The 144,179-nt window shown below is 39.9% G+C and overlaps 2 protein-coding genes, 1 non-coding gene and 1 pseudogene across 18 annotated transcripts; 1 reads left to right on the top strand and 3 right to left on the bottom strand.

The window, feature by feature from the left end:
• The first annotated feature begins 2,277 nt into the window (after nt 1-2,277).
• LOC101148989 (putative gustatory receptor clone PTE01) lies at nt 2,278-3,224 on the top strand (annotated as a pseudogene).
• A 5,255-nt stretch (nt 3,225-8,479) lies between these two features.
• LOC134757181 (olfactory receptor 7E24-like) lies at nt 8,480-12,407 on the bottom strand. Its single transcript, XM_063698347.1, has 2 exons — nt 12,251-12,407; nt 8,480-9,180 (listed from the first exon to the last, which is right to left on the bottom strand). The coding sequence occupies exons 1-2, from the start codon at nt 12,372-12,374 to the stop codon at nt 8,480-8,482; spliced, it is 825 nt and encodes a 274-aa protein (XP_063554417.1). The 5' UTR covers nt 12,375-12,407.
• A 23,204-nt stretch (nt 12,408-35,611) lies between these two features.
• FRMD6 (FERM domain containing 6) lies at nt 35,612-114,557 on the bottom strand. 16 transcript variants are annotated; one of them, XM_063698313.1, is made up of 14 exons: nt 114,400-114,557; nt 76,438-76,638; nt 68,133-68,223; nt 65,215-65,294; nt 63,803-63,879; nt 61,460-61,646; nt 58,166-58,321; nt 54,801-54,866; nt 53,846-53,914; nt 50,878-51,052; nt 45,976-46,311; nt 44,283-44,414; nt 40,478-40,569; nt 35,612-38,596 (listed from the first exon to the last, which is right to left on the bottom strand). In XM_063698313.1, the coding sequence occupies exons 2-14, from the start codon at nt 76,534-76,536 to the stop codon at nt 38,312-38,314; spliced, it is 1,845 nt and encodes a 614-aa protein (XP_063554383.1). In that variant the 5' UTR covers nt 76,537-76,638; nt 114,400-114,557; the 3' UTR covers nt 35,612-38,311. The 16 variants fall into 16 exon arrangements, with proteins under 16 accessions (XP_063554383.1, XP_030857735.1, XP_030857736.1 ...); XM_031001875.3 differs by having other exon boundaries at nt 65,191-65,294; nt 76,438-76,682; nt 114,400-114,554; XM_031001876.3 differs by having other exon boundaries at nt 76,438-76,682; nt 114,400-114,554.
• On the bottom strand, nt 42,147-42,253 carry LOC115930754 (U6 spliceosomal RNA). Its single transcript, XR_004067353.2, has one exon. It is a non-coding gene; the product is annotated as a U6 spliceosomal RNA (small nuclear RNA).
• Nucleotides 114,558-144,179: the final 29,622 nt, after the last annotated feature.

Genomic DNA, 144,179 nt, shown 5'->3' with positions numbered 1-144,179 from the left:
CAGGCCGATGCCCCTGCTGACTGTGCCCTTCCCTTTGGGGGTTCCTTGTAGACCACAGCTAGACCAGTGTGTGCCACAATCACTGTGTCAAGTATGGAAAGGGCAGCAGAGATCACATCAAAGATTCCAGAAAGAATTGGCACAGGATCATTCGGGATGCATCTCTCCCTTGCCCCTGTTCCTGGCTTTCCTTACAGCTCTCGACTTCCTCCAAGGAGCCATCAATTCGGGGTTTGGCTTCCATTCCTATTGAGGAAGCTGGAAACCATTTCAAAAATGCTCCTCAGATGTGCCTGTGGTTAAGACCTCTGAGCTCTGTTGAAAACTTCTGAAGCTGGGCGTGGTGGCTCACGCCTGTAATCCCAGCACTTTGGGAGGCTGAGGCAGGCGAATCACAAGGTCAGGTGTTCGAGACCAGCCTGGCCAACACGGTGAAACCCCGTCTCTCCTAAAAACAGAAAAAAATAAGCCAGGCGTAGTGGCGGGCGCCTGCAATCTCAGCTACTTGGCAGGCTGAGGCAAGAGAATAGCTTGAACCTGGGATGCGGAGGTTGCAGTGAGCCAAGATCGCTCCACTGCACTCCAGCCTGGGCAACAGAACGAGACTCTGTCTCAAAAACAAAAAAGAACCCACAACATTTTGAGGGTTGGGAGACCATCACGTATAGTGCCCGGGACTTAGAGTCTGGCCATTAATTTTCAGTACCACCCTTTCTACTTATCTGTATGGCAAGGGGTGAGACGTCCATCCTCTGAGACTCAGCACTCTCATCTGAGTTGATTTCTAGTTGATCCAATGAAAGTGAGCGATGATGAAACCCATAGTGGGTGCCCGCTGCGTGATCTCTATGTGATGGATGCGTAAAGTCAAGGCAAAGTGAACTTTAGATACATTCGTTAATATTTTAAGCTTAAACTCCATACGGTTCAATGGAAATATCCCCTGACCTGAAGTTCTTGTGTCCCTGCATTCCACACAGGACATCTTATTTTGTCCTTATCTCAGTAAGTACTGAGTATTGTGAGAGGAACAAGTGAGTCTCTTTTGTTTCTGATTCCCCAGAGCCTATATCTTGCTTGGCACATAGGAGATAGCCAAAGTAAACATCTATGCTAATTATTGAATTGACACTTCCTTGGTTCACAAAAATTGGCTGTCATCAGTGTGACATCAGTGTGACAGAGCGTGTGTTTTTGGTTTTTGGTTTTTTGAGATGGAGTTTTGCTCTTGTTGCCCAGGCTGGAGTGCAGTGGTGTGATCTCAGCTCACAGTAGCCTCTGCCTCCCAGGTTCAAGCCATTCTCCTGCCTCAGCCTCCCGAGTAGCTGGGACTACAGGCACGCGCTGCCATACTGGGCGAAGTTTTTGTATTTTCAGTAGAGGCGGGGTTTCTCCATGTTGGCCGGGATGGTCTTGATCTCCTGACCTCGTGATCCGCCCTCCTTGGCCTCCCAAAGTGCTGGGATCACGGTCGTGAGCCACCGCGTCCGGCCAAACGTTCTGATGAAAACTCTAAGTCCACCTAAGCTAAGGATAGGAGTTATAGCTTCCATGAATTTTAAAACAAGACCCACTGATTTGAGGAAGCAATTACTCTCTTGAAGGAGAAAAGTCAGAAAACACAATGATGAAATCACTGGGACCCACCTGGCCTGTGGAACTATTTTCTGCTTATGAACCATCAACTTTCATTTCATTTCCAGATGGCATGGTCTCAGCAGTTATACAGTGCTTACAGATGTTCTAAATCAAGGGAATTTGTATCAATCTATTCGAATAAAATAAAATATTTGAGTTCTTAATTTCCTTTAATTAGGATAACCTTTTTCTTAAAGTGAAGAGAATGGTTTCATTACATCGTTTTCTTCGGAAAAGATAGGCTGTATTTTCTAGCAATGACAACTTGTTATATAGGATGATCTGGTTCTTGGAAGATTCTTGAATCTAGTGTCTCTAAGGCAGGTGTGTAGAGCAAGAAGTGAAGAACACAGAAACCAATGATGAAAGCATTAGAAGACAACTGAGTTTGTCAGCACTGCAAACTATTGCTGAGTGTGGATTGCTCTGAAATCTGAAAACATGACTTGTGAATTGCTTCTGTCCAAAATGCAGACACGATGCTGGGTGTTGCTTTACTCGCTTCCGATTTCTCAACCCTCTTTTCTAGGCAAAAGGTGTCCAATCTCTAGAGACCCACAAAATCTAACAGATGTCTCTATATTCCTCCTCCTAGAAGCTCAGAGGATCCAGAACGGCAGCCGGTCCTCCCTGGGCTGTTCCTGTCCACGTGCCTGGTCATGGTGCTGGGGAACCTGCTCATCATCCTGGCCGTCAGCCCTGACTCCCACCTCCACACCCCCATGTACTTCTTCCTCTCCAATCTGTCCTTGCCTGACATCAGTTTCACCTCCACCACGGTCCCCAAGATGACTGTGGACATCCAATCTCACAGAAGAGTCATCTCCAATGCAGGCTGCCTGACTCAGATGTCTCTCTTTGCCATTTTTGGAGGCATGGAAGACAGACATGCTCCTGAGTGTGATGGTCTATGACCGGTTTGTAGCCAAATGTCACCCTCTATATCATTCAGCCATCATGAACCTGTGTTTCTGTGGCTTTCTACTTTTGTTGTCTTTTTTTTTTCCCTCAGTCTTTTAGACGCCCAGCTGCACAACTTGATTGGCTTACAAATGACCTGCTTCAAGGATGTGGAAATTCCTAATTTCTTCTGCGACCCTTCTCAACTCCCCCATCTTGCATGTTGTGACACCTTCACCAATAACATAATCCTGTATTTCCCTGATGCCATATTTGGTTTTCTTCCCATCTCGGGGACCCTTTTCTCTTACGATAAAATTGTTTCCTCCATTCTGAGGGTTTCATCATCAGGTGGGAGGTATAAAGCCTTCTCCACCTGTGGGTCTCACCTGTCAGTTGTTTGATGATTTTATGGAACAGGCATTGGAGGGTACCTCAGTTCAGATGTGTCATCTTCCCCGAGAAAGGCTGCAGTGGCCTCAGTGATGTACACGGTGGTCATTCACATGATGAACCCCTTCATCTACAGTCAGAGAAACGGATATGAAAAGTGTCCTGCGGCGGCCGCACGGCAGCACGTTCTAATCTCAATACCTTCTTATCTGTTCCATTCCTTTTGCAGTGTGGCTCAAAAAAGGCTGCAAGATGAAATAAGAATGATATCACAGGGTGAACACCCACTGTGATACTAGGAGTAATACATCCCTAGGATATAAAATATACTGTCACAGAGTATACACACATGGGGTATACCCACTGTGATATTAGAAGCAATATCTCCCTAAAGTAGGATGAAAAATATCACAGGGTGTGTGCACTGTGTAATATGAGGAGTAATATTTACCCTGGATAGTACGACTAATATGAAGGGTGTACACACACGGGGTACACGCACTGTGATATCAGGGGTTGTATCTCCCTAGGATATTATGAATACCATCACAGGGTATACACTATCTGTGTACATCCACTGTGATGTTTGAAGTAATATCTCTCTATGAGATTATAAATAACATCAAAGCGTGTACACCCCTGTGACATATTAGGAGTAACAACCTTCTAGGGTATTACAGATAACGTCACAACGTGTACACCTCCTGTGACGTTTTGTACACTCTTTGTGACATTCAAAGAAACATCCCCCTAGGATATTATGAATAATAACACAGGAGGGGTACACACATGGTGTACACGGCCTGTGTCATCAGGAGTAACATTCCCCTAGGATATTATGAATAATATCACAGCAGGTGTACACACATGGTGTACACCCCATGTGACATTCGGAAGAGCATGCCCCTAGGATATTAGGAATAGTATCACAGGTGTTGAATACGCATTTTTAATGCGTAATGTCACCCCCGGTGACATTAAAAATAACCTCCCCCTTGGATATTACGAATAATATGACAGGGAGTACACCCCATGTGACATTAGGAGTAACATCCCCCAAGGATATAACGAATCATATCAGAGGGTGTACATGCATTGTGACCTTAGTAGTAACATCTCTTTAGGATATTACAAATAATATCACAGTGTGTACAGGCATTGTGACATTAGTAGTAACATCCCGCTGGGATATGACGAGTCACATCACAGGGTGTACACCCCCGTGACAATAGTAGCAACATTCCCCTAGAATATTATGAATAATATCACAGGAGGTACAGCCCCTGTGATTTACGAGTAACATGTCTATAGAATATTACAGCTCATATCACTGTGTGACTGTGTGTACACCCCGTGTGACTTTAGGAGTAACATCCCACAAAACTATGATGAAAAATATCATAGGGTGAACACCCTCTGTGACCGGAGGAATAACGTAGTTTTAGGATATTGTGAATGATGTGACAAGGTGTACACACCCTGTGACGTTAGGAGCAATATCCGTCTAGGATGCTAGGAAGAATATCACACGGAACACACCCCCTGTGGCATTAGGATACGACAAATAATATCACAAGGTGTACACACATTGTGACATTAGTGCTAATATCCCTCTGGTACACTATGAATAATATCACAGGGTGTACATCCCTGTGACATTAGGAGTAACATCCCCCTAGAATAGTAAGAATAATAACATGGGGTGTACACCCCCTGTGACATGAGGAGTATTATCTCACTAGAATATTACGAATAGTGTCACAGGGTGTTATCATCTGTGCCAATAGGAGTATAGACCCCTGGGACATTATGAATACTATCACAGGGTGTACAGCCCTGTGACATTAGGAGTACCATCTTTCTAGAATATCACAAATAATATCACAATGTGTACACCCCCTGTGTCATTCAAAGTAAAATTGCCCTAGGATATTACGAAATAGAACACAGGGAGTACACCCCGTGTGACATTAGAAGTAACATCCCCTGAGGATATAACCAATAAGATCAGAGAATGTACCTGCATTGGGACATCAGTAGTAACATCTCTTCAGGACAATACGAATAATATCAAAGGGTGTACACGCATTTTGCGATTAGTAGTGAACTCCCGCTAGGATATCAGGAATTTTATAACAGGGTCTACACGCCCTGTGACATTAGCAGTAACGTTTTCCTAGAAGAGTACAAAGAATATTAAAGGGTGAACAGGACCTGTGAATTACAAGCAACATTTCCACAGCATATTGCACGTAACATCACTGTGTGTACACGCCGTGGGACATTAGGGGTAACACCCCACAAAATTATAACGAATAATTTCAGAAGGTGTGCACCCTCTGTGACATTAAAAGTGACATTTCCCTAGAATATGACGATGATATCACAGAGCGTACACCCTCTGTGATATGAGGAGTGACATCTTATGAGGATAATACGAGTAATTTGACAAGGTGTACAAACCCTGTGACATAAGGGGTGACATTCCTCTAGGACATTACGAATAATATCAAAAGGAAAATATCCCCTGTGACAGTAAAACAACCTCCCCTTAGGAGAATAAGAATAACACCACAAGGTGTACACACAATGTGACATTATTATTAAGATAAAGCTAGGATATTGGGAATAACATCACAGTGTACAGAGTCCTGTGACATGAGGTTTAACTTTCCCCTAGAAAATTACGAATAATATTGAAGGGTGTATACCCCCGGCGACTTTAGCAGCTGCATGTTCCTACAATATGGAAGATAATGTCGCAGGGTGGAAACGGAGGGTGGCAGTTTAGAAAGGATCCTAGGAAAAATCGGGGAGTAATATCACCGCCCTCTCCCCCCATGGATATTACGATTCACATCGCATGGGGGCGGGGGTCCCGCGATTCGGGGAGTAATATCACCTTCCACTACCACCCTGGATATGACGATCCCCATAGCAGGGGGGTGAGGCACACCCCGCGATTCGGGGAGTAATATCACACCCCAATCCCACCCTGGATATGACGACCCACATGGCAGGGGGGCGAGGCGCCCTCCGCGGTGCGGGGAGTAAGAGCCAGCCCCACTTCCCCCCCTGGCTCTTAGGACCCCCATCGCAGGGGACGAGGCGCCCCCCGCGGTGCGGGGAGTAAGAGCCAGCCCCTCTTCCCGCCCTGGCTCTTAGGACCCCCATCGCAGGGGACGAGGCGCCCCCCCGTGGTGCGGGGAGTAAGAGCCAGCCCCTCTTCCCCCCCTGGCTCTTAGGAAGTTAGGAAGCTTCTTACCAAAGCATCTGGAAATACGCAACAAATTCTTGTGAACTAAAATTTCCATACTGTGCTATCAAACACTAGAACTCACTTATTCCATCTTTCTGTATTTTGGGACCCAATTATCCACTTCTCTTCATTCCCCATCCCACCCCTTTTCTTTCTAGCGTCTGCTAACCACCTTTATACTTTTCCACCTTCCTGAGATTCCTTTTGTGTGTAGGTGTGTGATGGAGTCTCTTTCTGTTGCCCAGGTTGGAGTACACAGGCACAATCTGGGCTCACTGCAACCTCCGACTCCCGAGTTCAAGCGCTTCTTGGGCCTCAGCCCTCCCAGTGGCTGAGACTACAGGCATGCGTCACCACGCCCGGCTAATTGTTTGTGTTTTCAGTAGAGACGGGGTTTCACCAAGTTGGCCAGGCAGGTCTCGAACTCCTGGACTCAAGTGATCCGTGCGACTCGGCCTCCCAAAGTGCTGGGATTACAGGCCTGAGCCACCACACCTGGCCAAGGTTTCCTTTTTTCTTCCTACATAGAAATGAGGATATGAAATATTTGTCATTCTGTGTCTGGCTTATTTCATTTAATATACAGACCTGCAATCTCATCCATTTTGTCTGCAGCGGAGAGGATTTTCTTCCTTTTTAGGCTGAATAATACTTCATTGGGTGTGTATACCACAGTTTCTTAATTGAAACAAATTTCTAAAGAGCTAATATTTTTTAAATGTCTCGGAATGTGAAATTTCAGGGATACAGTGCCCATTTTATTCTTTTCTATTTCCCATCTTACGTATATGCAAGTGTATAACAAAGCAGCAATCAATGTGTGTATAAATCTATAACTTCAACAAATGTAAAATGTAAATGCTAAGTGGTGGCTGGGCGCGGTCGCTCACGCCTGTAATCCCAGAACATTGGGAGGCGGAAGCGGGCAGATCACCTGAGGTTGGGAGTTCAAGACCAGCCTGACCAAAATGAAGAAACACTGTCTCTACTAACAATACAAAAAAGAAAAAAAAAAATTAGCCGGTCATGGTAGCGCATGCCTGTAATCCCAGCTACTTGGAAGGCTGAGACAGGAGAATCGCTTGAATATGGGAGGCAGAGGTTGCAGTGAGCCGAGACCGTGCCATTGAACTCCAGCCTGGGCAACAAGAGTGAAACTCTGACTCAAAAAAAAAAAAAAAAAGGAATAGAAAGAGATAGAAAATGCGAAATGGTGAGAAAAAAACAGCATAATACACATTTGTATGGTGTTGATGGACTACGCATTTGAAGATAATATTTGAAGAAATCATATTACAGTTAATTTCTGTTCTTACTCATTGGAGCTTGATGCCTCTAAAAACTTCGTCATTGGAACCACCTCTGGTGCTTTAAAGGAAAAAAAAAAAATCCACATACTTACACAGGTGCAAGGAAATCAGAATCTCAGGTATTGAGACCCAGGCCTCATCATTTGTAAGCTCCCCAGGTGATTTGACTCAAAGCCAAGATTGAGGAACGGCGACATGGATCTCTACACACAACCTGCCTAAATAGGTCCTCTAGAAGCAGTTTATAAAGAAATTCCACATGAACTCTGGAAGAGGATATGAATTTGATGTACAGTATGTCCTCACTTAACATCTTTGAAAGTCTCTTAGAAACTTCACCTTGAAGCAAAGTTATGTACAGTGAAACCACTTATTTTTCATCAACAGTATAACTACACAACTTTGAACAACCAGTGGTGTTGGAGGACCTCTTGTACATTGTTTCCATAAAGTCAGTTTTCAGGGAATTCCAAAATGAAGTGAGGACTTCGTGTATATAAAAAGATGGTTGTGATTCCACCTGGATGACAGGGTTATTGCTCAGAAACTAAAAGAGGCCGCCTAGGTATAGAGGATTCTGTCATGAGGTTTCTGCTGAACAAAGGATCCCAGAATACTCACCCATTCCAGTGAAAGGCATAACGAAGAAAGCAATATTCACAAAGGAAATGCGGAAAGGAATAAAAGCCGTCAAGCCACAAAAATAATGTGACCAAGAGGCAGGATTTGCAGATGTAGAGATTTGATGTGGTTGCCCTTTCTCACCCACACAAGAAAAAGGATGCAAGAGATCATGAGATTCGACTGTTCTGCTGTGCAGCCTCCGCAGGGCACTTTGTATGTCCCTGTTTCTCAGGCTGTAGATGAAAAGGTTCAGCATGGGGGTGACCACAGCGTACATTCCTGACTCCACGACACCATTCCTGGGGGGTGGTGCCACAGCTGAAGTCAGGTACATGCCAATGCCTGTTCCATCAAATCAGCAAACAACTGCTAGGTGAGAGCCACAGGTGGAGAAGGCTTTATACTTCCCATCTGACGATGACATCCTTAGAACGGAGGGGACAATTTTAGAGTAAGACAAAAGGATCCCTGAAATGGGAAGAAAACCAAACATAGTACTATCGAAATATATGAATACGTTATTGATGACGCTGTCAGAACAGGCAAGTTTGAGAAGTTGAGATGGCTCACAGACAAAATTAGAGCTTTCCACATTCTTGATGATGGTGAATTGTAACACAATCCAACTGTGCAGCTGGGAATCCAACAGGCTAAGGAAAAAGGACACCAAAACGAAGAAGACACAGAGGTGAGGATTCACGATGACTGGGTAGTGCAGAGGGCAACAGATGGCTACAAAGCAGTCATAGGCCGTCACAGTCAGGAGCATGTCTTCTATACATGCAAAAAGGACCAAGAAAGACATCTGTGTCAGGCAGCCCGCATGAGAGATGACTCTGCTATGCGACTGCGTGTCCACAATCATCTTGGGAACCGTGGCCGAGGTGTAACCGAGGTCAGCCCAGCACAGGTTGGAGAGGAAGAAGTACACAGGGGTGTGGAGGTGGGAGTCAGAGCTGACAGCCAGGATGCTGAGCAGGTTCCTCAGCACCATGACCAGATACATGGACAGGGACAGGGAGAGCAAAGCGAGGACCGGCTGCAGTTCTGGATCCTCTGAGAGTCCCAGGAGGAGGAATTCTCAGACACCTGTGAGATTCAGTGGCTCTGAGTGTCTTGGACACCTTGAGAAGGAAAGAGGATTGGGAAAATAAAAGATAAAAACCAGCCCTTAATGCTGTGTGTATATTTTGGATGCAAGCAATTCACAAGGAACATTTTCACACTTGCGGACCATACACCGCCAGCAATGTTTCTCAGTTGTGACAATTCCAAAAATCTCAGAATTATTACGTGATTTACTTTTTTGCTATACAAGTCTTTCGGTACATACTACTTTAGAGAAAATCCACTGAAGAATATTAGAAGACCAAAATGTCATGTATAACAAATCCGTGATCTCGGTAACATACGGCCTGCTCTTTTCAGAAAAAATACAATGCAATGAAAATGTCCTTCTCTCTTTAAGAAAAAGATCTCAGTCTAATTGAAAGAAATTAAGAAGCCATGAAATACACTCTATTTTATTCTGACACCGTGCTACAAATTCCTTTCATGTAGAGTATGTAAAAGGACGACACAAGAGCTAGGACCGCATTATCTAAAAACGAAATCGAACCTTATAGTTCTCAATCAGAACACCTTTTCACATGCCTGTTACTTTTCATATTTATTATCATCCTTAGGTTTTCTGACATCGTTTCTTCACAAAAGTACATGCACACTCAAATATGGGAGCTGTGTTTCCAAATGAATTGAATATATAACTCTTGGCCGAGCGCCATGGCTCACACCTGAAATCCCAGCACTTTGGGCGGCCGAGGCTGATGGATCACCTGAGGTCAGGAGTTCCAGACCAGCCTGGCCAACGTGGTGAAACGCCATCTCCAGTGAAAATTAAAAAAAATTAGCCGGGCGTGGTGGCGGGTAAGCCTAGCTACTTGGGAGGCTGAAGCAGGAGAATCCCTTCGAACCTGGAAGGCAGAGATTGGACACCCTGTGATAGGATTTTTGATATCCTAGGAAGATATTGCTCCTGACAGCAGAGCGGGCGTACACCCTGTGATATTATTTGTAACATCTTAGAAAGATATTGCTCCTAATATCACAGTGGCTGTACACCCTGTGATATTAATTGTAATATCCTACAGAGATATTACTCCTAATAATACAGTGGGTGTACACCCTGTGATATTATTCATAATATCTTACGGAGATACGACTCCTGATATCACAGTCAGTGTACACCACGTTTGTACACCCTGTGATCTTATTTGTAACAACTTAGAAAAATATTATAGCTAATACCAAAGTGGGTGTACACCCTGCAATGTTATTTGTTATCTACTAGGTAGATATTACTCCTAATGTCACTGTGAGTGTACACCATGTGTGTACAGACTGTGAAATTATTCGTAATACCCTAGGAAGATATTACTCCTAATAGCACAGTGGGTGTACACCCTGCGATATTATTTGTAATCACCTAGGGAGATACGATTCCTAATATTATAGTGGGTGTACACTCTGTGATGTTATTTGTAGTGTCCTAGGAAGATATTACTCCTAATATCAAAGTGGATGTACACCATGTGTCTACACTCTGTGATATAATTCATAATATCCCAGAGAGATATTTCTCCTAATATCACAGTGGGTGTACACCCTGTGATATTATTTTTACTATCCTAGAGGGATATTGCTCCCAGTATCACAGTGGGTGTACACCCTGTGATATTATTTTTACTATCCTAGAGGGATATTGCTCCCAGTATCACAGTGGGTGTACACCCTGTGATATTACTCATATTATCCTAGGGAGATATTACCTCTAATATCACAGTTTCTGTACACCCTGTGGTATTATTCATCATATCCTAGGGAGTTATTATCCCTAACCTCACAGAGCGTGTACACCATGGGTGGACACCCTGTGATGTTATTGGTCATATCCTAGGGGGATATTATGCTTAATGTCACAGTGGGTGTTCACCATGTGTGTACGCACTGAGATGTTACTCGTAATATCCTAGGGAGAAATTCCACCTAATGTTACAGTGGGTGTACACCATGTGTTTCTATTCTGTGATGCTATTGGTAGTAACTTGGAAAGTTATTAGTCCTAGTGCCACAGTGGGTGTATACCATGTGTGTCCACTCTGTGATGTTATTCGTATTATTCTAGGGAGATAGTTCTCATAACATCACTGTGGGTGTACATCATGTATGTACTCCCTGTGGTCTTATTGGTTATGTCCTGGGTTGATAGTACTCCTAATATCACCGTGGGTGCACACCGTGTGTGTACATTCTGGGATGGTACTCATAATAGCCTAGGGAGATATCACTCCTGATGTCATAGTGGGTGTACAGCCTTGTAATATTCTCGGTAGTATCCTTGGGATGTATTACTCCTGTTATCACAGTGGGTGTGCACCCTGTGATAGTATGTGTAATATCCTAGGGAAATATCATTGTATACCTGGTGATATTGTTTGGGACATCTGAGGGAGCTGTTTCTCTTAAAGTCAGAGTGGGTGTACACCCTGTAATATTCTTCCTAATATCACAGTGGGTGTACACAGTGAGTGATATTTTTTTCTAATATCCAGCGGGGGAGAGGACGATATTGCTTCCAATATCACAGAAGGTGTACACCCCCCTGCGATATTGTTCCGAATATCCAGGGAAGGAGAGGATGACATTATTCCCAATATCACTGGGGGTGTACCACCTCCTGCCGGGATATTGTTCTTAATATCCGGAGGTGGAGAGAATGATGTTACTCCCAATATCCCAGGGGGTGTACACCACCCCTGTTTGTAAATACCCCCTGTGATATTGTTCCAAATGGCCTGTGAAAGAGTAAATATGACTCCCATTATCGCAGGGGGCGTTCAGCCCTGATGATATTGTTTTCTAACATCGAGGGAAGGAGAGTATGCTATTACTCCCAATATCGCAGGGGTTGTACACCCTTTTGTGTTTTTGTGCCCAATATCCAGGAAAATAGAGGATGATATTACTCCCAATATTGAAGTAATTGTACAGCACCCCTGTGATATTCTTCCTAATATCCGGAAAGGAAAAGAATGATATTACTCCCAGCAGCGTAGGAAACGTATACCCGCGCGGTGGTATCTTTCCCAGTATCCAGGTGGGGAGAGGATCATATTACTTCCAATATCGCAGGGTGTGTGCACCCGCTCTGTGATCTCATTGCTAACATCCAGGTTTGGGGAGGACGACATTACTCCCAATATCGCAGGGGGAGTACACCCTCCCGTGACCTTGTTAGTCATTTCCTGGGTGGAGAGGATGATATTACTCCCAATATCGCAGGGGGTGTACTCACCCCTGTGAAAATCTTCCTATATTCAGAGGGAGAGAGGATGATAATACTCCCAATATCGCAGGGGGTGTACGCAACCCTGTGATATTGTTCCTAATATCCAGAGCGAAAGAGGATGATATGACTCTCAATATCGCAGGGGGTGTACACCCCTCCTGTCCTATTGTTCTGAATACCCTGGGAGGGAGAGGATAAGGTGACGTTGAATATCGCAGGGAATGTGCACCCTCCGCCTCTGATACCCTTCCTAATGTCCAGGGGAAGAGAGGAAAATTTTACTCCCAATATCGCAGAGGCAGTACACCCCACCTGTGATGTTGTTCCCAATATGCAAGGGGGGGAGAGGATGATACTACTCTCAATATCGCAGGGCTGTTCACATCCCCAGTGACATCTTTCCTAATATCTAAGTGAGAGACAATTATATGACAGCAAAGGTCGCAGGGTCTGTACATCCCTTCCTGATGTTGTTCCTAATATCCAGGGGGGAAGAGGATGATATCAAATATGAAAGGGGGTGTACAGCCCCCACTCCTATGATATCATTCTTAATAATCGTGAGGGGAGACGATGATATTACTCCAAATATCGCAGGGGTTGTTCACAACCCCCTGTGATGTTGTTTCTGATATCCGGGGGTGGGGGGGAGAAAATCATATTACTTCCAATATTGCAGGTGGTGTATACCCCACCTGAAATATGGCACCGAATACCCAAAGAGGGAGAGGATGGTATTAATACCAATATCGAAGTGTGTGTGCATGCCCCTAGTGATACGGTTTTTAATATCCAATGGGCGGGAGGATGATATTAGTCCCAACATCCCAGAGGGTGTACACTACCCCTGTGGTATTGTCCCTAACTTCCAGAGGGGAGAGGATGATATCACTCCCAATATCTCAGAAGTTGTACATCCCCCGTGATATTGTTCGTCATATCCAGGGAGGCGCAGGATGACATTCCATTGAATTTTGCGACAGGCATACACACACAGTGTGATATTGTTCCTAATATCCAAGAAGGGAGAGGATGACATTACTCCCAATAAAGCAGTGGGTGTACATTACCCCTGTGTTACTGTCTCTAATATCCGGGGCCGGGGGAGGCGGGGAGAGGATAACATTCCCTCAAATTTAGCAGGTGGTTTGACGCCCCTCGTGGTGTTGTTTTACATATCCAGCGGGGAAGACCATAATACTATTTTTGATAGTCCGATTCATCCGCTCCACCTTTCCGGAACTCTCAGGCCAGGAAGCGGCATGCAGTTTCCGTGTGATCCCCAATACCGTTGCCGTCTTCTGTAGCAAGTCAGCCACAAACGCAGGCCCGTTATCTGAGCTGATCTGGAAGGGCAGTCCCAATCTAGGAATCAGATCTCGAAGAAGCACATGGGTTACTTCACGAGCTTTCTCAGCTCGCGTTGGATAGGTCTCCACCCACCCAGAGTAGGTACGCCCAAGAACTGGTAAATACTTGTTCCCTCCACACTCTGGCATCTCTGTGAAGTCTACCTGGCGATCTTCAAAGGCGGCTGCTCCATAAGCTTGTATGCCGGGCGGAACGGCTGGACCTTGCCTCGCATGATGCTGTTGGCAGCTGACACACCGCTGCCTCACCGTTTTGGCAAGGGCTGAGAAAGGCAAGATGTAGAAATACCAGCCTAACAACTTTTTGCCGTGACTCCTGACCTAGATGGGTGGTTTCTTGCACAGCCAGTACAACTGCAGCTCCTCGCAGCTGTGGCACAGCTACTCTCCCATCTGGTAACCGAATCCATCCTTCCTCCATCACTTGTCCTTCCCTCTACCTGGAGAAAGTCCTTTTCTTCTTTAGAATAAGCAGGTCCAAGATCAGGTGCTTGAGGGAGCAGAGGAGCTGTGACTAATGCCTGGAAAGGGGCAGATGCTGCTTTTCCAGCCTCTGAGTCAGCGCGGGAATTCCCCAAGCCCACCAAGGTGGAAGCTCGCTGGTGTCCTCTGCAATGCATAACTGCCACCTTGTGGGGTTTCCATACTGCTTCTAATAAATGGAAGATTTCTGGTTGATATTTTCTGCCTTTTCCCCCAGAGTTCAATAGGCCCTTTTCTTTCTATCACGCTCCATGCACTTGAAGGCTTAAAAAGGCATACCAAGAATCAGTGTAAGTGTTGACAGTCTTACCTTCACTGAGTTCTAAGGCCTGAATTAAAGCAATGAGTTCAGCTTTCTGGGCTGAAGTGGCCTGGGGCAATGATCTGGCTTCAACAACAGTGTCCAGGGTTACCACTGAATACCCTGCACCTCTCTCTCCATGGGGGTTGACGAAGCTGCTCCCGCCCACCTATAGTTCCCAGTCTACTGATGCCTAAGTCTGGTCCCGGAGGTCAGGTCTGCTAGAGTCAACTGAGTCCAACACTTCTACACAATCATGCTCGACAGGGCTCTCTGCTAGCGGGAGCAAGGTGGCAGGGTGTAGGGTGTTACAAACTTCAATGGTTATACGGGGATTTTCACAGGGCAAACTTTGGTACTTGGTGAGTCCAGCATTCGTTAGCCAATGATGTCCTTCAGTATTCATTAAAGTCACCACAGCATGGGGGGCCTTTGTGTTCAGGTTCTGCCCAAGAGTCAGCTTATTTGCTTCTTGTACTAGCAGGGCAGTTGCTGCCAAGGCCCTCAAACACAGGGGCCATCCTTTAGAGACCCCGTCTAATTGTTTAGAGAGGTAGGCCACCGGCCTCGGCCAGGGCCCCACAGTTTGGGTTCAAAGTCCGGCTGCCATCTTCTCTCTCTCTCTGACACATAGGATGAAAAAGGCTTTGTCAGATCGGGTAGCCCCAGGGCTGGGGCTGACATAAGTTTCTCCTTTAACTCATGAAAGACTTGCTGTTGTTGGGATCCCCATTCAAAAAGTTCCCGGTCCCCGTCCCCTTTGTGACCTCATACAAAGGCTTGGCTTATACTGTAAAGTTTGGGATCCGCAGTCTACAAAACCCCACAGCTCCTAAGAATTCTCTCACCTGCCTTCTGCTCTTAGGCTCCACTAGATGGCAAATGACCTGCTTTCTTTCTGATCCCAGGCTGCGTTCCCCCTGTCGGATAGTAAACCCCAAGGAACGTACCTGCTGTCAGCAGATCTGAGCTTTTTTCTTGGACACCTTATACCCACAGTCCTCCAGGTGTCAGCGTAGGGCAATCCGTTCCCTTGGCGCACCCGACTGCTGTGGGGTGTCCCAGCAAAAGCTCATCAACCTAGCGGAGCAACGCGCAGCCTAGGTCTCTGGTGTGAAACTTCTGGAGGTCTCAAGCCAACACCTCCCCGAAGGTGGTGGGGGAGTTTTTGAACCCTTGGGGAAGCCCGGTCCAAGTGTACTGAGTAGTGACACCTGACTCCGGATCTTCCCACTGAAAGGCAAACAGCTTCTGGCTCTCAGGGGCTGATCTGATAGGAAAGAAAGTGTCTTTCAGGTCCAAGCAGGTGAACCAGCTGTCCTCAGCTGGCAGCAACCCCAACAATGTGGACGGGCTAGGTACTGTTGGATGGAAAGTCAGGGTAGCTTGACTAAGCAAGTGCAAATCCTGTCCCGGCCTGTAGTCCTTGGTCCATGGCTTGGGAACAGGCAGGAGGGGAGTGTTCCGTGGAGACCGACAAGGAACTATCATTCCAAAAGTTCTTAGGTGCTTAAGATGGACCTGGATACCTTGAAGAGCTTCTCTGGGGACCGGGTCCTGTTTTTGCCTAAGCGGCTGGGCCCCAGTCTTAACTGGCCAACCCTGGAGGGTTGTCTTCTGCCCATACTCTTGGCCACCGCTTAGCCAGAGCTGGTCTTATCTCTTGGCCCGGCTGAGTTCAGAGAAGTCTCCATTCCTCCTCTCGGGGGACCGTAAGGGTCATAATGACTCCCGTGGCGGGTAACTTTAGCAGCAAAGAGCTGTGTTCTGTCAAAGACAGAGCAGCTCTCAGCTTGCTAAGCAAGTCCCTTCCCAACAAGGGCAAGGGACAGTCAGGCATGTACAAAAACCGATGAATCACTTGATGTCCTCCTACAGTACGAGTCCCAGGCAAGCAGAAAGCTAGCTTTGCTGAAACCCCCTTGGCTCCGGTGATGTCAAGAGTCTTTCTGGATAAGGGGGCGACCGGGGCAGTTACTAGCGAATGTTCAGCACCGGTACCTACAAGAAAATCAATGTCTCTACCCCGGACTGTCATTCTGACCAGAGGCTCTTTGGGGACACTTGAGCCCGGTCTCCCTCAGTCCAATAACCCTTCTGCCAGGTTGAGCCGGGCCCCTTCCTCCTTGTTCGGGGCCTCCTGCTCTGAGTCACCTTGTTTTCTTTTGAGCTCAGGGGATTTGTTCTTCCAATGTCCTATTTCTTTACAATAAGCACACTGGTTACGCTGCAAACTCTGACAGCCAAGGTGAGTTTCTTTCCCAGGGCCCCTCTTCCCTTACTTCTTTGGGGGGACCGCTCTGATTGCTGCAGCTAACCAACAGGTCGGCGTTTCGCCGGGCCTGAAGTTCATTCTCTTTGCGCTTTTTGTCGCGGCTTACTGCGTCGCCGTTTACCAACACCTGCTTAGCTATTGCTCATCAATGTGATGTATTCATCCCTGCAAGCCCAGCCTGCTTCTGCAGTTTTCTTCTAACGTCTTCCGCGCTTTGACGGACTAAAGCCATGTGAATCATGCGCTGATTTTCAAGGTTATCGGGATCAAGGGGAGTATACATACCACAGGCCTCACACAGTCTCTGGTGGAATTGTGCTGGACTTTCTTCTTTTCCCTGAATGACCTCAGAGACCTTGTTAACATTTGTGGCCTTCTGAGCTCCCCTCTTGAATCCTTCCAAAAGAGCTTCCCTGTCTCGGTTTAGCCTTTGCATATCCTCTCTTTCACTGGGGGTGGGTTCCTGGTAACTGGGTCCTTCCATACTCTTGGGGGTTTTGATAATCAGCTGGTGCATGTTCCTCTAACCACTTAGTTGCTGCGTGGAGCCCTCTCCGCCTTTCGCCTTTCATCTCTCTTAAAGAGGAACATGAGCAACCGGTGGCGATCAGCCCAGGTGGGGTTGTGGGTCTGGATAACAGTTTGGAGCAAATCAATTAGGGCTTGCGGCTTTTCGCTCTAGGATGGGGTATTGTTTTCCCAGTTGAGAAGGTCAGCAGAGGTGAAGGGCTGGTACACAAAAACACGCCTCTCCACCACGTGACCATCCTCCTCTATCCCAGTATACCGCTGCTCTCTCAGGGGTATTTGGATCCCCGTTTTGGGTCGTCAACGAGCTGCCGAGGGAGGGGTGGGGTGGAATGGCGCAATGTGACTTGCCGCAATTAATAATCTCAGTTATTAATTGATACTAATAATGATCAATATTAATAACTGATCATATAATTCTTAAAATCAATACCTATAAGAATGATAATTCATATTAAAGAGTTATACTCATGATAACAATAAATGATTAATATTAATGATTAATGATGCCTGTATTAAAGAGTGATATTAATCTTATTCATTAGAAAACTACCATATTAGCTCCTAATAATTAATATTAATATTAATAATCTGAACACTATTTATTAGCAATGATTTCTTAATATTAATATTAATATTGGTAATACATATTCATGGTAATGATAAATGAGGAAGAATTAATATGAATATTATCCCTACTACCTCAGTGGGTGTACACCCACCGGTGATATTGTTCCTAATGTCCAGGGAGGGAGAGAGCATGATATTACGTTCAATATCGCAGTAGGTGTACACCCACCCGGTGATATTGATCCGAATATCATCTCCGGGGAATGGCGTAGGACGTTACTCCCAAGACAGCAGTGGGTGTGCATCCACCCGGTGATATTCCTCCTAATATTCCCGGAAGAAGAGAATGCTATTACTCCCAGTATCGCAGGACTTCTGTGACATTGTTCCTAATATCCGGAGGGAGAGAGGGTGATATTACTCGCAATATCGCAGGCTGTGTACACCCACCCTCTGATATTGTTCCTGGCAGCCAGGAAGGGAGAGGACGATGTGACTCCCCATACAGCAGGAGGTGTACACCCATCCTGGGATATTATTCCTAATATCCATGGAGAGGAGAGGCTGATATGACTCCCAATATCGCAGGGGGTGTACATCCAGTCTGTGATACTGTTCTTAATATTCAAAGGTGGAGAGGTTGATATTACTCCCAATATCACAGAAAGTGTACAAAGCCGTGTACTATTGTTGCTATTATCCAGAAGAAGAGAAGATGATATCACCCCCCCTTCGCAGGAGGTGTACACCCACTCTGTGATACTTTTTTCCAATGTGCAGGGCAGGCGAGGATAATATTCTTCTTAATAGCACAGGGTGTGTACAGCCCCACTATGATACGGTCCTTAATATTCCAAGGCGGAGAGGATGATCTTCCTCCCAATACCGCAGAAAGTGTACACAGCCCCAGTGATATGGTTCCCATGATCCAGGAGAGAAGAGGATGATGTTACTTTCAATATCGCACGAGGTGGACACGGCCCCAGTGATATTGTTCCTAATTTCAACGTGTGAGAGGATGACACTACACGGAATGCCCCAGGGGTAAAAACACTCCTGTGATATTGTTCTTAATATCAAGGGGAAAGAGGATGCTATTACTCCAAAGAGTACGGAGGATGTGCACCCGTCTGTGACATGGTTGGTAATTTCCAGAGGCGGAGAAGATATTACTGACAATAACGTGAACACGCTGTGTGACCACCGTGGATCGTCATATCCGGGGGGGGGAGAGGGGGATGATATGACTCCCCGCATCGCGGGGGGCGCCCGCCCCCCTGCGATGTGAATCGTCATATCCAGAGGGGGATGATACGACTCCCCGCATCGCGGGGGCCTCACCCCCTTGCGATGGGGGTCCTAAGAGCCAGGGGGGATAGGGGCTGGCTCTTACGCCCCGTACCGCGGGGGGGGGCCTCACCCCCCTGCGATGGGGCTCCTAAGAGCCGGGGGGGAGAGAGGCTGGCTCTTACTACCCGTATCGCAGGAGGTGTGTACAACCCCTGCGATATTGGGAGTAATATCATCCTCTCCCCCTGAATATAAGAAACAATATCACAGGAGGATGTACACCCCCTGCGATATTGGAAGTAACATCATTTTCTCCCCCTCGGGATATTCGGAACAATATCACAGTGGGTGTGTACAGCCCCTGCGACATTGCCGCTAGTATCTTCCTCTCCCTCCCAGGATATAAGGAGGAATGTCACAAGGGATTGTCCACCCCCTGCGATATTGGCTGTAATATCTTCCTCTCCCCCGCTGCCCTTTAGGAGCAATGTCACACAAGGGGTGTACACCCCCTGCTATATTGGGAGTGATATCATCCTCTCCGTCCCTGGATATTAGGAACAATAGCCCTAGGGAGTGTACACCTCCTGCAATATTCAGACTAATATCATCCTCTCGCCGCCTGGAGATTAGGATCAATATCACAAGGGTGGTGTGCACCCCCGGCGAAATTGGAAGAAATATCATCCTCTCCACCTTTGGATGTTAGGGACAGTATCACGGGGGAGGTCTCCGCCCCCTGCGATATTGGGAGTCCCATCATCCGCTCCCACCCAGGATATTAGGAACAAGATGACTGAAGGGATGTACACCCACTGCGCTATTTTCAATAATGTCATCCTCTACCCCCTGACTATTAGGAGTAACATCATAGAGGGGTGTACACTTTCTGCGATATTGGGAGTACTATCGTCTCCCCCACGGATATCGGGAACAGTTATATTAATTATTAATATTAATAAATATAAAACAATTAAAAGTAATCATCGATATTAATAATTACAGTAGAGACAGTAAAACAGTACGGATGAAAAATATTAACGGTTACTCTTAATAATTAATAGCAATATCAGTATTAATAGCAAAATAATGATATCACTAATTAATGTTACTTCCATCCATCATAAGTGATGTTGGTAATAAAACAATAATTACTATTAAGATTAATAACTAATATTAAAAGTGACATGAATATTAATATTTAATTTTAATCATGAATAATCATATCTTGGAAATAATCATTAATGATTGATAACGTTAAACTGTTAATTAATATGACCATTGATAATTATTCATAAGACTGATGTTTAATAATTCATATTATTACTGCTAATACCGCAGGGGCTGTACACCTCCCTGTGATATTGTTCCTAATATCCAGGGATGGAGAGCATGATATTAGTTTTCATATCGCAGTAGGTGTACACTCACCCTGTGACACCCATCCTAATACCCAGTGGGTAGAGTATGACATGACTGCCAACATAGCGATCAATGTACAGCCACCCGGTGATATTGCTCCTAATATTCACGGAAGAAGCGTACGATATTAATCCCAATATCGTAGGGAGTGTACAACTCTTCTGTGATATTGTTCCTAGTATCCCGAGGGGGAGAGGGTGATAACAATTCCAGCATCGCAGGCTGTGTTCACCCAGCCTGTGAAATTGTTATTAGTATCCTGAAAGGGAGAGGATGATATTACTCCCCATAATAGATAGATATGACTCCCCATAATAGATAGACATGACTCCCCATAATAGAGCAGGAGGTGTACACCCACCCTGTGATGTTCTTCCTAATATTCAGAGGCCAAGAGGTTGATATTAGCCCCAATATCGCAGGAAGTGTACACCCCCGTGTGACATGGTCCTTAATAATACTCCAAGGCGGAGGGGGTGATATGACTACATACATGGCAGAAAGTGGACACCCCCCAGGGATATTGTTCCCATAATCCTGGAGGGAAGAGGATGATATTACCTTCAATATCACAAAAGGTGGACACGCCCCCACGGATATTGTTTCTAATTACAGCGTGGGAGAGGAGGACATGACACGCGATATCCCAGGGAGTGGAAACACCCCTGTGATACTGTTCTTAATATTCAGGGAGGAAGAGGATGATATGACTCCCAATACAGACGGGTGTACACCCTCTGTCCAAGGTGTACACCCTCTGTATACAACCGTCGGTGAAACAGTTCATAATCTCCAGAGGGGGAGATGACATTGCTCACAATCTTGTGAACAGGCTGTGAGTCCACCGCGGATCCTAAGAGCCAGGGGGGCAAGAGGGGCTGGCTCTTACTCCCCGCATCGCGGGGGGCGCCTCGCCCCCCTGCGATGGGGGTCCTAAGAAGAGCCAGGGGGGGAAGAGCCATGGGGGGAGTGGGGGATGATATTACTTCCCGCATGGGAGGGGTGCGCCCGCCCCCTTGCGATGTGGATGGTCATATCCAGGGTGGGAGTGGGGGGTGATATTACTCCCCGAATCGCGGTGGCACCCGCCTCCATGCGATGTGGATCGTCATATCCAGGGGGGGAGTCGGGGGTGATAATTTCACAAGGTGTGCACCCTCTGTGACATTAAAAGTGACATTTCCCTAGAATATGACGACAATATCACAGAGTGTATACCCTCTGTGATATGAGGAGTGACATCTTATGGGGATAATACGAGTAATTTGACAAGTTTTACAAGCCCTGTGACATAAGGGGTGACATCCCTCTAGGACTTTATGAATAATATCCAAAGGAACATACCCCGTGTGACAATAAAACAACCTCCCCTTAGGAAAATAAGAATAATACCGCAAGGTCTACACACAATGTGACATTATTATTAAGGTAAAGCTAGGATACTGGGGATAACATCACAGTGTACAGAGTCCTGTGACATCAGGTTTAACATTCCCCAAGAAAATTACGAATAATATTGACGGGTGTATACCCCCTGCGACTTTAGTAGCCGTATCCTGCTAGAAAATGGAAGATAATGTCCCAGGGTGTGAACCGAGGGAGGCACTATAGAAAGGATCCGAGGAAAAATCGGGGAGTAATATCACTCCCCTCTCCCCCACTGGATATTACCATCCATGTCGCAGGGGCGCGGAAGCCCCCCTAGATGCGGGGAGTAATATCACCCGCCTCTCCCCCCTGGATATTACGATCCACATCGCATGGGGGCGGGCCCCCCCGCGATTTGGGGAGTAATATCACCCCCCAATCCCACCCTGGATATGACGATCCACAGCGCAGGGAGGCGGGGGCACCCCCCCTGTGCGGGCAGTAGTGTCACCCCCCACTCCCCCCGTGGATATGGCGTTGCCCATCACAGAGGGGCGAGGCGCTCCCCCGCCATGCGGGGAGGAAGAGCCACCCCCCTCTCCCCCACTGGCTCTTACGATCCACGGTGGACTCACAGCCTGTTTATGACATTGTGAGTAATATCATCTCCCCCTGTGGAAATTATGAGCTATTTCACAGACGGGTGTACACCGTCTGTATTGGGAGTGATATCAGCCTCTTCCTCCCTGAATATGAAGAACAGTATCACAGGGGTGTTTCTACTCCCTGCGATATTGGGTGTCATATCCTCCTCTCCCACGCTGAAATTAGAAACAATATCAGTGGGGCGTGTCCATCTGCTGTTATATTTAAAGTGATATCATCCTCTTCCCTCCAGGATCATGGGAACAATATCCCTGGGGGTTGTGCACTTTCTGCGATATATGAAGTAAGATCACCACCTCCGCCTTGGAATATTATTAAGGACCATCTCACACGGGGTTGTACAGTTCCTGGGATACTGGGAGTAATATCAACCTCTCGGCCTCTGAATGTTAGGAACAATATCACAGGGTGGGTGTACACCTCCTGCTCTATTATGGGGAGTCATATCTATCTATTATGAGGAGTAATACCATCGTCTCCCTTTCAGGATATTAATAACAATATCACAGGGTGAGTGAACACAGCCTGCGATGCTGGAATTATTATCATCCTCTCCCTCTTGGATACTAGGAACAATATCACAGAAGAGTTGTACACTCCCTGCGATATTGGGAGTAATATCATACGCTTCTTCCGTGAATATTAGGAGCAATATCACCGGGTGGCTGTACATTCATTGCTATGTTGGGAGTCATGTCATACTCTACCCCCTGGATATTAGGATCAGTGTCACAGGGTGAGTGTACATCTACTGCGATATTAAAACTAATATCATGCCCTCCATCCCTGGATATTAGGAGCAATATCACAGGTAGGTGTACACCCCCTGCGGTATTAGGAGTAATAATATCATTAATTATTAAACATCAGTCTTAATAATAATTATCAATGGTAATATTAATTAATAGTATAACATTATTAATAATTGATGATTATTTTAAATATGTTTCTGCATGCTTAAAATTAATTGTTGCTATTAATGTCATTTTTCAATATTAGTTATTAATCTTAATATTAATTACTGTTTTATTACCAACATCACTTATGATTGATTTAAGTAACAATTACTGATATCATTATTTTATTATTAATAGTGATATTGCTATTAATTATTAATAGTAATCGTTAATTTTTTAATCCGTCTTAACTTTTACTATCTCTATTGTAATTATTAATATCGATGATTACCATTAATTATATTTATTAATGTTAATAATTAATATGACTGTTCCCGATATCCGTGGGGCAGAGGATATTACTCCCAATATCGCAGAAAGTGTACACCCCTCTATGATGTTACTCCTAATAGTCAGGGGGTAGAGGATGACATTGAAAATATCGCAGTTGGGTGTACATCCCTTCGGTCATCTTGTTCCTAATATCCTGGGTCGGAGCGGATGATGGGACTCCCAATATCGCAGGGGGCAGAGACCTCCCCAGTGATACTGTCCCTAACATCCAAAGGTGGAGAGGATGATATTTCTTCCAATTTCGCCGGGGGTGCACACCACCCTTGTGATATTGATCCTAATATCCAGGCGGCGAGAGGATGATATTAGTCTCAATATTGCAGGTGTACACTCCCTAGGGCTATTGTTCCTAATATCCAGGGACAGAGAGGATGATGTCACTCCCAATATAGCAGGGGGTGTACACCCCTTCCGTGACATTGTTCCTAATAGCCAGCAGGGGAGAGGAAGATATTACCCCCAATATCGCAGGGGGTGTACACCCCCTTATGACATTGTTCCTTATATCCTGGGAGGGAGAGGAAGATACTAGTGGCAATGTCGCGGGGGCTGTACACACCCACTGTGATATTGTTCCGAATATCCCGTGGGGGAGAAAATGATATTACTCTCAATATCGCAGGGGATGTACATCTTCCTGTGATACTGTTTCTTATATTCAGGGGGAGAGGATGATATTACTCCCAATATCGCAGGGGTTGTACACACCTCCTGCGATATTGTTCCTAATATCCCGAAGGGGAGAGCATAATATTACTCTCAATATCACAAGGGGTGTACACATCCTTTGGAATATTGTTCTTAATATCCATAATGGGAGAGGATGATATTACTCCCAATATCGCAAGAAGTGTACAGCCGCCTCTGGTATAGTTCCTCATATCTAGGTGGAGAGAGAATGATATTACTACCCATATCGCACGAGTTGTAAAACCCTTTCGATATTTTGCCTACAATCCCGAGGGGAGAGGATGATACTACTCCCAATATCGAAGAAGGTGTACAGCCCCCTGTGACATTATTCCCAATACCCACGTTGGGAGACGATGACGTTACGCCCAATATCGCAGGGGATGTACATCCACCCTGGGATATTGTTCCTTATATCGAGAAGGGGAGAGGATGATATTACTCCCAATATCGCAGGGGCTGTACACCCCTCCTGTGATATTGTTCTTCATATCCTAGGAAAAAGAGGATGATACTACACCCAATACCGCGGGGGGTGTTCACCCACCTCCTTAAGATATTGTTCTTCATGTACTCCACCTTCCCCCACCAGGGATATTGTTCCTCATATCCAGGGAAAGAGAGGATAACACTATGCCCAATGTCGCAGGGCGTGTACACACACCCTCTGTGATGTTGTTCCTAGTATCCAAAGGTAGAGACGATGATATTACTGTCCATATCGCTGGGCGTGTACACCCTTCTGTGATATTGTTTTTGATATTCAAGGGGGGAGAGGATAACATTAGTCCCAATATAGCAGAAGTTGTACAGACCCCCGTGATATAGTTCCTAATGTACAGGGAAAAGAGAATAATATTACTCTTAATATCGCAGGGAGTGTAACCCCCCCGCCCCCCGTAGATTGTTCCTAATATGCAGCGGGTAGAGGCTGATATTACTCCCAATATCGCAGAAGGTGCACACACACCTGTGATATAGTTCCTAACATCCAGCGGGAAAGAGGCTGATATTACTCTGGATCTCGCAGTGGGGGTACACCTGGCATCCCGGCACAGGTGAAGAAGTTTCACTCACTGCTTGAGTCAACATTTATTGGGCACCCTTTCTATGCGGCATTGTGCTAGTTCCTCAGGATGAAGCTGAGAATGAGGGAGATACGGCTTCTGCCCTCATGAAGTTTATACATCCTGGTGCATTTTTTATTTCATGAAAGCTAAAACTCCGCCGACCCTCAATTTCTAAAGGCCTGGATCTTCTTCATCATAGAAAATATATTCTGGGCCAGGTGCTGTGGCTGACGCTTGTAATCTCAGCACTTTAGGAGACTGACGCCGGCGGATTGCTTGAGCTTAGGAGTTAAAGACCAGCCTGGGCAACATGGTGAAACCCCATCTCTACAAAAAGTGCAAAAATTAGCTGAGCATGGTGACACATGCCTGTGGTCCCAGCTACTCAGGAAGCTGAGGTGGGATGATTGCCTAAGCCGGAGAGGTTGAGTCCAGTTAGCCCAGATCGCGCCACTGCTCTCCAGCCTGGTCCACAGAGTGAGACCCTGTTCAAAAAAAAAAAAAAGAAAAGAAAAGAAAAAAGAAAAGAAAAAGAAAAGAAAGAAAAGAAAAGAAAAATTCTATTCTGGATTTTGAATTAGGGTGGCTTTGGTGGGGAGGGCTTTGTGACTACAAATACCAAAACCCAAAAGGAAAATCAGCGATGCAGGTCCCAGGCAGCTGAAAACAGCATCTAGTGGCTCCAATTTTAAAAATCCATCTACCATCTTCCCCCTGTTTTGGAGGGGAAAGCTTTCCCTTAGCTCTCTAGCATTCTCCTCACGCTATCCCAGTATTCTGTGTTCTGGAAAAGAAACACTTCTAAAAGCAAAGCTCTATTTTCAGCCCATTCAGGTATCTTCATTTTTGGTAGCATCTCTTGGTGCTGAGCAAAAGCACAGCAGCTTGGCCCTTTGATGTTCCCCACAACACACCTTCTACACCTTGGAGGCTGTGGGAGGAGCAAGAAATATTTGTCTTTGAACCTCTGAGTTGCCCTTCAGAGGTTCTCACTGAAGATGAATGATGAGAATAAAAATGGCAACAATCTATGTGAAGCTTTGCTACAGCCCCTCCTGGGAAGCACCTACTTCTCTGCTAGCATGAATTTATTACTGACAGATGCCGTCAACACCCTAGCAAAAAGCAAATTTTTAACAATATTCTCTCAGACACTGGGTTTCAGAAAGTTCTCTTTGCATCTGAAATTCTAATGAAGGGGATGAAGAGAAAGAGCTCAAATAGGCAGAGGGTTGCCTTGGGAAATGGGCAGGGTGGTCTGGAATGGCACAGCTAGCTCCCAAGGGTGGTCAAAGAATGAATGGGTGCATCAGAACCCTCGGCCTTACCCTCAGAGGTTCTCATCAGTAGATGTGGGCTAAGGCCCGGAAATAAATCTATTTATTTATTTAGCTTTAGCAAAGCTCCTCTGGAGCTTCCGAGAATCATTTAAGTTTATAAACCCTAGAACTAGGGGCTAGACTGATCAACAATCTCCTGGTTAGCCTCTCCTGCCTTCCTGACTACAAAACTCCCTGCCCTGTGTGTCTCCAACCCCTCCCTCTGAACGCCAGCCTCAGGTTTGGTCTTTCCCTCCACTTTTTGTCATTAGCCCCTAGAGGCCTGTGGCTGAAACTGGAGTCAGCCCCAGCCCCAGTGCCAGGTGGAGCAATTGACTTGGGCCATTTCAGCAAAGGCTTTGGGTTACCAGACACCCATCTGCTGGCTGTTCTCGCCAAAGAAACGGGAGTCAGATCACTCTCACTGGGTGTCAACCCCACGCGTCCCCGTGGGCAGAGAGGAAGAGGATCCGCCTCACCTTCTGGCGCCTTCACTACAAACAGCTCCCAGACGGCTCCCCAAAGCCTTCTCCTGAATAGCCTAACATCTCCCAGAAGAGCCTGAGTGTGTTGTCAGAAAGAGCCCACTCCAAAGGAACATCAGCCTCCCTCTTCCATTCCATCTCCTGGCTGGGCGCCCAAGTCCTCTATTCATTCAAGACAAATATAACAGCCCACTCCTCAAAATAGAGACCGAACACCCACTCATCCCCACTTCCTTCCATTTGTTGGTGCTTTTCTCTTTATGGCTTCCAGGAACCCAGGGTTATTAACAGGAGTCTATGCTAGTGACCAAAATAGTTTTTATCTTCTTGTTATAAAAAGGAACTTTTTATTTTTATCCAACACATCTACACAACTTAAAAGTTAAATATAATACAAAGCCTCAAACAAACAACAAAAAAAGCAGTTTTCTCTTCCTTCTTTCCCCAAACACTAACACTTTCAACTCTTGAAGTGTTTTTAGCAGAAACGCATTAACCTCTATATTTCTAAGTAATAGTCATATTTGTGTACTGTTTCTTTATGCTTTTTCAATTTGGGACATTATCAACTTCCTACTGTGGAAAATGACAATATAGCACTTTTACACACATTCACTCTTCTCAAACTATCCACATAGATTTTCCCTTCTTTTCCCATATTTATGTTATATTTGTAACTTTTAATTTGTTTAACTTGTAACTTTTAAAGTTATAATGTAACTTTTAATATATTGACATTATAATAGTGTTTACATTATGATTGTACAAGTCTTGTTCATTGTTAACCCATGTATTATACTATGATTATGTTTTTCTTCAACATTTTGTTCTCAGAGTTAATAACCTCCTCTTTTTGCTTGCTCAGTTATTCTACGTAGGCATCAGCAACTTTTCCCACTTTCGTCAAAGAACTGTAAAACCTCTCTCTTTTTCTAAAAAGTCTGTGGAAGGTTTTATGGTCTTTTCTTTATCTTTAGTATTTAACATTGTATGATGTTGTGTCCTGGATTGGTCTTTATTCCTCATTTTCTAGGCGTTGCTTGCATTGTTTTTGTTTGTTTGTTTTTCCTGTTTGCAAATGCATGGCTTTCAGTTCTGAGGAATTTCCTCGTAAGATTTTTTCCTCTATTTTTTTCTGTGTACATAAGCTGCCTCCCTGTCTCTATGTATGCATGTATGTAACATTTGCCCCCTAGATGTTGGAAATCTCTCATTTCCTATCCTTTCTGTTGTCCATCTCGTTGTCTTTTTGTTCTGCTTTCTGAGAGATTTCCTTTGTCTTCCAGTTAAAGGAAGATAACCAGTTAAAGGAAGATAACCTTTAAATGTACCACTGGAACATTTATTCTGGCTATTATATTTTGAAGAGCTCATAATTCTCTCTATCTGTATAGCAATCCTCTCCAATTTTCTGAGTGCAATATTTTCTATCTTTCTGACAATATTATTATGAGGTTGTTTTCTCCAAAAGTTTTTTTACTTTCTGCATAATCTCTGCTTTTTTTTTCCTGAGAAGATGGAGTTCTGTTTTTTTCTTTTTTTTTTTTTTTAAAGGCAAGTTCCCTTTCCCCTCTTTTCTTTAATACTCCCTTCTTCAGAGTTACCAATGGTTTAGTTTGTGGGATATCTTTCAAGGTCATTTTTCAGGCACTTACATTTAAACATACACATATAATTATGTATCTTCTGTTTTTTCATACTACACTAGTGAACTGCATCTTGTCTTTCTTTTTGTACATAACAAATGCTGAAGATATTTTAATGTCTGTGCATCTGAACCATTTATTATTTTTAACTCCATAATAAGATTGTGCCAATATTTATTTGACACCTAGATTGTATAACATGTTTCTCTTTTCAAATCAATACTGTTAAATTTTTATGTTTATTTCTATAGGATAAATATTTAGAAATCAAATCGTTGAGTTGCAAGGTAATTTTATTCAAAATTTTGGTAGAAACTACCAAATCATCCTACAAAAATGCAGTATTAATTTACACTATGATAAAAAATTATGAAGGTATCTATTTCTTCACACTTGTACAAACACTAGATATTATCAATCATTTTAACTTGTCAGTTTGATAGACAAAAAAATCAGTATATTAATGTTTGGTTAACTTGTTACTGGTAAGGTTGAACAGCTTTTCCCACATTTATAAGCTGTTTTAAAATTTTTCCTCTGTGAATTGCCCATGCATAGATCCCTCTAATATTTCTACTGTGTTGTTTGGGAGTTTGCAGAATCTCTTAATATGCTATAGACCCAATTATTTGTATTTGTAAAAGTTGTAGATATTTTCCCCATGTCACCTATCTTCAGGTAATGGTATAAAGAGTTTTTCAGCCTTTTTTTGATTTCAAATTTATCAAATTTTTTGTGGGACTTGGGAGTAATGTGTGGATTTTAGGGAAGTTTCCCCACCCTAAACTTTCTCTATTGCCCTCTAATACTTTGATAGCTTCAATTTTTAAGTATTTAGCTATTTATTTTTGTGTAAGGTAAAAGACTGAGATTTAATTTTATTTTTCAAAAGAAAGCTAATTTTTTCAGCATTAACTATTGCATATCCATCTTTCCCTCTATGATTTGAAATGCTGTGTGTTTTATATACTCAGTTCCCATTTGTAGATTCGTCTGTTCCTGGATTCTTTGTCTGTTACATTGCTCTAAATCAGGGATTGGCAAACCACAGCCTGTGAGCTAAATCCAGCCTGCTGCCTGTTTTTGTAAATAAAGTTTTATTGGAACACAGCCATGCTCATTTGTTTACATATTGACGATGGCTGCTTTCAGGCTGCAGTGGCAGTGTTAAAGTAGTTGCAACAGAGACGGTATGATGGCAAAGTCCAAAATATTTACTCTTTGGTCCTTTATGGGAAAACTTTGCCAGTCCTTGCCCTAAATGGCTATTGTTGTGTTAGTATCGTTAATAACAGGAGCCCTATAGTGTGTTTGCATCTGGAAAGGTAAATACCTTCTCATTGGGTCTATATTTCAAAATATTCTTGGCTAGTCCTTGTAATGTCTTTGGGGTAAATTTTACATTTAATTTGATTATTGATATGGCTGGGTTTAAATGTACCAGTTTTCTATTTTTTTACTTGCCGTATTTGTTTTTGACCCTTTTCCCCTTTTTGTGTGCCTTCTTTTCAGTTTATTATTTTCTTATTCTACTTTATCACTTATGCCTCTTTGTTTCATTTATTTATTTATTTATTTATTATTTTTGAGATGGAGTCTCGCTCTGTCGCCCAGGCTGGAGTGCAGTGGCACAATCTTGGCTCACTGCAAGCTCTGCTTCCCGGGATCATGCCATTCTCCTGCCTCAGCCTCCTGAGTAGCTGGGACTACAGGTGCCTGCCACCACACCCGGCTAATTTTTTTTTTTTTTTGTATTTTTAGTAGAGACAGGGTTTCACCATGTTAGCCAGGATGGTCTTGATCTCCTGACCTCGTGATCCTCCCGCCTCAGCCTCCCAAAGTGCTGGGATTACAGGTGTGAGCCACCGTGCCCGGCTGCCTCTTTGCTTTATTTCTAGTGGTTGTTCTAGAGTTTATAGTATACATCTTTAAACTATCATAGTCCATCTTTAAGTAATATTATACCATTTCAAATATAGCATAAGAAACCTACAACAGTATACTTTCATTTTTTTCTTTCTGCTATTGTGGTGAGACATTTTACTTTTTACATATGTCACAAACCCCACAATGCATTGTTTTTATTTTTGCTTTAAATAGTTGATTATTTTGTAAAGAGATTTAAAATATTTTTTAAAACTTTTGTATTTGCCCACAAGTTACCATTTCTGGGGCTCTTCATTCTTTGTGTAGATGTAGTTTTTTTAATCTGGCTTTTTTTTTTTTTCTTGGCCTAAAAGACTTCCATTAACATTCCTCGTGCAGCTCTGGTGTTGAATTCTTTCAGCTTTTGTATGCGTGAGAAAGGTTTTATTTCATCTTTGTTTTTGAAAGAGATTTTTGCTAGGTATAAAATTCTAAGTGGATAGCATTTTTCTTTCAATATTTAAAAAGGCTGGTTGCTTTTTAAGCTTTGTTAGGCAGGACCAGAGCAACACCCTTGAGTCCTTTATGAGGTGTCCCATGTATTACAAGGCTTTTTCATTCTACTTGGTGGGGACTGAAACTGTTCTTGGCCTTACATGAGCTCCAGGGATGGTTTTGTTCTTTTCTCCTGGCTCACTCCCTGCCTCGGTGCTTTCCTCACAGGTACTTGCAGATCAGCACTGAGCTGAAGGCTGGAGGGGAACCTTCTGCGGATCTTCATGGCCTTCCCCTTCACTCTGCACAGCTCTTTCTCTGGTACTCTGCCCTGTGAACTCTGGCCACCTTGGCCTACCTAAATTCTCAACTCTGCCTTCTCAATTCAGGAAGACTTCTGGGATCCATTTAATTTCCTCCTGTCTGTGCTGTGGCCTGGGAACACTCAGGCTGTCAGATGAGGCATTGATCATGCTCACCTTGTTTAGTTTCCTTCTCTGGGGGCTACTCTACTGCTCTACCTATTGTCAAATGTCTAAAAAACATTTTTTATTCATATTTTTTCTATTTTTAATTATTTAAGGTGGGAGGGTAAAAGTAATACCCATCTTTCCGTCATGGCTGAAATGTTTCATTTGGGATTTTGATTGGAATTGATGGGAAAACTTGACACTTATATCATTCTTTCCTTTTAGGAATAGGGTATATCAATTTGTTTCAGTCTTCTTTGAAATCCTCCCATGGACTTTATGGTCTTACACATTCCTATTGATGTTGCATTTAAAGGCCCCAATACAGGCTCGTTACCTTCTCTCTTAAAGCCGGTTATTCTTACTCTAGCAATTCAGCAGTAGAGTCTAAAGAAGACCCTGGGGCCTCTGCTCCTTAGAGTAGCTCCTAGACCTATCCTCTTCCACCTCTGCACGTCAGGAGAAAAGGGCCTGTTCTAGCCTACTCTTTCATGATGGCAGAGCAGCCTGAGCAGCTCTGGACTAGAGGGTGTGGATGAGAAAACAGTGGATGCATCCCTCATGGAACTCCAAGGGAAAACTGGCTAAGAGCTGCTTCATCTTGGCATGGCTTGCCTGAAGCTTTCTTCTACTGTTATCCATAGTAGGGCATGAATGTACTATGAGAAGTAAAACCGGAAGATTGAACTACTGGTCTACAGGGGGTATATCATCTCTATCTGGTTGTGGGGTCACTCCACCTACCTTATTTATGTTGTGGGCCTGCCTTTTTGACAGATGATTACTAATACACAGAAAAAAAAATCATCTCTAATAATATCTCTGTGTTGAACAGGCATTTATGAGCTAGTTAGGGAGGCTGGGGACGTGTGTTCTAAATGTCAAACAACCAATTTAGAAGCAAATTTGGAACTGAGTCTTCCTTCCTAAGTTGGGAACTATCTGTTCTTATGAAATCCATCTTGCAGTAATGACAGTAATAAATTGAGGATCCCTCAGCTGACTACAGTTGACACCAGATGGGTAAACACCCATCCTAAGTAATGAGTTGGTTAATTATAGCTGTGCCATGTTCATAGACCTTCAATTAGTCTCTTGAGAATATATAACTTTATCCCCTACAATGGCTCATAGCATCTGAGCAGGACTTCTCAGAGGTCAGACTTCTCCATTAATTCAAAATGCATGTCTTCAGAACCTAAGGGCTGGGTGGAATTTAGCTTACTTATTTTCATTATTCCTCTGTGTGGGGATCAGCTTGTATAAAGCACTAGAGAAATGACAAGGCAAATACAAGAACGATAGTGAGGAGATTTTTAAATATTTTACCGTACTCACATTATCCCCACCCTCATACTTAGCCAGTCATATGTAACACCCTGATCTCTAGAATGTGGGTGTATTCAGACTTCCTGAAATGGTGAGTTGACTGCCCCACTCAAACATTGGTCCACTCTCTGACAGCTTTATTGGCAAAAGAAAACGTCATTCTAACAAAATGCAATATACCCAGACACTCTGGAGACCCAATCCATCCTAACTGTAGATCATACCAGTTCAGGAGCAGATAGCCTGGCTGGTCTATATGGCTCGGGCTCATGTTATAGACGCATGGGTTGCAACCCTGATGCACATTAGCATCACTTGTGGAACTACCCTGAGACCAAATATATCAGAAGCTTTGGGCTGGGACCCAGACTATACTGTTTTAAACTCTCTAGGTCATTCTAACGTGCAGTCAGGGTTGAGAACCACTGCTATAGACTAGAGCAGTTGTAGCCATTGTGCCAATTTTTAACATTCAACAAATTTATCGAGTGGATTTTAATTCATATTATAAAGTAGTACTTAACTCTAGTCTTCCCAAGGACTTTGCCGAGTAAGGGAAGATTGCCTATTTCTCTGGTAGTATTTAGTTTAGGAGATGACAACCTTCTGTTTGTGTGTAACACAGTCCCTTGGTTCTGCTTTTGAATGTTTTCCTTTTTTCTCTGCTACCACACCCTCAGTTCAGACCCTCATCACCTTCCAACTGTCTCCCCACCTTTTGTTAGCATAGCTCCCACTATTTCTCTCAAGCCCCAAACACACGTCTCTTCCTTTTATAGCTCCCTTCTGTCCAGAAAAAACTCAGTGTCCTCATTTGGGTGTCCAAGGCTTTCATGGCTAGATTGGAGCATGATTACTCAAGCCAAAAGGCCCCTTGAGGTTCTTGCAGGTCCCTTGACTGACCACTGTTATCTCCACCTTCTAAGCTTTTGCCTGGATAGTTTGCCCCTTACTCCATCCTGCCAGAAGTCCCCAAGCAAATAAAATTGCCTTTCCAGTAAAATCTTCTCTGATCTTCCTGCCTCCCATTCCCCACCTCCCAGGTCTTTACTGCCTCTTGGCCAAAGCAATGCCTATATAAGCCCTCTATATAGTCTGGCACACAGTAGATGCTCAAAAAAATTATGAAGTTAGCAAATAAATTTCATTTATCCGCTATCAAAATTGGAGTCTGTCTTCCCTATTAGGCTCTGATCTTTCTTTAAGGGCAGTGGGTAACAACTGTATACAGTCTAAAAAAAAAAGCAAGGCTTTTGGAGAAAAGTTTGGGTTTAAAACTCTGCTTTACCACTCACTAGCTGTAGAATCGTGGGCAAGTTTAACTGTTTCCTCAGCTGTGAAATGAGAGTGACAACTCTTTGAAGGGTTGTGAGGATTAGACACGGTGTTTGTAATATTAGATGCATAGTAGGTACGAAGTATTTTCTTTCCTGGACTCCAACTCACAATTTATCAGACACTGCAAAATTCATAACACTTGACTAGAAAACTTGTTTTGGACTGTGTGAATCCAAATGGCTCTGTTTCACAAAAGTTAAATGTTAGATTTGACAGCCCTCCTTTTTCCCACCTAGTCATCAGGGGCATACTAAACCATTACCTTATCTAATTCTCCAAACAGTCCTTTGAATTATTATCTCCATTTTTTGGCCAAGAGAAGTGGAGCAAAGAGAAGGTAATGGATTTCCCTTCAGAAAAAGAGCTGGGGCTTTTCAGAATGCTGTTGACTCTCAACTCTGGGCTCTTTCCTTAATGCCATGCTGCCCTCACGTTCAGCTTTGTGAATGCATGCTTTTAAATGCAACCATTTGTTTATTTTATAATTAAACCAACAGTCCAATGATGATGGTTTTCAGGTTTAAGTTACTTTAGTTAAAATATTTCTTTTTAAAGGAGAGTTTTTTTCAGCTCCATAATTTGAACTCAACAGTGGCTGACTACCACAAACTCCTGGAAGCTTGATTCCTTCACATCTGCAACTAAGAATAATAGTACCTGCCTTATGGGGATATGAGGATTAAATGACTGAACACATGAAATCTGAATACATGTGAAACTGGGTCTGGCACATGGTAGTCCTCAGCATCAGCTATCACCATCGTCACCACCAGGACTGTTTTACTTGGAATTCTATCACATGGAACCTTGTTGTCCTTTACTGTGCTCCATTACAACAAAGAACATGAAGAAAACACTGTCACTCCTTAATGCTTCTCGCTTGAGAGCTCTAATAATCAAAAAGGCAATTTAAAGGCAAAAAAGTAACTTTATTCACTGCTAATCTTACCATGAAATATCTATAAGAAATAATTACAAAATAATGCAGGCTTCTTTTTACATACTTTTGGTATCATCTTGATATGATGATCCTTTCACAGAAAGGATTATTTACAGTTTATGTAGATATAAAGCTCACTGTTGCATATACAAATGTAGATGTGCAGAGGCAATATATACCAAAACGGGTATACCGACAAGCGATAGATATGTAAGAAATGCAGAATAAATAACAGCTTTATATATTTCCTTTCCTTTTTATTTTTAAAAACAATTTCCAAATACAAAATATGGATTATTCAAAGTGGATTTTCCCTATACATATATATAATTCTGCTGCAAACAGTGGATCAAAAAGCAAAAGTGTTCTTAGCATGATTCATCTTTGAAAACCCATAGGACTATTCATAAATCCAATTAGAAAGAACATGTGCAAAACCACCAACAATGTCAGCAAAACCTTAAAGATCTGATTTTGGTTGAAGTAGAGAGAAAATAAACATAAAGCAGTACCTGTTTACAGTAATTAAATATGTTTTTTCTTTATCTTTCTTTCTTAAATATGTCTTTTTTTAAATGTTTGCAAGAAACTCTAAGGGCTAAGGAAATGCACTGCATTATGATCTGGGCTCCTTAGAGTACAAACCTCACCAGGCTTAAGCATCATCCATAAGAAATGGTGGATTACTTAATGACTTATAAGTAAAACAGTCATTAAATGATCCTTTCATACTTTAATCCTCTTATGCAGAGACTGAGATACTTCCATACATTCCAATATCTGCAACTTTGGTTCTATTAAAGTATTTGATAAAAGCAAAACAATTTTGTGACCACAGAACTCTATGGAACTTTTTTTCCTTTTAAAGCGTCAGGTGAACCTAGCGTGATAAGGCAATGTTGCCTACACATCTGCGACCCAGCACAGGAGAGACAGCACAGACAGGGCATGTTCCAGTTCACCATTTGTTGTATAATACTGACTCCCAGCCAGGGGTAACACTGCTTATGTTCCACTGTACCCTAAATCTATTTCGTTACCTGAAAACATAATTTTGTATAAAAATATGATTGTTTCTTCAGAAAATAATATATAGTTTTTTTAATAAAACTGGGCAGATAGAAAAAAATGGTATATCAAAATATGGTAAACAAATGTTGTAAAATACTAAATCATTAAAAATATCTTATAGAAAGACATTGTGCTATGAAGTTCTCTCCTGAAGTGTGAACAACGTTTTTACTTTACATCAAGAGATTGATAAATTCACTCCCCTGACTTGGTTTCATTATATATTGTAACAGCAGCACAACAGGTAACTGTCTTAAAAATGGCCCTTTCTCATACACTACGTCTTCTGTACACTTTTACTTCAAAATTAACAAAAGACACCCCCCGGGATCAGTGGTTTTCAACTTTGTTGCATATTAGCTCCATCTGGAGAACTTTAAAAGAAAAGGCAATTCTACTTGGGTCCCGCCACAAGAGAATGATGTAATCGGTCTGGTGGGAGACTCAGTCATTATTTTTTAAAAGCTCCCCCCAAAATTCTGTTATACAATCAGTGTTGAGAATCATGGCCAAAGGCACATGAGAAAACAGTCATTCTGAACTCTACATATATCAACTGACTGTCTGCAGGTATCATTCACTCAGTGACATATTCTCAATCTTAAGGAATTCCATGTATAAAAGATAGTCATGGAAGCCAAAATGAAGACATAGTAAGCTTTAAACACATATAGACATACACAATCCCATGTATTTATATATGTATAATATATACACAGAGTATTTTGGTTAAGCAGAAACTAGCATTGCCATAATTTGTTCTTGATAATTAACAAATAAAGCATCACCAAGCACCAACGTTTTCTAAGACATTTTCCAAAGTTTTAACAGACACTGGTTTTGTAAACTCCACAAAATGCATTACAACATGAATATAATTCATCTGTTACTTGGATGTGGAAGTCAAATGAATCCTGGAGCTTTCTGGAAGATCACAGAAGAGGACATGGCACTGAGTGGGATGAAGGAGTCACAGGCATCACAGCATGCACTTCTGGTTTTCTGCTTATTGCTTATGTGCTTCCGTCACGTACGTATCTTTGGCTTGCTACAACCTTAGGATTTTGACCACTCCATCAGTGTTCACTTTGGGACAGCCTCAGGGAGGAAGCAATGGGTATACAGAGCAACCGTCTCTCTGTTAAAAGAAGAGAGAATCTTCCCTCTTTCCTCTCCCAAACTATAAGCATTTTAAGAGGGAGTGGTAAAAAATTTATAAGCAAACAAATCTAACATCTTTCACGTGATAAAAAAATGTGATGTTACATGTAACTGAACTAAAAAGCATCAGATGAGCAAACACACCACACTCCAATATCCTGAAGGCTTTGCAATCAGTAAAGCACATTTCCTTCTGAAGGATCAGTGAACTTCCGGGCACTTGTCTTGCTGTACATTTTCTGTAGTTCTTTTACTTCTGTGTAATACTTAAAGTGCAATTGTTCCAAGGCTTTTGTTTCCATCATCACAAATATTATAAAGAAAGAGCTATGTTTAGGGTGAAGAAGATATGGCACAAGTAATATGTAAAGAACTTACGACTTTCGCATCCTCTAGCAAACAGTAAGCTGCCTGTACAGCTGCACACAGACAGACTTTATACAACAAACTCTGGAACTTCATCATGAGTGAGATCCAGAGAAAAGTATTTGCTGGTTCTTTTGACTGGAAAAGCATCTTGGATGTTGATGCACTGCTGGGCCAAGCAACTGTTGCAATAGAGGCCTTCCTCATCCAGTTCATGGCCACATCCAAAGGTGTAACTCTGAGCAGTGTCCTGACACAGACCTGCAATGCGCAGGAAGTCTTTCTGGTAAAGTCTGATGTCATCGAGGCTCAAGCTGTGTCGATCAGTGGAGGTCTTTGGTTTCCGACATACAGTCTGCAAGATAAGGGAAAGTTGAAACAACTTTAAAGTGAAAGGTTAGAATATTTGCCTTGTAAAGAGAGATGCTACAGAACCACAAAAGGTTAAGTAATCCTTACATGTTAGAAAGTGGTTTCCAATCTGTGGTTTCTGGGCTGTATGGGGAAATATATCATCAACACCACCTCCACCAGTAATAATAGCAGCTAACATTTACCGAGCAATTACTATGTGCCAGGCCCTGACCTAAATACTCGGCATGCATTAACTCATTTAATCTTCCTAACAGTCCTAGGAAGCAGGCACTATCATTCTCCTCATTTTACAGATAAATAATCCAAAGCACAGAGGTGCAAATACAGCAGGAATCCAACTATCCCTAGCATTTCAGAAATCAAGTAATTATCTTGAAATAAGGTCATATAGGTAAAGACATGGCTTCCTTTTTTTTTTTTTTCACTAGGATATGGCAATTCAGACCTTTTAGGCCAAGGTCTGTTATTATTTTATTAAGAAATAGGAAAATAAACCAATTATTACCAAGAAACACAGTTTTTCTCTTTAAAAGGCCAGAATTCTTGGGTTGAATATAAAGTGTTCTTGGTGCTGGGTAGGATATAGGGTGTTCTTGGTGTTGAAGAGGCTGGGAGGCAGGCACCAGGACTAAGTTCCCGAACACGAGTCGGGGGTGGGGGGTTCCGCCAAATGCTGTACACAGCAGGGGGCAGACTTTTTTTTATTATCCCAAGAGGTGGTATTAGAAATAGGTTAAAAATGATTCTGATAATTATATGAATGGAAGATATGCAATGGGTTATTTAAGGAAACCAGGTATTATATCTTTAAATTTTGCTGCTTCCCACCACAAAGGACAACCCTGTTAGAATAAGATACAATTTTTGCTAGAGGCAAAAGTTGCAGAAGCATGTTTTACTAGGAAGTGTCACATCCGAGTGATCCCTTGTGCTGATGCAGTCTTCCCAGACTCCAACAGGATTTCACACATAGAATCATTTGGTCATCCCCACAAACTCTCAAGGAAGGCACACGAAGTTCTCCCCATAGTGTAGGTGTGGAATCTGACTATCAGCTGTGCCCCAGAAACATCTCTTAAGAGTAGATTACTCATTGCAGTTTTCAGGAAAATATTTCATAAACATCATTTTCATATTATGGTTACTTCAACGCAAGTAAGAGAAAGAAAAGACAAATGAGAAAAAAGGGAGGAAAGAGGAAGAGAAAAGTAGGGGACAAGGAGAGCCAGAATGCAAATGAAAAAAGAGAAACACACACAGAAGGGAAAAAAACAAGACACAAAGAGAGCCCAAGAAAGAAAGGCAGGAGGAGGGAGGAAGTGCTCAGGAATTAGGGCCATTAGTCATACATTACATCCAAATGCTGAAACCATGAGTTTCAGAGTATTTTATCTATATTGCTGGACATTTAATAGTTTAACCACTGATCACAGGTTGTCAAATGCTCTAGGCTCAGCATACTTTGAAAATTCAATCTGAATGGAATAACCAGAGTGTGGAAACATTTCTGCCAGAACACACTGACAAAAAATATTATTCTCCCAGGTTGAGGACAAGCAACACACACAGACACATGCATGTGCACACGTGGTTCGCCTGAAGCCTGAAGAACAGAGGCTTCCCAACCATATAAAATGTGAAGGAAAATCTATAATTTATCTAAGTGAAAATCAACTCAAAGATAAGCAGAACTAGCAAATAAGATGGAAATAAATTCAGAATAAAGCTAGAATGTACGTATCTAGGAAGGATCATTTCCTTAGGGTTTTTAATTTTTGCTCATTTATATAAATGTAAGTTACTACTTAAAATTTTCTATAACTTCAGTTTCCTAATTGATATTTTTCAATTCCTTTAATACCTGTGGAAGAGAATCAGTACTCTGGCCACGAAGCTTAACAACTGTTTCTGAAGAGCTCGAGGTGGAAGACCCAATTTCTTTCACAATCAACCCTGAAATAAAACACAGAGATAAAAACAATAAATACTTCAAATTATTCACACCTCTTGCCATATATTCTGACATATTGCTATCAGGAATGAAAAATCAAACATTAACCATTACCAAAAAGTTTCACTGTGACTCTTTGGTGGCAGACAACCAGAACAGCACACACACTCTCTCTCATCTTACAGTAAATAGAGGTTAATGAGTCAATGTAGGGTTAGAGTGTAGGAAGATGTTTAGAGTCTGAATTTTCTAAAACAAACTTCTAATTAAGCTATTTATGATGAAGTTACAGACAAGAAGCAAAGACTATGGGTATAAAGCAGCCTCTTTACTGCATCTCATAAAGCTTCCCCTCTTCCCCTTTCTACTCAGCAGCAACATTAAACTTAACCCTTACTGAACACATGCCTTCTAGATTTGGTTCGGCTTGGATGTATAGTGGTGAATTGTGGGGGCTCTGGCCTCTGAAGTCAGATAGATCTGGCTGGATCCTGGCCCAGATAACTAATTAGCCATGTGTCCTGGCCAGTTACTTAGCCTCCCAGTGTCTCAGTCTCCTTCTCGTATAAAATCGGGCCAATAACAGCACCTGCCTGCTAGTTTTAATAATTACACAGTGAATGCATAAAAGAGTGAGGTACAGGGACTATACATGGATACACTCAGTTCACGGCAGCTCTTTTTGGGTGATGGGACACTTGGCACATACCTCCTGCAGCAGATCCCCCTGGTAGGAGACAAACTGGGAGGCCACAGTGAAAATTCAGTACTGGGTCTTTGAGAACAACAGAGCACCTAACCTAATCACTTTAGCACTCGGTGGAAACCCGCTAAAATTTCAGAAGCAGAAATCCAGGGCTGACATTTCCCTATGTGACTGGCATATGAGTGAAGCACTGAGTAGAAACATGTCTCAGAAGGTAAAATTACCAATAAGAACTAGAGGTGTAAGTGAACACCGCTGAAATTTTTCTTGCCAATGGATGAAGCAAGTGTACTACAGGTCAAGCCCTAGATCCATAAGGCCAAATGGCTTCTTAAAAACAAAAACAAAAAACCCTTTAAGTAATGTGATTCTTATTCAACTACTGCTAGTAGTCTACAGAATGACTTGTGTTCTATCCCTTAACTCTTTAGAAACATCTCATAATGACTCAGTGTCTAGCATATGCCATAAACATATTAAGTATTCAATAATTAGTTCAACTGAAACATGAAATATGAAGACATTACTGGTTTACAAGTAGACACTTTAAAAACTCAGGGGATACTCATGTTTTAGGAGTTAGTACAAATGGCTTTAGTAGAGGATCTAGAACGATCTTTATCTTCTAAAGAGCATTAAACCTTTAAACAAGTTGTCATGGTTCCTTTTCGATTTCCTGGTAAATGTGCCCTCAGCTATCATGCCTGTAAAGAGTCTTCTCCAAACTCAGACCCACCACTGGAAAAGTCAACACCGAGCTGATGTTCAAAAAACTTAACCAACTCCTATCAAACTCTGTAAGAATGAAAGACAGTGTGGTATACTTCAACACTACTCAATCTTAGCTGAGTGTTTTTTTTTTTTTTTTTTTTGAAAGATATGGAACACTTCACAAATTTGCATGTCATCCTTGAACAGGGGCCATGCTAATCTTCTCTGTATCACTGCAACTTTTGTGTATGTGCTGCCAAGGCGAGTACTTAGCTGAATGTTTTACAGGCAACGTTTAAATGCTCAAATTAATAGAGAATTTAGAAAACTAAGATGATGTAAGAAAGAAAATAAAATCATCTATATCTATAACCCTAACATCCAAATAAAAGGCTATTAATAGTTTTACGTTTTTAAAATACACAGATAAATATTCTTGTTTTTAATTAGATGACATTTTATATAATTTTTACTGTTTACCTTAACTATCCTTCTTATGTTATTAAATATTGTTTGAAAATCTCGAATTTAATGGTTATATACCATTGTATGAATATGGTATAATTTAACCACTTGTTCTTTTCCTTTTTTTTTTTTTTTTTTTGACAGAGTCTCACTCTGTTGCCCAGGATGGAGTACAGTGACGCAATCTCGGCTCACTGCAACCTCTGCCTCCTGGGTTCAATCGATTCTCCTGCCCCAGCCACCCATGTAGCTGGGATTACAGGCCTGCGGCTAATTTTTTTTTTTTGTATTTTTAGTAGAGATGGGATTTCACCATGTTGGCCAGGCTGATCTCCAACTCCTGACCTCAGGTGATCCACCCACCTTGGCCTCCCAAAGTGCTGGGATTATACGTGTGAGCCACCACACCTGGCCTTACCACTCATTCTTTAATTATTTTTATAACATTTCAACAAACTTTTTTTATATATAAATCTTCTTAAACAGCCAGGCTTTTTACTTAAATTTTATTTCTATTTAAAATTAACAGTCTTATAAAAATTAAATGCAGAAATATATAAACGCAAAGTCCAGGTCAGCTTCCCTCATACCTCCCTTCCCAAAGGCACTGCGGCATACACAGTTTTTAGACCATTTCCTTTCCACAAGCATATACACACAGAGCTATATACATGGACCTATAATGTGCATATAATTGTGAATTTAAATTAAAATGTAATTATAGGAGAAAATTCAATATCATAAAGTACATGGGCAAAAAGGGGCAAAGTTTGGTATATGAACTCTAAGCATGTTTAGGGTAAGCAGCCTAACGAGTCAGTGTTGGTCAGAGAGATGATTCTCTGCAGCTACAGGCAGGTCTGGGAAGCCAGGGTTCTGTTGGGTTAGCAAACAGAATTCTGAAATAAAAGATGCCTCCTGCTCTTGAAGACTAAGTGCCAGGATGGTAGTGACTGTGTATCGGTCTGGTTCCTCTCTGATTTCCAGTGCCTGGCACCTGGAGGAAGAGGCTCAATGAACATCAGGAGCTGTGGATTTGCCAGAGCAGGGACAGGCTACCTCAGTCAGGCCCTTCATTCAATCAAAGCTGGAAGGGGCCATTTCAATAGTGCTGGTTCCTGAGACATATTTCTCTAAAGAACAGACTGATTCATGATGTGTGACAAAAGCAGTTAGATCTGACTGATGTCTATAAACAAAACTGATACTGTTGCCGTTTTTTAAAGATAGTATCTTACATGTAACAAAAATATATATGATGTATTATATAACTATAGGGAATGCATGTTTTCTACAGGAATTCATACGAATATGGAATTTAAGAGTGTCTTTTTAGGTCAACCCGTTTTGACACTTTTCCTCCCAGACTCCTCTACCAGTATAACACAGTGGGAAAAACAAAAAACAAAAAAACCCCAAAAACCTGGAGGCCTACTTCTGTTTCTAGACATGTTGGATTTGTCCTCTTTGAACTATAGGTTAACTTATCTGTAAAAAGGAGGCCAGACTGAAGGGGTCTACAAGGCCTTCCAGATACATTATATGATTCTCGACACAGCATAACGTAAAGAGAATCCTACTGTTCAACTACCTTTTGTCCAAAGCATGGAGCACAAAATGCTAATTCCCAGTCCTGGGTGTTTCTCCTCTTCCCTGCCTTCCACAGAAGGCACAGGATCCTGCAGTTTACAACACTGACCTGAAGAGACTCTTAGTGCAGTCCAGTCTCTGGTCTAGAGCCCCCAAGCTCACCCCTTCTATTTTCTGAGGCATGTGTTTTTCAGTCCTGGATAACCCGCTACCAAGGAAGAATAACTTCCCGTAAGAGCTCACCAGAGTGTCCATTCAGCTTCCGCGACATTAGCATGTCCTCCGTGATGTAGATGCACATGTCTGGGCTGACTTCCAGAGACTCTTCATTCATCTGCTCCAGATCCCGGGGGTCATCAACCAACATCTCTATTTCTGACACAGAAGAAGGAAAAGATAGTTAATGACAAAAAGGGAAATGACCATCATAATATGCAACCATATTTTGAGGGTGGCTATGTAATTATTCCTATTTGAAAATAAATTTGCTAATGAGACTCCAATAGGAAACTCCAGGGACCATTTTCAACAGGTACTACTTGTTTACTCCTTCCCTCCTTCCCTCCTTCCCTTCCTTCCTCCCTCCCTTCCTCCCTCCCTCCCTTCCTTCCTGGGACCATTTTCAACAGGTACTACTTGTTCCTTCCTTCCTTCCTTCCTTCCTTCCTTCCTTCCTTCCTTCCCTCCCTCCCTTTCTTTCTTTCTCAATTTCTTTCTTTTTGAGACGAAGTCTCACTCTGTCACCAGGCTGGAGTGGTGTGATCTCCGCTCACTGCAACCTCCGCCTCCCGGGTTCAAGCAATTCTCCTGCCTCAGCCTCCCGAGTAGCTGGGACTAAAGACGTGCGCCACCACGCCCATCTAATTTTTGTATTTTTAGCAGAGATGAGGTTTCATCATGTTGGCCAGAATGGCCTTGATCTCTTGACCTCGTGATCCGCCTGCCTTGGCCTCCCAAAGTGCCGGGATTACAAGTGTGAGCCACCGTGCCTGGCCTACTTGTTCTTTCTTATCGGATTGCTGCATTACCTATATGTGTTTTAATACTATAATTTGCCAATTATTCTGTATTTTTTAAGAAGAAAAACTATACTACCTTGCTGCAATGACAAAGAACAAACCAAAACTGATGGGCCCTTTGCCTGATGCCAAAGCAAGGCTCACTGACACAGGCAGATGACAGTTCACAAAGCCCCCCATGTCCATAGCTGCCTATTCTGAAGGGCACTGAGTGACTTGAGAGCCACACAAATTCTACAGAAACCAAAAAGATGGTCTGCACTTTTCTTTAACAAAGTCTATCTTTTCCGTCAAGCCTGAATGCTACAGCACTTATTTGAGACAGAAAAATAATATAAAAGAGGGACACAAATGTTAAGTTTGGCTGAGATAAGCCATAGGATTCATCTTATCTCCTTAACATGCAGTAAGTTCCTATCAGCCAGGTGCTATATTTCTTTTATCCTCCCTATAGTTCTGGTTACATGGGAGGCGCTTCAGAAAAACATTACTAAGTAACTCAATGGCATGGACTCCAATCTTTACTTTGTGGGGAGGGGTCCAGAAGTTCAAGATGTTTCTGTCACTATCACTGCACTCCACTGTGCTGTCCTAACCACTGTTTTATTTAATCTGGGAAGCAGAAATACAGACACAAGGGCAGCAGGACTAATTTCCAATCTACTTCATAGAAACAGCTAAGACTTTGAGTCTACAACCATCCAGTCTTGTGGCCACAAAGGATCACAACTAGAGGGATGTTTTGTTCACAGCCAAACACAAGCAACTCAACCAAGTCATTGGGGAAGACAACAAGACACCTCTTCCACTCTATTACTACTGCCTAAAGTTGCTCTCCAGACACCAGTTCTATAGAACCAATGCTTGAAAAAACTGGGAGACTAAACAGAGAGCCAGTGAGGGGACAGTACTGTTACCATCGTCCTGTAAGTCCTCTTCCAGCCGGTCTTTGCCGCCACTCTCCACCCCTGAGGTGTGGGAGCTGCCATGACTGGTCATTGAGCTGCAGGTTTTCAGCTTGCGGTGGATGGCACTGCTGGAGTAGCTGTCTTCTGGCCCCGTGTCCCGGGGCTTGGTGTCTGCCTCAATGCCCGAGGTGTGGGAACTGCTGTGGCTGGCGGTGGAATGACGGGACAGGCGCTTGTGTTTCATGCTGCCCGCACTGCTCCCACTGGCCCGCGACCGTTTTTCCAGCTGGTCCATGTCGAGGTCCAGGTTGTCACTGATGTAAGATTCCCGGTACTGCTTCTTCTCTATGTGGTGGGGAACACAGTTCATTAACCAAGACAGAAGGAATGGCTGGTGAGCTTAAGTGACTCATCAGGCCAAGAACAAGGATAACTTCAAATTCAGAATCTAGTGATTGGAAAGTAGTAATAATTTAGATAGGAATTTGACTTCAGAAGACTGAAAAATGAATAAAAACCAGTGCAACAGATTTGAGGGGGATATTTAAACTACTTAGTTTTTTGAAAGCTTCAAGCAGTATAAGAAGAGTGGTATTTAAAGTGCAGTTACAGACCACTTCTTGTCTGCAAATTTATTGGTCCATAGTGAAATAAGTTCAGTGAATGATATGAACATTTAGAAACTTCCAGAGCTATGTGACATTCCCATGACAGCCACCAATGTGATTTTGTATTTTGCGAAAGTATCTATAGCATATTAAATATTTTAAAAATCTGGCCCTTTTCTGCAGATAATTTCAGAAGCACTGCTCTAGAAGATTACTTAATAAATACAATTATGCTAATTGCCATCCATTTTATTTGTTCATTTGTTCAATTTGTTCCACTGTTAGCTTAGTTCTAGCTGCTGAATACAATTTAAAATAAAACTATTCTTCTGAGAATTTCTTGTGAATATTCTAAAATTTGGATTTTCATTAACATAAGACTGATTTTCTCCACTTAGGCTGAATTAGTGAGGCTTTATCATCTACTTAGAAAATACCAGTAATCACTACTGGTTTGATGATTTCCAACTCTGACTGGTAAAGCTGTTCTTTGATATCACATGTCAGTGCTGTTCTTTAACGCAGTCAAACACACAACACTGCAAAGTCTCTTTTATTACATACTAAACTAACCATTCCATTAAGGCACAGAGTTACAACCCAGCTGCCAGTTACAACTCAACTGACACAAAAATATTATTCTTGTCTTTCAGGTCAGAAATGTAAAACAAGGAAGAAGTTTAGATTCCTTGCCTTTTTAATACTGGTGAGAAATAATACAATAAAACAATGTTAAAAATGGAAAGTGCATTTGGGGAATGTGAAGTTGATCTGATTTTAGAAACTAGTAGACTATTTGGGTTCTCAGGGGCCTGTTAATGGAGTTTAATTGTCTTGTTTCTTGGTTAAGTGAAAATACTTGCATGCCTGATGTCTGAATCCAGCTCGGAAGTATAATCATCACAGGGTCCCTAGAGAGAAAATGAGCAGGAGGAGAAAGAAAAGATGCGCCTTCTAGGATGCAAAATGCAAAAAAAAAAAAATGCTTGGAGAAGGCTATGTGCACATTTCCAGGTTCCAGCCTATTCACATTGTTCTAAGGAACTGGCTGAAACACAAAGGTGAGTATGTGTTGCTACACAGAAAGCAGGCTGAAACCAGACACCAGAGCTCCACGCACATATCATCACAACAAAAATGCATCCATGTACAACTTGTCAGGGAGCAGACTGGGGCCTAACAATCCCCATCTTCTGAGTCAGCAGGTGTGAGATGAAGGTGGACAGCTAAAGCAGTTTGCAAAAATACCGTAGTTTTTATTCACTGTGGTTTCACAGTAATAGCCATGTGGCCCCTGGATGAGTGGCAAGTGAAGAGAAAAAAGTAAAAGTCTCTAAGTTGTTGGAGTTCCATTGTTCTAAAATAATTAGGAATTGTGGACCTAATAATTTAAAAGCTTTTCTGTTATCTTTACATATAGCCTTTTTACTCTCAACTTCCTGATAGGTTCAGAGGTCACTATAGTTCCTCTATATTCACTAGTATGCTCACGAGAAGACAAGTACTTACCAGCCTGTTTTCTACCTATTCCTGTCAACATGTTAGCATGGCCTGGGTGTTCCACATGGCTGGCTTCTCTTCCCTCCCTAGTGCTGTACCAGACCCTTTCCAGACATTTAGGAAGCTTCACACCGTTCAGTTACAAACTGAGAGAAACATTAAATAATTCTGAAATGTTTTCTAAGAAATGTAAAATGCAACCTCTCATCCCCCTAATAATCACTGGTGTCAACAGTGCAGATCATCAACATGCCTGTGCTCTTTTTACTCCCTCTGTTGTAAAAGCCCAGAGACAATGAGGTTTTTCATACACTATTTTGGAAAATAATGCAGTAAATGTGACTACTTATCCTAGGAATAAGCTCCAGCTGTTGAATCAAGTTAGGCTTTAACATTTTTTTAAATGACGCAAGGCATGTTTTTGTTTCTCTTCTAAACCCTATGGAAAAATCCTTGTGATCATTTTCTACTAAAATGTTAAAATAGTGTTTTAGACAAGGTGACTCTACATAAAATTAAGAAAAACACAGACTCTTTTTATGCCGTTTTTTGCTAAACTAATGCCCAAAAAAGGGCTTTTCATGTTAAAATGATAGAGCCCTTAAATGGGGGTGAGATCATTGGATTCAGGCCAAAGTTGACCCAGAGAAACTTAATTTCAGGCCTTTTTCAGACCTGGAAAACCTCTAAGTAGAAGAAACTAAGCATGTGTCATTTCTTCATTCCTCTACTGCTATGGTTTGAATGTCTGTTCCCTCCTAAACTCAGGTTGAAATCTAATTGCTATCATAAATCATATGATATCAAATATCATAGTAATAAGACATGGGAGTTTAAAGAGATGATTAGATCATGAGAGCTCTGCTTTCATGAATGGGTTAGTGCCATTATTGCAGTAGTGGGTTCATTATGAGAGGTGGAGTTTGGCCCCCTTTTACTCTTTCTCGCCCTCTCTTTACCCTTCCACCTTCCATCATGGGATGAAGTAACAAGAAGGCCCTTGGTAGATGCTGGCCCCTCAATCCTGGACTTCCCAGCCTCTAGAACTGTGAGGAAATAAAGTTCTGTTCTTTAGAACTTACCTAGTCTGTGGTCTTTTGTTACAGCAGCACAAAACAAAAAAAGACACCTACTCACTTAAGCCTCCGAATACACTTGGTACTATGGTTGGCAATGAACAATGCCCTGTCTCTCTGAAAACTCAAAATTCTTTGCAATTTTTACCTTAGAACCTATAGAGGAAGGTCGTTAATTCTTTTAGGCTCTGAAGGGATCTCTTAAGGTCATCTGAACAAAAAAAAAATGTACTAAAATGCTGCAGGCAGAAAGCTGATAGAACAAATCAACTTCTCAAGGTGCCATGTTAGACGTTTAGGAATGAAGCTGACTTGGCAAATTATGGGCTCTGCACCTAATTATGTCACCTATTCTCACAGGTTCTCCTGCTTCTTTATCCTCCTCCTGTCCCCATCTGAATTCCTTTTCATATTCATGTCAGCATAGGAGAGATATATTTGTTACACTGATGAGTCACCGTGGGGAAGAAGTGGCAGTCTAGCAGCAGCCGAAGCCAATACACCTGACAGTTATACCAACTCTCTCTGAAGACACAGGCCGTTTGTGGCAGACAGTGAGGAATGATTCATGTTCTAATCGCTACGAAATTACAAAAGAATTGCCAAACCCGGTCTCATTTGGATTGACAGAGAATTTTTGAGAGAAATCTATCAGAAGCACAAACCTCTATAAGGTCTTTTGTTTGTTTAAGAAAGGATGGGTATTTGCCTGGTTTCTAAAGGAAAGATGAGGTCTGAGGTGTCAAAACTTGTCTCAGACATGAACCTAAAATATGAATCTTCACCCTGATATTCACACAAATACACCAAATCCAATCTAATCAAATTACTGTTAGATATTACTACAACATGAATTTGTAAAACTAATTTTTGCAAAACAAATCTTTGAAAGCATAAACAAAACCCCAAAGCATTAAAAAAAAAAAAAAACAAACCCAAATACGTAATGTAGCAGTTTTGAGGATTAGGGTTGGGGTGTGTTAAATGGAGGAAATCCAGGGTGCCACAACTCAAGATAAAGGGCTATCAGATTAATGTAAAGTTGAAGTCGGATGTTACAGACCCTTAACACTGCCTTCTTTCCCACCCTGACATGATCCCCGTTTCAGGGTCCAGTACTCTGAGGCCCCAGATAGACTGCTTTATTTCATCTGCATCTCAGCAAAGGCCCCACAGGACCAGCTGACTTCCCTCTCCTTTGTTTGGCATTCTTGCTAGAACAGACTTGGGGGCCTCCCAGCCGTCAATCAGAGGCTGGAGACACATCTGTGACCTACCTTTATTGTCACTCTAACCCTAAGAAATAATCACATTGGAAAGAATTCCAGACCACCTGTGGATAATAGCACTAAGGTGGGTCAGTGTATATACAAAGCTCTAAAATGCAGATAAAATCTGAGTTGCAGATAAACCCTTGCCCTGTGCCTTTATGGGTGGCTTTTTGCAAGTATTTTCAAGTCAGGCATGGGAAAACCTTAGAGATTGTACTTGAGAGATAGCTAAATGGAGTCACCTCAGATATTCTGAATAAGTGCTACGGTAGGTGGGGCTCAAGCCTAACCCTTTGCCTTCTGGAAATACTGAGATGTAAATAGTAATGCTGCTCTCAATCTGGAGAGTCCCAGTCCCAAAATCCAATTCTGTAGGAGCTCAAAACCCCCATTCAGAGTAAGAGGCCACGGGTGGCAAAGGTACAATTTGCTTCCACACCCCAGACCCTGCAATACCTTCGTTTTCCTCCAGCTTCCGGATATGGCGCAGGACAGGCTGCAGATTCATATAGAGGCGGTGGCTGTTGCTCAGAAGTTGCAGGAGGTGTCTGGAGCGCATGGGGCACCCCGTGTAGTATATGAGCTTCCGGGCTGAAGGCAAGCCATCTGGCAAAATCTCAAATTTCTTACCCTTTGGAAGGAAACCATGAATCAAATTCAGGAAGAAAAATCTCTGATTTGCCAAAGTCCCCTTTGTTTCCTATTTAGTAAGGAATATTATAGATTCTGAAATGTATAAAGTTTCATTTAAAATTCCTTGTGGGATAAATTATTGTTTTTCTTTTCAAAAATGTCACAGGACAGGGGATGACCAGAAATTCAGGAAAGCATCTAGCCACAAGGGTCTGTCAGTAAACACTGACTATCCAAAACAGCTGAGGAATATCTTTGGTTTCTCTGGCTGGTCAGGTTATTTGTATAATGCAGAAGAGAAGGGTCCATCATAAAAGAACCATCAAATATAATCCCAACACCCTAACTCAGCAACAAGGCAACTAATTCTAAAAGATTCTAAATCATTTACCAATTCTAAAATATTTATTGAACACTTAAAATGTACCAAACACCTTGCTAGGCACTGAAAAAAAAATAGGCAGTGAATACAACAGACAAGGTTCCTACCCTCATGGAGCTATATATCCCAGCAGGAGAAATGGCAAGGAAACACACAAAATAATAACAGTTTATGATAAATTATTGGAAATAAATAAATAAGGAGTTATATAGTGAACAATACAGGATACCTATTTGGGGTTTAGAAGAAATGGAAAACTTCCCTAGCTAAACATAGAGAGAGCTGGTAGTTGGAGGGATGAGATGGAAGAACAAGAACAGCTATCAGCAGACATATAAGGAATCTCATTCTTCAAATCTGATCACTAAGATAAAGTCCTAAGTTGAGGGCAAGGCTTTGACAAAGTTTCTTACAGTTATGGGATATTATGAACTCTTTTAACTTTCCTAATAATGAATAGGGCAGCCGAAATACAAAAAGGAGTATTTCAGATATAATGATTCTCAGCCAGAGAGTGGAGGTAAAGCAAGAACGGAGGCATATTCTAACTACACACCGTAAGGTCTGTACGGAGCAGTATGGGCTTGTATAGCCCAGACAGGGATAAGGTGGAGGTGTTTTTTTTTTTAATCTCTGAGCTTTCCCTCATTTTAAAGGAACTACCAGTGGACCCCAATACTGAAATAGTAACAACTGACATTTATTGAGCACTAAGCATGTATCCACTCATTTAATCCTCAAAGCAAGTCTAGGGAGGGAGTTAATTATCTACATTTTAGAATGAAACCAAGGCACAGAGTTTATGTAACTTGCTCAAGGTCATACAGCTAGGCAGAGCTGAGTTGGCTTCAAGAAGCATCATCTGAGAAACTTGTCAAAATAGATTCCTCATCTCTACTCCAGACCCACTGAGTCAAAAATCTCCTGGAGGAGGAGGATGAGGCCCAAAAATATGTATCTTTAAAAAAGGCTCCTCAGATAAGGGCAATACACAAACAGATTCAGCAAGCAACAAGTCCAGGACCCTAAAAAACCCTCAATTTCATAAATGTACTCTATTATAACTTAATTTGGGGCATGAAAGGGGCAAGTGCGTCATAATTTGCTCCTTTTCAAACAGCTCAGATCCTTTCACAAATAGCTTGAAACAAAAAAGAGCCAGTTAGGAGGAGACAGGTTAGGCCCCATGTAATGTATAAGTAAAGTGAAATCAGATTGAATCGTGCCCAAGTAATTAAAGTAATGTGAAGTCAGAAACACATCTTTTGACTTTACAGGGCAGCATGGAGTCAAGGCCCACATTCTATTTGCAATATAGCCTCATGGAGCTATATATCCCAGCAGGAGAAATAGCCCTTTATTTACATAGGCCATCTTTCTTACAGGAGAGAAGCCCATGTCTACAAATCCTTATCTTCCTTTCCTCATGTATTTTTTTCAGTAATTTCTGGACAAAGCAGAACTATGATTTTTTTTTTTTTTTTTTTTTTTTTTTTTTTTTGAGATGGAGTTGCCCTCTTGTTACCTAGGCTGGAGTGCAATGGTGCGGTCTTGGCTCATGGCAACCATCGCCTCTTGGGTTCAAGAGATTCCCATGCCTCAGCCTCCTGAGTAGCTGGGATTACAGGTGCCCACCACTATGCCCAACTAATTTTTGTATTTTTAGTAGAGACAGGATTTCACCATGTTGGCCAGGCTGGTCTCGAACTCCTGACCTCAGGTGATCCGCTCACCTTGGCCTCCCAAAGTGCTGGGATTATAGGAGTGAGCCACTGTGCCCGGCCAGAACTATGAATTTTTATGACCAAATGTACACATTATTAACTATAATTCTTTGAACCCTACCAAAAAATGGATATAGCTGGCAAAAGAGAGAAATATTTGGGAAAAATCAAGACGTTGCTCTAACAAAAGAAAGTGTATCACTCTCAATATTGTAAGAGTATTTTTCCTGTTAAGAACTGCAGACCTCTCTTTAAAATAATGGGTTTTAAATAGTCAAATATTAATAGAAACATCTTTTTATATAATTCTTTATTCTTTGCTCAAGAGAGGTAACTTTCAAAAGAACTGGCTAACCTCTATATGAAATACCTTCTGCAACTAGAATAACTTAGGGTCATGTGCTACGGACCAAACACAAATTAAAATTACTAACTTCTTTTGCTATAAGAGTCTTTACTGTAAGATTCTTTGATTTTAAGTTCACTACTGGTATGTGTGACAATGAATCTATAGCACATGCATTAGAATACAAGAAAGCAAATTATCTTCAGTGTCAACTTCTTAAAAATAACAGCTTTTGTGCCTGAGACAATATTGTTTAAAAACAAAACAAAAAATAACAAAAACCCAAAAAAGTAAGCAATTAATGAGACTTTTCTTTTAAGCCAGTTATTTTAAACTTACCACAAACACCAATTTTCCAACATTTGTCCAGGGGAAATCATAAAGTAATTGTTTCTCTTCATCTAAATTCTATGAAAACAATATGCATATGGAGTTAATGGGAAAAATGATAGATACTGTAAAATGGCTCTAACTTCTTTCCCTGAAAACCAAAATACAGTAATTAAAATCTGAAAAAAGCCCCCACATCTCTTTGGAGAAATACAGACAGTAATTAAAAGATTCATGCTAACAATTCTGTGGCTTTTGGTTCCTGTGTGACTGTATTAACTAATCCTTTTAAGGCAATCTTTTCCCTTCTGGTGTATGCCTAAATTTAAATAAAAAGTCCAAAGGACTCAGGTATTCAAGAGATGCAATAAGGCGCTCAGACTTTCATAACTTGATATTTTGCCTACATCAAAGACAAGACATCCTTTCACTTTTCTGTGTCTTGCTGAAAGAGGTATCTGTCTCCCTTTTTGATGGCTGCAGGATAACACTGTCTCACCTGCTAAAAGGTGACAGTTTCTACTTATTTAAGGGGTAAGTTTCATCAGAAAAGTATAACAGAAATTAAAACGTCTGGTCAGGCACAATATTAAAATGTTGTTTTTCTTTCCACTTACAAATGCTCCAAAGGATAAAAGAATATTTAAAATCATTGACACACAGAAACGTTTGGATATTAATGATCTGTTAGTGACCTGTTAGTGATGAACCTGGGCTAATCTTTGGCTTATTGTTTTCTGTTATTTCTTATTACTTATTGTTTTCTGTTATTTCTTATTACTGTCAACAATCAGGCTGAGTCATTTCATCCATCCTACATCATCCACATCTGTGCTAGACAAATGGGAAATGATGACCAGCCAGTGGCCAAAAATGAACTACTGAACCTGTGGCAGGACCACAGAGGCATGCTGTAAACATAAGACATGGCTGATGGCATTTGACACAATTCTCATTTACCAACCTGAAAAATCTGTATTCCCCTCATGGTCAATCCAAGAGTCAGCGATGCTTCAATTTCCCTTTTATCCTGTAGGAATAGGATTTTATAAAAAATTAAATGTTTTTATATATTTTTTCTACAGTGGACAATTTAGCACCAAAGAAACATTTCAGGATTGAAATTCAGGACTGAAAAGTTTTTGACTTAAAATAACTTTGCTCAAGCCTTTCCACATACCTAGTTTCCCACAAGAATTAAGAAAACCATGGGCACATATTAAATCAAGAATGGTATATTCTACTTTTTAAATTCCTGAGATTTCAAAGTTTTAGTGTTTTCACTATATTACATACACTTTTGTATCTAACAATATTCTAAATACTTGTTATTGACAACTCCAGTTAACAAGGCTATTTTTGCTGCTTTTGCATTGTTTGATTTTTTTAACCTTTCATCTCATAATTACTCTTTTCTCAGATGTTAGAATCTTAAATCAAATGTAATAGTTATATTCTGAGATGCATAAGACTTTATATGTTTAAAACTGGGCACATCTTCCAGCTCTGTAGCCAAAACTAGGGGCAAGTGACCAAATATTTAAGGCTCTCTCATGAGGATAATAAAGCTGTACAAGCATTGTATTCAGATAGTTTGGAAATACTTATTTTTAAGAAGTTCAATGATCACTTGCCAATATGATACACAATCTACCAGCTAAACCATAAACTGTAGAAAATAAACTACAACGAGCATAAGGGAAAACAAAAACTCCACAATTAAAAGTTTACTTTAAAATTCAGCCACATCCTTTAAGTGCTCATCTGTAATAAGTATATATAGTATATAAAGTTCAAAATAGAAATGAAATTACTAAGTAAATATTTTCATTATGAGATATCCCAATAAACACAATGAGTATGCAGAGATCTTTTTAAGCTTAGTGCCAGCTTTCCCATGAACATGGGATGAAATATTTTTTAAAAATGTGTCCTCACCTGGCATTATAAATATAAGACACAGCCTATTTCTACTATTTAGGCTGTTTCTTTCCAACTAGTATATTTTTACATCAAGAAAAACACATATAGCATAAGCTTTAAGAGGAGAAATGAATCCATCATTATATGAGTTTTGGTCAATTTCGCTTTCAAGGATGTACAGATTGCTTTCCAAAATAAGGCTATGTTCATAAAAATGCTGGTTTTCAAGTATACGGTATATATTGGTGGGAAAGGGGCACAAAACGGGGTTTTTTTTTCCAGAATGTTCCCTTGTCCTTTGTCTACCTTATTTCCCGTTTATGAGCAGCCCCTAAATGAAGCAGATTTAATGGCTGCCGCTGAATTTCTCCAAAGAATAAAAACTGTGAATCAGCCAATATCTTTTTTCCCCACTTCATTATGTTACATTTTTACTAAAAATCTTTTTAGCGGATAAGAGTCATTTTCTATGCAATTCAGAAGCGCCATACTTTAAGTAAACTTGAAAATTAAGTTTTACACAAAAGATAAATTGGGGATATCTACTTCAACAAAAGATTCTTATTTCTTAATAGGATTCTTTAAAATAGCAAGCTTCCCCAGCAAATAAGGCAAAAAGCAATTAATGGTTATTGAGCACTCACTAATGTGCCAGGTATTCCACCTCATTATTTCAGATTCATTATCTCACCAAAGCCTCCCAACCTTGTGAAGCATATTGTATCATCCCCACTTAATAGACAGCTCAGGATTATAGTTGCCTAGGATCCCAGCTATAGTGAGTAGTGACATAGGGTTTCTAATTGACATCTGATTCCAAAGCCACACTCTTACTCTTTCCAACATATCATTCATACTTCTAATACATTTTAAAATATAAACTAATTATCAAAACTGTCATTTATTTGCATCTTCTTGTGTCAATTGAGGTGTCACAAATAAAATCTCTTCAGGCTAAAAAAAAATTACAACTCAGTCCTTTAGGAATTTAGCCAAAGAGATCTTATGGAACTCAATTATGCCTTTCAAGGATGATGGGGCATTAATAATGCATCTCTTGGGCATAGAAGAGAGATAGAAAAAACATCAGTTGGTCCCTTAAGTTTTCTGAACCAGCTAAGAAGATTACTGAGCAATACATCCAAACTAAAGCCCAGTTTCCAATGGTCTAGCTATGCTAATCCTACCACAAAAGGCAAAGTAGAGATAACAAGCATAATACTATCAATGGTAATGGTAACAGCAGCCAACTTAACATCATGCTTAACATGTGCTGGGCACTGTTTTAAGCAGTTTTTCATCCAACAATTCCTTTAGTATTCAGCAATCCTAAAAAGCAGGTATGTTGCTGTCCCCTTTAACTATGGGGAAACTGAAGTTTAGAGCGGTTAAGTAAGTAACTTGCCTGAGGTCACATAGTAAGAGGCCAAGCTGAGATTCAATCCTAGGCAGTTAGGCTCAACTTACAGTGCTCTTAACCACTTCATCCATTTGGTTTGAGAATATACCTTTGAATACTTAAGTGGGTATTCAGGAGTTCTTGCCAACAAAGTGGCACTGATGGAATAGTGAAAGGGGTTAGGAGGAGGAGGGGAAGAGAAGACAAGATGATATAGAGTACTGTGAGTGATTCCCTGCAGAGCATGGCCCCAGTTGTTATTTGGGTGTGTGACCTCTGCCCCAGAAAGGAAAAACGAGGCTAGAGGTACATGGGACACAAAGGAGAGTAACTTCCGAGAGTGAGGAACGTGTGGAATACAGTGCCTTAGGCTCACAGCCTATGTTATCAAGAAGGCCTTGACTAAATCCTGGCTTTGCCATTTAGTTTTGTGATCTTAGGTGATTCATTTAATCTCTTTAAGCCTCAGTGTCCTGGTCTGTAAAATAAAGATTAAAGTACCTTTCATATAAAGTTATGAGGATTAAAAAAAACACATATAAAGCGTGCCCAGTAAACACAGGACTCCATAAACATTACCTGTTGTGGTAATGTTCTTGTAACTGACGGATACAACGCAGGTATAGCTTCACTTTGAGGAATATTAAAAATTATTTATCAAAGAAGTTGCAAATGCTATTCCCCAAAGCAGAAAAGCAGATTTGGGGAGGAGAGAAATAACAATGCCATAATCACTGAAAAAGTCAGATTAACATCTTATAGCCAATTGTCATCTCACTATTAGAACCATTAAAAAATACTCCACCCCGCTTCCAGACCAGAGGAAAAGCACCATGGCCTCCAAGACTGACCTGCAATAACAAAAAGCAGTTCAATGAAACTCTTTTAAAAGCATGTAAAAAATGAAATAATTTTTAATGGAAATGAAATCCTTAGGTTTTCCTTCTCAGTCCTATTGAGAAGATTTTTTTTTCTCAGAAGCTGAAGACTTAGTTGCCGTTTCATACCTTATACAATCTGTAGTAATGAACAGCGACGTCATCCAGTCGGACAGCCTCTTTGATATATTTAAGATGAGCTTCGGAAGCTGTTAGTGCAAACTGATCTTTGTGCATGTTTGGAATGTGCTTCAGGATGTAGTCCTTCCCCCTCTTGGAAACAACCTGTTGGGATACAAGGGGTGTGCAATGCAACATTTGTTGGAGAGATGTAAGTTCTACCCCCACCCCCAAAATGATGAAAGAATGAGAAGCTAAAATAGGCCATGTAAACTGGTTGGTTTGCATTGAAAATTCTTTCTGTTTTCACCATCTGTTATGTTACTAGGCTAAATCAGCTAATACTAGAAGCTATAGAGTCAACTTAGTTGTACTGCTGAATACCTAAGAAGAAAAATCACAACAAATAGGAAAAATAAGTTATCTTTGCTTTAAAGTCACCAAGAGAAAAACACTACACAAACTTTCATAATTTTGTACACATAATTGTTTATACTTGCAAGTTTATACTTGGTACCATGAAATACATCTATAGTAGGCACATCTTCAGGTCCTGGATCCTACCTAACTCTTAAGAAAATTACAGCCACAGAGTGGGAGGTTCTAAATGTTAATCAAAAGAAGGCAGGGGACTGGGAGAAATTCTCTAAAACATTTTTGGTTCTTGCATAAGAGGCTGATATGAACACTGCTGGAATACTTATGAGAAAACCGTTTCATTCAAACACTCATTGTGATTCACTGTGACTTAGATTTTCATCAGACAGTACTCTGGGCTTTCAGATGTCAAATATATAGTATCCAGCAGCTGCAGGCTAAGAGAAAGGTGTTGATTAAAGTCTTAGCTGATTCCATAAGGAACTTAACAGATGGAAAGAATTATGCAATGTGAGCAGAAGAGTCGTGCTTAAAATAATCAAAATTTAAAAATTACAGACTTTTTGGTTTTAAAATGTCTTTATATTGACATTTTGTTTCTTCCTATTGAATATTTTACAGAGAATTAAATATGATGAATTAATAGTCAGTTGTCAAGTTCTGCTAAGAACTCAAGTTACACAGATTTTTCTTTCCAGGTTCTTTTCACATGGTAATCACTTAAATCAGTTATTTATCAACCTTTTTTTCAGGTCAAAAGCACACTGAAAACAGTATTTGTAAGGGCACTAAAGCAGATGGCTTTGGTGATCCCAAGGGTGGGGGAAACTGATATCTCAGCACACTGGTTGCCCTGGCATACTAACTGGATTTCAATAATCAATATTCAGTGAGCACCTGATGACAACCAGAGAATGCAAACATGCTACAGAGAGCAATAGTTTGACAGACATTGTGATTTCTCTCCAAAAAATGAAGCACTCTAAGTCACACAACAAAAAATTACTGAGTACCTCAATATGAAGAGCTGATGAAACAGAAAAGGTTAAGGTTATGCCCGTCTTTCAGAACACACTAAGAAACAGTTTACTGGGAGCAAGAAATAAATCATTTTAAAATAAGATGTAAAACACTATTCCCAGGTTCTTCTTGAGCACTGGGCACCTAGATGGTCGGCCCAGAAGGAGCGACACCTGGGCTGAGTCTCGGAGGATGAATAGGAGTTAGCCAGGTGAAACAGACAGGGGCTTCACTGGCTAAAGGAACTGCAAGAAGAAAGACCTGAAGCATGAAACACCACAGTAAGTACGGAGACATACCAATGGCTGGATGTTGCCAGAGCCTAAAGTTCAACGTGCAGGACAACCAGAAAGGAAGCTGGAATGGCTGGCAGGGACTATAATCTGGAGAGTTTCTAGGTTATGCATGGGAGCCTGAGCTTCACTCCACAGGTGACAGAGGAGGCCCTGAAAGTTTAAGTCAGAAGCAAAATCATCTCATCTGCAAGCTGTGGAGTAAAGACCGAAGCAGGGACAAGTTTCTGCAACAGTGCTGCTGAGAACACGAACCTAGAAACAGTAGGAGCTAAGACAGGGAGAGGAGGCAATGGACATTTAGGAAGGCTAATGGCAACAAAAATAGAAGAGAATTTTATTTCTTAAGCTGGGTGACTGGTATTCAAGCACAGACATTACAAGGTGTTGCAGTTGATGGGACAGGACAGGGAGAAGAATGGTGATAAGGCAGAGTTCCGTATGACTCCCACGTACTCAGAAGTAGGAATACGTAGAAATGAGGTGGCAAGAAAATGAATTTGATTTAGGACATCTTGAGTTTGAAGGGCCTATGGGTAAACAGCTACCTTATGGATATAGGAGAAAGAAACAGATTTGGGACTTGCCTTCACGTAGGTGATCGTTAAAAGCATTAATTTGGATGAGATCTCCCAAGATGTGAGTAGTTAAGTGTCAGGTACAGCAGCAAAATTTAGTGAAAAGAGTCTGCTGGATATGTTAATATAAAGCAACTGGTGTCAATATAAAGCAAAAGTAGTGCATATTTAATTTTTTACTTCTTTACTATATTGATATAAAGCAACCTAACAGGCAGCACCATGAGTGGACTGATGGGGAAAGAAGGCAGATGGAAATGGCTTGAGGAACACTTGTGGGAAGTAAAGAAGCTGAAAAAATCAAATACACACTACCTCTTCAAGATGCTTTACTGAGAAGGAAAGGCAAGAGTAGTAGCTCTTCTTTCCCTCCCCACTTTCTTTCTCAAGGATGGGTGAGTGAGAACCAAACATGTTTTGCATGTTCCCACTGAAGAAGAGTTAGTTTGGGGAGGGGCTAATGATACAGAAGAGAGACAGAAAATACAGCATAGACATGGAGGAAGGATGGGAAGAGAAACAGACAGGGTGGAGTGGAGAAAGCGCAGCTGAGACAGTTCACGTTGGAATAACCCACATTTTCTTGCTGAAAGAAGGGGTTAGTTCCTCCCCTGAGAGCGGAGGACATGGAGGCCGGAGCCAGAAGTTGACATACTTGTTCTCGCAGCAAAGGAAAGCGAGGAATAATCTTACTTTTTAAAGAGTTATGTTTTTCTGCCTTCAAAGGGAGAAAATACTGCTTCGGTAAGAGTAGGCAAGAAGGTCAAGGGCATGTCAATGCCGAAAGGAGGCTGGTAAATTCCAAGCTCCACCGTATTATCAGGATGGATGGCAATTCTCTACCCCATTCACCATAAGCAGACTAAGTACATGAAGACATGATGTGCACCACGTTCTTAAGCATTAAATATCTGGGCATCACAAAGAATTTGGCCACAGAACATCTGTGTTCCCATTTCTTAAAGAGTTTGAGTAGCAACACTACAAACTAGAAAGAGAGAAAACACTCTTTCTAATTTGAAAACAGTGCTTACCCAAGATGGGAAGTAAGCCTCTGGCTCGAAGTATTTTCCATAGTGCTTATTCCTTTTGAAGTTCCCAAGATCAGCCTGCAGGGCAAAGGCTGCCAGCAGGAAGTAGGCCTCCTCTCGGAGCACACACTGAGAATGAAGAACTTGTTTTCTCAGGTGCCAGTAATAATAGTATCTTGCTGCTCTGTCACTAGAAAAATAAAAGAAAACAGAACTCACATTTTGATGGAACAATCCAATGACATGTAAACAGAACCCAAATCCTTCTCTCCATCTGGTGACAGGAACCCTTCTGTTTCTGCTCCTCCCTCCCACCTCACTGAAAAGGAAGCGGTTGTAGCTAATATCTGATAGCTGCCTCACTGAGGTTGCAGGGGGTCAGAACCCCAAGTCAGACTATCCAGACAATAAAAATAACGTTTCCTAAGGCTTACAGCATTTGATTCGTTCAGAGAAGAAAAAGGTCTGAATCATTCCACTCTAAAATAGTAAATATTTCACTGAACAAGTATTAGAATAGAAGCTAGACATGTGTTGTCTGTACTAATTTTGCTACAATGATGCTGCACACGTGACATAAATAAGGAAAAATCTAAGGAGCAATCCTACTTCAGTGTTTTGCTGTTCTTTTTATTATGTTTTAACTGAACACACTACAAATACTCTAAGGCCCTTTATAAGTATTTGCATATATACTCTTCTGGAAAAAAATTTGCTTAACAAAGGTTTCTTTTCCGTTTTTTAAACTTCTCCAAGAAGAAATGCAATGAACGCTTTCCTTAAATCTTGTTTTGGGGATTTTTTTGAAGTGAATGTTACATTACTGTTATGTTTTTATAGGCACATGTCACGACAATTATTATACTCCCCACAAAAGGAAATACTAACAGAGCACTCATTACTATCTCTTGAGATCAGAAATATATACAGTCACCATTAAATACGTTAAGAAATGCTGACTGGGGAAAACATGGTAAAAGCTCCAAAAAATATTTACTGGCAAATACGATGCTTTTGTGATCAAACTAAAAATGTGTGTGTACATATTTTAATGAGCTCATTTGCCTCTACATTATTTCAGGTTGAATGTTTACCTGAGATTCATAGCTGATGTCATTAGCAGATAACAATAAACACATATGGGTTTATTTAAACTAAGACCATGGTTAAGTAGAAAGAGCTTAAAAATAAAGCATTTATGTAAATTTTCCCCCCTTAGGACAGAGTACTTTTCAGAGCACTTTTGTTTATAATGCCAACCACAGATGGTTTGGACTGGTTCATGCCTGGGAAAAAGGGGCAGAAGTATAGGCATGCATTAAAACTTAGCCCCAGGGGGTTAACTATTTTTTAAATATATATATTCCTTCTTTCCAGGTCATGCCACACTTACCAGGTAAAATAAGTAAAAATTGTATGTAAACTAAGAATAACTAATAAAGTGTCTTAGCCTTTTTTAAAAAAATCCTTATGGGCTAATTTTTTTACTTTTTAATTTGCATCTGGCATTGATAAAAATATCAAGAGCTAATTTTACATATAACTCACTAGCCAAATGTATTTTGTTTCTTTCACATGGAACTTCTCAAAGTTTAAAAATATATAAGCAAAACAGAGTTCATATTTCTAGTATTTTCTATCGGCCAAGAAATCACTTCTGAAAGTTTTCTAGCACTGAATCCTCCTACACAGACTGAGCTTCTGAAATGGTGAATTCTGAATTTGCATCCTGAGCCTACTACTGTCCATGCACACACCTCCAGAAAAAGAATCAATTACCTGCCCTTGTCAAATTGCATCTAAGATTCTGATAGGATAGCTTAACTGGGCTTAATCTTGGTTTTAAGGCTACTGCCAAGAATATAAACAAGACCCCAAACATGAAAAGAAAACCGATTATATAAACACCCATCCACTTTTATAGGAGAGTTCCTGCCTCTGACCCACTCCCACCTTACCACTGGAAAAGAACATAATCTTTTAATCAACCTCCTCACTCTTTACAAAAGTGCTAGTTTCTTCTTGAAATAAGTATCTTTTTGGAGACTGATTTGGTTATGAAAACGTGGAGTGGAGAAAATGTGGGCCAATGATACTGTTAATATTTTTATCAATAGTCTAACATTCTTTCATTTAACAAATATTTACTGAATGCCTATTGTATCTGTTTTAGGGACTGAGGATATACCAGCGTATAAAATATTAAAAAGAAAAAAATTGCTGCTCCTACAGAGTTTATATCCTAAAGGTGAAGACAAAGAATAAACACACGTAACTTATTTGGTATGTTAGAAAAAGTGCCATGGGGGGAAAAAAAGCGTTTAGAATCACCCCCTGTCCTCTTACCTGATCAATCTGCCATTTTCCACATAGTACTGCACACGGAAGTGGATGATCATAGGAGGCCCAAATTGGTCGATACCCTAGAAACAAAAGCACACACAAAAATCAAGCTATTTCTAGTTACTTTGAAAATGGGTTTCAAAAGCAACCAAAATACAATTATTTGCAAGATACTTTTTGATCACTGATAGGTTTTATTTACTTATAATGAGTAGGGGCTTGTAGTAGGTAGACAGTTGTCCTATATAGATACCAGGTTCATATACAATTAGGAAGTTATAAAGCGAAACAGGGCACCATCCCTCTATCTGATTTTCATTCACTGTAATGCCAATGACAACATAAGGGAAGATAAAAATAAATGCCAGTGGAAATTTCTAGCTGAGACCCAGCTCCTCGCTCAGCTCTGTTCCCTGTTGTGACCATTTGCTCCTTATTACAAATGTTCTCTTGTTCCTCTGACATTCCACATACCAAATTCTAATATGCTGTTTGTTTATTTAGACATTCATGTTCTTTACTTTGCAGCTGGCTTTGAAGTAGCCTTCTAGTTTACTCCAAGACTTCTTAAATACAAATTAGAGGATCTAGGATTACTATTCCTGACTTACTAGGGAGGTTCTGGAAACACCAGGTGAATTCCCTATTAATGTTCTCTCACGTAAATGAAATTAATGTTTGTGAAATAAAGCACCAGTACAATGAATGGACAAAGCATCAAATGCAAGTACAGTAAAAGTAGATTTAAAAATTAGTAATAACTTCTAGAACAGCAATTTTGACACCTAGCATAGCCACAAAAGAAGAGCAAATAATTTTTCCATACTTTTCATTTAAAAGCATTATTCCAAGATTACTAAAGTTATTATCCAACATTATTTAACAGATAATCCAGATTCTATTTATTATTTTCTATAAGCTATTAATACTTGATTAATGTGACACTTTAGAACTTATAATTTTCTTTTCCCATTTTTTATATATACTAAGTATATATACTATATATACTTTATATACTATACTATATTTTCTACTATATATACTAAGTACATATATACACTTTAGAACTTATAATTTTCTTTTCCCATTTTCTATATATACTAAGTATATATACTATTTATATACTACTATACATATTACTATATATATACTACTAAGTATATATACTACTACATATATACTCAGCATATATAGAAAATGGGAAAAGAAAATTGTAAGTTCTAAAGTGTATATATATATACTATATATATACTATATATCTTAGTAGATATAGTAGAAAATATAGTATAGTACATAAAGTATTGCTTACAGTTTTCTTCTAATGTATAACAGCTAAAATAAACATTTTTTTAAAAAAATCAAAATAATTTTGCTTATAAATGTAATCTCACCCAAGTGACTTCGTATTGTCGTACCTTGCTGGCCTCTTTCTTCCATTCTTTTGGACAATATTTGTAAAGCTTTTGTGACAACTCCATATACACATGTTCATTATCTGTACATTAAAAAAAAAGGAGACCACATGCTAAAGAAAGGATTTTTAAAAGAAAAAAAAAATATAGAAAGAAACAAGTTTCTTTTAAAGCCTCAAGACTTGTGAATGTAGTCTGAATTCACATATTAGAAAACCCAAAGAGATACTAGAAGACAAAAGGTTCTGTGAACTAGACATTAATGAGATACTTGTGAATTATTTTGCTTTTGCAATACAGAACACATACTATTAAAGTATATAATATTTAGAAGAAATCTTAGTTTCCAACTTCTGCTTTTTCTTAGTTTCTAGGGTCATTATGACTTATAGTCTAACTTCTAACACTGTGGGTGTTAGTCTTAGGAAAACATGCTTTTGTTCAGCTCAAAGAAGACTGCTCTTACAGGTACAAAATAATAAAGCAGGGCAGAAACACTATCTTAATTGCTATGTAAGAAATTAGAAAACACGGTATCAGCTCATTTCCAAGTGAGAAGTCTGACCCACATATTGTGAAGACTAATCTTTAAGACTATTTCTTGTCTGTGTTCCACACACAGCAAAACACAGCATGACAAAATGATAAACCCTTACTCGCACTGCCTTTGGGATCAATTTCATGGAAAAGAGAAGAAACATTTTATGAAAAACAAGTATGGATGCCAAAATATCCCTTCCAGGGGATGATGCTCATAAGATGAACAGAAAATAAGACTGCTAAAACCTATGTTAAAGTGATCTAAACACGTGAAAAGAAGCTGGTAGAAAACAAACGTTTTCATATTTCCCAAAGATAATCTTTTAAAAGAGAGAGATATTTCACTTCAAAAGAAGTCTTTGGCATTCCTATATTGTACAAAGTTTCAAGTCTTTTTAAAATTCCTTTTATTCTAACTATCACACTAAGGAGACATCTTCACGGAAAGCTCTGCATAAAAATGTACCTGTTCTGGAAGTGTGTCTCTTTGACTACTCCAAAGATGTGCACACTTTGCTACACTTTGACTCCAAGCTGAATACTGGGACTTGACTGGAAAAATGCCAGAAGAAAATAAGAAGGGTAAAGTTACTCGTTGGTTATAAATGACATTAAGTTAACCAATTTTAATGAAAGGGTTAGAAAAGAGATCCCAGAGACAAAAAAAGGAATGCTACTTAGGTCAACTAACACTATCTCCCATCTCTCATATCACTGATTAAACATGAAATAGACAAGACCAGACAATCTTCCTGTCGAAACTGATTTGTGTTTGGCTTGAGTTCCCACCTAAAGAAGCAACATAATGAATAGAATTAAGACTGTTCACCATAATAGTACATATATATATTTTTAAACTGCCACTATACCTCTGCCACCTACAATCTGACCAGAGCTTTATACCTTAAGAATTCTCAAAGCACATTAATCCTGCAAAGCTGGTGGAGTAGTAATTTCCATTTGACGCGAAAAAACTGACATTGAGAGAAGTCAAGTGGCATGTCCAAAGTCACACTGCTAGTTAGGGGTGGAACCGGAATTAGAACCAGGTCAACCAATTCTTATTTCAATGTTCTTTCACCATACTACTATCTCTTTTTTAAAAAGGACATCTTAAAAATTATTTTGAAACCTAAGGAAGCTATAAACTGGTTTTATTGGACTTATTTGTTGAACAATAAGGATCTAGCAGTAGTTGTTGTAAGAAGAATTAACTTTGAGCATGGAATACTAAAAGTTACTTAGAATCTATAGAGCCTCTTATGGCTCTCAGACTCTTCCCTGAAAGAACGACTGAAGTATGCACTAACACAAGGATGGAGCTTAGCAACAGTGTTTTATTGTTTTAACTACCACAGGAAGAAACTGAAGAGCAAATGGCTGATTCACAAGGTCCTGATGTGTTCCCTGCTCCATGCTCTTTAGCCTCTCCTAAAAAGGCAACTGAAAACAGTCTACATTTTGGGGGAAAGGGTCCTTGTTTATCAGCTGACCTACTTTATACTGATATCCTTTCCAACTTGGCAGGTGTAAACATGTTATTGTATTGACCAGATTTCCAAGATATCTTAAGCCTTTAAATTTAAACCAATTCCAGCAGTAGAAAATAAACCATATTCAAGAATTAGAATTAAATACACCGCACCAAAAAAAACTCTTCTTGACAAAATGAGCAAAGATATATAGAAGACTAAATTAGAGAAATTTAAAAATATCATTTGAAGGAAGAAAGCTTATAATAAATGGCTTTAGAGAAGTCCCAGAAATTTAACTCTAACTAAGGTGTTATGAGAGAAGAAAGCTTATATGAAGTCCTTTACTTAAAAATCTTCTCCTCATAAAGAATATAGAAGAAACTGACCCGATATTTCCAAGTCATATAGTCTGACTGGAAAATAGAGAAGGGGTAAGACAGAAAAATAAAAAATAAGATTAAATTAATAATTACTTTGTGATACTATATAGTTAATAGCAAGATAACTTGAAAAGAGAAGTCAGTTTAATGTCAAAAATTGTAAAACAAATTAAATTACTTTCCTAAGTATTCCAGCTGCTCCCTGAATGCAAGGAAACAAAAATCAAGCTTGCTTCATTAAAACATGGAAGAGCAAACACATAGAATCTAGATTCCCAAAGAGGAATCAATTTTTAAGTTCAAACTATAATAAATACATGCCTAAAATCCTAAATATTGTAAAAAATACACAGAAATTGAGATTAAAAAATTAAATACTACACCTACACTAAAAATGAAAATCAGTCCATGGGTATTTTGACAATCACAGTTTTATAACAATATGCCCAATTTAAGTTATAGCTATAAGATGTCATTTCCTCAGGGATAGTTGGCTAAATCCATCAGAGAGGGCTCTAAGACTTACTTTGTATAACACTGAGTCCAAAGAGGTGGCAGTCCTTTAGCCTGAGCAGGTCACAAACCTGGACCAGCAACTGGTGACACAGAATCTTAACCTGTAGGGGAAAAAGGCATGACATAAAATAACAATTCAACTAAGTCCACCCAGGGAGCCACAATCAGGCAATTTAATGCATCGTAAATATATTCCTTGAAAGGACAAGCTGACAGTAGAAAACAACTGCTGCTTTATCCAAATCACTTTAACCTGGGGTTGTGTTTCAGTAATGATGATCACAGTACCAGTTTTTACAACATGGTAATAAAGTACAAGACTCACAGATCTTACCATACATGGACAAAGCTCTGAAACCATGGTACATGATAAATGATAAATGAGTTTCAGAAAGTAAGCAGCATAGCCTACTCAGATTACTAAAAATATTTATTTGGCAAGTATCTTTTTTTAAAAAGTTTTATTCATTTGTTTTTTTAATTGACTAATAAAATTGTATATATTTATGGTATACAACATAATGTTTTGATATATGTATATACTGTGGAATGAATAAATCAGACTAACATATGCATTATGTCACATATGTATCTTTTTGTGGTGAGAACACTTAAAATTTATTCTTAGCATTTTCAAGTATACATCATCATTAACTACAGTTACCACGTTGTACAATAAATCTCTTGAACTTATTCCTAACTGAAATATTGTATTTTTTTACTAATATCTCCCCAGTCCCCCCAACTCCTCAGTCTCAGGTAACCATCATTCTATTCTCTGCTTCCCTGAGTCAGACTTTTTTAGATTATGCAGGGTTTGTCTTTCTGTGCCTGGCTTATTTCATTAAACCTAACATCCTCCAGGTTCATCCATTATTGCAAATGACATGATTTCCTTCTTTTTAAAGGCTGAATTGTGTTCCACTGTGTGTATGTGCCACATTTTCTTTATCCATTTATCCACTGGTACACGCTTAGGTTGATTCCATACCTTGACTGTTATGAATAATACTGCAATATACATGGGAGTGCAGATGTCTCTTTGACATAATGATTTCATCTCCTTTGGGTACATATCCAGGAATGGGGTTCCCGGATCATATGGTAGTACTATGTTTAATATTTTGAGGAACCCCATATTGCTTTCCATAATGTCTATACTAATTTACATTCCCAGCAACAGTGTACAAGGGTTCCCTTTTCTCCACATCCTCGTCAACACTTGTTATCTTTTGTCTTTTTGATAATAGCCATTCTAACAGGTGTGAGATGTCACATTTCCCTGCTATTTAGTGATGCTGAGCATTTTTTCATAAGCCTATTGGTCATGTGTATATCTTCTTTTGAGGGATGTCTACTCAGGGCAAGTATCTTTTCAAGGAAAGCTTTCCTCCTAATAGTCTACCCCAAAAACTCATCTACTGTACTACGAGTTGGTCTAGACTTTTTTTTAAAGACAGAGTCTCAACCGACCTTTTTTTTTTTTTTTTTTTTTGTAGAGACAGGGTCTCTCACTATGTTGCCTGGGCTGGTCTTAAAACTCCTGATCTCAAGCAATCCTCCCATCTTGGCCTCCCAAAGTGCTGGGATTACAGGGATGAGACACCATGCCCAGCCTGCCTAGCTTTTAATTTATCACTGTTATTTTGTCTAATATATTTTTAGTGCCTAAACCAGATTCCTTTTCTGAATCTTAGTATACTTCAATCACAAAGCCATATTAATTTGGAACTCTGGCAATAAGTTATTCTGACAAGTCAAAAGTTAACTGATAGTCTTTAAAAGATACAACTTTATTTCTCAATATTATTATTATAAATAATAATTCATACAAATAATATTTGTATTATTATTACAAATAATAATTATCTCATAATAATGCTTTCTCAAATGTTTAAAGTAGTATTATGGAGGACAGTAATTCTGCTGATTCTATCTTGTTGACTTCAGAATCATCAAGGTTTATTAGAGTTTGGATAGAGTTTAAGAAACCACCCAGGTCAATTTATTTTCTGAAAATAAAACTCAGAAAGCTTAAAGTCATATCACTAATAGTGGCAAAGGCAGCAACTCACAGCTATTTGTGTATTAAAATACTTTAATTATTAAATATATGTATTAAAATATTGTAACATGACAGTTTATCATTTTACCTATACGCATTACATATGGCATTCTCCCCTTTTATTAGTACCATCTGCTTTCAAATCCTTTCTTTCAATGATAATGACAATGAGTTTAAGTTATTATAAATTCTAAAAATTAACTCTGAATTAATGACTTTATCATATCTTAATATGAAACTCAGATTAGGAAAATAAAGACATGCCAAGATCCCTTGAAATTTGAAAGTAAACAATTCACAACTGGTGATAATTCCGACTGTAGTAAGAAGAATGGGTTTACTGCTCTTTTCCACATTCATTATTAAATAGCAACCAACCTAAAGTATCTTACCCACTGGAAAGAGCAGAAGATATTTAAGACCAAAGTAGCACCAAGTGAGCTGCTTGGAAGTACCAGGAACTCATGCAGGGACAGTGTCTTATTTTACATTCAGGATGTATAGTAGGCACTCAGTAAATGTCCGATGAATGAAAGCCAGGAATCTGATTCCCTGTGGGCTCCTCCTCACCTTCATTCTGTTCCATGACTAGAGATCAAGACCACTCCCTGAATTACTGAGCAAACCATTTTATAAATATGCCATTCAGCATTTTAGGAAAACTGTATAAATGCAAACCCACCCACCAACACCACTGGAGAACACATTTGCCAATGGGGAATCATTATCATTCTCTTTGTGTACAGCTAGGTTGAATCACCTGACATTCTAGATTTCTGTCCTATAGAAGTCCTATGTCATTTCCAACATTCACTTTAAAAGGCCTCTGGATTTTGAGTTCCATTATCATCGTAATTCTACTTTACAAATAAACGTAAACAATGATAAAGAAGAGGAGAACACATCAATTATCACATAAAATTCTTAAGTTGAACTATGTACTACAAATTTGTGACTTAAAATGTCATGTTGTTTACAGCACCTTTAATCCTTAGTTTGACTGTATTTAAAAACGCTGGGTACAAGGCAGCCAAGATAAAATGCCATAAGAAGTTAAAATTCCAAACCACAAACTAAATGTATAGGAAATAAACTGTTTTAACCTTGTGTGACTGTAGACCAAATAACGTTATATATTTCCTTCATGCAGCCCATACATTTATTATTGTTCTGCTAGTTTAAATCAAGTATTTGAAGCCTACTGGTAAAGCTCTTTAACAAATATCAAGTAAGCAGTGCTCTTATTCAAAAACTATAATTAAATAAGGCCATGGCTCTGAAGTCTTGCCTGCTGTGAAAATAAGCTTGAGTTTTCTGTATTTGCATATTATGAGTCTTTAAGGCTACATTTTAGCTGACTGTAAAATTTCTCAAGTTCTTTAATCTTCAGGAGCAATGGGAATGTTAAAAAGTGCTATATAGTATGAGGTATTAAGAATAAGAATTAAAGCTTTATCTAAAAATATACTCTATATGGACTATTTTTTTTTCCCTTGAGACAAGGTCTCACTCTGTTGCCCAACCTGGAGTGCAGTGGCACGATCACAACTCACTGCAGACTCAACCTCTCAGGCTAAAGCAATCCTGCTACTTCTGCCTTCCAAGTAGCTAGGACCACAGGCAGTGCCACCATGCCTGGCTAATTTTTAAATTTTATGTAGAGACAGGGGTCTCACTATGTTGCCCAGCCTGGTCTCAATCTCCTAACCTCAAATGATTCTCCTGCCTCAGCCACCCAAAATGCTGGGATTACAGGTATTAGCCACCTCACCCAGCCTCTATATGGCTTTTAAATTAAAATAGCATGTGATCCTAAATGTTAATGGTTTGTTATTGTGCAGGAATGTTTAAAATATACTCTAGAAAAAAAGAATTGCTTAGTCTTAGTGAAGACATACAAGCTCGTGGCCACAATTACTTCACTCAAATCTTTATGGCTCCTACATTTACAATGGTTTTACTTCCAAAATTGTCCAAAGCTTCCATATTTGCCTGATGATTAAAATCATTTAAAATAGCTTCTATTAATGCAACTCACAGGGAATTCAGAATGACCAAAACACTAAATTTATTCCATATGCAAAAAGGCAACATTCTATCAACCACACCTGTCAGGGAACAAACTTTCATTGTTATAGAGAGAGAAATTATGAAAAAATTAGTTAATAAAATCGTTTTTGCTACAGTTAATTTATTACACTCAAACTCTATACACATTGACTGCTATTTTCTGAACACAAAGATAACACTTTGTAAAAAGGGAGGGCCTCTTGGCAGCCATGAATTGTTTTTCTGGTAGTGGGGAAGCCTCCATCCTACGTAACCTAGTCCCTTCTTTGGTCCAACCGCTTACTAGAGAGGAGTTTGGGCACAGTGAGTCTACATGCTTGTGTCCTACCTTAGACCTGCCCTGAAATAAGAAATCTTGCAGGCCTACGTGGGATTCAGACTCTTCATCTTGGTTTATTAACAGAGTACACTAATGAAATGAACAAACAGTTCAAGGAAATAAAAAGTAAACTGACACTCAAGGGTTCACTTACTGAGCAACTCACATATGCCAGGCACTTCACTAAATACTTCATGCATGTGACATCTTTAAATCCTTGCAATGTCCCTGTGCATAGGGTAAGATTATCCCTACTTCACAAATGAGGAAACCAAAGCAACAAAACAAAACAACTAGAAAATTTGCCCTAGATTGCAAAGTTGTGGAGTAGGGATTTCAACCCAGGTACCTGTGACTCCAAAACCCACCTTAATCGTGATATATGACCTCATAGTCCATGATCATAGTCCTAACCATGTTAGAGAGATTATCATACTAACACTGTAAAAGAGAAGAGTTGAAAAAGTATAATTTATCTCTGCCTAGGGATTAAAATGATAATAGCAGCTATTATATATGCATCAGAAATTATGCTGAGTGTTAATCCTAAATTCTCACAATCACCCTGCAGCGTAAGTATTATTCTCATTTTAAAGGTGAAGATGTTGAGGCTGGAAGAGGTATAATTAACTTTCCCAAAGTCATTCAGATATGAGATTTGAATTCAGGTCTGTGTGTTTTAAGTATATCCATGTGTTTTCACTTCCATACTACTCTTCAATTATTCTATAGAGGGAAGACAGAAATGAAGCTAATACAAACTCAGTACCCACTAGGTACCAGGTACTGGGCAAGCTGAAACACAATCGAGTAACCAGAATTCCAGAGAGTGAAAGAAACTAGGTGGTGCTGGCACATAGATCTTTGCCTGTTTTGCTCAAATTTTAGAGTATCTATAGCATCTATTTAGGGCAGATCCTTGCATCCTGCCTCAGACTCACTACGTCGGCATTTCTCTCATCCAAGTACTAACCAGGCCTGACCCTGCCTAGCTTTTGAGATCACATGAGATCAGGCAACATTCAGGGTAGTATGGCCATAGACTACACAATCTGAATATTAGTAAGCTGCTCCAAATAATTCTGATATACATTCAAGTTTCAAAACCACTGATCCATAGGAACAAATGAACTGGCTATCTTCCAGTCTGTTCTCTATAACTATCTTCCTCAGCTGAGATTTTAGTATAAATTAATTTATTTGAAAATTATAGTCAGCTTTCAGTATTCTTCACTAAGTCAGATTAGCCTTCCCTTCACTTAAATGTGGTAAGGTGTTGTTCCACAACCTGCTTGTGTGTATACACACACACACACACACACATTGCACCACGTAAAAAGACAAATGAAAGTGAGAGAAGTTTCTTAAGTGCTTATGCTATATATCCTAGATTATGTGTATTTTTTAAAATTATTGGATATCTTTTATATAACTGTATAAAAAGTAAAACAAAATATTCACATATGTAAGTAGGATTCAATTATAACTTGTATTGCTAGTGCCCCCACTGAAAAAAGAGATACATTGTCGATTTTTATTCAGTTTAAAAAACCAAATGCTGTCAAACTAGTAGCCCACCACTTCACACATCCAAAAACAATTTCAGTTACCCTGAGCAGCAATGTAGCTAATCATTGGAAATTCTGCCCAAAAGATGACAAAGTTCATCCAATAGGCAGGCCTGTTGGATCCTCAGACAATCCCTAGAAGCAAAAATGAGGATACAGCAGTAAATTAAGAAACTGGGTTGATTGTCAGAATAAAGCCAAAATGACTATAGCAATAAGCAGAAACTTTTCTTAGCTAAACTTTTTAATGAAGTTATTTAAATGTCATATATATTTCAGCATAATATTTAGAAATATTCTTTTATATAGCAATTGGATTAAAAATATAGTAACATAGCCAGGCACAATGGCTCACGCCTGTAATCCTAGCACTTTGGGAGGCTGAGGCAGACAGATCACTTGAGGTCAGGAGTTTGAGACCAGCCTGGCCAACATGGTAAAACCCCATCTCTACTAAAATTACAAAAATTAGCCAGGTGTGGTGGCAGGCACCTGTAGTCCCAGCTACTCGGGAGGCTGAGGCAGGAGAATCGCTTGAAGCTGGAAGGCAGAGACTGCAGTGAGCCAAGATTGTACCACTGCACTGCAGCCTGGACAGCAGAGAAAGACTCTGTCTCAAAAAAAAAAAAAAAATCAAAATCAAAATAAATAAATAAAAATATAGTAACATATAGGAAACTAATTCAAGTCATGCACTAAGGCAATTTTTTCCTCTAATTCCATCAGGATACAATCTATGAAAGAAACAGTATGAAAGTTGATAACACAGAGAGGGGTTGAAAAATCTTAGGCATGACACTGATTACCATAAAACTGTTTGGCAGTCTCTACCAAGGCTAAACATAGTGTAACCTATGATTCACAATTACTCTTCAGTATAAACCAAGAAATATTTCTACATGTGCATACACATAACATGTTCATAACAGTTTTACAATAGCCCAAAACTTAAAACAACTCAATATCTATCCATCAACAGTAGATGAATAGATTGGGTGTGTTCGTACAATGGAATATCACACAACAATGTAAAAAAAAGAACTACTGTCACATGGATTCACATGAATAAATTTCACAGGACAAATGTTGAGTAAAAGAAGCCAGAAGAGAATATATCACATACCTTCAGCTTCATGAAGTTAAGAAACAAGCAAAACTTCGGTGACAGGAGATCAGAATAGTTTTTACCCTTTAGGTGAAGGATATTGACTAGGAGGGGTCACAGAGGATCTTTCTAGGGTGCTGGAAATGTTTTATATCTCAAACAGTGATGGTTACATGGATGTATACAATTGTAAACATTCATTGAGCTGCACACATAAGGTTTCTATACTTTGCAGTATGTAAATTATAACTCAATTTTTTTAAAGTTAAAAAAAATCACATTCCTCAATGTTCAGGTTATCTAAGCAAGTTGACTATGACTCACAAACCATAAGCAACAGCTTAGTGCTCAAATATTCAGCCTACGCACCTAGTCCTGGAAATTGGCTAGATTTTGGCTACTCTTAAGATAAAATCAAGATGCATATTAAAAAGCTATCTAAGGCTGGGCGCGGTGGTTCACGCCTGTAATCCCAGCACTATGGGAGGCCGAGGCGGATCACCTGAGGTCAGGAGTTCGAGACCAGCCTGGCCAATATGGTGAAACCCCGTCGCTACTAAAATATAAAAAATTAGCCGGGCGTGGTGGTGCGTGCCAGTAATCCCAGCTACTCGGCAGGCTGAGGCAGGAGAATCGCTTGAACCCAGGAGGCGGAGGTTGCAGTGAGCTGAGATCATGCCACTACACTCCAGCCTGGGCGACAGAGTGAGATTCTGTCTCAAAAAGCAAAAACAAAAAACAAAAAAAAATATCTAGGTTGGTGCAAAAGTAATTGTGGCTTTCGCCATTGAAAGTAATATCAAAGACTACAATTACTTTTGCACCAACCTAATAGCGATGATTACCATTTCATGTGTGTGGGTGACAACTCTAAGCATTTAAGACATAAATTCATATACTTCAATAAAAGTTATATTTCGATCAAAAGTTTAAAAATAGCAAATGTCTGTTTTTCAATATAGTAACCACAGTCCTCTAATTCTAACCCAGGTGAGAGAATGTTGAAGGCAGCTGCACACAAGCCACAAAGCTAAGTTAATGTATGTATGGACTATTTGACAACCCAATTCTGCCACATGATTACTGCCCTAATTCTGTAAAGATTTCACCCTTAATCAAGTCATAAGTTGAATGTGGCCACTGGTGAAAACACAATATTTAGACATTTCTAAAACTGGATCTACTCACATTTATGATGATGTTCAGAGATTCATCGTTGGGAAGGAAAATGCACACACTGCGGCGGTCTTGCATGACTCTGTTGTTATGAAAATTCAATTTGTTCATTGTGTTTTGGGCACTCTGGTGGTCAGGGCTGGGCTCTGGGTCCTTTGCAATTCCTCAGGTTCCCAGCACTCCAAAGCCAAGCTCGCCTCCTCATCACACGCCCTGCAGGAGAAGCATCATGGTGTTCGACTACGTGGGTTTCATAGCTGTGAAAAAGCCAAAGGAGAGACTCCTGAAGAAAGGCGGTGAAGACTGTGAAGAGCGGGTCAGGAAGATGAGCACAGCACCACTACTATTGTGGGCACAGGGACAGCATATCTCCAGCCAGCACCACCTTATTTAATACATGGGAACTCACTGAAATTCATTCTGTATTTTGCCCACAAAGTTTTAAAGCTTTCATCCACAGTCAGGAATTAAACTTATAACCAATGAGAGCCTCACACATTCAAGGACGTACTAAGTACTACAGGCCTCACAGAAACAGAGATCCTGTCTTGGAGGAGTTTTCAGTCCCACATGGGAGATAAAGGGTTTTGAACATGAAATGACAAAAACAACAGCAATAAGAAAATTCTAGTTCTTTTTCATAACTATCAAACTCAAATAAATGTCTTGGCTCTTACATTACATTCATTCTTCAACCATTGTGGTCTGGCTTACACTTCCTTCACTTCACCAACATGGCTCTGCCAAAGGAAGCCCGTGATCTCTAGGCCATCACTTTAATTGATCTCTCTACAACATTTATCCTGGTTGTTAAGCCCTCCTTACAACATTCTTCTTAGTTTTTATAGCTCTGTCTCTCCTGCTTCTTTAACCTAATAATGCATACTTGATTTTTCCATTTATTATTTCATAAGCCAATTAATACACAGATAAAACAAGACTGTATATATCAAACCATGTTTGTATAGAAAAAATGGATTTTGGATGCCTCTCATATCTAATTAGTTGTATTAAACATATTAACTGTATTGTTTAACTTATCAGGTCTTTGACATAGAGAATTTTGTTTGCAACTAATAGAAATTTTATCTCCAATTTTCAATAATTACACCCATTATTTCTGTTTTATGTCTCATTGCATTAGTGAGATCTTGCAGAATAATTTTAAAACAGTAGTGGGTATTTTCTACTTTTAATGGGTGTGTCTAGTATTTCATATATTGTTGCTAATAGAACACTATTCAACCAAGACAAGTCAAGACTAGTTGTCTGTCAAACCATTAGTATTTATATTATTCCTTTCCAGCTACATTTGTAGGATGTAAAAGACTATTTCCAGGAATATGGAACTGTTTTACTAGGTGGAGAGTATATATAACCATACAATTTTCACAGAAAATACATTAATACTCACATAAATCAAAGCATAAATGAAATAGAATCTTGGCCGATTTGCTTAAGGTTAAATGTATAACTCTTATCAGCAGGAGGGGAAAGAATATATTCTTAGATACTTGGCACATTTAGAAAACATAATCTAGTATTCTTCTTAAAGAATAAATAAAACATCATTTACAAGGGAATTACTCGAAACTAAAACAAATGGTAATCATATATACGGTACTTCATTATTAGGAAGGTGGCTAAAAGCCCATTTAGAAGTATTCTGCTTTTCTTAAAGAATAATAATCATCTCAGGTTATAGCCAGTACATCACCTCATGGGGTCATCGGAGGCCTGTGCTATCGTTCTCACTAGGATGGATGGTTAACCCATGTGTTCTAGGACCACAAACTATGCCCCAAGCTACTCATCCATCTTGAAAAAAAAAAAGACGCATGCTTTTCCTTCAACAATTCCAAAGCATCAGTTGGAGGACCAGCGTTGGCTGCATCAGAATCACCTGGGTGTTTGTAACGAACACAGAATCCTGAGCAGGTATTCTGGCATTTCTATTCATACAGAATCTCCAGGGTCAGAGCTAGGTATTTCTGATGTGTAGCAACAGACGGAAACCACCACTTTACTTAGCAGAAGGAAGGGACTGAGCAGAGGGCTGAATATAATACATTGGAAAAATATCTTAAAGATAGAGAATTGGGAAAAAGTAATATATGTGAATATCACATCATCTTTATAATAGAAAAAAAAAGGTCCTCAACATTGTCAAAGGTATGAATTCCTAAAACAGGTCAAATTTGTGTGCTCAAAACATTTTCCTGAAAAATGTTACTAGGTGGTACAGGGATAAATAGGTTTGCAAAGTACTGTACCCTATATATGTCCTCTCTTAGAAATCAGAAAGTGTTAAAGGCTCTGAGAAGTGTTGCAGGCAACTTCTTATATTTAATGCAGTATATCCCAAACTTACTTGAGCACACAATACTTTTTTCCCCCAAGGCATATCTATTAAGGTCCTATAGAACAATATTCTTAGGCATACCATTTAGAGATACAATTCTAAAATGATTTTATCAAATGTTATATTTCATAACAAAATTTTCCCCTATATATTGATATATTCCAACTTAGTCTTCCTTTTTGCAATATAAATCTTTTCAAGAAGAAATTATAAGCTTTGATTAAATGCATCTTAAATTCAAACCCTTAAGTAATACTCATCCCAGTGTAATTCTTATTTAAATCTATACTTCAAATTGAGCTAGTCCTATAATTTTTCACTTCTAATTAAACCAATTAAAGCAGGGTATGTCTACTGACCTACTTTCCAGAATTTAAAAAATAAACTAGAAAAAAATATCTTCTGAGCTGTGGGATGTTTCCAGAGCTTCATTAAAATAACTTGAAATTTTCATTTGGGTACAATTTTTGCTTATTTTATGGCTCAAATATGCAGCACAAAAGATGACTGGAAGAGGATTATTGAAGCAAATTTAATAAAAGCAGAGTCGATATGAAGCAGCACTGCTTCATTGCTGCTTTTTCTGCTTTGAGGATGGCAAACTAGAAAAGCCCTTAAAGAAAGAGTTTAAGTTTTTACTTTACCCAAGACAGCATTAAAGCTGATTAAAAGGCTCCACTGAAATGGCAAAATAGCCATATCTCTAATATGCGCCAGTATAAAACTTAATCTTAAATTGGGCAGTCCTGGGGAAAAGAATTAGATTAAATTTATACCAATTTGAATTCTAGAAGTCAGCCTCACAACAGCCATTGGCTACTTATTTTGTGTCCTAAACTAAATCTCAACTCAGTCCCAGGAGGACACATTTCTTACTACAGGGCAACCCTTTCCTGCCCAATGATCTTAGGATCTATTATCTTCGAAGGGTAGACCATGTGGTAGTAACATTTTCCAGGGAACAAAAAAAAAATCAGTTTTAATAGTGATCAAACCCCACCCAGCCTCTTTATTTATTAATATCCAACTTACAAAAACAATATGTTAAGCTATACAATTCCCCCACTGGAACTTTAGGTGCACATTATTATAAGCTCCTTATTTCCTGATAAGTCCCAATGGTTACAAAATTACTCCATTTCTTTTAAGAATCAGGAAGCCACCACCCATGGGCATTCAATACTGATTGTCATTTTTAACAAATTGTGGGAAATAAGCTTTAAAACTGGGTCACTACCCCTGAAAGTATGCAGTTTCGTTATAATGTATCAATACTGATTTGTTAGTTGTGACAAATATACCATAATCATGTAAGATGTTAGCAACAGGGGAAACTGGGTGCCGGTGTGGTATACAGAAACTCTCTATACCACCTTTGCAACTGTTTTCTGAATCTAAAACTAAGGTAAGTATTTTTTTAATTTTAAAATTAAAAGTAGGTCACCAGAAGTTTCCTACCCACATAATATAGTCTCATTTTGAATGTAGGCAAAGGAGGATTTTCAATTCTAGGACTGTCTCTAAAAAAGTAAAAAGCTGGTAATTTGTTAAGATTACTGTAAGCGAAGCATGACTAAGTAGGCATGTATCAACAGTCAATATGGTATCTTCATCACCTAACAAAAACAAGGCAAAAATTTATCTTGGAAAACTGGATTGTAGAGAATCCTATCTTCTAATTTAATCATCACACACTTATATAGCTCGTGTTACACACACAGTACGGTAATATTTATTTGCTGAAAAGCAGAATACAAAAGCATTAGATACTCCCCCTCCACCTATGAGTTCACCATCTAGTTAAGGACACATCACACTGCCAAGAAGCTTAAAACGATAATATTGTCCCGATTTCTAAGAGCACACATACTCTGATGGGCAACTCTCATGCCAACCTCAAAGGAAGACATAATGGATAACAGTATTAAGTACACAAATACTGTGCTATGAATACTGTAGCTAAGATCATTCTGGAATAAACTGTATCATCTTTAATGTATAGTATCCTATCCCAAAAGTGATATCAAAATGTCTTTAGTAAAATGAGTTCTGTTTTTGTTCATTCTTTCATTCAACACCTACTGTCTGCCAAATGTTGCTGTATGTGCTGAGTATACTAACAGCACTAACAAAAATACCCTGCTCTAATAGAAACAGACAATAAGCATATGATATAGATGGTGATATGTACTATGAAGAAAAATAAGCCCAGAGTACTTGATAGAGTTGATGGAGATATGGTTGTGGTGTGGATGCTATTTCATATAGGGTAATCAAGGGAAGCATCTCTAATGAGTCAATATTTAAGGAAACATCTAAATGAAGAAAGAGATGTAATTTCCTTCCATCTGTCTATCCATCCATCCATCCCAGGCAAGAGTTTTCCTTGCCAAGATTCACTTACTGTTCAGAAAAGGCAAAATAATAATGCTAATGATAGCTAGCATTTACTACAAACTTACCATGTTCCAGGCACTGTTAGGTACTTATGGTATGTTAAGGAAACCTGCAAACTCACTCTCATGCTTCCCATTCAGAGGTGGGATCTATTTCCCCTCTCCCTGGATCTGGTCTGGTGCTGTGACTAACTCATGCTCAGTAAGAAGTTGTTCCTTGTGTGGATAATCTACTTATGCATTACTCCTTGTAAGTACTCCTCAGTTGTCTGTCTCCTCTACTCAGCTCTTCTCAGAAGAGGGTCACTTCACTAGCTACATATTTTGCTTAATCTCCAATGACAGGCACATAGTATATGCTCATTAAATGTTAGCTGTTTGGCTTCCTATACATGAAGATTCTACTGAAGGGTTTTTTAAACTTGCCACTACTGACATTTTGGGCCAAATATTCTTTTTGGTGGGGGGCTGTCCTGCACATTGTAGGATGTTCAGCAGCAGCCCTGGCCTCTACTCACTAGCTGCCAGGAGCCCCTCTCCCATCAGTTGTAACAATCCCAAATGCCCTCAGACATTCCAGAATGTTCTCTGGGGGCAAAATTACCCATGGTTGAGAACTAGTGCTCCACAGGTTTCCATATAGAGACACTATGGGCTACTTTTTACCATCCAGCTGTTTTTTATTTAATAATACAATTCTTACTAAATACATATTTTCCAGCTAAAGATTAGCAACTGAGTGCTAAACTCAGAAATCTGGCTTGAACTTTAAAGACAATTTTCAACCTCTTGAATGTGTGTGGCCTCTGGCTTTGGAATAGCTTTGAAGTGTAACTTCTTAAAACTTAAATATTTAGTGCAGTATACAGCCAAACTTCTCACATAAATACACTTCCACAATCCCCACCTGCTTGTTCCTGAAGAGTCCTTTATTTTGATAACAGTACCTGAAAATATAAAATCTGACCTGGAAACAACTGACACCTAATTTTTAATTTGCTTGCATACTCTGTACTATGAGGGTTTTTTTTTTAAGGGTCATTTATTTATTTAAAAACAAAACAAAACATTTAGGAGCCATAGATTTACTTTTCTCACTTAAGGTGAGACGTAAACTGAACACTCTGTTTCATGGCCTGTTTTACAGTTACCATTTTACCTATAAAGAAAGTAGTTGACATCTATCAACCATCTGGAGCCAAATACTCTGGAAAGAACATCAGATTCTTTGTTGCCGTCTCTTTCCTACCTTCCAACCATTGCTCTGGTGGATAAATGAGGCACTGTGGAAAGGCTAAGATCGCCTTTGATATGGCTTAACCTCATGTTTAGAGACGATACAAACAGATTACTGATTAAGAAGATAGATTTAAGGGTTAAATAACCCTTTCTCAAATCAGTCAAATCTGGATCTTAATCTGGATTCCACAACACCTGCTGTGTGACCTTCGGTAAGTTACCTGATCTCTAAATCTGATTCTTCATCTGTAACATCTGTAGTATTGGCCGCCTAAGATTATTGGAAGGGTTAAATGAGATAATGGATATAAGTATTAGCTATCAGGTTATTTGGGTGGGAAAGATTGTTCATTAAAATAAGAGTCAAAGCCAGGCACAGTGACACACATCTGTAATCCCAGCACCTTGAGAGGCTGAGGCAGGAAAATTTCTTGAGGTTAGGAGTTGGAGACCAGTCTGGGAAACACAGCGAGACCCCATTTCTACTAAAAAAGTTTAAAAAAAAAAATAGCTGAGCATGGTGGCACATGCCTGTAGTCCTAGCTACTCAGGAGGCTGAGGCAGGAGGATCACTTGAGCCCAGGAGATGGGCTCAAGTCATTGCTGCAGTGAGCAATGACTGTGCCACAGCACTCCAGCCTGAGCAACAGAGCAAGGCTCTGTCTCAAAACTAAAAAAAATAAAAACTAGTCATGAGTTGCCAGGTCATGAGAAGGAATATCTACAACTGATTAATAAAAATACACTCATACAGAGATCTAGGCCTCAGAGCCAGATGTAGCAAATGAGCTAAACTTTAAGAAGTCTACTTTTGGGTAGGGAAGTTAAGCGTATTGTTGGTTGTAAATGGAAAAGTGGCATTATATTAAGTGGTTACTCCTTTGAAATTTTATGTACTGAAAGACAATGCATATGGGTGTATGGGTTGAAATGTGTGCTGGCTGACCAAAGAATGGAAGGTAGAGGACATCTGTTTTAGTCTGCCTGGCACCATCTTTCCAGTGGGGCTATTGATCACAGTGTGTTGTCCCCACCCTGGCTGATGGGGGTGATGTAGGAGAGGGATGTAACTCAGAGCTGGCCAAACAGGGTTCATTCTCCAACCACAGTGCTTGGTCTAAATGCATGCTGAACATGTAACCCAAGCAAAACCAGAATTCCTCCATGAAATTTGTGATATAAACGCTGGGAAGGAGAGAGCTGCTCTTCTTTTTGTATTGCTCTTTGTGAAAATAATATGAGCCTGGAGTTGCTGGCAATCATCTTTGATGCCACATGGTAAGAAATCTCCTGAGAAGGACATCATCACAGAGGAAAGAGAAGCTCAGAAAGAATCCTGATTGCATCATTTGAACTGCTGCATCTAGCTATCTGAAGCCAGAAACCATCCATAGAAATTCTCATATAGTGAGCCAGCAAGTTATCTTAAGCTAATTACGTTAATTCTGCCACTTGCAACAGAGTAAGTCCTCTCTAATACAGATAATCCAAACAAGAAGCTGACTGACTGCTTGATACATTCATTCATTAATTCACTGTTTCCTATCTCTGGCTACACCAACATTGATATTTACTTTACTTAAAAAAAAAAAAAACTGCTCTAAGTTTTAAAGTTTCTCTCCAATCCAAAAAAAGGAGAATAGTCACTATTCACCATAAGCAGAGAAGACCAAGAAGATGGGGGATAAAATCTGAGTAGCTGAAAAATTTAGGTGGTTGAGTTAAAATAATAGTAAATTATTATTTCACCCAATAATCCCACTTACAGGGAATATATAAGTAGAAAATAATTCAAAATAAATCACTAACACAGTAAATAATTTATGGAAATAATGCAAAATTCATTTAAGGCAAACAAAGCATATTGGGCAATTAATAACAGTAATTTTCAGCAACAAAGGAACATCTCATCTTGCATACTAATGTGTGGGTGAATAGTCCTCTTATTAAAGACCACAATGTGTTTTACAGAATCACGCTGAATATGCTTTTATTGTATTGTACATTTGTAACAAATTAGAGTAGCTGTAAAAAAATGCTTTTACTGCAAACAAAATAACTGGAAAGCATGGTTGACATGTAATTCGAAAATTGATCAGTAAACAGTGTAATCATAGCAATTTTAGTAAAAATAGCTTTAATGTGAAGCATATTTTATAAATTTGGTAAGGGGAAAACCATTAAGCTAATTACCAAATGCAAGCTAAGAAACTGTAATCTGACTGTAACATTATTATACTATACAATTGTAAGTGGCTGTGTATGTCACTTGAAATGCAGGCTAGTTGTTGAATCAACAGAAAGGCTAAGTTTTGAAAGAGGAAATACTGTATAGCAGTAGGCAGTATAATAGGCTGTTAAGAGCTTGGACTCTGGAGCCAAACAGCTTGGGTTTGAACCCAAGCTCGGATACTTCCCACCTGGGTACCCTTGGGCAAGTCTCTGTACTTCTTTGTATCAATTTTGCTCACCTTTGAATTGAGATTCATGTGAAGTTTATTAAATGGGTTACTCATATGTGAAGCACTTTGAACAGAGCCTGATATACAGTATGTGTTACTGTATTTACTAGCAAGAAACATAACTGGCTTCATATCATGGAAAGCAAGTGGAAGCACTGTTGTTTGCAAACATGTAGTGGTCACTATCTACGCTATTTTATCATATCTTGAAATCTAAATAAATGGTGTTTTTCTCCTGTTGGCAGCTAACGGATTGTTTAACTTCTGTATTTAACCAATGAGGTTAACCTCGGGGTTAGGAATAAAAAAAGAACCTTCCAATTAAAGTGGACTTGCATTGGTGCCAAGTAATGCTCATCATACTCTAACGAAAAACATTATGTGGCTAGTACTCAGCTATAGAAAAGGGAGAATATAAAAAGACCAGCAAAGAACTTTCTATTGCAATAAAGAGAAAAATTAGTGAAATTGAATCATAAGCTGTGGTTAGCATTATAAATCACTGCAACCAATTTGGCTTTTTTTGTAGTAAGAGTCATAGAGATGTTCATACCTTTTCACCCAATAATCCCTCTTGCAGCGAATGGATAAGAAATAATTCAAACAAAGCATTCAACATTTCTGAACAAAAGTACTCACTAAAGTGTTATTTATCAAAGTAAAAAATGAGCAAAATCTAAATAGGGAAAAGACAGGAACAGATTAGTAAATTATAGTATATAAAAAATAACATCAATAATAATAAACGTTTATTGAGCACATCATCCCCTAAATCACAAATACCCACTATAGCCAAAAATTACCCTTTCACTATATAATTTTAGAATAGGACTAACAGGAATAAAGAAAGCTGCTAAATCAAAGAGGAAAAAAACAGCAAGAAAAAGATCATAAGTATTCTGTTAGTCAATGAATAAGCATAAACCAACTGGTATTTGAGAACTCTAGCACTTGTTAAAGTGTAGTTCATACATATTTGCCTCTCAACACCATTTCTAAATTTTAGCCCTTAGACAGTTTATACTCTTTCAAGAGTCAAAATTAATAGAGTAGAAACAATAGGAAGTAATACAACTACATCTTAAATTAAATGCTAAACTGTGCAGTAAAATGAAGGCTGTGGGATTTGAGAAAAGGCTGAGAACTGGGAGGAGCATGGCATTCAGGAAAGATTCCATGAAGGGAGGTTAACGGCATGTATGTTCTGGGGAGAAGAAAGAATTGCAAGGGTGGGAAGTAATACAGATAAGGGCCCTAGTGGAGAGGCCTAGGCCTGGGCCTGTGCTGCTGCCCCATGCAAACTCAGACTGAACAGATGAGAAGCCTGGTTACAGAGCCTTCTCCTGAAATATAAGGCTTTTCTTCAGTACCCTGAGAGGCTTCCACCAAGATTCGCTTGGATGGCACACAGCATCGTACACCACGGACTGTTTTTCAAAGTTTTGTTCTTTGTTAACTCAGCCAATGAATCGCCTTCTCTAGCTTTAACCGAGGTTTTGTACCCTGTGCTGTTTGGACTCAACCCTTCCCCCTTCTTCTTTGGCATTATTTTCTGCTACCACCATACTCACGCTATTTATTTGATTACAGAGGCAAAGCAAAGCCTAATGATAATAGGTACTTGGGAAAATGAAATTATCACTTGTCTTACATTAGAAATTAAAAACATATTTCTCCAAAGCACAGGTCTGGTATATCCTTCCTAAACTGAACAGTAATAAGCATAATTCTGTTAATCAACTATTACAATGAAGCCCATAAAAGAAGTGATGGGGATCTTCAAATATCTCAAAAAGCCTGATAGAAATGGCATATTTTCCCACAATAATATCTCAAGGGAAATTAAAAGATCTTTCACTTAAGTAATATTAGTATTATTTTCAGGCACTTATTTTGATAGCACACTTAGCTTTACATGCCAAAGCAAAAAAAAAAAAAAAAAAAAAAGAAAACAAATGACTTAATTTGTTTTGACAGACAATCTTTCCAAACATTAAGCCTAAGGAAGGTGGGGGAAATGACAAATGAAAGTGATCCTCAATGACTGAAAGGTTGGGAAAATTATTTGCTCTCTCTGTATTATTTGTTCTCTCTCTATATATGCTACATATGCATTATATATATGCATAATATATATTATATATAATATGCATCATACATATATAGTATGCATTATATATAGCAAATATATACATCTACACACATGTGTGTATATTTTTATATAATCTTAGTAAGAAAAAAAATCCTTCCTTTTGTCTAGTCTTTTTAACAGCTTTCTTCTCTACTATACAACCTCACTGTGTTCTCACCTAAATTTTTAAATGTTCTCTGTCTTGTCTCATTCCTTAAAGCCATCCCCTACAATGCTGCCAGGGTGACCTCTTAAATTGCATATCTGATCATACATATCACACCATTGCTCACATTCTTTAACAGTTCAGCACATCCACAGGACAACACCTAACACTAAAGCACAGTAATCCTTCACCATCGGGTCCCATTCCTCCTCAGTGTGAGTATTTTCCAATTCATGTTCTGAATTACTGCAGTTCTTTTCCTCACGGATCCCTGAACAAGTCTTGCTTTCATACTTCTATGCTTTTGACCATGCTGTTCCCTCTGCCTAGAATATTATCCCTTGCATATTATCCCACCCACCCACCCACTCCAAAAGAACATAATGAAATCACAAAATATCTTCATTCTCCCTGGAAACTCAAGATGCTGGTCTGTGAAGCATGCCTCCACATTCCTAGGCAACTCAGCAGTTTTTCTCCTGCTCCCCATGGAGGACTGGAGTCTCCTCAAGGGTAGGCTGTCAGCATCCTTATGTCAGTAATGCCCAGGGTAGTACTGGCTCTGTATAGGTATCCAGTAGGACTTGTTAAATACACTATTCAGACTTACCAGAAATGTGAATGAATCCCTAGCAATTAAGTTAAAAATTATGTTCCTTTACGACACACTTTTCCCCCACAATGGGAGTCAGCGTTGGTCAGAGCTTCTTGAATATTTTCTGCATATTAGTTATAGAGGAAATGTGTACATTTCTTCTTGTCTCCAAATTTAGTGGACATAATGTGAGAATACGATCCTCCAACACTGTCCACAAAATAGTTTCTGCAAAAGTCTCCATGTGTGTCAGGTTAAGCCAACTTATGTGAAAGCAAACACATAAGGAGACACACTGTTTGGGACGCACTAAGTTGCAAGTACCAAAAATATCCAACTCAAATCTGGACTCTGAAGCCAAACTGCCTGGGTCTGACTCTTAGCCAGCTATTTATTAATACTAACTGTATGACCTTTGACAAAGTCTCTTCACCTCTCTATCTCAGCTTCCGTATCTGTAAAATGGAAATTATAACAGTACATACTTTATAGGGTATTATAAGGCATATGGTAAGCACTAGATAAGTGTTAACTATTAGTAAACAACAGGACTAGTTAAATAAGCGAAATTTATAAATAGAGTAACTTGGAGCCTAAAGTGAAATGGGTGGCCCCACAGGTGGTTTGATGTGATGGCTCACATTGTCATACACAGAACCTAGTTTCTCCTGGCACCCTGAAATCAGCTCCATCTTAAGGCTGGCATCTCTCAGAGTGGCCAAATCAACCAGAATGTGGAAGGAAACAAGAATACTGAATCTCTACCTGACTGGAGAGTTCACAAGTCCTTCAGCACTGAACAGGGGCAGGGAATAGTTGAACTAGCCTAAGCCACCTAGGGCCCACATCTAGATCTGGCGGTGTGTTAACTTCCCCTGAAGTACACGGACATCAAAACCAAAATTTGGGTACCTATGGGAAGCTAGGGGATAAGAGAAGATGTTAGATAGGCAACCAACAAGAACAAAGGCAATGGTAAAATTCATGAATTTTAAACCACAGAAACTATTTTCACAGCCATCTGTATTCAAAAGTCATATCAGGTTTAGCAACCAGGCACAAAAATTCCTTTCAACCAAGATGAATTTCTAGCATGACATCGCCAACAAAAAGTGCTGTTCTCAGGGAAAATCCTCCAACTTAGAAGCATCTGCTTCTAATTTCCACAATGAAATCTTTGATTCCCTCATTCATGGGACTTGCACTCAATTCCCTCTGACACAGGAACTGCAGTTTTCTAGATAATGACTTTGCTGTGAAATTCTCATTATCTAGTAGCAATATATGAATCTTAACATTAACTTTACTTATTTTCCCCTGAAATACTTCTTCCCAAAGAGAGCATAATGCCCCTAACAAAGATTGAACTAAATATTTGAGAAGTTGCTAGCTTTCTGGTAACATTGCAAAAGGATTTTCTATGTCATTACATGGCTCCTAACGACAAGGAAATGTACAAGCTAGAAACGCAAAGGCCCACTGACAACAGACTAAACAAAATATGGTACATTAAAACAATTAAGCAGTGAAAAATCATGAACTACAGCTACACATTAACAAGTGCGAATCTCAAAAAACAACATTAAGGAAAAAAGCAAGTAACAGAAGAATACATATGACAGATTACAAATAGAAAGTTCTTATGTTCACATGTCAGGTTCAAAAAGAAAAAAAAAGTTCAAAAATAAGCAAAACTAATGAATGATTCATTTAGGGATACATATATGTGTGATAAAACTAAAGAAAGGCAAAGGTATGATTAACTTCAAAATTGTAATGTGGGGGAGGCTGGAGGTAGGATGACATATTCAGAAAGCAGCAGAGAACTTCAAAGGTTCTAGAGAAATTTTTTTCATAACTTGGTAGTGAATACAATGGTGTTCTTTCATCACTATTATTGTTTAAAATGTACAAACATTACAAACACTCTTCTATGTGTATATTTCACAATTCTGTAAAGCACATCAGAAGTATTGAGGTTGAAAATGCTGTGAATAATCACATACTGATAATTAAACTTTAAAAAGATACATAAGGCAGGACAAGTATGAAATGCTGCTATAACTGCCTGCGCTACATTTCACAAAAGATGAATCCATTACGGATCCTACGCAGAGTTTAACTACCATGTAACCACCATGTACCACATACTTAAAAAATGTTATTTCACTTACTACACAGTTTGTTTCCAGGGATCTGAAACTAAGAAAAGCCTTAGAGCTCCTAGTATTGTTAATGAATTCTTGTAATTTTTATAATTTAGTGACAGGTATAAAATAATTTCTGAGTTTCTATCTATTCCTAACTGGAAACAAATGTAACAAAGTGCAATCAAATGAAAAATTTATCACTGTATCAGATTTAAGAGATGACTTAATCCAACCTTTTAAGTTTACAGGTTAAGAAACTGGCACTTTGAGAGAATGTGCTGGCCAAGATGAGAGTCAGCTGTAGGACCCTGGTGTGCTTTTCCTTAATGGGATTTTTCTTCCTAAATTATATTCCAAAACTCCCATGGGTAAAAAACAATTTAGCTTAATCTAGTATCTTTTCAGAAAGTTCATATTTTATATTTTTAAACAGAAAGTTAGGAAACGTGCTAAAATAATTTACTAAATTAAACATACCCAAATGCTAATAAAACCTGCCTTTTACCTTGATACCTTTCATTATATGTGAAAAATTTTATGAAGCCAGAAAAGGGCTTTGGAGATTCTAGATTTAATTTTTACCCTACATAATTACGGGGCTAAGATTATGTTGTTACCTAGACACACTCAAAGCAGCAGCATTTGCTGTGGGGACACCCACAGAGACACACACACACACACATTGTACATGTGCAGAATGATGCAAAGTGAGGCTCCAAGGCCAGGTACTCTTTAAAGTAAAGAAGATCAAAAGCACAACCTACAGACTTCAAATTAAAAAATTTATCTGGACAATCGAACAAGACTTTCTACTGCTACAAAAGTCCTTGTTTAACACCCCCTTGGGGGATTTTGCAGTGATTACACAAGCTGGAGACAAGTTGCTAAATAAACTTAAAAAGACAAAACATTATACAGTTTTAAAAGCCCTTAAGAGAAATGATAAAAATGTTTCTTTTATATATGGCTTTATTATAGTTTCACACCATATTTACCATTGTCATTTTCATGTACAGATTCTGTCTCCAACACATTAAAAGACACTTCTATCCTAACAAAGCCTTCCATTAATCAGAGATCTACAGTTCCCCTGTGGAGTCACCAAATCTTTAGCCAACGTGCTCTAAGGAGACCAAGGTGCCTTCTGTTATTCCATAGAAACATGGATCCAAGACTGCTAAGGTAGCTGTCAGGAACATAACTGGGAGCTAGGGATGGCTGTATCCTTCATGCTTTTCCCAGGGGAATCTTCAATCAGAAGCCGGCCTCTGCTACTGTCACCCAGTGTTTCATTCTCTTAGCTTACGTCTAGAAGATAACTACCATGAATCTGCCAGTTACACCAAGTGTGGAATCTCATTTTCAGTGGTACTTACCTATCTAACAACATTCTATTTCCCATATGCCAATTCGCAGGCATTATTTCTGTAACTCTTCTCAACTAGAGTTTTGAAATAATATACAAACCACGGTCAATTCAATTATTATCCATCTATTCTAAAAGAAATAGAAATAAAGCCACTTAACAGTGAACCTCTCTGGTCTCTCTGGTGTGTGAAGTCAACAAAATCCAGGAATGAGTCACTGAAGAGCCCAGTCCAGTCACCTCCATTTGACCTACCTATTTACTGGATCATCTGGTTGTTCGGTGCGCGTCCCCCTCCATATTACCAAAAGAGAACATTCCTTCTCACAATAATCATCCTCTGATGCTTTGAGAGAGACTTAAAGTATGCTTTTTAAAGGGTGTGGGGGAAGGAAACCAGAATTACACCTTACCCTACACAAATAGGGTTAATCTTCCATGAAAAATGGAACCATACCTCAACTTTGAAGGTTACAGTTAAAAAAGAAAACCCCAAATCAATCAAACAAACAAAAACCAGAAACCACCCTACCTCTGCTCAGCACTGCTTTTTCATATGGCTCTAATCATACTGGAAAGGCAGAAGTACTGAGACTGACCCATAAACATTTATCCTGGAGAAACCCAAGGAGCAGACTATTCCAAGTCAGCAAGCATGGCAGGACCACTGCTCAACACAAATGGCTCACTGTTGCCTCTTACTCGCTCAATCCTACCCTAGAAAAAGACTATATATTGCCTACAATTAATTGCCTTGGAATCACCTTATCTCTGATTCACAGGCAAAATCATTCAAGTATTTAAAAAGCACTCATCGAGAGGAGTGCCTATATTCCTTCATGACTTTCACGTTTGGAAGAATGAATGAAGAAAACACGGTGTTGCTCCTCATAGTGGGCTTTCTAGGAAAAGTTGGGTTCTTTTTTTCAGATATAAGATTTGCAAAGTTGTAAATCTATTGGATTTTTACCTTCAGTACAAGTTTCAATAACCAGGAGACAAAATCCTGAAACTCCCTCTAATGAGTCTTTCTTTCAAAAGCATCTTCCAATTGAAAGTCATCTGTCTAGGATTTGGAAATTATTTTCTCCAAGAGTAAAAGTCGTGATGTTTCCTAAGCTTCCATGTATAATAACTGAAAACTGTAGCTGAGGTCTAAGTTATCCACTTTAGTGAATAAAGCAATTAAAAGCAAAGATTCTGATAATAAAAAAGAAATATTTCCTTTCAGACTCTTGTCACATGCACCACAAACTCTGGACAATCTACAAACTTCCACTGGCAAGTGATTACTTTCAAGGACCATTTCTCAGAATAAGTATAAAAAGCACCATATTCCACACATAATTATGCAAAAGATGCCTCTGTACTTTTTTTCCCCTCCACATTTTTCAATGCGTTTCTTCCAGTTTTGGGGAGTTTTGAAAAATAACCTGTTACATCCAGGAACTTTCAGTTCTTGTCCATCAAATATTAATTGCTGTAGGAATGGTCCTCTGCCATAAACAACTAGAAAAGTGGATAAAACACATCAAATGGTTTTTAGACACTGAAGGAAAACAAACTAGGTGAGCCTAATGATTCCCCAAACTTAATGACTGGAGGCAGTTTTGGTCCACAGTGAGGAAAGGAATCCAAAAGGAACTGAGAAGATTCCCTGAATTGAGAAGATAAAGAGAAAAGTTTGGGAGGCAGAGGCAGCTAGAATTTGGGGGGCAGCACAGAATCCCAAAGAGGAAGTAGGGGAACCCAGAGAAAGGTCCAAAGATCTTCAGAGAGGTTCTCCTGGTACATTGGCTAACTATTGATCTGTGCTAACGTGGAAAAAAAACTCCACAAGGCAGAGGAAAGAATCTTCGACAAGCAATAGGTCAAACAATTCCTACAGCTCACATAGAGCTGGGCATAGTTCTCATTCCCACTAGCCAGAGGAGAAACCCTTTAATATTTATGGCATCAGATAGGTTAGTGTGAAGGATATCACCTCAGTAGGCCAAGTAAAGCTTCAGTCTGAAGGCTGCCCTGAACCAACTCTAAAGAAGATTAAAAGCAAGCCTCAAAAGGATCAAACTGGGCCCAAGTAACTTACCTACATGGTGAATAAAGTCCAGACTTCTTAAAGCCCAAGTAACTTACTTACATGCTAGAATAAGGTCCAAACTCTTTAATGCCCAAGTAACTTATCTACACTTATCCTCCGTGAAAAATTGAACCCAATGAACGGGTTCATTCATCCTTCTAGAATAAAGCCCAAACTGTCAAAATCCAGCACCCAATAAGACTATTATGAATAATTTTACATTAATAAATTCAAAAACATAGATAAAATGGACAAATCTGTTAAAAGACAAACTTCCAAAGCTCATTCAAGACGAAATAGATAACCTGAATAGCCCTATATGAAGGGACTTCAAAAAGTTCATGGAAAAAATGGAATTAAAAGATAAAAATAAAGAATATAAGCTTTATTTCTCAACATAAGCTCCAAAAGGTCAAGATATTTTTATAATAATACCAGCCACCTAGTGCATCCTAAAGAACTGAGGGTCCTGGGAATTTAACCATGTCAATGCAGTCTTTTTACATTTTTAATTGAAGAAAAATGGGTGCCCTTTGAAGATTTTTAAGATTAGGAAACAAAAAGAAACCAGAAGCAGCCAAATCAGGACTGTAGGGTGAATGCCTAATGATTTCCCATCAAAACTTTCCCAAAATTGTCCTTGTGTGAAGAGAGGTATTGAGCAGGAGCATTGTTGTGGTGGCGAAAAACTCTCCAGAGAAGCTTTCCCAGGCATTTTTCTGCTAAAGATTTGACTAACTTTCTCAAAAGACTCTCATAATAAGCAGATGCTACAATTCTTTGGCTCTCCAGACAGTCAGCAAGCAAAATGCCTTGAATATCCCAAAAAACTGTTGCCCTGACCTTTGCTTTGACTGGACCACTTCCACCTCTTGGTAGCCACTGCTTTGAAAGTGCTTTGTCTTCAGGATCATACTGGTAAAGCCATGTTTCATCTCTTGTTACAATTCTTTGAAGAAATGCTTCAGGATCTTAATCCCATTTCTTTAAAATTTCCAATGAATGTTCTGCTCTTGTCTGTAGCTGATTTGGGCACAATGGTTTTGCCACCCATCTAGTGGAAAGTTTGCTCGAATTAAATTTTTCAGTTCCAATTGTGTAAGCTGAATTAACTGAGATTCCACAGTGTTGGCTATTGTTTCTGCTGTTAATTGTTGGTCTTCTTAAATTAGGGCATGAACAAGATGAATTTTTTTCCTCACAAATTGATGTGAATGGTCTGCCCCTGCAGGCTTCATCTTTAACATTTGCTAGTCTCTTCTTAAAACAAGTAAGTTATCCACCAACTGTTGATTTCTTTGGGGCACTGTCCCCATAAACTTTTTCTAAAGCACACCAATGATTTCACCATTCTTCCACCCAAGCTTCACCATAAATTTGATGTTTACTCTTGCCTCAATTTCAGCAGAATTCATGTTGCTCTGAGAGGGGTTCTTTTCAAACTGCTATCTTACCCTTTTTAGTGCCTCAAACTAGATCCTATTCAGGTATCTTACAACATGTTAGTATCAGTTTATTTCGGTGCAAAACCATTCTGAAATCCATACATAATATGCATTTTCTGTGAACTTTCTGAAGACCCCTCAGTTATTAAATGAATTGAATTTTTAGTTAAAAATTTTATGACAAAGAAAATTCTAGGCTCAGATGGCATCACTGGTAAACTCTATCAATGTTCAAATAAAAAATTAATATCAATTCTACACAAGCTTTTCCAGAAAACCAAAGAAAGGGGAATATTTCCCAACTCTTTCTATGAGGCCATCATTTCCCAAACTAGGTGACATTATAAGAAAATGTTTTAAATGACCAATATCCCTCATGAACACAGACACGAGATTCCTAAGAAAATTTGGTATACTGAATTCAGCAATATATACCAAAAGGACAACATATGATGACCACGTTGGGTTTATTCCAGGAACGCAAGATTGGTTTGATATTCAAAAATCAATGTTATTCACCATAACAGATGAAAAACTGAAATTATATGATCATTTCAATAGATGCAGAAAAACAGCTGATAAAATTTAACATATGTTCATGATAAAACATACAAACCGCCGGGAACGGTGGCCCACGCCTGTAATCCCACCATTCTGGGAGGCCGAGGCAGGTGGATCACCTGAGGTCAGGAATTCGAGACCAGCCTGGCCAACATGACGAAACCCCATCTCTACTAAAAATACAAAAAATTAGCCGGGAGTGGTGGTGTGCGCCTGCAATCCCAGCTACTCAGGAGACTGAGGCAGGAGAATCACTTGAACCCAGGAAGTGGAGGTTGCAGTGAGCCAAGATTGCGCCACTGCACTCCAGCCTAGGTGACAGATTGAGACTCCATCTCAAAGAAAAAAAAAAAAAAGACCTAACTAAATATATAAAAATGTACATTAATAGGAAGACTCAATATTGTTAAGATATTGATTCTCCCATAATTAATCTATATATTCAATGCAACTACAACCAAAGTTCAATTAGTGTTAAACATGAGTACACACAAAAACTGAAGAAATCCAAGGCTAGTTAATAGTACTGTACCAATGTCAATTTCCTGGTTTTGAAAACAGACTACAGTCGATTATCATTGGGAGACTCTGTACACTATTTTTGCAACTTCTTGTGAGTCTAAAATTATTTCAGGCCAGGTGCGGTGGCTCATGCCTTTAATCTCAGCACTCTGGGAGACTAAGGTGGGAGGAGCACTTGAGGCCAGCCTGGGCAACATAGTGAGACCCCCATCTCCACAAAAAAAATTAAAAATAAAAAATTAGCTATGTGTGGTGGTGCATGCCTGTGGTCCCAGCTACTTGGGAGGCTGAGGCAAAGGACTGCTTGAGCCCAGGAGGTCAAGGCTGCAGTGAGCCATGATCATGCACTGCACTCTAGGCTTGGCAACAGAGTGAGACTTGTCTCTAAAAAAATTAAAATTAAATTACCTCAAAATAAAGTTTTTAAAAATCCCAGGGACTTTTTTTTTGGTAAAAATTCAGAATTGGATTCTAATCTACTTCAGCCCTTATACAGAAATTACTTTGAAATGAACTACAGGCCCAAATTGAAAAGCTAAAACTCTAAAAGTCATAGAAAAGTTACAGAGGAAGATCTTTGTTGCCCTGGTTTTCTTAGGGCATTAAAAACATGAACCACAAAAATTTTGCTTTTTAATTTTGCCCTCTGAAAGTCACTTAAAAAATCACAAAGAAATCATCATAACAGAAAATACATTTTCAAAACATATTTGGAAAAATAGAAACCATATCTGATTAAAGACTTAAATCCAAAAATATATAAATATTACAACTCAATAACAATGCAACTCTTAAAAATATGGCCAAAAAAGTCACTTCACCAAAGATATACAAATAGCAAATAAGCACTTGAAATGATACTCAACATTATTAGTCATTAGGAAAATGCAAATAAAAATCGAAGTCAGATACCACTACACACCTGCCAGAATGGTTAAAGTTAAAAACACTGACAATACCAAATCTTAGTGAGAATCTGGAGCAACTAGAACTCTCAGACACGGCTGGTGGGAATGTTAAATAATACAGCCACTTTGAAAATGAATTTGACAGTTTTTAATAAACATTCATTTACTATACAACTCAGAAATGAAAAACTATGTCCCCCAAGACTTATATAATACATAAATGCTTATAGTAACTTCATTCATAACAGCTCCAAATTAGAAACAATCCAAATATCCACTAACAGGTAAATGAATAAACAAATTGTGACAACTGAATACCACCCAACAATAAAGAGGAACTACTGATATGCGCAAGAAAATGGATGAATACATCATGCTAAAGTGAAACATGCCAGATACAAAAGCATCTAGAGTGGCAGGGGAGGAGACTGACTAAAAAGGAGCTGAAGGAAACTTTTTGGCTTGACAAAAATGTTCTGTATCTTGACTGCAGTGCTGGTTACATGATGATATATACATTTGTCAAAACTCATCAAATTATCTACTTAAAATTTGTTTATTTTATTATTGCATATGATTCATCATTTAAAAAGCTGATTTTGGGCAGGCGTGGTGGCTTATGCCTGGAATCCCAGCACTTTGGGAGGCTGAAGTGGGTGGATCACTTGAGGTCAGGAGTTCGAGACCAGCCTGGCCAACACGGTGAAACCCCGTCTCTGCTAAAAAATACAAAAATTAGCCGGGTGTGGTGGTGCATGCCTGTAGTCCCAGCTACTCAGGAGGCTGAGGCAAGAGAATCACTTGAGCCCGGGAGACAGAGGTTGCAGAGAGCCAAGACTATGGCACTGCACTCTAGCCTGGGTGACAGAGGGAGACTCAGTCTCAAAACAACAAAAACACCAGCATTATTTCATTCGAGCTTCACAGCCTTCTGCATTCTAATTTAAAGATTACCAAGTTCTGGGCTGGGCATGGTGGCTCATGCCTGTAATCCCAGCACTTTGGGAGGCTAAGGCGGGCAGATCACTTGAGGCCAGGGGTTCAAGACCAGCCCGGCCATCAAGATGAAACTCTGTCTCTACTAAAAATACAAAAATTAGCCGAGCATGGTAGTGCATGCCTGTAATCCCAGCTACTCAGAAGCTGAGGCAGGAGAATCACTTGAACCCAGGAGGCGGAGGTTGCAGTGAGCCGAAATTATGCAACTGCACTCCAGCCTGGGTAAAGGAGTAGATTCTGTCTCAATAAATAAGTAAGTTCTAAAGAGTAAATCAAGCAACCGTCCTTAGTATCTTACCCTTAAATGTATAATATGTAATCATTTCAAAACACCTTTACTTTCATTTCCCTTTCCTAACCAGTTCTATAAATTAATAGAGTATTTTTCAGGGTAACAGCTGCTCTGAACAAATGACTGATAATGGGAATTAATTTAGACCCTGTATCTATAATATACTGATTAAAAATTTCCTGAAAATTTACTCATCAGCAACATGAGCCTAGTTCAAGAATATGTAAGGCAGTAATTAAAGCAAATGTTGTTTTATAAGTTAGATAACTTCAATTAGCTTTCCCTGCTAGGTTTTACTCTACAACTTATATTTCATGGAAATTTCTCTTTACATTTCTCTAGGCACCTGTAGAAGCAAATAATTTAGTCAATTACAAACCATTAGCTCTCAACATCCTCTTTCACAGATTTAAAATGAATGAAGGTTCAGAAAATCAGTATTTGAGTTTTAAAAGATTTTAAAGATTTAATTAGAATTTATTTTAAATTCTAGATGAGATAACATTTATTAAAAACTGTTCCGGATTTTAATTTCCTTAAATATCCTTAATATTACACTTGAAAATCTTGGGTTTCTCTGAAGTAAAACCCTTAAACATGTCAATTTCTCTGAATCTCCTTCTATAATTGTAAGTAACGTGAGTTCCTCAAAAGAGATTTCAGAAATGGCACCACTGCAGCTGACCTTTGTTTCAGTGTGTCACTAAACTATGCAAAAAATTAACTTTACCACTATATTTAGATGGGCTAAGTATAGAATTCTATTTTCTTTGGAAGAAAATACATAAAACATTTCTGATTGTTGTGATAAAACATACGCAACCACACAAAATTCCACTCTATATTTTGGGTCACACATGTCAGTAAATTCACTGCTGAGTTTTTTTCAGGATACCATATTACTTCATTCTTCCGACCAATAAAGTATTAATTTTTCAGTTATGGGCTTGCAAGTATTAAATAAAGGTGCTATCCACTAGTAACTGTTGGGGGATTACTAAGTTTATTTTTTATATCCTATTTCTGAAAGCCATGAGAAAATTCCTCATTACAAATACCTTTGAAATAATTATAGTTTCATAAAATAAAAGTTGTTTTTGTAAGCTACTTACATCTGATTTTTTTTTTTTTTCTTTGAGACAGGATCTTGCTCTGTCACCCAGGCTAGACAGGCTGGAGTACAATGGCATGATCACAGCTCACTGCAGCCTTGACCTTCCAGGCTCAAGCAATCCTCCCGCCTCAATCTCCACAGTACTGGGACCACAGGCACGCATCACCACACCCAACTAACTTTTGTATTTTTTGTAGAGACAGAGTTTCATCATGTTGCCCAAGCTGGTCTCAAACTTCGGGGCTCCAGCAAAGCGCTTGCCTCAGCCTCCTGAGGTGTTGGGAATACAGGTGTGAGCCACTGTGCCAGGCTAATATCTGAAATTTCTAGCCTAATTTCCCATTTGTCCTTTGTTTACTTATTTAAACAGAGTTCAACTCAGGTACCAAACAATAAATTCTAGAGCTATAAATCATAATTTTGTTTATCACTAATGCAATGACAACAGCCAAGTTAAGTTCTCAGGGAAAAAACTTTTTAACTATTATTTTGTTACAAAATTATCTTTTTGTTTGTAAGGTTAAATTTTTACATTCCAATTACTTTACAAACTGCCATGGAATATATATGAGAAAGTTAAGGAATTCAGAATTCAGTCCTGTTGCAATTCCCACTTCAGTCCCCACTCCTAGACCAGATCAGACTGCCCTAAAGTCTCACAGCACCTCTACTTCTTAATAACACTTTTTGAAATTAAATCATTATGTACTCCATTATTTAAATCTGAATTTCCTGCTAAAAAGTAAAAGCTTCAAAAGGGAAGGTATCACAGTAATATCACAGACATACTATTTACCAAATGAATAAAAAGATAAGACATTTAAAACAGTATTAGTCATTAGGAAGAAGCATATCTAAAATAATAAAATGGCACATAGTAATGACACATTCATCTGGAAGCATCATCCATCTACATGACAGAACTAGGGAAATGGCAATAAATGAGGTGTTTAGTGAATTCATACTCAAATAGATTATATAAATGTTACTAACAAAGCTACAAAGGAAATGGTATAGTAAATTAAGAAAGCACTATTTGAGGAAGTAGATTTCACATAAGATTTTGATTACGTTCTACTTCTTCTACAGGTGTCACTATAATCAAGATTACCACCCACTGGAAGCTAAATCTAACAACAGAGAATTAGTCCATTTTCATGCTGCTGATAAAGACATACCTGAGACTCAGTAATTTATAAAAGGAAGAGGTTTATTGGACTTACAGTTCCACGTGGCTGGGGAGGCCTCACAATCATGGCAGAAGGTGAAAGGCACAACTCATATGGCGGCAGATGAGAAGAGAGCTTGTGCAGGGAAACTCCCATTTTTAAAACACTAGATCTTGTGAGACTTAATCATTATCACGAGAACAGCACGGGAAAGACACACCGCCATGATTCAATTACCTCCCACTAAGTTCCTCCCACAACACATGGGAATTCTTGGAGTTAAATTCAAGATGAGATTTGGGTGGGGACGCAGCCAAACCATAGCAAACACTTAACCCAGAAGATCTAAAATAAATTTGCTAGGTGTTAGTAAATTAAATAATCTTTGTCTTCAAGAAACTAGTACAGCTGGGGAGCTAGAAATGTGCTAAGTTCCAATGATGTGACATGAGCAACATGCAGCTCGGATGCAGCAGAAGGAGAAGCCAGAAGCAGAAACATGAGGTAGACGAAGTGTGTACGCATTAGACATGGCAATGGGAAGAACAATTTGGCTAGATTTAAGGAACTCTGAGAAAAAAAAAAAAAGTATCTAAACACAAGGTTAGCAAACTCACATGCCTACAAGGGCAGGAGCAAAGAAGTGAAGCCTGCAGGATGAAAAATGCCTACAGCAGCTTGGTCCCAATGTTGAGGACAAGAGAGTCTCTGCCAGGGACTGTGGGAGACTACAGAGCACACACCCCGTATAAAGGGGGAAGCTGTTATGTTGCTACAACAGACCTTGCCAGGCCTTCAAATTTTTCAAGAGAAGGTATAAAATGCAATTTTTTTAATGTAAAATTTCTCTATTTTTAAATGTTGGCAAATAACTATGTTAAAAGCCAAAACATGTCTGCAGCCAAACTTGTTGGTGGGCCACAGGCTTGCAACTCTGGGCTGGCATGATGAATTCCACCCTAAGAGATCTGGACTTTATTCTGTAGTCACTGACAAGTGACATAAGATTTACTTCAAAATTTGCTCAGTTTTATACCTCTGCATACTCCAGTATCTACAATGTAAAATCCTCAGCACTGTGAAATTATTCTACATTGGCCTCATGTATTTGTTCCAAGCCAATTACATTCTAATTAACTGTACTGTAACTTAACTAACTGTAGAGTAACTTACAAGTTTCAGCTGAAAAAAACATTCAAAATGATACGAATAAAACAGTGCTGGCAAAGCAGTACCTAAGAGAATGCTGACATTATATGCATATACCACAGCCCACTGGAAACACACATATAATCACCAGAGCTCCACTTCTCAAAAACCTTGTGCCCTAATCCACTGCAAAGGAAAGTCTTTGCCCTTTCCAGCATTTTCTAAATTAGCAACTTTCTAAAGACTAATACTACACTTTGGTATTACCAAACACTAAAATATATGTAACAAAGTTTTCATTCTACCAACCACTCTAAGCTTTTAACTATCCAAAAACAATACTTATGCATTAAAGGCCTATGTGTTAGCATTTTAATAAGCTTAGAGAAAGAGAAGATAATTAGTATCAGACACTTGTTGATTCATTTTGATGACAGTATTACAGACAGTTAGCAAAATTCAAAGGTAGTTCCCAGAAGAGAAAATTCTTGGTGTATAATTATAAAATACAGAACTATGAAAATTGCTTAATCACATGCTTTGAAATAACACTTCATGATGAAAGTCATCAACAAGGTATTTAAAATTTTAACGAGGCAATTTTTCTATTACTCAATTTGCTCTGGCTCTTGGGATTCACTAACCTGAGCCATCTACTCTGTAAATGATGGCTTCCAGGCCAGTGGGGCACTATGCTGTGTAGCCTAGTCAGATCAAACCTATCACCATTGCTGAAAAAGAAGCCAACTCAAAGCACATGTCTCACCTTTCAGGAAAAAGGACTGCTATGGTTTGAATGTGTCCCCCAAAAGTTCATGTGTTGGAAACTTAATCCCCGATGCAATAGCATTGGGAGGTGGGGCCTAACAAAAGGTGACTGAGTCATGAGGGTCAAGTCCTCATGAGTGGATTAACGTAGTTATCACAAGAGCAGGTTGTTATAAAAACCAGTCCAGCCCCTTGTGCTTTCTGTCTTGCCCTTGCTTCCGCATTCCACCATGGGATGACCTGGGCCAGATGCTGGTGCTGTGCTCTTGGACTTCAGGGCCCCCAAACCATAAGCTGAATGAACTTCCTTTTTTTTAAATTTAACTTTTATTTTAAATTCAAGGGTATGAGTACAGGTTTGTTGTATAGATAAACTTGTGTCATGGGGGTTTGCTGTACTGATTATTTTGTCACCCAGGTATTAAGCCTAGTACCCATTAATTATTTTTATGATCCTCTCCCTCCTCCCAACCTCCATCCTCTGGTAAGCCCCAGTGTATGTCCCCTCTATGTGTCCATGTGTCCTCATCATTAAGCTCCCACATAAGTGAGAACATGCAGTATTTCTGTTTCTGCATTAGTTTGCTGAGGATTAATGGCCTCCAGCTCCATCCATGTTACCGCAAAGGACATGATCGCATTCTTTTTTATGGCAACATAGTATTCCATGATATATATGTACCACATTTTCTTTATCCAGTCTACCACTGATAGGCATTTAGCTTGATTCTATGTCTTTGCTATTGTGAATAGTGCTGCAATGAACATATGCATGCATGTGTCTTCATAATAGAATGATTTATATTCCTTTGGGTATACACCCAGTAGGGATTGCTGAGTCTAACTGTATTTCTATTTTTAGGTCTTTGAGGAATCACCACAATGTCTTCCACAATGGTTGAACTAATTTACACTCCCACAAACAGCGTATAAGCATTCCTTTTCCTCCACAACCTTGCATCTGTTATTTTTTTAACATTTTAATAGCCATTCTGACTGGTGTGAGATGGTATCTCACTGTGGTTTTGATTTGCTTTCTCCAGTATCAATGACAAGCTTTTTTTTTTCATATGATTGTTTGCTGCGTCCATGTCTTCTTTTCAAGTGTCTGTTCACGTCATTTGCCCACATTTTAATGGATTTTTTTTCTAGTAAATTTAAGTTCCTTATAGATGCTACATATTAGACCTTTGTCAGTACATAGTTTGCAAATATTTTCTTCCATTCTGTAGGTTGTCTGTTCACTCTGTTGACAGTTTCCTTTGCTGTTTACTTTAATTAGATCCCATTTGTCCATTTTTGCCTTTGTTGCAATTGCTTTTGGTGTCTTCATCATTAAATGTTTGCCATTTTTATGTCCAGAACAGTATTGCCTAGGTTGTCTTCCAGGGTTTTTACAGTTTGGGGCTTTACATTTAAGCTTTTAATCCATTTTGAGTTAATTTTTGTATATGGTATAAGGAGGCAGTTCAATTTCAATCTTGTGCATATGGCTAGCCAATTATCCCAGCACCATTCAATGCATAGGGAATTCTTTCCTCATTGCTTGTTTTGTCAGGTTTGTCACAAATCAGACAGCTGCAGGTGAGTGGCCTTATTTCTGGGCTCTCTATTCTGTTCCACTGCTCTATGTGTCTGTTTTTGTACCAGTATCATGCTGTTTTGGTCACTGTTGCTCTAATAATTTGAAGTTGGGTACCATGTTGCCTCCAGCTTTGTTCTTTTTGCTTAGGATTGCCTTGGCTATTCAAGCTCTTTTTTTTGGTCCCATGTGAATTTTTAAACAGTTTTTTTCTAGTTCTGTAAAGAATGTCAATAGTAAACTTCCATTCTTTATGGACAGAATACCTTATGTGTGGTACTCCACTATAGTATCAAAAAACAATCTAAGACAAGGATCAATAGGTTGAATTAAAGAACACATCTTTACTAGAAATGAAAAAGTCTTTAAATAAAGTATGAGTATTTTCAAGATATAGTTCTCATCCAAAGACATTTAACAAAGAACTAAAAAACTGCGTAGAACTGTTTCTCTATTTCAAAATATACAAACTACAATCTATATACTAGAGCCCTACCCCTACCAATAATAACTAGGGAAAAGCTCAAAGGCTCCCTAACCCTGACAAAGCCTGCTGAAGATATGCACGGCCTCCAACATTCCCATTTCCAAAGTCCCACTGCACATCCTACCAGGCATATTAAAATGTACCCACATCAACACTGAATATCTGTAATATACAAAACTGAATTACAAGTAATAGTTATCTTTCATAAATTTTTTATTCTCTTTGAACCCACTCCAATAAGGTTTTCATCTCCACTTCTCCAGTGACACAGCTCTTGTCACCATCACCAATGACTCCCCAGGTTGCTAAATCCAATGAGCAACTCTCAGTCTTCACCCTGTTTGACTTCTCAGCAACATGTGAGCTAACTGATCCACTCTTCTGCTGGAGATATTTTCTTTGACTACAGGGACATTTTTCTAATTTTCTTCCTATCCTCTGCTTGCTCCTTTTTAATTTTCTTTTACTGATTCCTCCTTATCAACACAACCTCTAAAAGATGAAGCATCCAGGTTTAGCCCAAGACCATCATCACAATTAGAAAAACAACTCATAGTTCATTCTTCCATTGTGTAGATCAATAGAGTTCACGATATCTTCTAGTGATAACATTGTTACTCAAGGAATGGAGACACTTAATTGGGTTCACTATGTTGGAAAACTGTGCATAATTACTTTGGCTTAAAACACTTTCTTGGATTATGTGTGTGATTTCTTCTTCTCTCTACAAACTGTAAATACTGATATGCCCCAAGGCTTGGTCCATAAGCCTGTTTCTCTGACTACACATATTCCCCAAGTGATCTCACCCAAGTTCTGTTGGCAACTTCCAAATTTGTATCTCCAACTTAGACCTCTTCCCTAAATTCCAGATTCCTACAGCAACCAGTGATTCTATTAAAATGCAAATCAAATCCCCTCACTCCTCTGCACAAAACCTGGCTCCCCATTCCACTCACAGTCAAGTCCTGAATACGGTCCACACAAGCCAAATATGTGCTCTCCAAACATCTCTAACCTTCTCTCCCACTCCTTCTCTCCCTGCTCTCAGTGCTCCACCACTGTGGCCTTCTCCCTGTTCCTGGAACACATCAGGCATGCTTCCGCCTGATGCCTTCACTAGTCCCTCTGCTGCAACACTTTTCCCCCAGCTAGCTCTGTGTGGCTCTCTTCCTCCTTCAAGCCCTCTTCTCAGTGAAGCCTACCTTGACTATACTCCACCAAATCGCAAAGTCCCTGCCTCCCTCCCCCAGCACTCCTACTGTCCCTTAGCCTGCTCTACTTTTTCTTTTTCCAATCAGGCTTATTACCTTCCAAAATACTACAACACTTATTTTCTTATGCTGATTGCCTCCTAATAGAATATAAGGTCCACGAAGGCAGAGTTTTTTTTTTTTTTTTCCCTTTATTTTATTCACTGACATCTCTCAGACCTAGACCAGTGCTTGGCATATCCTAGGCATACATTATATTGAATGCATGAATTTAAACATTTAATAATTTTAATTTCATAGTTAACTTTTAATATTTGAGATTTTTACCAGATCTTGCACATTCTGTTGCTACTAGAAAAGCCCCTTTTCTATGGGCTTGAAGGATAGAAAAATCTCAGACTGACTTCACTAACCAGTATAAATCCAGTGGCCCCAGGAAGGCTGGGAACATTCTATGTGACCATCCTTGATTTTGGACCCTAAAACGAAAGTTCAACTTCACACTCATCTGGAAACATCTAATATCTTTTCAAACACATGTATGTTGTTCCCCCAACTAGACATGAAACACATTGACAGAAATTGCACAAAGTATTCAGCACAGTCCTGAATACTTCATAAAGACATAAAACCTGGCTTTTGATGGACTTAGTGAACATTTTTAAAGTGCTAAGTTTACTAAGCTCAAGATTTTACACGCACAATCAAAACGGGGAACTGGGTTATCTGGACTAGGTCCCCCGCCCTTTAACAAACAGATCAGAATGATACAGCACGATTCTTCTAGAGGATCCTGTACCTTTTATAGCTGAGCTTGTAATTAGGCTAGTTAGATGAAAACGTATCTTTCTAAGGTGCTTAACTGTGTCTTTTTTAAGCTTCTTTGGATGAATGTTTAAAATCTCAAACTCTGGCCCTCATAACAGAAAATCACAAATGGTTCTGACCCACGTTATATAAACTGTGCCAATGGTTAGGGGTTGGGAATGAAGAACTGCTTTATATCAATAATAGTGGCTTTCTTCAGAAGCACTCACATGAAGCCATACAGGGAACATGAGCAAAAGACATGGGCCAGTCAGTGGTACTCTTTAAAAGAACTTTGCACAACATCAGTCACCGTAAGGAGAATTTTAAAAATCTGCAGGCTGGCTTTTTTGACATATGGAAAGAAACAATTATCTAGCAGACAGAAGCTGAAGGACTGAGACGGCTGGAAATTAGAAGAGAATTAGGAAAAATAACTCGATCAATTAGTAATCAGTGCGACAGGCCAGCTGCTCCTACTGCAGCAACACAGACTTGCCAGTATCTGTAACTGAGAAATACTAGGTTTTGTTGCCTGCTTAATGCCATCAAAAAACAAAGTTAAATCTCATGAAATGCTTATAAATGAAGGCTTGGGAACCTCCAATAAAACTATAAGTCCTTTTATACATCATTTCTTTTTGTCTTAAGCAGCAATAGCTAACATCACGTAAGACGTTTATTATATATCAAAGACCATGCCATTTGTTTTACACATACCATTTCACTTAAAAATAAGAACAATCCTGTGGGATAGCTATTATAATTATCTCCCACCTTACTGATGAGGAAAAAGAGGTGTAGAGAGTTAAGTAACTTCCCTAAGGTTACACATGGGAGAATACTGGAGTCTGGATTTGGGCCGCAGGGAACTGATCTCGAAGACCTCATTCCTATCATTATATTTTACTATCCCTCTTCCATGCTGTCTTCAATACGGATTACTCTATTCTGTAGTAATTTCATGAGCAACTTGTCAGAGCTGTGGCCCTATGGTCAGCATATTTTTTATTTGTTAACATTACATATGCTAAATTTTTGCTGTGATAAGCAGTATCTTATTCGGGTAGGATATATAGATACCACATATTTATAAAATTCTCTAATTTTACCTTCTCTTCACCTTTTTAATGAGCTTAAGCTGAAGCTCTGAGTCTTTTCTTAAATAATAAAACTGTCCTTTATTCTTTAGGGAAACATAAAAGAAAATGTATACATGAATAGTTTTCCTTTGCAAGCACTTTGTTTTATCTGTTAGATCTCTCAGTGAAATTATCATCTTATGTTTTACAATAAGTACTTCCTGGAGACTGCCACAGATTTTAGCGGTTCAGAATTTCACTGCTGCTCTCAGTAGACAAAGACTGGATGTTTCCAGGGATCTTTAAGAAACGATAACTGGATGGGGGTGGAAGGAAGACACAAAAAGGGAGAAAAGAGGGAGAAGCATAAAGGCAGGAGGAGTCCAAAAAATGAATTTTTGAAACATTTTCTTAAGGATGAATTATTCCGAAAATATTGACAAAGCAGTCCTTTGAAATTAGGGTCCATCCTAGATCATTTATGGATCAACAAGAGTGAATCAAGAGGGACCTCAAGAGATCTCCTACTTGATACTTACAACCCAAAGTCTCATTAGGAAGCCCTAGGAGAGAGAGAGAGAGAGAAAAGGGAAAAGGCAAGCCCCAACAGAGCTCTGTATGGAGGGCAGAGGTACAGCAGGCTGAATGAAGAAAAATTCTGCCTCACTGGACTACAGATCCATTTTCTCTGGGCAGATCTGAGTCTATCTGAACAGAGCCATAGAATACCTTTGCATGAATCAGAAAAGGGCACCCATCCTCCAGGCAGTGAGCCCCCCGATTGACTCGCTGCTTGGACTGCATAGTAGGGAGCTGGTTTTCAGACCCACCTTGCATGGCAAAACCTGCACAGCTACAGTTGGTAGCCCTGATCTTGCCTTCTCTCTCTCCAACAAGCATGTGGCACTAGAGGAGACAAGATTGAGAGTCAGAGCAGCTTCTACTATTGGCGCTGTCATCAGCTGTGAGACTTTGTATGAATCATTCAACCTCTTGAGGCCGCAGCGCCTCCATCTCTGAAAAATGATGGGGCTGGCTAGATGTCACCTAAGGCCTCCTTCCTCTTACCAATTCTCAATTGAAATCTGGTCATATCTAGCTGGTATATTCCAAACTATATCCTTAGGATACAGTGGCTGAGTTGAACCTTTACAGTTTTCTTAAGATTGCTTTTTTTCCTCTCACATCTTACCTCTAACGTTACTTTTTCTCTTTTAATCTTAAGACAATACTCTGCTTTCAACCCCAAAGTGCTCAACATTTTTTAGAGCCATCAAAAGGTCACCTACCATGTACTGTCCTCAAACTACCCAAATATCCACCAACAAAATGGATAAAGAAACTGGGCATATTCATTCACAGAAATAACAGAAAAAAGACCTATTGAGACCTACATCAATTTGGATATATCACATGACATTATGCTGAGCTAAAGATGACCAAAAAACGTGTATTTTATTGCATTTAAATGCAGTCCAAAAACAGTTTAAAACTAACCATGACAATAAAAGTCAGCATAATAGTTATCCTGGGGGCAAAGTTGATGACTGTAAAGAGAGGCTGGTAATGTTCTGTTTCTTGATTTGGATGCTAGTTGCCCAAATGTGATCATTTTGTGCTGTACACTCCTGATCTGTGCATTTGTCTGGTTGTGTATAATTCAGTAACAAGTTCAAAGAAATAAAGCTACAGGGACCAAAAAAAAAAAGTCATCTACTGAAACTGTACACACAAGTGCTACTACCTGTGGGGAGAAAATTAATTACATTTTATTTAACCCAATCAGAGAGAAAAATCATCTGAAAAGCTAAGTGAGAAACTTCATTATATTTCCTAAAATATGCATCAAGAAATTGCTTAATTTTTTAAAATGATTTCCTCCCTCACATGAAACTGTGGCTATAAATTAATTCAAAATATTGTTTTTCCCTCTGTCTTCATATATCAGTAAAACATTATTGCTCAAAGTTGTATAAAACATGTACAAAGATAATGTTGTTGGAAAACATCTGAAAACACCCCCAAGAGGATCCATTTGGAATACTGAGAGTATAAATAGATATTTTTGGTCAGAATTATCCCAATTATCAGCACATTAATGCACTGACCTGGATAATGACCAAATCTCTACCTAGTTTCTTGACACATCAATTTAACTCTGCTAAGTTAAGACCATACAGCTGGGGAAAGACATTCAAGAAAATGCCATGCTAGCCAGGCGCGGTGGCTCAAGCCTGTGATCTCAGCACTTTGGGAGGCTGAGGCGGGCAGATCACGAGGTCAGGAGTTTGAGACCAGCCTGGCCAACATGGTGAAACCCCATCTCTACTAAAAATACAAAAATTAGATGGGCGTGGTGGCAGGCACCTATAATCCCAGCTACTCGGGAGGCTGAGGCAGGAGAATCATTTGGACCCGTGAGGTGGAGGTTGCAGTGAGCTGAGATCAGGCCATTGCACTCCAGCCTGGGCGACAGGGCGAGACTCCGTCTCAAAAAAAAAAAAGAAAGAAAAGAAAATGCTATGCTACAGACCACTCCAAGGAAGCTCCAGGAAAACACTGCCTTCTCCTTGGGACTGTATTTGGTTCATCTGCAAATTTGTTTCAGCACATTTTTCTCTTCTTGACTTGAAGCAATACAATCAGCTGAGAGATCAATGATTTCTTTCCCCTTCTCAGTGTTCTGTAATTCATCTTTGATCAATATGGTATATATACTGCATGACTGCTCTGTTCCATTTGATATATACAAAAAGTGATCGTACACAAACTTGCATCAGAAGTAATTACATCACTAAATCGCATAAAGTAATGAGAAGCACAGATTGCTTGTTTCTACCTAAAACTTCATAATAACTTCAGCCATTACTGCTGTAGAGCCCCCTCTGGTCCCACAGCATGGGAAGTAGATATTAGTAGTTTCCTCAAATGTTGGGGGACTAATTAAATATTTGTGGAATCATTAGCACTTAAACAAAAAATGTTTCCAGTCTTTGAAATGGGAAGTGGCTTTTGGAGTGTACGGGATACAGTTACAAGCATCCAGTCCCTGCACATTATTTAACACCAAACTAGTGATTCAACACAAAGACAGGCAAAATTTCCAGGATAACTATCAATTAGCAGTCCTATTTCAAGTTGTATACAGACCTTATAGGGCACCTTAATTCTAATCATTCTAATCCTTTTTTCTCAGCTAAAAATACCTTATTCTTTAATCTACACTTCTAAACAGTAAGTTCTCTCTACTTCAGCCTTGTTTTAAATACTTATCCTTCTAACTTTTTCCTTGCAATTCAATGTCCAGTATTCCACTTCCTCGTTCCTCTCAAATTATCCCTTTAACTTGTTTCTACTTATTTTTAAAGGCCCCCAAAGCCTCTTCCTCAGGATAATGTGCAATTCAGAAAGCCCTCTCAACTACCCTCTGTATCAAAGTTTAACCACAGAGACCAATGATAACATTTTTCCTGTTTGGGTTTTGGGGAACATACATTATAACTGAAATTTCACTACTCATAAAACTCCTTCACTAAATCTTTCCCATTCCCCTCTCCTAACTCTCCATTGTTTTATACATAATCACGACATAAACACACTCCCAAAATGTGTAATGATATAATCATACAAAGACTTTCTAAAAATACATAATTTTAATGTGTGCAACAAACAGCCTTTATAACTCTAGTACTGGGAGTACACGTTTAAAAATATACTGACTTTTTAATAAACTGTGTTTGTTTTTCCTCGTTGGGGGTGGGGAGGAGGTAGGGGATCATCAAACAAGGACCAATTGCTATACCTGAATCCACAAACTGTGTTACAGTAGGATTCTATTGAGGATTGTAAACACACTTAAAACTTTTTTTTTTTTTTACTTTAAAAGAAGAAAGTTGAAATTGCAAAAATGAGAGCCAAAATTTCTATGCTTTACCCATAAGGACACACAAACTGAATACCTCCTGTTTTCCCACTTATGAAAGAAATATGCTTCATCTACCAAACTAGGGCATTTATGAGGTTTGTATTAATGAACAGAAAAATGCAAAAATGTACAAATGCAAAAAACTTTCTATCCTTTAGAAGACTTAATATTAAAATGATTTTAGGGAAAGCCCAAGAAATTTCATTCTCAACTCAGAAAACTACCTAAGGGATAATTTGTGAATGCCATCTGGGATCCAGGCAGTCCCATCCACAAAAGGGAAAACTTGTTGAGATCATCCAAATCTAAAATTCACATACATTTTTACATCTGGACTGAATTAATCTTTTCTTGGTACTGGCTTTCATGTAATAAAATAATTGTTTGCAGGTTTTATTTTTCTTAAAAAAAAAAAACCCCACAACTTTAGAAATCAAAATGTGCAACATCCAAATGGAAAACTACAAAGAATTCCTTTATCAAAAAAGTTAGTTGTGAGACAGGACTCATTTACACTCAACTCTGAACCTGACAGCTCAGTCAAAAACAACTATGTTTGAAACTTTCATTCCAAGCATCTGCCACAAAAGGCTACGCAGTCTATTACATCATAAGTTCAGAAAGCCAAAAGCTTTATAAGTATAGTTAAATGTGGAAACAAAATCCAAAAACTAGAAAAAGACCCCCCCCCCCCAATTCAGCTAACCTAGTTCAGTAACAATTTTTTTTAAGAATTTGTAACTAAAAACCGCTACCTAGCACACTGGCATTTTGCTTTCAAAAGCAGCGTCTTCATCCAGGCCCATGCTGTTTTCAGGCGTTTTCCTGTACAGCCAGGAGCATCTTAAATCTCTAAGTTCAAATTATGTACTTAAAACTAGCAGCTTACCTTTGTTGCCCCCAAAAAGGAGATACTGGAAATAGGAAAGATTTCCTGCCCCTTAAAATGTCTTGAGTACTGCAAGAACTGCTGATTACTGTAGCCCATCAGTGTCAGATCTCAGAGATTCTTGCAAGCAACTCAAAGGGGGGAAAATTAGTTCATATTACAGTCAATCTGCTTTCTGGAGAAGATGTCCTGCAGATAATTTGATATTAGATATCCCCGGGGGACCCTTTTCATCTAATAATCCTACTAAATGTCCATTTTAATATGAAATATGAATCCAAAATGTTTACAAACATACTGGGAAAAGTATTCAAATGCCAGCTGTCTCATATTGTGAAATATTTTCATTTTTAACATAAAACGTTTATTTCTCAAAGCCACACCTAAGAAAATGACTAGGTGCTGTGGTGCTGTTAAGTTTTATACTACAAAGGACATCAGCAAAGGCATCTATTTTCCTGCCTCTCTTCTGGTCTTCTCCCCTCCCCCACTCTCCATCCTGTAGGTCCTGGTTGTTAAAATTTCTACAATAGTCTCACAATGCTCTAAATTCTAAAAAAAAACTTCTCATCCTTTAACACTGCTGAACCTAAATTCATGCACTGCTCTAAGAAGGAAACCCAAAAGTCACAAGCCTTTTTAATGACAGATGTATTACGGAAAATTTTCCCCACAAAGTTTTGATGCTGTGAAATATCAACTCCCTGAAATCACAGAAAGGAAATGACTTACATTCTTGGAAAATGAAGCCACTAGCAGCTTTCTCCAACAGCATTTTCTAAACCCCAAACTACACCCTGTGGCAAGAGGGAGTATTTCGTGCAAAAACTAAATTTAAATAGATGCTTATAAAACCAATAAACAAACATTGCCCGGTCCCAGAGAAGAACAGAAGGGAATCATACTCGGAAAATCCAGCAAGAGATACTTTTTCTCCACATTCAGAAATGCTGGAGAGCACAGGCTGGAAGTCAGAAGCAACCTGAGAACGCTTGCTGAAGTTTTCCTTCCCTGCTGTGAGCAATGCACAGCTCCTGAGGGAAATACTGGCAAAACAGATTTTGCTTAAAAAAAAAAAAAATGAAAAGGTGTTAAGGGGGAAAACGAGCTAATATTTCTTTGGACACTAGCTACACAACTACACGGCCTGAAAATCTGCCAGCTTTCAACTTTAAAATATGCTTATTTTGACATTTTCCCATCTATTCGTGCCTTTAAGAAAGCGCCCGCACCATTAGGTTATGCTGTCCCAGGACTCGAGGTGTTGTTTTAATCTTTGTAGACTTTACACTTACACGGGTGGACCCCAGCTGTCCATACCTGACAGTGCCTGGCCCTCCCGGAGCCGAATCCGGTGGTCCTGTTCGCCTGGGGCTCCGCCAGCGCGCCGCAAGCTCCTCCAGAAACCCAAATTCTGCAGGCCGCGCCCCCAACTCGTATCTCACCCAGGCCCCCGTCTGGCGCCGATCTGCCCCAGCTCAACCTCCGGCTCCGCAGACTAGGCACTTTCCGGGACGCGGGGCAGACCCTGCGCTCGGGTCCCTTCCCGCAGCCGGGCTGTCCGGCCTCTGCGCGCGCACAACAGGCGGCACGGCGCAGCCCCCGGGAGCGCGGGACTCGGGTGCTAGTCCCGGCGCCCAGCCACAGCGACACAGACCTGGGTGCCGGGGCCCACCAGGGAGCCCTGTGATCCGGGGACCTCCGCGATGCAGAGGACCAGGCACCGCGCACGGAGCCCAGGCGCGCAGTCTGCAGCCGGGACCAGCCTCTCGCCCCCGCCGCTGAAGCCGCCCCGAGCTCCACGCCTCCCCCGCTGCCGGGCTCGGCTGCCCTAGAGCCTCGTCCGCCCGTCCCGGAGTGGGCGAGCTCCGACTCACGGAGAAGCGACCTTACCGCCGGTGCCCGACACCCAGAGCTAAGGGAGCGAGAAGAAGGCGAAGAAAGAGGCGGAGAGCGGCGCACTGCCTTCGCTGAGACTCGCGACTTCCAGAAACCCTCCCGAAACCCAGTCCCGCCGCCGCCCCGCCGGCAGGGGGCACAGCGGGCGTCCAGGGCGCGGCGGCTGAGCGATGGGGCGAGCGGAAAGGGCCCAGACGCCTGGTTCTTGTTCATACCTCGGAGAAAGTCTTGAGCACCAGGGGTTGGGCTCTCTGGTCAGCCCTCTGAGTCTTCCTGCCGGCGCCGAGCCTGCCCCGCTCCTCTCAGCCCCTTGGCCCCGCCAGCCAGAGGAGCGCTCCGCGTCCGCCCCGCCCCCCACCCACGCCTCCCGACCCTACCCGCCCCCCGAATCCCCGCCCCCTGAGACCCCGCCCCCGACCCGCCCCAACTGGCCGCGGCGGCAGCCGAGCCGCGGGAGCTGCGCGCTGAGCTCGCGGCAGTACGGGGAGCGCCCGCCCGCCCCGCCCTGGACCCAACCAAGCGTCCCGCGGAGGGGTGCGGCCACTTGGGGGCAGGAGAAAGCGGAGTAAGCCACTCCTCTAGGGACCCAGGAAGCGAGGCGAGCCTCAGGTGGACGCGGTGGTGTGGACCACGGCGATCAGGGCCTTTCCCCCTGCTGTGGAGACGGAGGTGCGAGGGGACGCCGGCGGCTCCCCACCTTCTGGCCGAGTGGCCTTCTCCGCCTCCGGCTGGACTCCCTCGGGGCGCTCCCTCCAGAGCCGAGTCGGGCTGGCCTGGGGCGGCTGTTTGGCCTGAGTGTCGTCTTACTAAAGCGGAACGCCGGAGGGGAGGCCACTCCGAGAGGAGGCGGTCCCCGGCGGAGGAGGCTTCGTGAATCCTGCAGCCCCCTGCCCGCCCGCCACTCGAGACGCCGCGCCTCGTGGGTTTCACGCTGGATGGAGGGGGCGCCGCCGAGGATGCCCATCCTCCCCCGCTAACTCTACCTCTCCAGTTCCTCAGGTAGACACAGCCTCTGTCTGCTGTGGTTTTAGTGCCCGTGGCCCCTCAGAAATTATTTTTGTCCCCTCCCGATAGTGGCTTTGGGGGATGGAGGGGGAGAGATGCAAAGGGCCAGTGGAAGATTTTTTATAGCACAAGGAATCAAGCCAGGAGATGGAGGTTTCATTGCCACCTCGGGGTCTGGGGAGGGGGCGAGCCACACCTCTCCGGTCAGTCTGCCCCCACCAGGACCTGCTGCTGGGGACCGCACACTAAAGGAGAGACACCCAGCACCTGGCCCCTAGACCCGCAGGGCGTCAACCTCCTGGGCTTCTGCCTTTCTAGGTTTCCTCTGACTTTGCTGACCCAATGACCCCTGGCCACGGGTGGCAAAAACGCCCTCACTGAGCCCTTCGCTAAAGGAGTGCCGGGGTTTATGTGTCTGGCTTTGAAAATGGGATGAGGAGACAAGGAAACAGGACCTGAGAAAGGACACTATCCAAAATCTGATGCTCTCAGAAGTCAACTTTAAAACTGCCCTGCTCTTTTCATCCAAAGATGAATATATGAAGCCAGCTGTTACTGGTTGAAAGTGTGCCTCTTGTTTGCATGGCAAAGGAATTCAGTTTTGTGTTTATTTACAGCTGAAGCTCTCTTGAAATAATTGTCTCAGTCACAGCTTTTACATTTTGGGGAACCATGCCATTAGAACTGTGATCTTTTGTCTTTTCACAATTGACAATACATTCAGAACTTATTTCTGATAAAGCTGGGCAGTTTCTAAGGATACTGTACTTATGATTTAAAGTCATAACTCCATTATGGAAAAGAGAGCAAGAAATATGTTTCAATGACTGCCTTTTAAATTAGTGGTACTCCAGCACTTTGGGAGGCCGAGGTGACAGGATCGTTTGAGGCCGGGAGTTCAAGACAGCCTGGGCATCATAGCCAGACCTTGTTTCTACTAAAAATAAAAAATAAATAAATTTTCCGGGCATGGTGGCCCATGCCTGTAGCCCCAGCTACTCAGGAGGCTGAGGTGGGAGGATGGCTTGGGCCTAGGAGGTTGTGGCCACAGTGAATTATGATTACACCACGGGACTCCAGCCTGGGTGACAGAGTGAGACCCTGTCTGAAAAAGAAAAAAAAAAAATGTAGTTGTACTTAATGTACTAAAATTAAAAATTGGATAACAATAGTTGAGGACAGTGTAGGCATTTAAAGGTAGAGGATTGCACTTTTTTTCTCATTTTTGTCTTTTATATGCATCAGAATGAGCGCATATTGAATACTACTTGGTAAGATCTTAAATTAATTTGGTACCTACTGAGATAATCTGGCATTTCATGTGTAAAGATAAATTAGATAAGTGAATAATATATCACTATCTTGGAAAACAGTTCCTAAATCTGATTTATTTTAAGGTTTCATGAATCAAAATCTAACAGACAAACAACAACATATTGGTAGGCTGTGAAACATTGCTTCAAATATAATTAGGTAAAACAAAGAGCAAAATATTTTGAACAGTTTAAAAAAAAAGTGTGTTTAAGAGTGGGCTTATTGTCCAGAATTATATTGTAGGAAAATTCACTATGTGAATATTTTCTGAATCATAGTGATAATATTAACAGTATAAATACCACATTAAACAGAGACTCTTAGTTAAAATATTTTGTAAAATAAGTATTTTAAACTCTTAAAATCAGTTTTATAAACTCCTGTAACATCATCGAATTCTGAAAGGACTGATTGGGGAAGTAATACATAATCTAGTAAAGATGGAAGGGGAGCTGAGAAAGGATGTGTTGTTTTAGATATTTCTTATCACAGAAAACGTTTTTCTGTGCTTATTACAATAAAGAATGCAACTGTGTGGGTAATAATTCAAAGTTATATTTTATGTTTCTTCTTAATGTTGGGATGTTTTATTTTCACTAATATGATGAGATGTTTTTCTAAATATGGGACATTGCCCACCAGGGAAACATTATTTTAAACACATCCTAAGCAATTACTTTTTCCATGGCATTTAAATACTAACACAACTCTACATTTTTGCTTTTGTTTTTCTTAGGAACAGGTTATTCATTCTATGAATTTATTGGGTTCTCCCATGCACCAGGCAAAGGGTCAGATTCAGAGATTCAAAAATAAAAATACTCCTTAATCTTATAGTAGATTAGGGGAACAGACATGTGAGTAAACAGTTACAACATAGTTAGTGCATGCCATGGTAGAGATATGCAGGAAGAATAGTGAGAAGGCCTAGGGAGGGAGAGCATCAGACATCCCCTGTGAACTGAGAAGGGAAGGATAAACAGAAGTTTGCCTGAAAACAAGTTGGTTGAGACAGTGCTCTCAAACTTGCAAGCACGTTGGAATTACCTAGAAACTTTCAAAAACTATTGATGCCTGTGTCTCAGGCATATAATTTAATTGGTCTGTGGTATGGCTTGGGCTTTGGAATGTTTTAAATATCCCCAGGTTATTTTAAGTGTAGGCATATGGCAGAGGACACAGAGTGAACAAGCACACAGAGCCATGCTTTTAAAGCATGATGGCCATAGCCTTATTTTGAGAGGTGTAAACTTTGGTAGGTGGTATTTGTACATTTTGGTGTAAAGAACACAATACACAATAATATAGAAAATGAGATAAGAACTGCTGTAATTCACATTCCTTTACAGGTATTTTCTAGACACCAGGATAGTATGTTGACAATTAAGATTAGCATATTAAAAGAAAAAAAATTATTTTTATCTTTTGTATAATTCAGGCTTATTGGCTGGGCGCGGTGGCTCATGCCTGTAATGCCAGCACTTTGGGAGGTGGAGGTGGGCAAATCACCTGAGGTCAGGAGTTCGAGACCAGCCTGACCAACGTGGAGAAACCCCATCTCTACTAAAAATACAAAGTTAGCCAGGCATGGTGGCACATGCCTGTAATCCCAGCTACTCAGGAGGCTGAGGCAGGAAAATCGCTTCAACCTGGGAGGCGGAGGTTGCAGTGAACTAAGATCGTGCCATTGCACTCCAGCCTAGGCAACAAGAGCAAAACTCCATCTCAATAAATTAATTAATTAATTAATAATAATAATAATTCAGGGCTATCCAGGATTCAGAGTATGTTTTAATGCTGATATGTAAGTTCTAGTCTAAGAGAGAAGTCAGTGATTTAACATACTGGCTTTTAAAGAATACTTTTCCAGAATTAAATACCGTTCATCATTCTGGCTGAAGGTCAAAATAAAGAAATTAAGTTCATTTTTCTTTTTGGTAATTACTGAGATTCATTTTAAAAGTAAAACAAAAAGTACTTTAAACAAACAAATTTAATTAAGTCCTACTTTAAGGTTTTAGATGTCCCTGTAGCTAATGAAAGAAAATAACCTCACATGGAAACTTAAATAGTTTAGTGATATGGTCCTGATTTTCACTGCCTAACATTTAAAATGCTCTTTTTATTATTCTCAGCTAGTAAAATAAAGTACCCAAAGAGACTTTAATGCTTAAGAAAAGTCAGGAAAATTGATTATCATTCATTTAATCCAGCTGTCTAATTACCATACACCAGGAGCCCCTAACCAGGAATACGCATAATTATTTTTCAGAGGCAGCATAGCACAGGGCTTAATTTTATGTAGCAATCTAACTCAAGAAGATTTACTTTTACCCAATTTATAGAAATACAGAGTTGAAAAAATTAAATTCATTAAATTCTATTCTCCTGATCATCAAATTTTGAAAAAAAAATATGTAAAAGTAGAATAACTTGATTATCCAGGGTCAAAGTTTCATTTTAATACGGTTTACAGGGGATGTATTTAAAGAACTACTTTGTTTCCATTCTATTATGGCTTTAATTTCACCACAAACATCACATTCCCATTCCTTGAGGGCTTGAATACGAGAATACTCCAGATGTAATAAGAAAGGTTTGATAAGGCTGGAAGGGCCACACCCTGCCCCTTGCTCTTGGGAAGGTGTTGCACAATGTAGAGAGAGGGCCCATTGTAGAGAACTGCACTGGCGTCTTGGAGTTGAAAGGCATAGCGGCAAGGCAGTGCTAGGTTAAGGGATACTGCTACTAACTAAAATATAGTTGAGGAATTATGTATAAACATGGGATTGCTGCCTTATGCATGAGACTTTACCTTATACAGAAGACTGAAGATAGAAGAGCTCTAGTACAGAAAAATGTCAAGCAGAAGGGCAGGACAAAGGGTGGATTCCCTACAGTATGAAACTTATGTATTCTGTTTGTGTGTTATACAATGGGTCTTAAAGGTTCCAGAGTAGTTTTGCAGCTCTGATTCCTTGATCACTCACTGAAAACCTGGGGAAAAAAAAAGCTTACCCCAGAGTTGGGAGGCAATTCCCTCCACTCCCATTAGGATACACGAGAAGAAAGGAAGCAGCAATCTATCTGGTGACAGACTGGTTACTCTTTGACTTATGTCTCAGGCACGCTCTGATTATCTGAGATAATATTCTCAGAGGATTCCTTTGAAACACTAGTGATAACATTATGGAGGTCTTGGGCCACTGAGGTTCTCTTCAGTGGTTTTTTTTTTTTTTTTTTTTTTGATATGGAGTCTCGCTGTGTCACCCAGGCTGGAGTGCAGTGGCGCGATCTCGGCTCATTGCAACCTCTGCCTCCTGGGTTCAAGCGATTCTCCTGCCTCAGCCTCCCGAGCAGCCGAGACTACAGGCGCGTGCCACCACGCCCAGCAAATTTTCTGTATTTTTAGTAGAGCCGGGTTTCGCTGTGTTAGCCAGGATTGTGTCGATCTCCTGACCTCATGATCCACCTGCCTGGGACTCCCAAAGTGCTGGGATTACAGGCTTGAGCCACCGCGCCCGGCCTCTCTTCAGTGTTTTGTGATATCAATGTGTGCCTAAGACATACTGAATTGGAACAGTGGGAGGGGTGAACATCTGTCTTTCAGAATACGCATGTACAGCCTGGCCAATGCTGGCTTTCTTGAGAATACCAACAAAAGTTCCACTGGCAAAGAGAATTTATGAAACCTGTCCATTCTGTTTTAATTTAGTTACCCTGGGTAGGTTATAAGCATAACAAATGTGCCTTTGAACTTGTTTTTGATTGCTTAAGAAAGAATCATGAGTAAAAGTACAAATAAGATATCCTAAGCCAAATGTGGTGGCTCCTGCCTGTAATCTCAGCACTTTGGGAGGCCAAGGCAGGTGGATCGCTTGAGCCCAGGAGTTCGAGACCAGCCTGGATAACATAGTGAAACCCTATCTCTATAAAAATAAAAATAAAAAAATTAAAAATTAGCTGGGTGGAGTGGCTTGCAGCTATGGTCCCAGCTACTCCTCAGGAGGTTCACTTGAGGTGGAGGTTCACTTGAGCCCGGAAGGTCAAGTCTGGAGTGAGCTGTGATCATGCCACTGCACTCAATCTGAGTGACAGAGTAAGACACTGTCTCAAGAAGAAGAAGAAAAAAAGGCTCTCCTAGCTCTGGAATTTCATGGGAAGTTCACTGAGGCTAAAGGACTTGGTGCAGCCTCCAAGGGACACCCTACCTGTCCATGGTGGTTGGGATTTGGTTATAAAACAAGATGCTGATGTGCTAGCTATACTAACTGGTGGGATGAAAGGAAGACAGTACCTTGAAACACCCGACATTAGATCACTGTTTCTCCTCTCACCTGATTCTAGGTTAGAAACAAAATCTGCATTCATTTTGGTTTGGCTTGGCTATGAAACCAAATGCCAGAAAATATTAAGAAAGTTTTCTACAGGCAAGGTAGTGGTTAGATTTTTCGTTTTCAAAGGTAGCCTAATAAATTATTCTATTAGCCTAAACAGACTTCTTATACTTCAGTTCTTCAAGGAAAGAACACTGCTAATTAGACCATGGAGATTGAATTAGAAATTATGGATTGGAAGATTGGTCTCAAAGGACCCCAGATTCAGATGTTTACTTTTGACATGTATGGAGAAAAGAAAGTACTGGCCAATAGCACTCTTAACTAGATTTAGCTTCGAGAGGAAGACTGGGGGCGGGGAAATACGCTGTCTTGTAAAAACATTTTTATGTATTTGTTATTCCTATATAATTAAGCCATACATTCCATGTGATTTCTTGAGCAGAAAAACAGAATCAGCATTATTAGTGATTTTCTGTTCTGCAAATAGTCCATATTGGATCATTTTGTCACACTTATACCCCAATTTAAAGGATAATGAGACACATTAATATATCATAGTTTTATGTACAATACAGACTTAATATACAAATCATTGTGAAATATTAGCACATCACTTATTTTTATAGCACATTTTACTGTCTGATTTATGAATATGTTAACTGTCTCTCCTTTCAGAATTTAAGCTTCACGTGAGCACAGATCTAAAATCTCTCTAACTGCTATGGCCCCATTCATCTAGAACAGTATCTGACACATATTTGTTGAATGAATGAATCCCATAAATTACATGTAGAGATGGGGGGGGGGAGAGAGAGAGAGAGACTGTGTGTGTGTGTGTGTGTGTGTGTGTGTGTGTGTGTGTGTGTGTGAAGGGTGAGGCAGAGAAAACTGAGATGCACTGAGATGAGAACAGAAAAGGATTAACATTTTTTGAGAAGCTTCTGGGCCAGATATCTCAGGTATTGATGAAAAATGATCTATCCCTTAAGAAGCCTTGGTTGATTTGAATGGGACACCTTATATCACTCAGTTCACGTAATGTTTATTTTTTTCAAGTGTCAATGTATGGTATAATTAATATTCTATTGATGTTCCTTATTGTATATTTTATTTCTATTTTTAGCCTTCCCCCTGCATTGATATCAGTGGATCTAATTCAAATTTGGGAAGGATTACCTATTTTTGATGTTCTGTGATGTTGATTGAATAACTAAAACTGTAATTATTAATTTGGTAATAAGAAATCATTCAACTAAAGTGAAACTATACTTAACTATACATGCTCCAGCTTTTCAAGATATTAAGAAGTTTATTAGCAGGATTTTACTACAGTGGTTATTGTTGAATTCTTTGCTCACAAAACATTTTGATGAGATACGCTTGGGAACAGAATAGTTTGAGTTGAACAAGGAAGAATGTGTGGCCTTGCCTCCATTTGCTCAGCCTCCGCCACCTCCATCCAAGGTTTAACTGCACCTTGTGTTTCCTGGAGCTGCTCCATCTCTGAACCTTTGGACTGGAAACTACTCTGTCCACCACATCTGCCATTGTCACCATCTCCCCCTAGACTTTCAGTCCCCAAACCCCTCCCTGTTCTTTCAGTTTATTAGCCGTTTTTTGGCTTGACTTCTTTCCTTTTCAGTTTAATCCCTGAGTAGTCTCGTGTCCCAATCCCTTTGACCTTCTAATCCAGCTTTCTTAACAATCCCAAAATTCAGGTCAACTCAATCATCCGTTTTCTTACATTTTGCTTTAAAGACATTGAAGAAGCCTAAAGAAAATTGAATAAATGAGTTGATTAGTCACATCACCAAGACAACAGTTTGGTCAGTGAAACACTCATAGCTGTTGGGTCAACTTTTTATTCATCCCTGCCTGGCTCTCTTTCCTTTTCATCACACAGTGACTGTTCACATGTTTATGACTCTCCACAGGTTCCTCATCCCACTCTGAAATCCTGCCACTCTCAGTGGTCAACCGAGCCTTACTCTTGCTGGTCACTGATCTGTGACGTTTATATGTATTACCTTGTTGAATCTTCACAACAGCCCTTTGAGGAAGAGATTATCCCTGGTTTACAGATGCCCAAGTTCTTAAAGAAAATAAGTAGTGATGCTTGGATCTGAACCTAGGAAATCTGACTCTAAGCTCATGCCCTTTGTCCCTAAACTGCCTTGCTTCTGGTACAGACTTGGTCAGGCATTTTCTCCCTAGAGCTTCAGTCCTTTCCACCTACAGATTTTTCCGTATCTTTCTCCTAGGCCATTCTGTCCTGACTCTTCTCAGTTAATCTCCTCCTACCAAAGCTCTGTATCCTCTGCTCCCCTGGCTGTCTTAGGGCTTTCTCCATCATTGATTTGTTGATTCATTTAGCAGATACTTATTAAGTATTGTACACTAGGTCTTAGGGACACAGGTAAACAAAACCTAATCTCTAGTCCTGGAGCTTTACATTCAAATTATTCCTCTAAAATATTTAACATCTCACCATGCCCTAGGCCATCTTCCTCCTACAGAAATGCTGAAGTGACTGTATATTTCATACTACATCTAGCACCACACCTGACAAGGCACCAGGAACATGTTTGACAGAGGGATAAATAATTCCAGGTAAACTAATCAAGGTTTGGAAGTTTGTTCTTAGTCTCTAGCCTCCTTTGTATTATTTATTTATTTATTTACTTAGGAGATGGAGTTTCTCTCTTGTCACCCAGGATGGAGGGCAATGGCGCGATCTCGGCTCACTGCAACCTCCACCTCTGGGTTCAAGCAATTCTGCCTCAGTCTCCCAAGTAGCTGACATTACAGGTGTGCTCTGCCACACCTGGCTAATTTTTCTATTATTAGTAGAGACAGGGTTTCACCATGTTGTCCAGGCTGGTCTCAAACTCCTGACCTCAGGTGATGCCCCCACCTTGGCCTCCCAAAGTGCTGGGATTACAGGCGTGAGCCACCATGCCCAGCCTCTGGCCTCCTTTTTCTAAAAAGTAGCCCACTTCAGATGTTGAAAACCCTCTCTCTCTCTCTCTCACTATGTTCCCTTCTGAGCAGACCCAGAAAGGTTCTGAAAACCAACCCTTTGCCATTAATGACTGACTAGTTGTACTTTCACTGAAATCCCACCAAAATCACCTCAAACTAGTACCTACAGTTTAAGCCTTTAAGTCTATGATTGTGAAACAAAAGGTACGTGGCCTTATTAATAAATTTTGGCATCTGTAAGGTGGGAGATAATCATGAGACAAGGGAACCTTCAAAGCCATATTTTGTCACTTCTAGTGGTCCTTGAATAGAGGGTGATTTTGCCCCTACGAGAACATTTGGCAATGTCTGGAGGTATTTTTGGCGTCACAGCTTTATGGGGAAAGCGGGGAGGAGGGACAGTGCTACTGTAGGCTTCTAGCAAGCAGAGGCTAGGGATGCTGCTCAACGTCCTACAACACAGGGGACAGAACCTCACAACGAAGAATTGCTGCCCTGACTTGAAAGCCACTGATCGAAAGGGTGAACTTGACTGGAACATTGAGGTGCCCTGTGAGTCAGGGCAGTTAGTATCTGGGGGATGCTGGCTGAGCCTGCCAAGCGTCTATTGGAAAGTTGCTGGAGGTGAAGGATCATGTCTTTGGGACCTAAAGAGTGAGATATTTGGACTCAGTTTCTGCCTCCACCCTTCCCCTAACTTTATTTGGATCTTCCCACAGCCCCAAGACGTTCAGTACACATTTTATCTCGTCCTAGATCACCTTCTTTTTTAGTATGTAGAGATTTTGAGGGGAAAGGTAAATAGGAGACTCTTTCTCAACAGAGGTAGGATAAGATTTATCTTAATCCCAATTAAACAATAGTGAAGACCCAAAAGAAAAAAGTTGGAAACCTAAGCTTTTCACTTAAGTTAGTAGCAATGAAGAATCAATTTACTGAACAAAAATTAAGTCTTAAAGGAGGAGAATAGGCAGGGCATGGTGGCTCACACCTGTAATCCCAGCACTTTGGGAGGCTAAGGCGAATGGATCACTTGAGGACAGGAGTTCAAGACCAGCCTGGCCAACATAGGGAAACCCCCTCTCTACTAAATAAATAAATACAAAAAATTAGCAGGGTGTGGTGGCATCGCCTATAATCCCAGCTACTTGGGAGGCTGAGGCGTGAGAATTGCTTGAACCCGGGAGGTGGAGGTTGCAGTGAGCTGAGATCGTGCCACTGTACTCCAGCCTGGGTGACAGAGCAAGACTCTGTCAAAAAAGAAAAAAAAAAAAGGAAAGTTATGTTAATAAAGTATAAACTCCAAAATTTAACCAGAAGTTAGTGGATATTAGCTCTTACCATGGAAAATTATCATTACTTAAATAATTTGCTAAATTTTATTTTTAAGTGGTTTAGTAGAAATGTATTTAATAGATGGAACTATGTGTGTTTTAAACAAATAGCTACTGCCAAATATGTAGAAGTAAACATTGAAATGATTATTAGGGCTATCAAGAATTGTTTGTATAAATCAAACCAATCAGAGTCATATTGATTAAAGCCATTTTCTTATTTTTATACTTTATTGTTCATCATATCACTAGCATTTATAATAAAGAATATATAATTATGAATTCAAATATACTCAAATTCTCATGAAGACAAAACCCAAGAAGAATAGTTGTAAACAGGGGATCATTAAGCATCTTTTTCAAATATTGCCTGATTTCCACTTAGACTTATTAGCTGATTGCTTTTAGACAGTGGTTTCCAAACTTGGCAGTGTATCAGTACCATTTAAGAACTGGTGACAGGGCCAGGAATCTCCAATTAAAATATCAGCAACAAGATCCAAATGATTTTGATACCCATTCATGACATGCAGGTAGTTGCCCTGTTGATGCTTATACTAAAACAAGTTTTAAATGAAGAGGCCAGATCTAAAATATTTCTGAAATGTTTAATTTGAAGCCCCAAAATGCTTTAGGTATTGTAACTCTACCCTTACCTTCCAAGGAATAAAAACGTGGAGGGGGAGGAATGTGGTAAAATGTGATTAGTAATCTTTTTGTCACAATAAGGACATTGACGTCAGTGCATCTAATTCAGATTGGGGAAGGACTGCCTGTTTTTAATTTTCTGGGATGTTAATGGAATAACTAAAACTGTAATTATTAATTTGGTCAATAAGAAGTCATTCAACTAAAGAAAGCACTGGAACCTACCAGTCTTAGTGAATAACATAATTGCATCTAGTCCCCAGAAGCTTCTACATCAACCTAATAATGTGTACATGAATCATATTCTTAATTAACATTTCCATAAATATGCTGAAGGGCCGCTCAAAGAAAATGGAATACAGACTGAACAGGATATACAGGCATCCCAATTTCTACTCCTTCCCATTCATAGCTTGCTCTTTTGATGCTGCCTAATAGATATCTCTATATTTTACATATATTTAGGGACATATTTCATCTCCACTGTACTGACCCGCTAAGGGCTTTAGCTCATAGATAAATACGAGGTTGCATGGATAGATACTGTTTTATTCTATGAATGACAAGTTCAAAAGGGTGGTTTCCAGGAATGCAACGCATTTGAAATAATCATTTAAAATGATGACAGCTGATCATTTATTGTTTACTGTGTGTTTTAGATGCTGTGCCAAGTTTAGGTTTATTATCTAATTTAGTCATAACAGCACATCATGAAATAGGTACCATCATAATTCCTATTTTACAAATAATGAAACCAGAAAACAGACAAGTTACCCAAAGTTAGTAGCTTATTAATAGTGGAGTTTGTAGTAATTATTATTATTATTATTTTTTTTTTTTGAGTTGGAGTCTCGCTCTGTCTCCCAGGCTGGAGTGCAGTGGCGCAATCTCAGCTCGCTGCAAGCTCCACCTACCGGGTTCACACCATTCTCCTGCCTCAGCCTCCCGAGTAGCTGGGACTACAGGCGCCTGCCACGACGCCCGGCTAATTTTTTGTATTTTTAGTAGAGACAGGGTTTCACCGTGTTGGTCAGCATGGTCTCGATCTCCTGACCTCGTGATCCGCCCGCCTCGGTCTCCCAAAGTGCTGGGATGTAATAATTATTTTTGTGTGTGAACTCGGCAGAGAAGTATGTAAATAATTTTTTAAAAAACAAAGGAAAAGAAAAGTCCTGTGGAAAAAAATGGGAACACCTAGTTTTAATAAAAAAAAAAAAAAATCCTGACACTTGAAGTGTCCACTTTCTTAGCAGAGAGTGGCTGATTTTCGGACAGCAAACTATGTATCAGAAAACCGGGAGAAGAACCCAAGATATGTCCCTGCTCAAACTGATTCAAACTTAGATATGTATATGGAACAGGAAGGACTGGGAACAAAATTCTTAGCCCATTTCTAGTGGGTAGAACATTTAAAAATAATTACAAGGAATTATGTGAGGTCATTTGGCAAGAAGGAGTCAATAGGGCAGTGTTGGATGACACCTCTTCCATTCCAACAGTGTAAGCTCGACTGTGTCTTAAATTGATCAGACTAAGGAAGGAACGATCAAAGTTCTCAGATAGGTTGCTACACCCCTCTACATTCCATCTGCAACTCAGCTTTTGTCCTTCAAGTTTCTAATTGCTTCATTTGAGCCATACACTCAGTATAAAGGAGAAAGTTGGACAATCCGGGTCACAAATGGGGAGCTGACTGACAGTCCCCTGGAATCACCTTTGCCTTCAGTCCCTATCATTGCGGGAGCCAGGTTGTAAAATCTAGCATGGGACAAAGGCTCATCTGTCAGCTGTGGCTCCCGGAGCAGTAGCCCGGCAGTAAGTGTCTCCAGGGGGAATGTGAACAATGCGGAACCACGCACATCTGGAGGCTCCCAGTCTCAATGGAGTAGTAGGGACAGAGTTACTGTTCGCACTGGCATTGGGGATTGGCACTATGCTATCCGCTCTCACTCAGCTTATTACCCATGGAAGGAATTTGGCAAACTTTTTTAAGACAAGGTCTTGCTCTGTCATCCGGGCTGGAATACAGTGGTGTGATCATAGCTCTCTGCAACCTCAAACTCCTGGACTCGTGATCCTCCCACCTCAGCCTTCCAAGTAGTGACGACTACAGGCGCATGCCACCACACTCAACTAATTTTGTAAATTTTTGTAGACACAAGGGTTCACTGTGTTGTCCAGGTTGGTCCTGGTCTCAAACTCCTGGGCTGAAGCCATCCTTCCACCTTGGCCTCCCAAAGTGCTGGTATTACAGGCGTGAGCCACCGTGCTTGGCAGACTTTATTTCTTAAAGATTGCCGTCTTACTCAGCATCTTGGAGAACTCACAAATAAATGTCCCTGAGTTTCAAGACAAGCCAGCCATTAAAATCTTTTAGGGGGATCCAGAGAAGATGAGTTAAATTGGAATGGACTTGAAAAAACTGATTTAGTTGGATTTATGGATCACAGTCATGAAAAGGTAAAGATACCAACTTGTTTTGTGAATTTAATCTTTATTCCTTACTTTTTTGCCCCCACTGTTTGTAATTCCTACTTTATAATGAAATCCTTCTTGTGACTTACAGAAATTAACTGGGGAAAATGTTTTTCTTGTTCTCCATTTCCTTTAAGTTTGTTTTTAGATACACTGCATTGCAAGTATGTGTGGTACAGTAAAATGTTGCTAATTGTATCTGCGCTGATAACATGCCATGTGCTGTAGGTCAGTTTCCTACCCCCTCCCCCAACTATTCCTAGCCAGTGGTAGCATGCTTCTTACTTCCAAATATGTGTGTGTGTGTGTGTGTGTGTGTGTGTGTGTGTGTGCGCGCGTGTGTGCCTGTATGTATCAACAATGTGTTCCTAAAATAAAAGAATGACATCTATTTGACATTATTTACATACTAAATATGGGAGCACATAAATCAATTACAGAATAAAATCAATTTTTCAAGGATTTTGATGTAATGGTTTTTATTTAAAATGTTCCTTTCCTTAGGTAGAATTTTCTGCCAATTATTTTAAAGAAAAATGAAGATTTATTTTTTAAATGTGAAATGCAGTTTTTTTCTCTTTTTTGAGACAGGGTCACGCTCCGTCACCCAGGCTGGAGTGCAGTGGCAGGATTACAACTCACTGCAGCCTTGACCTCCCAGGCTCAAGCAATCCTCCCACTTCAGCCTCCCACGTAGTTGGAACTATAGGTGTACACCACCATGCCCAGCTAATTATTATTATTTGTAGAGACAGGGTCTCCCTGTGTTGCCCAGACTGGTCTCAAACTCCTGGGCTTAAGCCATCCTCCCACCTCAGCCTCCCAAAGTGCTGGGATTACAGGCATGAGCCACTGTGCCCAGCCTACAATTACTATTTACTTAAAATGTTTATTAATGTGAGAAAATGTTTCAGAATGAATCTGGTCTTTTTTCTCTACAGTGGCCTCACCCTTACTTTTCTTTCTTAGCCCTCTTGGGAAAGGGGCTCCCTGCTTCTCCCCTCACGTCACCCCTCTCACAGTGCTTAATGGGGACCTATAAACAACAACTCCGTGGCCCCGGGGAAACAAGCACCTTACCTTGTAACAACGAGGACCTTTCAGGGGTCACATCCCACATTCTGGCCTTTTCCCCTCTAAACTTTAACATCAAATTTAACCTTTCATATGATAACTAACACTTGGACAGCATTTTATAGTTTTTAACCCACCAGCATTATCTCATTTGCCTCACAAAAACAGGAGGAGGCTAGGGAGTCCAGGGACTTCCTGAGCCATCTTCAACACAAGTCAGCATTTCACAGGGCTCCTTTCCTCCAGCTGCCCAGCCAACACAATTTAGTTATTGGCAGAAAGGAATAGAACTTTACGGCAGGAATATGGACCAACAGTCAGGCAGTGATCTCCACCAGCCTTCCTCACAAAGGCTAAAGCAACTCCATTGAATGCTAATCTGCCATGTTGACTAATGACTAAACCTTTTCTGGGAAGGACTCTAAGATTTCCAGTTTATCTTTTGTTATTTGTTTAAATCCTGCCCTTAGGTCAAAACAACCTTGATGTTATCAAACCTCAATTGTCCTTCACATCCCATCTGAATCATGCATACCCTTTCCCTATATAAACCCTGGCTCCGGGGAGTAATGGGGCGGGGATCCACCATCTTGTCTCACCACCACCTGAGGCCCAAGACACAGACGCAACTTCAGCTCCTAAGTCCCTATTAAATGTTTCTCCCTAAGAAACTGAATTTGTCAGCCTCTTTCTTTGCCTTCCGCTTTCTCGGACTTTGGGAGTAGGTTTGTATAGACCTGTCCACTGCAGAACTCACTCATGCTGCAAATGTGAGCATAAATAGGACGGAGTAAAGAGCTAGGTGTACACTACGGGATTGTTTTATTGTGTTATTTAGCAGGAAAATAAGAGTGTTTTTCTACATAAAGCCTCTATGGAAAAGATAAATTATAGCTGCTTTACTGAGTGATTACTACATGTCAGGTATTCTCCTACTTAAGAGAGTACTTTGCAAGTATTTTTTTATTCTACCTCCCAACAAATCTGTGAAGCAGATGGCATTATTTATTTATCACTTTTAAAAATATGAGGTAATAGGAGACACACAGAAGTCCTTTGTCCTGAGTTCTAAAGCTAGATTTCAACCCAGTCTGACTGCAGAGAATGTGTTCTCAAAAGCTAAATAATCTGCCTTATAGTAAAATTTACTTAAAACGTTAAACTAAATGAGAGCACTTAAAATTATTTTCTAAATCTACTTTAAAAAAAATTGGGGCCGGGCGCGGTGGCTCACGCCTGTAATCCCAGCACTTTGGGAGGCCGAGGTGGGCGGATCACGAGGTCAGGAGATCGAGACCACGGTGAAACCCCATCTCTACTAAAAATACAAAAAATTAGCCGGGCGCAGTGGCGGACGCCTGTAGTCCCAGCTACTCGGGAGGCTGAGGCAGGAGAATGGCGTGATCCCGGGAGGCGGAGCTTGCAGTGAGCCGAGATTGCACCACTGCACTCCAGCCTGGGCGACAGAGCAAGACTCCGTCTCAAAAAAAAAAAAAAAAAAAAAATTGGATAACCAAGGGCTTTTACTGATATGCTGAAGATTGTGTTTGCCAGTACTTGGGCTCCTGTAATTCAGAATGGCACTGGGTCCCTGAAAAGCACACAGCTAGACTCTGCCTCCTTTTTGTTTTGTTTTATTTTAAAAAGATAGGGTCCTGCTGGAGTGCAGTGCAGTGCCACAATCATAGCTTACTGCAGACTTAAACTCCTAGGTCAAACGATCCTCTTGCCTCGGTCTCCAGAGTGGCTGGGATCACAGGCACACGCTAATATGCCCAGCTTGCTTGCTTATTTATTTATTTGAATTGAATTGAAGATGGAGTCTCACTGTGTTTCCCAGGCTGGTCTCAAACTCCTGGCCTGAAGTGACCCCTGTACCTCAGCCTCCCAAAGTGCTGGAATTACAGGTGTGAACCACAGTACCCGGTCTCTGCCTGCTTAATACTGGTAAAGAAGTTGAAGCCTTACTCGGGAGGCTGAGTCAGGAGGACCACTGGAGCCCAGGAGTTCGGGACCAGCCTGGCAATATACTGAGACCCTGTCTCATTTGAAAAAAAGAAAAAAAGCAGCAGCTTAACAACCAAGCACTGGTCAGTAGCCTCTGGTAGAAGAATAACCAGAAAATTGACTCTATTTTAGACCTGGAAAAAATATATATATAATTTAATCTAATGTTTTCATTTTATAGATGAAAAAACTGAAGCTTGAAGCAGTTATGTGGCTTTACCAGGGTACATATCACTAACTAGTGGCAGGGCCAGAGTTCAAGCCTGGCCTTTCTGACTGCATTCTCAAAGTTATACTAACTAGGCTGCCTCCAAATTTGTGAGAGGGAATTTTCTATTTCCTTTTCCAGTGTTTTAAAAAATGTCAAAAGCTAACATTTATGTATTTTAGTAAATTTATCTTTTTTTTGCCTTTTTTATAGACATTGGTAAATGAAAATTTGTTTGGATTTCCCAAGAGTACTTGAATTTCATGATTTTACATTTCCTACAAAGGGGTCAGACTCAGCAATTTAATTTTCATGGACTAAGAGCTTTCATCAAAGCCTTCATCTTGACAAATAATTGGTTTTGGGAATAGGGGATAGAGATAATTCGGAGACAGGATAAGCATTCATTCATTAATTCACACAGACATGTATTGCATGCCTATTTTAGACACTGTGCTAGGTACAGGTCATACAAATATGGCAAAGTTCTTTCCCTTGAGGAATAATTTTTTCCTTCCTTCCCTATTAGCAAAGAATCTGATGTATGCTTGCTGGTCTTAAATTAGGTTACTATCTCCCAAAGTGTAATAAGAGTACTATTTATTGTATGCCACATTATTTTAGGTGATAACAGACAAGCACTTAAAAAAACAATTATATACACTTCAGTGTATGAAGATGTAGTTATATAGTCATTTCAATGTAGAAAAAAGATAGTTCACAAATCCATATTTGTGGATGTTGTATCTTAGGACATGGCTAATCATGGCATTGATCTGCTTTTTGCAGACTGTCTGAACTACATGCATGATGCACAGGCATGTTCTGTAAACCTGCCATCACATTTTAAAAATATGATACAGATTTTTGAAAGTACCGAAGAAATGGATTAATAGCATGGATTCTGCATGTACTGAATTTCTGTGTTAATCGCTGCATTATTTAAAAGATACATCAAGTTGTCACTGCTGAAATTTGATAGTAATTTAGTATGTGAAGTATTGTACGTAACTTTATTATGCTAATCACAAACAGTTCCACTCTAAGGAACTTATATTTGGGTATACATGTTAGAAATTGATTAGAGTTATTATTTGTGTTGTTTTCTTGAAAATGTCTTGTTTCTAAAACAAAACACTGCTTTTTATTACAATTTTATGGTTACCTTAAACTATGACAAATAATCATTTCCTTTTTTTTTTTTTTTTTTTTGACAGGGTCTTGTTCTGTTGCTCAAGCTGGAGTGCAGTGGCATGATCTTAGCTCACTGCAGTCTCCACCTCCTGGGCTCAGGTGATCCTCGTTTCTCAGCCTTTCAAGAGCTGGGACCACAGGCATGAGTCACCATGCCCAACTAATTTTTGCATTTTTTGTAGAGACAGGGTTTCACCATGCTGCCCAGGATGGTCTTGAACTCCTGGGCTCAAGAGATTTGCCCACCTGGGCCTCCCAAAGTGCTGGGACTACAGGCGTGAGCTACCGCACCCAGCCAAAAAAACCCTGATAATATGATTTTAAAAAATAAAAAAAATAAAGAGGAGGTAAATAACAACAAACTCCCAGGCTTAATCTCCAGAGAGTTTGATTTGGTAGATTTGGGGCTAAGAAATCTGTATTTAAAAAACTTTTCATCATGTAAAATTTGAAACTATAAAAAGACTTGTTTAAAAAAATCCTCACATATCCCATTAGATTGAACAGTTATTAACATTTGCTTTATTTGCTACATCTATTTTTTTAGATATTTTAAAGGAAATTCTAGACATCTTGATATTTCACACGAAATGCATGAGTTTGCCTCTTAAAAATGCCATTTTGTTATATAACCAGATACCATAATCACACCTAACAAATTTAATAATAATTTCTTAGCATTTGAAATTTCCATGTCCCCAAAATGTCATCTTACAGTTGGCTTGTTGGAATTCAGGTCCAAACAAGTTCCATGCATTCCCTTTAGTTATTGTGCAAGTTAGTTTTGTTTTTTAAAGAAGAATTCCCTTTTTACCTGAAACTACCATTAACCAGTGTCTCAATCAGGCTGGACCTCTAGGCTTCTATAAGACAATTCAGATGTAGAAAGAAAGGGCCATGGACATTCTTCTTTCAATATATTTCCATCCTCTATGGATTTATCAGACCACATTCTTTTTGGAGATCTCAGAAAGACAGGATGGGTGTGAGATGGAGAGGGGTGAGACGGAGAGAACTGCAGATAGCCAGGAAACCATCCTTCCAAAGGAACTATGCCTTTTCTGGGCCATCTTTCCCCAAAATGTTTTAAAAAATATTTCTGAGATTAAGTTTTTCAAGCAGCTCAAGTGGTACAACACACAGCATCTCCCTTTTGGAGGCTCATAATGCACATTGAATATACTGTATTAAAGACTCTTTGGAGTGCCACAAAGAAATTTTACTCGTGTTTCGTAAGCGTATTTTATTATGGAGTTGTGTTCTGTCCCCAGCAGATCACCTTAATTAATATCTCTTGTGTATTACTTCATTCTCACGCTGCTACAAGGATGTACCCAAGACTGGGTAATTTATAAAGGAAAGAGGTCTAATTAACTCAAAGTTCAGCATGGCTGGGGAGGCCTCAGGAAACTTAGAATCATGGCAGAAGCGGAAGCAAACACATCCTTCTTCACAGGGTGGCAGAAAGGAGAAGAATGAGAACCAAGCAAAGGGGGATAAAACCATCAGATCTCTTGAGAACTCACTATCACAAGAATAGTGTGAGGGAAACCACCTCTGTGATTCAATTTCCTCCCACCAGGTCCCTCCCTCCACATGTGGAGATTATGGGAACTACAATTCAAGATGAGATTTGGGTGGGGACACAGCCAAATCATATCACTTGGAGCATAGTTTGGGAAGAACATCGATCTATGCTAATGTTATTACTGCTTTTCTTAGGGACACCAATCAGAATTTGTTGTGACAAAACACCATGTAGTCACTTTTGCTAATTTTCATTCTCACTCTTAGACCCTGTGGTGTTAACTAGTATTTTTATTCCCATTCAAAGATAAGTGATATTAAATACATGATACGAGCTGAGTAAAATCTACTGCCAGAGTTAGGATTGCATTTAAAGCCCTAAAATTTGAAGACTTAAAATCTTACTTGAGTCTTATTTGAGTTGTTAAAAATTCAAATAATCCCCAATTACCAGAACCTGTGTTGACAATGGTGAAGAGAAAAAGTGATTTCACAGCATATTATTCGTATTTGCACCTCCCATTCTCTGTCCCTTTTACCACCTTCTCTACCTAAGCATGAACAACCCTTAGCTTCCTTAGCTTGATTCTAGAAGGAACAGAACTAATGAAAGTAGACATTCTAAAGATAAAAAGTATTACTTTTTCCTCTTTCGATGACCATATAAACATTTACCAAAAAAAAATGGTGTGTGAGACACATAAATCAAATGTTCCTAAAGACAGAGATTAAGGAGGCATTCACTGTGGAATCTGTGAATGTGTTTCTTTGAGAGAATTCCTCCAAGTGCCCTGTAACTTCTTGTAAGTGCTCCATTCCTTCTATATATTGCTCTGGCTTCCACCATGCAGAGATACCAGGTGGTGGTGGGTGGCAATGACATCAGTAAAGATTCATCTTACCCAAGGGAAGCAGAACTATTACTCAAAAAATGTACCAGTTTAATTCTGGAACTTCTCAGTTTCTCACCTTGGGTAGCAAAACTGTCTCTGTGGATTTTCTCTGCACTATCTGGGCAAGTACTCAGAATGAGCAATCCTTTCTTGGTGGGAGAAAATCAAAATGCCTTTTCAATAAGCAGGAATCCCACTCCTCTACATTCCTTCTGAAACTGCCAATTTGACTCTTGGTCCTCAGGGTTTGAAGTATGCATATACATATGGCAGCAGAGTGTGGAAATGAGTGGAAGCCTTGTACTACAAGATAATTGTTGGCTGTATAATTTAGGTGTAATAATTGGCCATTGTAAAATCCCATTGTTACATTTTCTCATTAGTTGACATTTACATGCACTTTCTTCCGCCTGCTCATTAAGGCTTATTTATTTATGTATTTTTTTAGAGACAGGATCTCATTTTGCACCTAGGCTGGAGGGCAGTGGTGCAGTCATGGCTGACTGCAGCCTTGACCTCCTGGGCTCAAACGATCCTCCCACCTCAGCCTCCCAAGTAGCTGGGACTACAGGTGCATGCCACCATGCCTGGCTACTTTTTTTATTTTCTTGTGGAAACAGGGTCTTTTTTGCCCAGGCTGGTCTCAAATGCCTGGCCTCAAGCAGTCCCCTGACTTTGGCTTCCCAAAGTGCTGGCATTTCAGGCATGAGCCACTGCACTCAACCTAAAATGTTTCTTGTTTTTTTAATTCTCAGTTGGCATAATGAAATAAAATCCAGCTTGGAACTAGATGACATGGGCTTGAATCCCAGCTTCACTCACTATCTGTGTAACATTATGCAATTTGCCTACACTCTGTGCCTGTGCTTCTTTACCTGTAAAATGGTGATTATAGAACTATCTCAGGGATTATGAGTTTTATGATATTAAAACTATGAAAATGTTTATTTCATATCTAGTATATGGGCAGTCAACAAATGTTGGGTTCTTTGCTTTCCTCTCTTTTCCTCTGCAAATATAACTTACTACCCAATCCCATCATTTTGAGAAGAAAATAAAGAATAAAGGCTTTCTTGATTTTGCTGTTTTTTCTTTGAAATAATATCATAGGCCATGAGCGGCTTAGATAACTAAAGGAATCTACTTCAATATGCTGGAGCAGAGGAGGAGTCTGAGCTTAGGAGTTCGAGACCAGCCTAAGCAACATAGCAAGGCCCTGTCTCATTTGAAAAAAGAAAGCAGCAACAGCAGCTTAACAACCAGTAGCCTCTGGGAGAAGAATAATCAGAATTGACTCCTTGTTTTAGAGCTGGAAGGAAACATATAGATAATTTAATCCAGTGTTCTTATTTTATAGATGAAAAAAACTGAGGCTTGAAGCAATTATGTGGTTTTACCAGGTTACATATCACTAACTAGTAGCAACTGGCCAGCTGGCTGAAAGAAAACTGCTAGTCAGCACTGAGCCTGGGTGCCTGCCCATATCGAGTGCCAGGTTTCTTTTTTATTTATTATAATTATTTAACTAACACAAGAAACTAAGCATCCCTTTCTGCTTCTAAAGACATCAAAGGGCCTGTTACAAATTGAAAAGTAGACTCTAGTCACCGTAGAATGCTTATGTTCCCATTGAGTATAATTAAAGAGACAGACAATAAGAAGTGTTGGCAAGGATGTGGAACAACTGGAACCCCCATACACTGCTGGTAGGAACGTAAAATATATTTTATTTTAGAAGACAATTTGGTAGTTTCTTAAAAAGTTAGACCTACAATATTACCTAGGAATTTTGCTCTTAGGAATTACCCAACAGAAATGAAACATACATTGGCACCAAGACATGTATGTGAATATTCATAGCAGCATTATTCATAACAGCAGTTGGAAACAAATGTCCTTCAATTGGTGCATGGACTGTTCAGCAGTAAAAAGGAACAAACTATTGATATGTGCAACAACGTGGATGAACTTCAAAACCGTTATGCCAAGTGAAAAAGGGAGATGTGGCTGGGCGCGGTGGCTCACGCCTGTAATCCCAGCAATTTGGGAGGGCGAGGCGGGCGGATCACAAGATCAGGAGGAAATTGAGACCATCCTGGCTAACACGGTGAAACCCCGTCTCTACTAAAAATACAAAAAATTAGCCGGGCGTCGTGGCAGGCGTCTGTAGTCCCAGCTACTCGGGAGGCTGAGGCAGGAGAATGGCGTGATCCCGGGAGGCGGAGCTTGCAGTGAGCCGAGATTGCGTCACTGCACTCCAGCCTGGAAAACGGAGCGAGACTCCGTCTCAAAAAAAAAAAAAAGAAAAGAAAAGAAACAGGTAGATGCAAAAGGCATAGTGTATGTGTATGTTGCCTTTTTTTTTTTTTTTTTTTTGAGACAGAGTCTTGCTCTGTCACCCAGGCTGGAGTGGAGTGGCATGATCTTGGCTCACTGCAACCTCTGCCACCTGGGTTCAAGTGATTCTGGTGCCTCAGCCACCCGAGCATGGGCATGCCACCATGCCCAGCTAATTTTTGTACTTTTAGTAGAGATGGCATTTCACCATGTTGGGCTGGCTGGTCTTGAACTCCTGGCCTCAAGTGATCTGTCCACCTTGGCCTCCCAAAGTGCTGGGATTACAGGATTATAGACGTGAGTCATCACATCCAAGCCATTTAAATTTAAAATCTATAGGGACAGAAAGTACATTAATGGTTGGCTGGGGATTGGAATGGGGATTGATTGAAAACAGGCATGAGAGTTATTTTGGGAATGTTGGAAATGTTCTCAAACTGGATTGTGGTGATCATTACACAACTCTAAAAGGGTACTAAAAAGTCATTAAATTATACATGTAAGATGGATAAATTTTATAGTATGTCAATTATACCTCAAGTTGTTAAAACATATTTATTGTTATATAATTCATAAAGTGATCTTCATATTAAAAGTAGCATTCAGAGACTGGAGAATATCATAGATTGTACTCTTAGAAATAGGCAGATATCTGTTTTTTTAGCTCAAATACAGTGAGATCTCCATATGCATGGATTCTGCATCTGTGGATTCAACTTACTACAGATGAAAAATGTTTGGAAAAAAAATTGCATCTATACTGAACATGTAGACTTTTTTCCTTGTCATTATTTCCTAAACAATGTAGTTTAAGAACTACTTACATAACATTTATGCTTTATTAAGTATTATGAGTAATCTAGTGATGATTGAAAATATATGAGGAAGATGTGTGTAGGTTACATGTAAATGCTATACCATTTTATATCAGGAACTTGAGCACCGGTGGATCTGCAGTTGCAGGAGAGAGGGAGAGCCTGGAACCAATCCCCCAAGGATATGGAGGGATGACTATTCACTGTCCTGTGACTCTGATGGTAAACATCCCCAGTGCTCCAACTTTCTAATTGGGTAAGGCATGGAGCAGTGAGTGAAGGGGAGAAGCAGGTCGGGTAACAGGAGAGCCAAAGAGAGAGCACAGGGAGATGATCACAGGCCAGAAGCTGCTTCTGTTCTCAAGCATCAGGAATGGAAATGGAGTGTGCTTGCTTTGCTTGATCTTTCAAGAACCAGCACCCAATATGTCCATTCTGCCATTTCCTGTCTTGGCCCAGCAGCCTATCTCTGCCCAGTGCTCTCCTGTTTTGTGTTGATTTCTGGTCTCCTCTGGGCTGTGCTGCTTCATCTCTTGGTCCCTCAGTCACCTGTACACCAGGGTGTCCTCTCTGGCTAGACCTTCTTCTGACATGGCATAATCCCTATATGCAACATTTCAAGCCAAGGAAAACCTTATCTTTCAATCATTATTTTTCAGTCACTTATAAAATGCCTTTCTAATCTCATCCACAAACATACATAAGAAGTTGAGATTATCGATTTGCAATTTATGTTATTGAAGAAAATAAGTGTGGTTTAGGATCTCAAAGAATAGGGAAGTTTGGCTAGTGCAGGGCTTGATATTTTAATCATGCTCCCTTTCAACTTCATCCAGTCACAGTACATCAGAGTAAGATTATAAAGAGGGAGAATTCACTATCTCATGCAGATAAATATAATACACTTGTAATACTGGTGGTTGCAGTTCTAAAGGCATATAAAAAAATCAGAAATTGTGTGAATCAACTAAATATCAGATCATTAGGCATATGGTACATTTTAAAAGTGAAAGTAGTTTTAAAACCTCCTTAAAACTGCAAATGCTCTCTCAGGTCTATCTGCCAGTTGAATAATTTGGAGTTAGAATTACATAGATTTCTTTTTTCCCTGAAGCTTATTGTACTTTACAAATTATAGCTAATAATTATTGAGTACTTGTGATGTTCCAGACACCTTATTTAATCTTCACAATGACTCTGAAGTAGGTACAATAGTTATCTCTATTTTGTAGATGAGAAAAGACGTAAAGAGGTCTCTGTTCAAAGTGGCAGTTGATAAGTAGCACAGCCAGGATTCAAGCCCAGGTCTTTCAGACTCCAAACCCAGTGTCCTCAATCCCTACTCCATGGGTCTAACTAGACCTCATGATAATAAATATTCTTCAAAAATGGTCACCCTTAGTTAAATAGCAACTTCTGTTTATTGAGAGCCTGCTATATAGAAGGCACTGTATTTGGGATTTCACATTTATTATTTTTAACCCCGATAACGTGGCAAAGTAGGTATTCTTATTCCTATTTACAAGAAAAAAGAGCAGAAAACAAAAAACATAACTGGGGCCAAGGGAAACTAGAAAATTCTGTCTGACTCAGTCGACGTGCTTTCCCTCATGCTATCATGCTCTTCATCAAACCTTGGAGTACCACCAAGAATTAGATGACTTTCTGGCTTCTTGAACAAATATTTATCTTGCCTATTTAATGCCTAGCTGGAACCTAGGAAATGACAACCCCTCCAAAATAAGACATGGACCTTGTTCTTCTGGATCTCAAAATTCAGTAAAGAGAAAAGGAGAATAGAATAGTTTGCTACAGATCATGGCCTCCAGCTCCATCCATGTCCCTGCAAAGGATGTGGTCTTGTTCCTTTTATGGCTGCATAGTATTCTATGGTGTGTATGTACCACCTTCATAGAAAATTCTATGACTCTATTTCCAGGGCCACTAAACCACAGTTCTTGCCTTACAATTGACATACAGCATCTTCTTACTTTCATTCATTTGTTCAATTTATTCAACATTTATTGAGCATCTACTACAACTATAGTAAACACAAGCTTTATACTTAGATTATTCATAGTCTGGTCGGGGGAGACAGACAGGTCAATAAAACTCCCTAACACGTGGTGGAATACTAAGTTCTAAAAAGAATGATTCAGACAGTAAATGCTAGGGGAATCTAGAGAGGGGCACAGTTAACATGAGCTGAGGAGAATAGGGAAAGCTTCCTCAGATGATGTGAGATCTAGGTGGACCTAAAATAAGGCAAGGTTTGGATAAGCAGAGAAGAGAGGGAAGAACATTCTACAACGACTTCCAGCTTGGAATGAGCGTGTTGGATCCGAGAACAATGAGGACCTGGTTAGAATGATGGGGTTTGTGCTCGGGAGCAGAAAGATTTGAAGGCTCTATCAATTTATCTTACAGCAGCTCACTGTGATACTAACAAAAATCAGTTCCAGTCAGGGTCCAGGGAAAAGTTATCCAGGTACTGCTTCCTGCTGTGGGTAGAAATATGTCTGTTTTTTTCACCATCATTAACAACAACAAAAAAAAAGACAAGGGGAATCCCAAAAGGGCCATGGGACAAATATAGGCTTAGAAATCCGAATTTATTCCTGGGTTCTGTTTTCAGTTTCATCATCTATTTTCTGAAAATGCAACAGTAGAAATTATCGGACCTCTTCGGAATTAGTTTCTGCTAAGTAAGAAAAATATATAACCACCACCTCCTCCACCACCACTACCACCTCCAACACACACACAAATTCATCCCATTCTAAATAGGCAGATTGCTGGAAGTAATATGCCAAGTATTCAAAATGGAGATTCAGGTCATGAAGGTGCCCCCAAACTGCCCTGTTTCACTCCCTTCTGGCTCATACTATGCTGAAGACAAAGTGGGCAGTAAATTATGTTGTTTTGAAATTATGATAATTTTGTCACCTTTTAGCATAATAGGAAACAGAGTGTTAACTGTGCAGTCTTCAAGTATGGTTTCTAGATACAATATAACTTTCATTATCATTACAATTTTTCTTCTACCTGGACAACTTGACATTTTCCCAGGGTGTTTAATTACACAGTTTTGTACAAGATTGGGGTGAACAGTTATTTTAGTGAGTTTTAAGCAGGCAAGTTATTCTTCCAGACACATTTTTCCAACCTCTCTCAGCTCTGATTTGGACTTAAGAAAACTCATTTTACTAACTTGCTGAGCATAAAAAAGTTGGTGCTGGTGTTTAGCTATCTCAGCGCTGCAGTTTAGAAGGGCAAGTGAAAAACATCCCTCTGAGCTTCAGGGGCCAGAAATGAAGCAGCTCCAGATGACACTCTTGTCCACTCGCTAAGCAGAGCCTTACAGAGGCCATTTTATAAAAGATAGCAATGGGCTAGATATAGAAATTCCACAATGAGATCACATGCTCATACCATGCACCCTACACATTCATCTTGTTTTTAGGAAGTCAGCAGTATTAAAAGCCAGGAAGAAAGAAGGGGATAGTTCAGAAATTGAAGAGTGCAATTTATCCTTTTAATATTTCACTCAGGATTGCCCAGACCCTTGGAATCTGCCTTTATCTAATTTTTGAATAGTACTTTTCACATGATGTTCCCAGTTTGGTCTACAGTGTCTAAGCTAGGAAACAACAGGGTAAGTTTCAGATAAAATTCTCTGCAATTTTATTTATTTTAACTTTTAAGTTCAGGGGTACATGTGCTGGATGTGAAGGTTTGTTACATAGGTAAGCGTTTGTCAAGGGGGTTCATTTTGCAGATTTTTTCCACCCAGCAGGTATTAAGCCTAGTATCCATTAGTTATTTTTACTGATCCTCTCCCTCCTCCCATCCCCTGCTCTCTGGTAGGCCCCAGTGTGTTGTTCCCCTGTGTGTGTCCATGTGTTCTCATTATTTATCTCCCAATTGTAAGTGAGAACATGTGGTATTTGGTTTTCTGTTCCTGCATTAGTTTGCTAAGGATGATGACCTCCAGATCCATCCTGTCCCTGCAAATGACATGATCTTTTTCCTTTTTAGGGCTGCATAGTATTCCATGTATATGTACCACATTCACAGAAAATTCTTTGACTGTATTTCCAGGGCTACTAAACCACAGTTCTTGCCTTATAATTGACATACAGCATCTTTTTGCTTTCATTCATTTCTTCAATTTTTTCAACATGTATTGAATGTCTACTACAACTATAGTAAACACAAGCTTTACACTCAGATTGTTCATAGTTTAGTGGGGGGAGATGGGCCAATAAAACTCACTAACATATGGTAGAGTACTGTGATACCAATAGTGCTAATGGAACAAGGTGTGAATGGTGAGAGGGGGGCAGCAGTGGTTAGAAAGGTCTTCCAGGAAACTGTGATATCTGGGAAAACTTTGAAGGATGATGAGGAGCCATCCAGGTTGAGATGTAAAGTGGCTTTCTACTTGGAGAAACAGCATGTCCAAACACAGAGAAGCATGAGAAAATCTGTGTGTCCTTTCAAAAATATGAAAGGTAACAGACCTGGAAGACAGCTGAGTAATTTGCAGAATTACAGCTTTCAGAGTGACCAACCAGAGGTCTAGGTTTCATAATCTAATCATTTGGATCTGTGGCATTCAGGATCCCATTTTAAAGGCCACTTCTTTGATTACCAGTCAGGAAATATAATGACAGGCTGGTTCAAAATGTATAACTCATTGAGGAGGAGATTCTCCAATGCGATAATCTCATTTCATTTCTTAACATATGATCAAGAATTCCACCAAGATTATTTTTATTTTGTTTTGTTTTAACAACCACCTATTCCTTTCTCACATTCCATATACCTAAGGTGTTGCTCTAACGTGTGTGCAGAGGCCAGTTGATTTTAAAATTAGATCTCTTATTTTTTTTGGAGGAGCAAGTATTATTTGTTTTTATTGTACATCCAAGAAAACAGAGGATCTTATGACAAATGACGAAGCCATGACTGGGCATGGTGGCACAAGCCTGTAATCACTTGAGCCTAGGAGTTCGAGACCAGTCTGGGAAACATGGCAAGACCCCATCTCTACAAAAAATCTTTTAAAAAATTAGCTGAGCATGAAGATGCCTGCCTGTAGTCCCAGCTATTTAGGAGGCTGAGATGGGACGATCGCTTGAGTCCTGAAGATCGAAGCTGCAGTGAGCCGAGACTGTGCCACTGCACTCTAGCCTGGGTGACAGTGTAAGACCCTGTCTCAAAAAACAAAAACAAAGCCACACAATGTGTCAGTGCAGAGAAAGAATTAGATTGAAGGACTCCCAAAAGCTTGCTTTGGGATGAATCTTTAGGATACTAGGAATAAGAGTAAATGCTCTGGAATCTGACTTCAGCAGGCACTCTGTATGTGAGTTGGGGGTTAGTTAGGGATTGACTCCGAGTGAAGCTCTAGGGCAGGAAATAACTCTACCAGTTGGTACTATGAAAGAACTTGAAGCTCACAAACATACAATGAACCTTTTCCTTCTTTAGTTCCTCCTATAACCAAGGACTAGGAGTCAGGACTGCTTCTGCCTCACTTCTTTTATCTGTGACCCTCAGCTCCTTCTCTAGAGCTACCTTTAGTGACCATTTTATCCTAATTTCACTGGTATAAATATAGTGAGGGTCAGAAATAGCCTGATTTGCACCCTGTTGGTGCAAATTATATATGCAAAATTAGGTATAAAAATGAATAATTATTTAGAGCAAGGAAAGAAATCACAACAGGTTGCTGAAGGATTGGAAATTTGGGACTCCTAAAATATCTTTAGCTGAGTTACAAGACGTTCTTACATAGAAACACTTCCTTATTGTAATCTGGCTTTTGTTCTGCACA

The sequence above is a fragment of the Gorilla gorilla genome, chromosome 15 (genome assembly GCF_029281585.2).
Source record: "Gorilla gorilla gorilla isolate KB3781 chromosome 15, NHGRI_mGorGor1-v2.1_pri, whole genome shotgun sequence".
In the NCBI taxonomy this organism is placed as follows: domain Eukaryota; kingdom Metazoa; phylum Chordata; class Mammalia; order Primates; family Hominidae; genus Gorilla; species Gorilla gorilla.
This window is presented reverse-complemented; position numbering and strand designations above follow the sequence as displayed.

Excerpts from the sequence above, each read along its gene's own strand:
- LOC134757181 (XM_063698347.1), bottom strand. The coding sequence starts at position 12,374 with ATGTCGTCCTCCCCAAACCTGGATGTTAGCAATGAGATCACAGAGCGG. Across the intron at positions 9,181-12,250 it reads GGAAAGATACCACCGCGCGG|AGGATCCAGAACTGCAGCCG; the intron begins GTATACGTTTCC and ends TGGGACTCTCAG.
- FRMD6 (XM_031001875.3), bottom strand. The coding sequence starts at position 76,536 with ATGAACAAATTGAATTTTCATAACAACAGAGTCATGCAAGACCGCCGC. Across the intron at positions 46,312-50,877 it reads GAAGCTGGAGGAAAACGAAG|AGAAGAAGCAGTACCGGGAA; the intron begins GTATTGCAGGGT and ends CCCACCACATAG. Across the intron at positions 44,415-45,975 it reads AGAGGACTTACAGGACGATG|AAATAGAGATGTTGGTTGAT; the intron begins GTAACAGTACTG and ends CTTCTGTGTCAG.